Source organism: Micromesistius poutassou (genome assembly GCF_964030765.1).
Source record: "Micromesistius poutassou genome assembly, chromosome: 19".
In the NCBI taxonomy this organism is placed as follows: Eukaryota; Metazoa; Chordata; class Actinopteri; order Gadiformes; family Gadidae; genus Micromesistius; species Micromesistius poutassou.
This window is the reverse complement of record NC_140289.1, coordinates 14,143,699-14,266,684: the sequence shown is the minus strand read 5'-3', so window position 1 is coordinate 14,266,684 and position 122,986 is coordinate 14,143,699. Positions and strand designations below refer to the sequence as shown.

The 122,986-nt window shown below is 47.1% G+C and overlaps 6 protein-coding genes across 7 annotated transcripts; 2 read left to right on the top strand and 4 right to left on the bottom strand.

Annotated features, from left to right (window-relative positions):
• Positions 1–13,162: 13,162 nt before the first annotated feature.
• On the bottom strand, positions 13,163–18,484 carry slc30a1a (solute carrier family 30 member 1a). Of its 2 annotated transcripts, none has more exons than XM_084484138.1 (2): positions 17,520–18,484; positions 13,163–15,886 (listed from the first exon to the last, which is right to left on the bottom strand). In XM_084484138.1, exons 1-2 carry the CDS (start codon positions 18,130–18,132, stop codon positions 14,988–14,990), a joined length of 1,512 nt encoding a protein of 503 aa, XP_084340264.1. In that variant the 5' UTR covers positions 18,133–18,484; the 3' UTR covers positions 13,163–14,987. The 2 variants fall into 2 exon arrangements, with proteins under 2 accessions (XP_084340264.1, XP_084340265.1); XM_084484139.1 differs by having other exon boundaries at positions 17,646–18,484.
• A 1,132-nt stretch (positions 18,485–19,616) lies between these two features.
• On the bottom strand, positions 19,617–24,194 carry nek2 (NIMA-related kinase 2). The gene is made up of 9 exons (XM_084484187.1): positions 23,938–24,194; positions 23,503–23,720; positions 22,951–23,191; positions 22,099–22,181; positions 21,866–21,992; positions 21,081–21,309; positions 20,691–20,745; positions 20,510–20,586; positions 19,617–20,172 (listed from the first exon to the last, which is right to left on the bottom strand). Exons 1-9 carry the CDS (start codon positions 24,031–24,033, stop codon positions 19,970–19,972), a joined length of 1,329 nt encoding a protein of 442 aa, XP_084340313.1. The 5' UTR covers positions 24,034–24,194; the 3' UTR covers positions 19,617–19,969.
• A 1,905-nt stretch (positions 24,195–26,099) lies between these two features.
• Positions 26,100–65,170, bottom strand: lpgat1 (lysophosphatidylglycerol acyltransferase 1). Its single transcript, XM_084484108.1, has 8 exons — positions 64,645–65,170; positions 63,582–63,834; positions 57,305–57,423; positions 53,990–54,085; positions 49,597–49,876; positions 44,404–44,530; positions 29,587–29,693; positions 26,100–29,468 (listed from the first exon to the last, which is right to left on the bottom strand). The coding sequence occupies exons 2-8, from the start codon at positions 63,817–63,819 to the stop codon at positions 29,317–29,319; spliced, it is 1,119 nt and encodes a 372-aa protein (XP_084340234.1). The 5' UTR covers positions 63,820–63,834; positions 64,645–65,170; the 3' UTR covers positions 26,100–29,316.
• Positions 65,171–65,784: 614 nt separating this feature from the next.
• On the bottom strand, positions 65,785–76,052 carry ints7 (integrator complex subunit 7). The gene is made up of 20 exons (XM_084483473.1): positions 75,889–76,052; positions 75,510–75,639; positions 75,282–75,428; positions 74,937–75,074; positions 74,745–74,791; positions 74,218–74,417; positions 73,264–73,386; positions 72,892–73,009; positions 72,505–72,639; positions 72,088–72,185; positions 71,435–71,674; positions 69,958–70,095; positions 69,342–69,548; positions 68,903–69,097; positions 68,330–68,433; positions 68,125–68,193; positions 67,646–67,778; positions 67,382–67,480; positions 66,726–66,911; positions 65,785–66,162 (listed from the first exon to the last, which is right to left on the bottom strand). The coding sequence occupies exons 1-20, from the start codon at positions 75,980–75,982 to the stop codon at positions 65,878–65,880; spliced, it is 2,886 nt and encodes a 961-aa protein (XP_084339599.1). The 5' UTR covers positions 75,983–76,052; the 3' UTR covers positions 65,785–65,877.
• A 1,589-nt stretch (positions 76,053–77,641) lies between these two features.
• On the top strand, positions 77,642–83,752 carry dtl (denticleless E3 ubiquitin protein ligase adapter). The gene is made up of 15 exons (XM_084483604.1): positions 77,642–77,778; positions 78,113–78,238; positions 78,336–78,428; positions 78,597–78,658; positions 78,799–78,919; positions 79,024–79,089; positions 79,311–79,426; positions 79,715–79,788; positions 80,127–80,230; positions 80,327–80,431; positions 80,932–81,044; positions 81,162–81,251; positions 81,402–81,549; positions 82,413–83,089; positions 83,433–83,752. Exons 1-15 carry the CDS (start codon positions 77,727–77,729, stop codon positions 83,496–83,498), a joined length of 2,013 nt encoding a protein of 670 aa, XP_084339730.1. The 5' UTR covers positions 77,642–77,726; the 3' UTR covers positions 83,499–83,752.
• Positions 83,753–84,105: 353 nt separating this feature from the next.
• ppp2r5a (protein phosphatase 2, regulatory subunit B', alpha isoform) lies at positions 84,106–122,728 on the top strand. The gene is made up of 13 exons (XM_084484162.1): positions 84,106–84,976; positions 94,705–94,901; positions 102,171–102,272; positions 102,377–102,469; positions 106,939–107,069; positions 108,252–108,311; positions 110,180–110,288; positions 110,760–110,813; positions 112,860–112,910; positions 114,022–114,141; positions 114,229–114,356; positions 121,101–121,202; positions 121,715–122,728. Exons 1-13 carry the CDS (start codon positions 84,829–84,831, stop codon positions 121,959–121,961), a joined length of 1,542 nt encoding a protein of 513 aa, XP_084340288.1. The 5' UTR covers positions 84,106–84,828; the 3' UTR covers positions 121,962–122,728.
• Positions 122,729–122,986: the final 258 nt, after the last annotated feature.

The window sequence follows — 122,986 nt, the reverse complement described above, 5'->3', positions numbered from 1 at the left end:
GCGTGCGTGCGTGCGTGCGTGCGTGTGTGTGCGTGTGTGCCATCCTCCCTAGGATTTGGGCTTTTTCACCTTCTTTGATCCTTGATATGAGGTTATACCTGAGCAGTCAGTTCACTTCATGGTGGATATCGGTTCAGTGATTACCCATATATGCCTGGTTCCGGTCAGCATAAGTGCCCTGATGTTAAATTCCAGCTACCAGAGAATTAGCTCCATAATTCAACTCAATACACCTTCTAGATAATACAAACATTCATCTATTTTCGTGAGTATATCTGGAATAAAGTATGTTACAGATCTCAATTCCAAACAGGATAACTCTGCTGGTCTCACCAGCAGTCCCTGTGTTGCTGTAGCGTTGTGCACAGCCCAGCCGAAAAATCCGGAGCTAAATTGCTTTCAAAATAAGATGAATTCTAGTGTTTGGAACTTGCCTTTTTAACGTACCTTATTCTACCTATAGACCTAATCATAACAAGGGACATCATCTGGAAGGTGTATTAGGTCGAACTTTGGATAGATGGACAGATGGGTGTGCCATGCGAACACTAAAGGCTCAGGTAAAAGGCTGTGAGTCCCTGCTAGATAAAAAGCCCCAACCTGCTGGTGATCAAAAATACCCTTAACCAGCCACGATGGTACCAATGTGAGAGAAGAATGTGTTCTGTCTGTATATATTATATAGCCTACAGTATATCATGTAGACCTATACTAAACATAGTACATGTCTCTCAAACGAATATGACTCTGGGAATTTAATATTGAACGTCATTTATTCATCATCACTGATATAATTGTGTGTTCCGTCTGGGTTTGACTGAGAGGTAAATCGTGGAGGCCATCCACCACATGACCTCACATTCTGTTTCGCTACACAGCTCAGTCTGGACCTCAAGATCAATTTCCAGAAATGACATGTGATGTAATTGGCTCAAATTACAATGATGTAATTTGAGCCAATCAGGGATTCATAGTTGATGACGTAAAATACAGGCCACCGCTGGAAAAACAGTAATGCTGCTTTCCATTTGGCCTTTTGTGCTGGTACGGTACGCCGACCTGCTCGACGAGAACGTGACGTAACTTCCTGGCTCTTACCACCTTAAAAGTGTTCCAGTATAGTAGTCTTTTGTGTGTGACGAGTTGGAGAATAATGGACGCCTCCAGGACAGCAGTAGTAGCAGTCATTGTTGTTAGCAACATTAGGCTCTTTAGCAAACGAGAAACAAGAGAAAGAAAGAAAACAAAACTTTACATTGTATTGCACGCACAGCAAGACCGTGCAATGCATACATTGGTGACCGGATTAAAGCAGCAATGTAATCAAGTGTGTAAGAGCAGTGTACATCGACATTAAAGACACCAACGTGGAACAAAGAGAAAGAAAATACATCGCAACTACTACGGGCTAATTACAGGCGCAGCCATCTTTGTTCGTCGAGCGTCACGGCAATCTTTCGCTACTCGGTTACTCATCAGAAGCCCCAGTGGGAGCTTGGTATCCCCAAAGAAAAGGAGGCGTGCCTCAATGCCGCAAGAAAGCTGGGAGATTTAACCCATTCCGACTGGGATGGTGGGCGTACCATACAAATGGATAGCACCATAATGGCGTCTCCCGAAGCAACAAGAGGTAACGTTAGATGTTAAATTAAAAATGTTCCATAATAACTATTAAAGAATAACAAGAGTATGCACAAGCAGAGTTTCCCTGCGGAAAATACGTTTTTGCCGTCCTTCCTTATCCCGTGTAAACACTGAACCGCGTGTTTCAGCCCTCCTAGGGACAGGCCCCCAGCGGGGATCACAACCCATCAGAGAACAACAGCGGTCTCAGTGCTCCTGTCTCACACCAGGATAACCAAGGACTAAAAAGCCCAAATCCTGAACTAATCTTTTAAAGGTTTCTTAATTCTAACTAAGTAGGCCTAACTGGGACAGACTGGTCCTCGGGAGATTCTGAAAGACTCCCAGACATTGGGCCCTTCCAGAATCAACTGTATTGGACTATTGGAATATTACATGTATATTACCTCATATATAACCAGCAGAACGGCAGGCGGCCCCGGTGAACCTGTACTTGAGTCGCGCACTTGAATCTGACCTCAACCGTACGCAGACACACAGCAGGGTGCAGCTCAGCCAGAGTGAAGCCCCCCCCCGACGGCTAGAATCACATGAAGAAAACTGTTAATCCTCACATTGAATAAACTGTTATGTATGCCTCACTGCGTTGTAATGGCTTTAAAGGACTGCTCTCTGACCATTACACAACTCCTATGATTAGGCTATTCCTAAAACTATTCCTCGAACTCAACACCAAACACTTTTTTGACAAAGGGGTAAAACAGAACCGACCAATCTGAACTCCTCACGGGATGACGTCACAGTGCTGATTAGCATAACACGATGAAGACAAGTGTGAAGGATGACGTTAGAGAACCGTGAATAAGAGAGCTGTGTAGAAGGTCCATGGCCCCGCAGAGAAGGGCATTTTGTCCCGCTGCGGAGGAAACAAGATCTGCTGTCGGCACAAAAGAACGTATTCACCCTCCTGCTCTCGATGGGGTCTCAGTGCTGTTTGCATAATAAGCGTTTACTAGTCATGCCCACACGTCAAACTGTACTGGAAGTTACCAAGGAAACCCGTCTAGTGGGCGGTGAAGGAAGCAGGGGAACACAGACCTGTCTGGCATCAAACCACCAAAGAAGAAACCATCTTTTGGTCACTGATGTCACTTTGACCTGAGAGGATTTGGGGCCTGTCTTTTCTCTTATTGAAAATAACTCTGGCTCTCTGGAGCTGGGAGGAGGACAGTAGGAGCAGGAGGAAGCCGGCACATGACCTTGACAGAAGCGACCAGGCAGCCCCTAAGCCGAGGGTGTGTTCAGCAAACACCAAACTCTTTACCCAAGACACTGGAGCACCCCATAATGCCAACACCACGATTACAGATCACCCCCCAATACATTAATAGTATTGAGCTATTTGCTCTGTAAAACTAAAGGTCATAGCTTAAAATAAACGATGATTCAAAGTTAAAAACGTGTCCTCTTTAAAGCTGTTTGTCCGTTCTGGGCCACTGTAGGAACACGGGAGGCTCCGTGGAAGAGGACCCGCTCTCAATGTAGAGATTTTGTTATTGAGATTATGCATAATTAAAAAATACTTATGAATCTATATTACGTTTATGCTACGTGCTTTCCGCTAGACGCCACTCATTTCCACACACTGCAACCTTAAGGTTCCTCTGCCATTGATCAAGTCCTATCCACTTGTACAGTTCACATCCTGAACAAGCTGCCATTCATCTAAGTCCACCTTTATCTTGAGCGGGTGAATTAAGATAAGCTTGTTAATGTGTAAGTGCAGTCAGTAGAGCAGCTCTAATTCACTCCATATCTTGTAACCTGCCCAGCGTGACTCCGCCCCCTCTCTAGGGGGACGTTCTGTACAGGATGCCTACGTGTGCATACTTCTCATGAGGTAAAACTGCTCTAGCTCTGAATCTGAGTCTGCAGGTATTTCTGCTTCACCTACAACTAGCGGCTGATCCATGGCAGTATGGCCGCGTACATCACATTGAAATCCCCCGCTCCTCCCACACCCACTTTTCCTCCATGCAGGGTGTGCTGCCGCGTAATCACAAGGGCTGGGGGGAAGTGGAACTAGTGATGAAACGCAGCCTCACTTCCCCATGTTCATCACACACACACCAGTCTTTATCACTGTCATAACATTTTATTCAGATGTGAGGATAAGAAACCTCATATATTTAGATAAGAAACCTAATGAAGATCAGAACACGGAGGATAACAATGTTTATTCACATTTTTTCAAAGAGCTAAAAGATGTTTGCAGGGTAAAGGGCAGCGAGGAGAGTGTTGAATCCTAACAGACAGTCGTAGTGAGGGAAGGGATTCTTTTAGTAAGAGAGAGAGACAGAGGGAGATACAGTGAGAGGCTTAGGACAAAGAGATGGAGATATGGATCTATATATTGGAGATATTATATATATATATATGTAATTAACATAGACGGGGCTAGGAGTTCCTGCACTTTGTCCTGGTCCAGCTGGTTACACCAGAAGGTTCCAGAGCTGGTGGGTTCTCAGGAGCTGGTACCTAACAAACACACATGTTATATGATACACCATATAACACACGCCACAATATTACACACGCAAACAGATAAATATCACCAGCAGAGGCCAGTCACACCACAACATCAAACATACACACACACACACACACACACACACACACACACACACACACACACACACACACACACACACACACACACACACACACACACACACACACACACACACACACCAGGCGCTGCTGTGAGAGGATCAGTTCATTCGTGGTGGTAGGTGTCGGGTCTACGTGGTGATCTCCAGCTTCTCCGGGATCAGTGGTATTCCACAGAGGATGAAGGACTAGGAGAAGTGTCTTGTGGGACATTATGGAATCTCTGGTATCTTGGTAGTTTTAATCTGTTTTGCATTTACAACATTTGTATTATTTGTTAACAGATTTCGAACACTAACACTAACACTGTCAATGTAATTCCGCCTCAAAATGATATTGATTCACTTCTTCAATAAGCGTGAATAAAGATTGTAATTCATCTTAATGTTTCTATCATTCGTCTTGAGAGCTTGGCAGCCCATGCTTAACCTTTTCCAAACATATACCTGCAGACATACGTACCCATATATACTGTACACACACTTTCCTTATCCACTTCGGTTGAATACGAACCCCTGACCTGACCTGGTCATCGTCCTGGTCATCGTCCCTCACTCTGCTTGAGAGGAAATAGGTACCCTTAGGATACGTTATATCTTAGTACAAACAGAATGAGTTCTTTGGCTCTTTGGCTTTTGATTTTTTCTGTTTATTTAGGAGGGGCTGAATTAGGGTGGGGGTAAAGACAATGTTGTGGAATAATCATTCTTCACATTCCTGTGATGAAAGCTTGACTCCTTGATAACCAAATAATCAACATGCTGCACCTTTCAGCAGATATATCAATATTGAAACAGATTGTGCTCCCAGTTTCTGGAGGACCTCCTCCCATCTCCAGCCGAGCAGAGGTGATGGCAGATAACCACTAATACATTTACTTTGAACATGAGGCGGTGTTATAATTATGACTGCACAAGAAGGGAGATCCCCTAAAGTTCAGCCTCCTTCAATGTGTCAGGCTCTGCTTCAGTGCACACGGCACACCACTTGACTATGTACACACACACACACACACACACACACACACACACACACACACACACAGAGGCACAATCACAAACAGAAACGCACACAGAGCATCACATGATCAGCCCAGACTGAGCACAATGCACTGGCTCAGTCGAAGGCATTCTGGGGTCTAAGTACTAACTGAGCTTCAAGAACAACATATAACGGGCCAGTACATTGATTTGCTTGGGAGAGATTCACCCATGTATCTGTTATTTAGGCAAACAGAATGTAAACACAAATGACACAGATTTACTTGACAAACTTTCTTTCATAAACCTGCCCAATATATGTAAACTAATAATTGATCTGTGTGTCTTTATTTTTTTCGGGGTGTCAATTATGCAAAGGCAAGACGATACTGGTGTTTACCAATTGTCGTGTGCAGACAAGGAAGGAAGTTCAGGGTGGATCACATGATCACAGGACACAGAAACCCCTGATCTGCAGACGCTACTCTCTCCTCAGCGGCTATTGCCCAAGGCTCTATTTTAACACACCAGCACCGCGGTCAGTGAACGAATGGAATAGCTGGTGACATGTTGAAAGGTTTCAGCAACTGGCACGTCTCTCATAGCTTTATACCTATCTTCTTATTTTGTACATTAATTGATTTTGTTACGCTTTAGTTTGACATAAGATTTGCACCTGTAACAGTCTGCTAAAATGTCAACACAAATGTCAAGTTTGTCCAGTCCGAGAGGCCAAACTCTTAAGTGTGCTCAGTAACAAAATAAAATCATGAAAAAGTGAACTTCTATGGTCCCACATAAACAAGCATAATTTGTTCTTTGTACCTCGCCTTCGGTCTTCAATGTTTTTGCTGTGTCATCTTGGAGTGAGAGTCATGTTCTGCAGATTTTCCAGTGTATAAGGATGACAAATGAGATAGCTTTAGTAGAGTGAGTCAAAATCATTTGAGTACATGCATTGAATGTCTGGTGCATTTTATGGATATTTTCATGTTTTATTATTTTATCCTTTATCTTTCTAGCCCAGCGGGGACAAACACTGAACTGTATGACATTAACACAAAAATATAAAGAAAAAAAGCCCAACAAGAGAAACTTTGTTACGGAAATGTGTGTTAGTCTCACTCTCCTAATCCTTTAGACTAAGAGGCTGTAAAGAAAGTCACTCAAACTTCCTCACAATTATGCTCTCCTTGTGACAAAACAATGTGTGTGTGTGTGTGTGTGTTATGTATTGTTGTGTAAGGGGGGCCTAGGGAAACATGTGCCACGTGTGTTTTTAGATTTTGTGGCCAACAGTCTGCATCGGCCTCTGAAGGAGGGTGACGTTTACTGACGTTTCAGACATCAAAAGAACAACTCATTTTGAGTCAGCCTGACATAATAATAATAATAATAATAACAATAATAATAACAATAATAATAACAATAATAATAACAATACATTTTATTTCAAGGCACCTTCCATGAGTGCCAAGGTCACTTTACTTTTCATAAAACAAACTAGAGTTCAAAACAGAAAGGGCTGGCATAGGCAACAGCCTGATGAGAACAAGACATGAGGTGGGAGACACAGGTAGGAGGGGGGTAAGAACAGAACTATGGGATAGGAGGGAACACACGGTAGGGTACAGTGAGTAGGCACTCACTGTAGCCTAGCACCCACAGAGCTGAGAGCCGTCAGGAGATGGGTGGGGGCTAGGTTGTGGAGGGTTTTTAGGTGAGAAGAAGGTTTTTAAAGTCAATCCACATTTTAGTGACCAATACAGGTCGGCAATTGTGGTAGAAGAGAATCGCAGTACTCATTAATTAAAATGTTCCCCCATCCCTATGTGATGACTCCCCTCTTCCGCCACCTCCACTGGCTCCCTGTAGCCCGCATCAGATTCAAGATGATGGTACTACTGGCATACAAGGTGGTCGATGGAACTGCCCCTGCCCCACTCGATCCCTCCGCTCAACTACCTCAGCTGGACGTCTGGTACCGCCATGGGTGCAGATCCTGGGGGGACGGGGGGGACATGTCCCCCCCAATAAAAATACCCTAAATTATTCAAAATTGAACAAATGTATTTTCAGACTTCACATTCTTCACATTTTAGATTCACATCTAAAAAGAAATGATTGAAATGGTCCATATCAATTAATCATGCAAAAAGTAGTCCCATAGACTTGGAGAAAAGGAAGATGGTGAGAAGAATTGGGGATCTGGGAGGGTTGGAGGGAGGCGAAAGATAAGAACATGAGTAGACATTACATGCCCGAGACCCTTAAAATTATGATTTACTAATATAACAGTTAAGTAAGCAGTGATACGCGTTGTTGGCTATTTAGGACAAATAAACAAGAAAGGTAAGCACAATAAATAATTCCCTGTGCAGCACTTTTGGAATGATATGGTGAGCCTCTACAAAGTTGTGATTTATGGTGGCATGGTATGAGTTGCATACGGGCAAAAAAAAAATCACTTTTGTGTCCCCCCCAAATCGGACATCGGATCTGCACCCCTAGGTACTGCCATCACTAAGAGCAACCAAAGGTCGATCAGCTAAATCACAACTCTTCTCTATCTTGGGACCACAGTGGTGGAACGAGCTCCCTGCTGATGTCAGGACCGCAGAGTCGCTCACCAGCTTCCGCAAACGACTCAAAACCCACCTGTTCAGAGTTCACCTAGACTCTACATAGCCATTCAGTCTTATTTGTCTGTTGCACTATTGTTTGTTGTACATCCTGGCACTTGATGAACACACTTAATGCAGGTTGTATTCATTCATTGTACTTAATTGTGTAGCATGTACTTGTGTAGCATCTGCAGTAGCTAGCCATCACTGCTGTATACGGGGAATGGGGTCAGCCTGGCGATTGTTAGTACTTGCACTTGGTTTTATGAACGTCTTTACTGTACCGACGGCGATATATTGTTTCACTTCTTATGACAAATGTACTTATTGTAAGTCGCTTTGGATAAAAGCGTCTGCTAAATGCCCTAAATGTAATGTAAATGATGACGCTTCTCTTGAAGCTCTGTGGGACTGACCCAATGAGACCCACTAAATGATTCACATGTATACTGTATGCTCAACTTCAGATTGGATCTTTTGAGTATTGTGACCCTAAGACTATATATTTAATTATTATATTATGAGTTTCACTGACAACGATGTTAAATTGAGTTAGAAAAAACAACGTGCTTGTATGTAACTATAACAGACATCTTCTTAAATCCAGTGGTTGTATGGTCAAAATAAAACCATAAATATTTAAACAGGCCTTTATACTATACGAAACAACAACAACAACTACTACCAATTATCATACTGCTCCTACTTACTACTAGTAATAACAATAATAACTAGTAATATTAATAATATGCAAAATATGCAAAAAAAATATGCATTTAGAAAATCCAAACAAGGCTACGCGCACTTTGTCCAAAAGCGTGTGCAGGCTGCGGTGTAGAAGGTGCAAAGCAGAGTCCTTCTGACCCTGTTGTGTAACAGATGGTATATACAATAATAGTATTGACTATCATCTACTTCCAAGTTACGCCAGTGGATATTTGAGTACAACTTCTTAGAAGACACAGCCTACACTATGTTGTTCCTCGCACTACATTCAGATTGCAAAGAAAGGGGAGATAAGGTACGTTCTTCCTGTATTGTTGACGCTCGCATTATCAGAGCAGGCAATTATTGCTCTGTGAACCAGCTCAACTCACTGACCGAAGTCTGGGAAACGAGTGTGTGTGTGTGTGTGTGTGTGTGTGTGTGTGTGTGTGTGTGTGTGGGGGGGGGGGGGGGGGGGGGGGGGGGGTACAGTACACTATAGTCAGCAAAACATTAACCCTTTATCCTGCTCCCCCACCATCCACTAAGCTCCCTCACCTCCACTCCTTCTAAGATTTGTTATGTCAGAATCGTGTATCGTGTATGAATCATCTTAGTCAGTCGACTAATATTATTATTATTATTATTATCATTACACCTCGTCAGAGAACATCCTGAAAACAGCAGACCTGCTCTGGCTTCCTTCTTGTGTTGAATTGAATTGAGTTTATCTGTGCGTCTCTAAGACGTATCCATTATGCAGTACTATAGTACTGCATAATGGATAGGATAGGGACCAGAAGTCTGGGATATATTTCCCAATGTTGTTTTGGGTTTTAGAAACTTGGACGTGCAGCATTTAGGCTTTTGTTCTCACTCAGCTATTGAGTAGGTAATACCTTTTTGTTTAGTTTTTCTGTTCATACTTCTATTGTTATATACATTATTTAAAAATGGTTGTACCTAGTCATTATTTGTTCTTTTTGGAGTTCTGCCTTTGCAATGTCACCTTACCGTACCTTACCTGTTCCAAAACACACAATAAACAAAATGCTTCAAATGCTTTTGACTGCTCTTCTCAGCCTGATTCTTAGGGCGCACTCACACTAGGCCTCGGGCACGGTACATCTGTACCGTGCCCGAGGACGTTTTCCCCATACTTTGCTTAGTGTGAGTACACCCTTAAGGTGCTTTAGGTGTGTCACTTCGGCTGTATGACTCAATAAATCAATGTAATGTATTTATCTCCAGGCTCCATTGTTTATCTTTGACACAACTTTGGGATTACAAAATGTACTTTTCCAAATCTGACATTGCTATTTCTTGTGAGGCCTGCTTTTGCCTATAACCAGTTCACCTCCTTCTTGGTCAAAGAGCAACATTTGCAATCAATAAATAAGAATTCATGATCAAAATGACTCAAAGGTCCCTGCTGGTATTTGAGTTCCCTTGGCGCTGCTGGCGGTTAGCATAGGGCCATGAGTCCACAGCTATCTACATTCCAAACCTTACTAATCTCCGGCCAAGATGGACACGTTGTGTAGCCTACAGGGTGCAACCTGGTCATGTGGTCTGATGAAAGGTTCTCTGATGGTGGGGGCTAAGCATTATTTAAGACTGAAGTGCAGATGGGGTGGCTCTCGTCATTTTCCACTGAAATCCTTACATTAACACTTACTGTATAACATAAATAACTTTAACTTTTAGGAACAATTAAGGTCATTTCCATAGTGATTTTTGGATTGGGTGGATAGTGTTAGCTTGTTCTTGTGCAGTGGTCTGATGTTTATCAGGTAAATCATCTTTACTTTATGAGTTCCTTCACGAGCATTTCCCAGAAATGGACACCCTGACTACTGTGCTCTTACTAAACATTAATCCATGTAGAAACGTGTCAGGAGTACTGTCAGAGTACGGAATGTCAGGGTACGGACTGTCAGGAGTACGGACTGTCAGGGTACGGACTGTCAGGAGTACGGACTGTCAGAGTACGGACTGTCAGAGTACGGGCTGGGGTCCAAGCTGTTGCAGAAGAACTTCCTCAGGGAGAAGCTGCTTCCATCTTTCATGTTTCACTTCTCTTTCTCTGTTTCTCCAAAAAGCTACCATGAAAGTAGCCAAGTTAGGAAGCGACTAGTGAAAAGTTTTCACTAATCCACTAGCAATTATTTTTATGCTATGAATTTGGCATGACAGGAGCTGACAAACATCTATAAATAATAGTAGTTACGGCTATTAATCTATAACTAATAGTAGTTACGGCTATTTGGGTCAGAATGGCTTTTTGGCTTTAGGCCAACTGGCCATCCCATGCTTCCACATAACCGATGCATGAAAGAGGAGTTTCCCACGTATCTTATCTCTGTGGTGTTATGCCACAGTCACAAGTTCGATGTACAGTCGCCCAAAGCGCTGACCGCTCGCTAACACATCAAAACAGACCGTGGATTGTAAACGTTGTGCGGTACAAGACTTTAGCGTGGTCATCCATGGCCTGCTGGGGCTGATGCTGTTCAAGTGTTAAATATAGCAACATTCAAGGCCAGAGTACCCACAGGGCAAAGGGCAACAGCATTGACTGCAGTGATAGTGTTAGCTTAAGCATTGTGCTTTGTATGTGCTTTTATCACGTTGATGCATGTGTTGATATCTAGTCTGCGCACCCAAAAGAACTACGCTACTTAATATTAATAATAATTAATAAAAGGAAAATGAAATGCACACCTTATCCATACTCTTCCCCTAGGGACACTATTCTTCTATTACATTTTCTTAATTTTCTTTTGTCATCTTACATTTGAATATATATATATTTTCCTCTTCAGCTGATGTATTTTTAAACTCCTTTCACAAATCATTTCATCACCTCACATTAATAAATCGGGAACAGACCAACATTAGACATGGTTAATGGGTTTTGTCACTTTAGCAAGATCCAATCAAATCCTAGTGAATGAAATCACGTGCCCTACTTTTTTACTCCCAATTACTACCCACTAGGTCGAGGTAGACTGATGTCAACCGCGTTTTGTTTGACGTGTCACAGCCCTTGTCTCTTCGCACACAGTTAAGAGATCACCGTGACCTTTACGTTTTCATACTGACGATAATAAATGTCCCTTAATAAGGCGGCTGTTGATTCTTGATAAGAGAGGAAATGGAGATTGGTGAAGTGAAGCAAAGAGACAACAATTTATGACAACTGATAACATTCAGTTGGTTCCGGGGGCTATTCAAGCAGACAAACAAAACCTTGATTAAAAATTAACATTGATTAGGTTGGTTTATTATCTAATTGCTGACAATTAATGACTATTTTCTAATAAAATGTGTTTGAAAACAATTACTATCAAATTAACTTAGTTTTTTTTTACTACACCTACACATTGAACTTTATGACCTTGGCGAAAGAACGTTGTTGGCTGATGTGAGAGACTGGAGACTGGAGAGGAGACTCCAGCAGCGACCCCCTCTCTCTCTCTCTCTCTCAGGGCCCAGGGGAGGGGCGGGGGAGGGATGGGCGCCATAGAAAAACATTGGAGAGAGATCAAGATCGATCCGGAGATCAGCTGGAGCAGCCACGGCATATGTCTCACCCATAAGGACCCATGAGGACTCTCCAACAAGTCCAGTCCAGTAAGTAGAGGATGGGGTGGTGGGGTTTAACACAACCGCCTGAACGCCTCCCCTTCACGGCGGGGGCTTAGGTGTGCGTTAGGGTCAGTTCACTCTGGCACTAAATGGATATGAACCTTGATGTGCGGGGGGCCGGGCTAAGCCGCACAGTGGCTTTTGCGTCTGTGTATACAAATGAGTAACTCGCCACCAACAACGTTTTTGGTTCAGAAACAAACAAACCAGCCCTGGGCCTACAGTGGACCCCTCCATTGTTACCCCCTCTGTTTCTCTCTCTCTCTTTGAAAGGTGCACACTGCAACTCCTGGCATGCGCTGCTCTCTGTCCTTATTGTCTGTTTGTGTGTGTAATGAGAGGCGACAGGGAGCAGGGAAAGCTATGCTAAGGAATGCTGGGTAAAAAAGAAAAGAAAAAAAAAAAGAGAGGCCGCTATGGTGCTGGCTGGTCATAGTGTGGAATGCCCTCCGGGCCCCTTGCATAAGTAACCCCAGGCCATGGAAGTGGGGGCTGACAGCCAGTAGCCTATAGCTATATGGGTGTCTATGGGCTATATAGCTATAGGCTACTGGCTGTCAGCCCCCACTTCCATGGCCTGCGGGGAACACAAGCATCACTCTCCTCCATCAGGACCGTTTCGGGAGTCTCGCTTGGGGAACTCTGAAAGCTTTGTTTTATTAGTTTTATTTTGTTTTCTCACTATTCAAAATTACTAGAATATAAACATCACAACTGGTGTTCTCTCCCCTGAGATGATAGAACACCAGTTGTGATGTTTATATTCTAGTAATTTTCTGTCAGTAATTTTTGTTTTGTCTCATTTGGTGGATAGATATCGAGTCCTATACTAGCAAACTGCAATTTAAATAGAGCCTGTGTGTCTTTATCTTGGTAGTGGTTGATTATGACTCATTAGGTCTGCCAGAATCCAAACATGAATAAGACAACACAAGATGTAAACGTAGCTGCTGTACCAAACAGCCATCTTTTCTTTATTACACAATGACACATTGAACAGGTATTGAATATATATTTATCAAAAGCACGACTAGCTTCTCACCAGTTGACATATCTAAAATATCCAAAAAAAGAAAACCCAACATTTTTTATTTTTCCATTTTGCACAGAGAGCTCAAAGTCTCAATATACATAGAATAATAGTAACCAAATATTACAAAGGAAGGAACGCATCAAAATACATTTCCCCATTATATGCCTACATTGCATACACATGTATCGGAGTGGAAATCTGAAATGCATCTCTTGATTCACCGTCTATGGTGATTCAAACTTTAAAATGAATAGAATGGAACGTCTGCAGTATTTTTATCTCTTTACTATTTCAAAAGGCCACAAGTCACAAATTAACAAACAGCCTGAGAGGTAATGCTATGGGGATGCTCACTACGAACAGACATGGACCCCGTGATGCCCCTGGCGAAGCAGCATCCAGGGCCAACCTTCTTAGGTATGTATATAGAGCCAGCCTCTAATCATGCAAAGCCTGAGACAAAGCATCAGGAAAAACAACAAAACGTACACATTGTGGATTTTGACGAGGTCCCTTCACATTATAAAAAAAAAAAAAAACAGTTATGGAGGAGGAAGTGTCACAAAATAATAATAGAAATACAGAATAGACACTGAAGGAATAGATCCAGCATTGACCGACTCCTCTGGCTCACAAGGTGTCAAACCTCCAATACTTTTCTGCCGGCCGACACGCGCCCGGTGCACTGCACTGTACGCAGTGTACGCAGTGTATGCAGTGCTCTCTCCCAGTTTCTTTGCTTTAAAAAGGCAACGGGAGACCAGCGTGAACATCTCATGACCCCCAAATGAGTCAAGAACATCAGTCAGAAAAATAATAGCGCTGTAAAAAAACAAACAAAAAACAACAACATTTGAAATAAGAGTTTCACGACAAAATGATTTACTAAACATTCTCTTTCCAAAGTAAATGTCATCAAAAGGAGATTTTAGATCAAAACTCGTAACTTAAATACATAAATTATTAAGCAATACAATATGCTTCAGTTTGGGGCTGGCGGCCGAGTTGTCTCGAGCCTGCGTGGAGAGAAGAGGAGGAATTACAGCTCCTCCAGCGACCAGCCCGCCGCTCAGGGGGAGAGGAGACGCCTGACGAGTGAGTGCTCCGACTTGCATTAGTAGTGTTTGACTTCTCTTTTGTAATATCAACCCTCTCTGTACAGGGACGTTGGCGCCGTCCCTTCGATGCTTGCAGTGAACAGCTTTGGCACCAAGGACAATAGAGAAAAAACCACCATGGGAACAAGATAACACTCCAGCACATGGTGTTGGGAGAGAGAGAGAATTAGAGGACATTGGCACTTTGTGCAGACTTCACCCCTCCCACTCGGGGGGCAATAGGGCAGGGGAACGCCTGACACATGCAATCCTCACCACCTGGACTGCTGAGCCCACATAATACAAGAGAGAGACCAAGGGGGGTGATGTTGGTCAAGTGAAGGGAGGGGGGGGGGGTCCAGCAGTAGGGCTAAAAAAATAAACCAAGACATTGAAAATAGACTTCCATGTCAGGGCAGTAATCCGGACTCCTTATACCAATCTAGTTGCAGGTACAAGTTGACAGGAAAACCGCTCACACACACACACACACACACACAAAAAAAAAATAAAAACTAGAAGGCAGACAACAAGTCGCCCGACAACTTCCTTTTTTTCTTTTCTTTCAACCCAACGGGTTTTCCTTGCCCCGGCCGCTCCGCTGCGTCGGCCCCCCCTGACCGCCGGACCTCGGACCGCCGTCTCACAGAGACGACTCCACCTCCCGGGCGACGGCGGCGGCGGCGGCGGGCTCCGGCATGACGACCAGCGGCAGGGCGGCGGCCTGCTCCGGGTCCTCGCTGATGACCTCCAGGGTGGCGGGGCTGACCTCCCGGAGCCCGTCGTCGTCGTCGGCCGCCGCCGCCGCCTTCTTCTCGGCCGCCTTGTCGGCGGAGCCGCAGCACAGCTTGGGAGCGCACTGAGTCCGGCAGGACAGCTCGCACAGGGAGTCACGCGAGTCCGAGCTGAAGGTGACGAACTCGGGCTGGATGGTGGTGGCGTGGATGCCCTCGTCGTGGAAGAAGTCCTTGATGCGCTTGGCCACGTCCATGTAGGCCGTGGGGTCGTGGCACTTGATGTGCGCCGTGGCGATGATGCGGCTGCCGGCCAGCTGCCAGATGTGCAGCTCGTGGATGGCCAGCACGCCCTCCAGGCCGAGCAGGTCCTCGTTGAGCCGGGTCATGTCGATCTGCTTGGGCACCGTCTGCAGCAGGATGAGCGCCGACTCCTTCAGCAGCGGGTAGGTGGTGTACAGCAGGATGCCCACCATCATGATGCACAGGGTGGGGTCCAGGTACAGCACCCAGCAGGGGCCGGCCATGCGGTAGGCGCCGGGGTCCGACAGGGCCACCAGGGACTGGTTGACGTGCTGGTGGTCCGTGCTGTGGCTGTCGATGCAGGGGTTGAAGCAGGCCTCGTCGGGCAGGCAGGGCTGCCACACGAAGGTGAAGATGAGGGCGTTGACCACCACGATGACCGAGCCCAGGGCGTCCCCCAGCACGTGGAGGAAGACGCCGCGCATGTTGAGCTGCGCGGCCGAGCTGTGGTCAATGTCGTCGTACAGCGGGCTGCCGTTGGTCTGCAGCTCCGTGCCGCTGAAGTCTAGGTGGGGGGGGGGGTGGGGTGAGTGAGTGTGGTTCATTGTATTAACAAACCAAACATGTTTGCAGGCACAACATTTAATAATTAATGTTTAATTGTAGCTTTATACTGGAGCATGTTCCAAAAAATTGTTTAGTCGCGACCCATAGATGACTCTTTGTTTTGTTCGCCCCAAGTAAGTACAAATGAACAAAACAACAAGTTTATGAACAAAAAAAATGAACAAAACAACTGTGTTTACTTGCCCAGACTTTAAGACTGAGGCAGTTGGAATTCCAAGCAAGACAGAGGCTGTTTTATAGACGGTGCGATAATTCTGAATCCTGAACGCAGAGCAACATTTCAATAAGTCACGGGGGTGACTTATTCTCCCACCAACCGAGTGTGTTTTTTTTAACTGGTTGGAACACAGGACTAGCATTCTGTGTTGGAGCCAGGGAAGCGAGCAGTTTTACGTCCAATGCTACTAAAAATTGGAAGTTGTGTACATTTTTCTGATAACTGAGCACATTTTGATTCAGATGAAGAAGACACTACACTTTGACACTTTCCCTCACAGCTTATTTAAATGTTGCTCTGCACTGAGAATTCAGAGTTACAACACGACCTATAACGCAGACCTATAACGCGTCTTCACTTAGAATCTGAAGTGCCGTCTAAAGTGCATGAGCATGCCCAGTAGTGTGTAACCACAATCTACAAAGTTTTTGGATTTGTTTGTTTGTGGGAACTATTGGAAAAAGCTACCTAGCCAGGATAGTTTGTTTACTTGTGTTGGACAAAACGAGATATCGCTACGGGAGCTGCTAAACAATAGTGTGGAATATAATGGAGGTCAATGGATCGCCAGATGCCCAGTATCGGAGAAGCAGTGGATTGAACTACAATCATGGCTGATTTAAGGTATGGACATACCGGTAGACACAAGTAACCTGGGGCCTTCACAGAACCAGCTGAATCCTTCAAATAAGAGACTGAGAATAAGCCAGTTTGGAGTACTGTTACGGTTCAACCGGTTTTTAAATATGATAAGGCTGTTCATGTTATTGTTCCTGTTCCCATCTTGGGATGTTCCAAGATGTTCCCATCTTGGGAACAGGAACAAATGCATTACAAATGCATTACCAATATTATTATATTTATCATAAGGGTGGTTTAACATATTCTTTCCCTGCCAAATGTTCCATGGTTCTATTGCAATACAAGACATCATATTCACCTGCATTATTACAATCATTTATCAACTATTGTGTATCTCAAAAAAATAAGGTGAAAAACAAGTTCCGCGACAAATATCAAACCAACAGTTATTTAACAGTGTGCAACACAGCCTTATTCGGCTAATCCTTTTTGTCCACAACTCCAAAGAAACTATAAAAAGCAACAATGAGTTTCTCCTCTCACAGTCATGTCTGTGTGGTCCTCAACGTTTAAAAGAGGACTTAGAGTTGTTGAAATGGATAGTTATGGGTTGAATTGTATTTTGTGTGCAAATCACATGATTAGACTAGATTAGTAAAATACCAATATCTAAAACTGCCGTTCTTGCTTGACAAAGAGAACGCCTTCAATGTATGGTTTATTACATCATACATCATAATGATGAAAAAGGAAAAAACCCTTTTGGGCTTACCGTATCCACGGTTCTCTGCGTTGACCCCATTTGGACTGTTGTGGTCGACCACAACCAGGGTGTTCGTCTCGGACGACGAGGAGTTTGGTTTTTCAGACTTGCAGATTTTACCCGTCTTGTTCTTACCATGAGAGTGTCCACCGCCGCCGCCGTGCGAGTGCCCGTGTCCCCCACCGCCGTGCGAGTGGCCGTGTCCACCTCCCGCATGTCCGTGGAACAAGCACAGCCCGAGGAGGTTGACCAGGAGCCCCGCGGCACCGACCCCGATCACGATGTAGGGGCTGTCGATCTCGTTGGGCTCGGTGAAGCGCTCGATCGCCTCCAGGATGATGGTGAAGCACAGCGCCGTGAGGAACACCGCGTTCACCAGCGCCCCCATCACCTCCGCCCGGATCCAGCCGAAGGTGTTCTTGTTGGTCGCCTGGGTCTTCTCGGCGAATCGCAGGGCGACCAGAGCCACCAGCAGCGCTATAACATCCGACAGCATGTGGAAAGAATCCGACAGCATCGCCAGAGACGAAGTGATCCGACTGACGACCACCTCCACGATGAAGAACCCGAACGTCAGCGAGAGCATGCAGAGCAGCCGCACACTGTTGGGCTCACAAGCCATCTTCAAACACCGGGGAGCGAGCGACGGGACGACGAGCGGGGTTGTTTTTTTTAACCTACCGGTGATCCGACTAATTCGACCGTTTTCGTGCAGATTTCGACCAGTTTACCGGAGCATCCGCTCGCTAGCCGCGGTGGGTCCGAGCTAACTCCGCTAGCGGGCGACACAAAGCGTATTGTTACCCTAGCGCCTCCGCGGACCGCCGCGTCCTCCGGCTGATCGGTCAGACAAACACGCCTTCATTCAGTCACGGATGAATGAAGGACCACAGACGAAAAGTCCGACGACTTATGTAGACCTTAGTCAGCGCCGGTATATTCCAGAATCGCTGGCCGCTGCTCACCCGTTTGCAGACGGCTGAAACTTTGCACCCGAGCCGGTAAACTTTCCACACGGAACTGGGTAATGCAACGGACACGCCCAGGTCGTTCACCATTGGCTGGTAGGACGCTAGCTGGTAGGTGATTGGTCCGTCGCCCCTGATGGTTGGGACGAACCACCCGGACGACAGGGTTGCTATGCGCTTCTGCACGCAACGCGTCTAACAAACAGTGTTGCCAGATTGGGCCAGATTTGTGTTGCCAGATTGGGCGGGAAATCCGGCCCAATATGGCAAATGCTGCATCACAGGGCCGTCATACAGTAATAATGTTCTCCATTCGTAGTGTAAAAGGTCCTAATTAACATTAAATAGTGATCTATGATACGGTTACAACCATAGTTTTTTGACTTTGCATTAAACAGTTTAGTTTTACATAAATATATAATGAAATGTAGCTCTACTTTATAGACGGATTGATCAATTCTTTCTTGATCTTTTCGGGAAATTCATTTTTTTTTTATTATATAATGTTGTAATATAAATGTTATGTCATAATTTTGATTTAAACATCTGTGGTTTCGAGTCGTATCGATTGTAATTATCCACCAAGTATTGCATTTTTAAAAAGGAGGTATCTGTTCGATATCTCAATACGTAGGCTATATTAAAAGGTAAATATACTGTATTAAGAAGTGCTTAATGTATATTGCTGTTGCATATACCGAAACAAACACACATGATTGCTCACTTGGATATCAGGCCTTATCGTGCACTTGCGATACTTTTGTTTCCAAGGGGATTTTGATAGATGTGATTGCTATCGATCATCTTATCATTCTTTGCATACTTTTTTCCCGGCTATAAGCAATCCACAATATTGTTAATAATGAGAGTCCTTTGATAAAAAGGGCCTGAGTTTCACCAAGTGATTAATTGACTCGTCAGATGGTAATTGTTGCCCCCCTATGGTAGATAAGGGTTTCGTTGTATTCGGTTATAGTGGTGTACGCTACTACTCTTGTGTCGTAATATAAGGAACAATACCTGGAATTTAAAATTAGAGAATCAGTTAGATTATTTTGTACATGACACCAATTCATTTGGTTAGGTTAATTCTGGTAGACCATTCATAATGGAAAGGCTTTATTTACAAGTGAAACATTCTAGCTGCCTTTAATGGAAACCACATACACACACACACACTCTCTGAATATAAATCCAACCAACACCGATAATAAAACCAATATTGACAAAAAGGCCTACAAAGCTGGAGATTGTCATTCAACACTACATGAGTCAACCACAGACACAAGCACACAATGGGTTCAAAAAAAAGAAAGAAAACTTCCAACATTGAAATGTGAAATTATTTGGGTTCAGTCTTGTGTACCGTCTTCACCACTAAGGTCCTATGTTACAAATAAATAAAGGTCAAAACAAGTCCCCCGTCGCAGTAGCCCGGGGCCCTGTGATTTGCTTCAGCAGTCTTCACATTGTTATCCTGGTGCTCTGGTCTTAGCGGATCCCCAGGAACTGCCTGCTCCTTTGGTACGCCCGCTCCACCTCCCCCAGGGCCTGGGCGTCGGCCTGCAGCCTCTTCTTCAGGACCAGCTCCTGGCCGCCGCGCAGGGAGTCTCGGCCGCCGGGGCCCTGGTTCTCCTGACTGTGTCTTGCAAAGTGGACCTTTTTCTTGCCAGGGGAACAGTCCTCGTCCAGATCTAGGACCGAGACAGTTAGGGGGAGTTACTGGTGTGGAGGTTTGTGTGGAACCGTATTCAATTGATCCAGAGTCTTCAAGAGACTCCGTCTAACACAAACATGTAGCCACCGCCACAATGGGAAGACTCTTCTCAATGCACTCCCACCCAATGTTTGCCACATGTATTTACAAAATAAAATCTTTATTTACATGGTTTAAAAGTATATAAAAACAAACATGACATCACGTTAACACCCCCCCCCCCAACCAACCACAGGTATAATTAATGGACAACGCTCTGGCTCAATTCTTGTCTAGGTTCAGGGGCTCCAGCGCTCGTCGTGCCGGGCTCGTACCTATCTCTTTAGAGTACAGCCCCGCCAGGCCCTTCGCTTGCCGCAAGAGGTTGTAGTTCTTCAGCAAACTCTCCGCTCTGAAAGCATCAACAAGGCGATAGTTAGGTTGGATGATCAGAGCATCCCATAAGAACTGTGGAAGAGTTTGGACCTGAGCTCAAGAAAAAAAGCTTCTATTTACCTCGCAAGCTTCACGTCAGACAGTCGTTCACGGACACACAGCTCCTGCTCCCGCTCTGCCATTAAAGAGATGAGACCAGAGAAACCCCCAAAACACATGAAAACAGGAGGAGGTAGCCGCAATTAACAGCCATTTTATACAACTAATTGTGTGTGATACTCAAGCCTGGACCAAAGCTGCAAACGAATCCTGCCATAGCATGGATGACCTCCATCTTGGAAATGCCACACAACATCAGGATTGGTTCCCCACCGCCCAGTGTTTTTCACCAACGCAGGCCTGGTAGTAATGCGGCTATGCAGAGTCTCACAGAGACATTTGATATACACACACACACACACACACACACACACACACACACACACACACACTCAGGCGAAGCCCACTCACGCTCCAGCCTCTCCTCCCGTTCCTTGAGGGCCTGCTCCCGGTCTCGTAAGACCTGCTCCTTGAGCCGGAGCTCCGAGGCCGGCTCCGGCGTGGAGACCCGGGGCGCGGCGGCCACGCACTCGGTGGACTTCCTGCGGAGGCGCACCTGCGCCTTCCGCCGCTCCTCCCCCACCGTCTGGGCCAGCAGGCTGCTCTGGAGGATGGACTCCACCGAAGGCCTCAGGTAGTCCTGCCAAGGCACCGCCACAAACCAGTGAACACGAGAGGCCAAATTCAGTCTATGGTCCAGTCCCACTTCTCTCCCCTTAACAAGAACACTTGCCTCGGGTGCCCTTAGCTGCAAGTCAGCTACCGAGCTGGCTAACATTCAAGGGTTGATTTTAAAGGAAAAACAGCACCTTGCTCCCTTAAGTATTGGGACACCCTACCCCTGCGCGGGAACGCGCAAAATCTAGGATTAGGGCTCAAATCTAGGGGAAGGGAGAGAATTGGGACAGGCCCTATGACCCTATGACCCTATGGCCCTATGGCCCTATGACTCAAGATGCTGATATAGGGAACGTTGGCTCACTGAAGAGGCAGAGAGCGGGTCAATCCATCGATTAGATGGGTACTTTAATTCATCCCAGAAACAGAATTCAATCAGACTAATGGTTTTTACGACTGGTCATTAATGCATCGGATCGCTACTTGGCCATGGAATATACTTCCATGTTTTGGACAGCATTATACATTGGTATGAGAACATGGTCTTGGTGCTGTCCCATTTGCCCATAATAGCAAACCTTTAAATGGAGCATTCGGGTCAGCAGTGTGTTCAGCCCATCAGAGTATCGGTAGGGGATCCTTGTGAACTGGCCCTTTCGGATCTTCTCTGCCAGCTCCTTCTGGTTGTAAGCAGTGAAAGGAGGTCTAAATGGGCACAAAAGACACACGGCACCCATCAATATTACAACCCACATCCTATACCATGTCACATCCTAGAGAACCATATAAAGAGCGAGAAAAAAAAACTTACGATAGAGCACAAAGTTCATACAGCAAACAGCCGAGAGACCAAATGTCGGACTTCTCGTTGTACGACATCCGGTTGATTTGTTCCTGAGAAACAAAAAAGCAGTGATATTGAGCTAAAGTACTGGGTATTTTTTTTATTCCTTATTTTGACATGGAAGACAAACAACAGTTGCCAAGAACTGTTGACTTTAGTCTTGTGAAATAGTTGGAGAATGTTAGATAATGTCAGTTAAGGACTGGGTAAACAGAACACAGGAGAAATCCAAAAAGGCCTTGTTCAAACATTAAAGAATAGACAAGATTATTAACGTGTTACTTGCCCAATATTAAAAAATACAATGTTCTACCTTGTCACAAAGAAAAGGCAGAAGGAGAGCGTCTCAGCTTTCACTGGGTATTGAATTCAGAGGGAAATGAAACATTTCAGCATTCTTTTTGCCACACCTGCCCTAAGCATATGGATCAACATTGACTTTGTAAGCCAGATGTTAACAAGAATCTAAACTAAACTGACCCCTAATGAGTGAACCATTGATTCAGTTTGGTAGATGTATAACCATCTATTTTGTGACAAGGATATAAAACGTCCAAATTCAAGTGTACACGCGATGAAAGGCTTTTGTTTCTGTGGTTGCCGATAGGAGGTCATTGCCCCAGCTCAAGTTTCAAGCTTTTAAACAGCAATTATTTCTCCTGGGTGACAAAGTGCTCAACAAGATTGTCCAGTTCCCTGCAGCTCAGCAGTTGTGACACATGTAGTGTTTTGTCAAGTCACATGAATTTACTTTTAAGGAGAGAAAAAAAAAAAAAAAAATTGAACTGCTGCACCTCACGGGACTGATAGGCCACTCACAGGAGACATGTAGTACGGCGTGCCGACAAAGGTCTTTGCGAAACTGGTGTCGTGGTTCAGGATCCTAGCAAGTCCAAAGTCTCCCAGCTTGACATTCTGCTTGACGTCCAGGAAGATGTTGGCGGGCTTCAGGTCGCGGTGCAGCACGGTGGCGCCCCCGTCACTGCGCCGGTGGCACTCCTTCAGGGCCAGCATGAGCTGAGCCATGACCCGCAGGACAAACTGCTCCTCCAGATAGCGCCTGGACAGAGGGGCGGCACGCACACACAGAGCTCAGATGCACATACAATGAAAGGGAAAACGTCTTAATTGATGTGTTGGACATGAAATATCTACAACAAAAATACAGTCCTAAGTTACACACTACATTATAGACAAGAAGTGTAGTAGTGTTATGTTCATAACAGACTATTTGAGTACCTCTTTTTTATTTGATGAAGAAATTATATTTGAGAAGTGATGACCATTGATTGAGTACACCTGGTGTATTGCATCAGGTGAGGGCAATATAGGCCTCGAGATGAAAACCCCAGCAACACAACCATCCCTCACCTTTCCTTGATGCACCTAGCGACAAGGGTGGAGAGGTCGCCGCCTTCACAGTACTCCATGACGATGTACAGCGTGGTGTTCGTCCTGTCGATGATGCGGTCGTAGTACCGCACTATGTTTGGATGCTTAAGTTCCCGCAAGAGGTTAACCTCTGAGACGAGCATTTGCTTTTCGTTCTCGCCCATGGTTCCGTAGTCAAGCTCTTTCCACACCAGAAGCTGAAGGTGACACAGGTACACAAGAGAAAAACCTTGCGGATATTTGCAGGGTGCACCGTCGACAATTCGGGAACTGTTGTATACGTGCTCACAGTAATGGAAACCATTATTGACAATGATTGCTTGATGTGAACAGGTTATTGACTGGTGCATTCAGACACATAATGTGGATGGTATCCACGTTGAAATACGGATATAACACAGCATTGGTTCTCACCTTTTCGTCCGACTTCCTTCTTATTTTCTGACATTTGCCATAAGAGCCAGATCCTATCGTATACAAGACTTCGTAGTCCTCAACACGAGAAGGCATGCTGACTGTTTATCAACCGACGGCACCTTAAGAAAGGCTATTTAGTTACCCTGGACTTTAGTTTGGCCCAATATACCAGAAAACGCCTTAACGTATCAATCTTAAATCCAGTGGATGTTGGATTAAACCAATTGTTTAGATTATGATAATGGAGTCGCAAACAGGCATGCGATCGTTGCCGAAAACAAAACAGAAACGCTGTTTTTAAACTGGTGCCTGAACTCTCTACGCTGATTGGCTCTTTCTCGAGTGGAGCTGAATCTTGATTGGCTACTGCAGCCATACAGTTGCCAGGTTGCGAGCAGCTGATACCGCGAGAGTTGAGCGGGTATTTCACGCGAGCTCATATTTCTGTCCACTAGGTGGCAGCAATAACACGCACACCTTTACCTGCCCAGGATCAGCGAATGACGTCATTGTTAAGGCTCATCGTTGTTTAAAATAAATAAATAAAACACACTTTAGGCCTACCGGAAAGTGATTAAAATGGTATTTCCCGTTCTTTGTATCTTGATTGCCTTGATGCAGTCTGTTATTGTCAAGCATACTTAAAATACTTCCGAAACATTATTTGTGTATTGAGTTAAAGTTAGTCTTGCAAATTAAAGTTCATCACTATTACCATTCAATATCAAACAGCGATCAAAAAAAGGATAAAAAATGAGGATGGTAAGTGCTTAATTTATTATCGAGAAGAGTCCATGTTGTGAGCAGGAGGCCCACCAATAGCGCCAAAGTCTCAATGCCTTGGGGAAGATGGAGAAGCCTAATAGTTATAGTGTAGTGTTTTGGTTGTTCGTTGTGGAAATCATCAGTAAGTAGGCCTACTTAGATTTTCCATTTGGTCACACACATCTAAATGCTTTTATTTGGATCAAAATTTACAAAGAATGAGAAAAAGATCCACATATTACACCGAACACACACACACACACACACACACACACACACACACACACACACACACACACACACACACACACACACACACGTTGGGCTAGGGGTCGGCAGCAGACCTGCAGGGTCGTGTACCTGTGTACCTGCTGTGGACCTACACACAATACACGCCTTTGATGGAAGAACACGACCGTGTCCATCCACAACGTGATCCCCGCAGGCTTACACGTTCGCCATCGAAGCACTCGAGGAGGGAAGGAGAGAGGGGGTGGGGGTTAGGTGACATTCAGCTGCCTGGCCGAGAGCACAGAGGCTATTTCTGGATCACGTTTGCGGGTCACCCTGGCCATCCCTGGCGCAGATGGACGCTTCCCAGTGTTCCTCCTCGTGTCAGGAGGGGACGCCGTCCACCACCCGCTTCTCCCGCAGACGATTCCATGTCCACACTTGTGCGTCAGGCCCCGTTCATGTCGTGGTATCGCGACGTCTCCAAGAGGTTATTGGCTCTAAGGGTCCTCCGTACTCTCAGCCGTCTAGTGTGGTGACAAGCCGACGTCACGGTTGATTAGTTTTAAGCTTAGGGGCAGTTTTAATACTATATTTTGACGCATGCAAACACAAATTAGCCTTTTATTAGGTGTCTTATACAATGTTAACGCATTGTGTATAATAAGAGAGTTGTGTGTGCTGGGATATGCATCAACGTTAAAGAGCCCTCACTTGCTCCTAGAGAGGTGATGCACTGAGCGGTGCAGGCCGACCGGGTTCCGGTTTCCCAGGCTGAAATCAGAGCACCGTGGAGTAAGCTGGCGGTTAGTGACAGACACCGACCCAGGTTTAAACAACAGCCACGGAGCAGAGCAAACACACGTTTCAGTTACCTGGAGACAGGTTCTGGGAGACGCACAGCGGTAAATGAGGATGTGGGAACTCGATCGAGGCCCGTGAGCCATGCCACGGTGCCAAGGCGCATCGTTTAATTAACTAGGAAGCCATGTAGCCGTTATAATGATCTCTTCATGCAAATACATTGTATGATTTCATTGCTCTTAGCCTCGCCTTAAGGCACTTTGAATGAAATATTTTGTTAAATGGTGGGAAGCTGGGACACACACACACACACACACACACACACAAAAACAAAGATGGACAGTTAAGATCATTTTGATGTTTTATTCCAGCACAAGGTCTTTGTGTTGTAAAATGGCTGTGTAGCTAGGAATTAAAGGAGAAGTACAAAATGGAAAAATTACAGACAATTCTAGTATCATTTGTTTTTAATTTCTATTGTGTTCATTTCCTAAAACCATATCTAGGAAAAACATCCCTCTGCCCACCATCTCTGCCTTCTTTGGAAAAGTGGCCTTGGAAAGAAAAATGGAAAATAAACAACTTGTGGCATCTCCTATTCATACCGGGGAACATCTCAGGGTGGCAGGACGAATAGACACGTCTCAGTCTAGCCCCGAAAAGGGGTTCACATCTACCTGGTCAGGTAGCCCTCTGCACTTCATACACAGCTCCTATATGTATACTCCCCCTGAGAGGGGAGGGGTGGGCTTCAATGCAGCCTCATTGCATTCATGGATCCACTGGGTCTCCCCCTCCCTGGAGGCGGTTCCTCCCGCTGCTCGTCCGGAGAGCAGGGTGCAAACCTTTCACATTGACTTTCAATACAACATCGCCGCATCATTGCTAGGCCCTGTGTGAACTTCCCTTTACAAAAACGCCCCAAATAAAACTAAAACAACTAAAAAAAAGGGGAACAACTATTGCTTTCCTCTCCTGGCCCAGTTCCAGTGTTGGTCGCCGCCTTCCCCCCCCTGCCCCGTATCAGAGTGAACGCAGACTGGCTGCATGGGTCTGGGCTCCAGGCTGTGTGGCGGGGTGCCTCTTAACAGTCTATAGCCATCAAACGTGTTTCTAGGGGCAAGCTGGAAAGCAAAGATATCCCACAGAATCCTACATGCACAAGCCTTCATCAGTGTTTTCACTCTCTTTGATACGAGGTTCACTTGATGCTCGGGGCTGCGGGTAGGAGGGGAGCGGGACTTAACTTTGAACTGGGCCCGCGTGTCATTGGACGAAGAGACTGGCCGTCTCTCACAGCGGACCTCGTGTGGCATACAGTAGCGTCCTGGTTGGGTGTCCCCCCAAAACAAGAAGAGAAAGATAAAACACTGGACACAGGGGAAAACCTTGCTTTTTTTTCTCTTTTAAAACATTCATGATAATTTAAAAAAATAAAAACAATCTGAAATAATAAAAGCTGAGTGCCGACGCGTGACACAACCTTGCAGTCACTGATAGACAAAGAGATCCTTCCTCTTCTTTGTTATGTACAAAATTAAACATACCATAACAGGGGTACGACGCTTCAAGTAATTTAAAACAAATGAAACCACTCCGCCACGCTCAGCTGTCCTCGCACTCTGACGCCACAGAGCAACACAACATTAATTTGTATAGATAACAAAAATAAAAACAAACAGGGAGCAGGTTGGTTTGGGGAGGGGGGGCGGGGGGGTGTTGAAAGACAACCACGCACGCACGCACACGCTCTCACACACAGACACACACTCACTCACATAGGCAGGTTATGCTGTACATTTACAGAACTGACACCTAGGTTTTAGTATGCTGAACATTAGGGTAAGCTTTTCTATTAAGAATGATCCATTTCCTTTTTTGCCCACCCTCCTTTCCCCGTAGTCCTCGTCCCTTAAACGACACTAAGCATATGGCTTAAATATTTGTAAAACTAGGCGTTCCCGGTAGGAATCCTCTCTGGCGCTGCCTTCGGTCTGGCGAGGTGTTGAGTCGGACAGCTACTCTTAATTTGTGTAGCTGCACATGGTTTGGAGTGCGTGTGCGTGTGTGTGTGTGTGTGTGTGTGTGTGTGTCGGGCTGACACTTGTACAGGGAGTGTGAGGAGGAGGAGGGGGTCCTTTGCAGTCCGGGGGGGGGGAGGGTAGCGACTTTCTCCGGTAGCGGGACATCGGAGCTGGGGAGAGTTCTGCCCTCGGTGAAGTCATGCAGTCGTTGGCCACTGATTATGGAGGGGGGGAGGGGGGGGGGGGTCCGTCCTAGTGCTCCCCCCCCCCCCGTCCCCCGTCGCCACTGCCAGGGACGGGCCTGAAACACGGGCATCGGCCCCGGGGCCCGAACCCGACGTCATGAGAGCCGGCTTCCCTTCAGGACCACAGCAGGGCCGGGCAGTAAACAAAACAAGAGCCCTCCCTGCTCCCCTCAGAGCGAGGCGTATGACACAACACACACTAGGGCCCTCGGCAACAGGACAACAACGGATGGGAGGAATAGGTTTGTAGTGAGAGAGAGCGAGAGAGAGATCTTTTTCTTTTAAAAGCAATTAAAAAACCTCAACCGCTACAGGGTGAGGGTTTGTCTCCCTGGGGGGTGAGGGTTTGTCTCCCTGGGGGGTGAGGGTTTGTGTCCCTGGGGGGTGAGGGTTTGTGTCCCTGGGGGGTGAGGGTTTGTCTCCCTGGGGGGTGAGGGTTTGTCTCCCTGGGGGGTGAGGGTTTGTGTCCCTGGGGGGTGAGGGTTTGTCTCCCTGGGGGCGGGGGGTCGTCAGGGTGGGCAGTATGGATCCTTAGTGCAATGAAGAGACCCCCGCAGGTCGACCGGGGGGGGGGGGCCTCTGTCGCCCCCGCCGCACTCAATACAGATGGCATCAGGCTGAGACAGAGACAGGATCCAGGGGCTTCTTCTGGTCCGACCCAGACGGACTAGGGCAGGCAGTACGCTTTTTACTAACTTCAGAACACAGACGCACACGGACACACACACGCACACACACGCACGCACACACACACACACACACATGCACACACAATCAAACACACTTAACTGTAAAACTACCACGGGTAAAGCCCAGGGAGATTGAGAGATAATCGAAAAAGTACCTCCGGGCGAGTCCTGAGCCTCATGTGTGATGGAGGGGGGGAGATGTAAACATTAAAGCGTGACTTGTGACGACAAGTGTGAGAGAGGAGGACGGGCCGCCGGGGGGGGGCCGGTGGGGGGGCGCGGTGGGGCGTGTGAGAGTCAGTACTTGTGTGTGTCTAAACAACCTTATAAGATGCTTAAGATGCTTGGGTGGGTTTTCATTTTGTTATTCATGTGTAGTTTACTTCTTTTACAATGTCCCCCCCCAGTGTCTCTCCGGCTTTTCCCGCAAATGTACATTCATCCATCGTTGGGGAAGGACTGGTGGGGGGGGTGGTGGGGTCGGGCGGGGTCGGGTAGGAGGTGGTGGGGGGTGGTGGTGGGGGGGGGGGGGGCTAGTACAACACTGGGCCACGCATCCCACTGATCCTGAGTCTTTCCCATGGTCCCTCTGGAGGCCGTCGCCCTGGCGACCGCGGCTCAGAACACGCAGCAGTACGCGTACTGGAGGACCCGGTACCACATGTAGCCGGAGGCGAACGCCAGCGACTGGATGAAGCACAGCCACACGGGGTCCAGGGTCATCGCCCGGGAAGGCATCTCCTTCTGACCCTTGGCGGGAGGAAAGGAGCCTGTTTGGGGACGGGAGGAGGGGATGGTTAGAGACCGCCCCCCGGACGCACCGACAGCCCTCAGGGAGCATCCTCTACGGCCGAGGCGTGCGGGGTTACATAACAGACGGCCACCCACCCGTTGCGTAGAAGTGGGCCAGCAGATCCTCCTTCTCCACAAACCTCTGGTACAGCCAGTCGGTCAGGGGCTCTGTGTCCACAGGAACCTCCTTTATGGGGTACACCCTGAGAGAGAGAGAGAGAGAGAGAGAGAGAGAGAGCGAGAGAGAGAGAGAGGAGGAGAAAGCAGGATTATTGGAGTGCTTACTCTGTGCAAGCGGCGTGTATTGATCCGTCGTGTGGAGGCAGCAATAGTGTAAACTATGGGGGCGCCAGATTGGGTCTATCTCACAGTAGAGTCAATCACCCGAGTCGTCTCTCTCTCTGTGTGTGTGTGTGTGTGTGTGTGTGTGTGTGTGTGTGTGTGTGTGTGTGTGTGTGTGTGTGTCATCAGCTCTTTCAGGCCTTAATTAGCCAACAGGCCTTTGGGATGTGAGGAGGAGACGGGAGCTCTGCAGACGAGGACGCGGCCTCAGGCCTGGTCCTCTCCGTCCCGGTCCTCTCCGTCCTGGTCCCAGACATGGACACACCCAAACTAAATGGCCAGAGTGCAGTGTCTCCTCAACTCGTACGGTCACTGTTTCACTCATGCTCAAAGATAATTGTACTGAATCTTTAAAAACAGAGATCATGGAACGCAACCATAAGAAGCGATGTTCCTGCATGCTGAAAGAATATGGCCGCAAGAACTCCTGGAACAGGCATACAGACGTGGACCAATAACCTGCCACTTGAGTACCTGAATACTCTTTCTTAGGGTGAACATAATTCCATGCTCAAGTTATTCAAAAGCCAGATAGTGAGCCCCGTCCACTACAGACTGACTGTGTTAATGTGCCACAGGCAGCGATGGAGGAATATCTTACCAGCAAGATTAAAGGTTTCATTTTTTACGATGACAAACTGTTCTACGGCGATAGTAACGGAGCTGACGTTATTAATGTCTAGACCGCAGCGATGACATAACTGTACAGTAAATACACAAAGGAATAAACGCTGGTGTCAGCATGTGCCATCAATGGTGCCGCGGTGTCGTTTAGCGGCCAGCAGGGGTCCCAGGTGGGCTGGGTTGCCTCCGCGCACACACACACACACACACAAGCCTGGCTCCTATTCACCTTCAAACAGAGGTGACAGCCCCCCCTCCCTGGGGGGCTGTCTCACACACTCACTCACACACACACACACACACACACACACACACACACACACACACACACACACACACACACACACACACACACACACACACACACACACACACACACACACACACCTACCTACCTACCTACCTTGGAGGTCACAAGGAGGTCTCTGAAATCACATATGGAGTGATACAATATAGATTGTGAAGGTGATCTTTATCCATCTACTTCCACAAGTCATTTCAGGGATCTTCCAATGTAAACGGTTTGTGCGGGTCAATGCCCTCAATAGATAGCCTGGAAATCCAGCCCCATCTAGAAAGCTGTAGAGTGCGGCAACGAGTGATGAAAATGGCTCAACTCGAGGGGCGGCAAGCATGCATCTGAAAATATCACAATTGGCTAACACTACGACCAATCAGAAGAATACAAGGGGTGACGTATCCAGACCGGCGGAGCTAACCAATAGATTAGACCCGTATCCGATCGGTAAAACAGCAACGCTTCTGGCCCGCCTATATCAGATACGCCGATGTGATTGGTTAATGTTCTGGATTTGGGCAATCGGGGAGGGATTATATTGCTCGTTCCCAGAGTGACTTGCGTGCTCTCGCGAGAACTCTTTTTCCAGGGTACTCAACAGAACCTTCTGGGTGATGAACCCCCCCACACAGACCTCAGAGGCCCCGGGGCCCTCACGTCTCGGCCTGGGTTCTCCTCTGACCTGGGGGGGTGCGTTCTGATGCTGAGCCACCGGGCCTGGAGAACCGAGGCGCGTCTTCACACGACAAAGCTCTGGTCACCTCATCAAACCACCTGCAGCCTGTGGGTTGAAAGTGGTTCTGGAAGGAAGTAGTGACGGCTCGTTCGCGAACGAATCAGTTCGAACGAACGACTCTTTAACACGAACGAACCGACCTCATTCCCCGTTCGTTCGTATCGTTCGTTCGCCGAGACTCGACTCCCAGCTCCACCCACTAGTCGCTGAGTCGCGAGTCGCCGTTCGTTCACTGACTGTTTAGCGGTGAAGACTCGAGAACTGAGACGTCACGAGAGCCAGCCGGGCAACAACATCCCGATTCCGAATATGAAGCGCTCCTCAGCTAAAAGGAACTTAGTTAATGTTGTGTTGATTGATGACCGTTTGCAGCATTGCACGATCGTGATTCGTTTGAGAATGAGAACGAGGGAGGAGCCGAGTCTGACCGACTCAGTGACTGAGAACCATGATTCACCGCTACCGGAAACACGAACGAACGAACGAACGAACGAACGAACGACTCTTCTTGGCGAACTGACCAACGCGAACTGATTCATTCAAACGAATCATGAAATCCACCACTAGTAGGAAGCACCAAGAGACAAACAAGGCCGTTCTGGGGGCGTCAGGCGCCATTCGACTGCGGGCCCTCCCCCTGTAGTGAGCCGCTGTGGGTGTGGCTCTGGAGAGAGGCTCCTCTCCACCGTTCAGTGGCTCAGTCAGCGGCTCAGGTGGTACCTGCCTCGGGGTGGGAGCGTTCTGATTGGACATGGTCGATACGACGTGAGAGCGACGTGCGACTACGGCGGGACATGTCGTGCGTTGAACTCGAGCCAGCGACAACATAAACAGAGCCACTTAAAAAAAAAAAAAAGAACAAGCAGAGCAGACGGAGACAAGCAGACGATCGAACGTACGAGAATAAATAATCCAGAGCTAAATAATTGCGTAAGAAAAAGTGTCGAAGAACCTTTGAAGTCCGCTGGGAAGCCACTACAAAGGCTCCGGTGGGGGGACGGACGGCGAGGGGAACGCAGTGAGTCGGCGTCGCCAAAAACACTGAGCTGCTCTCCCAGAAGCCTGAGTCGGAACGCGGCTATTCCCTCTTCCAGAACGTCTGTCCAGCAGTCAGACTAAATTAACATCCCAGAGACGGAGTATAGACTAGACAAGAGATATCTTGTTATACCATGGGTCAGGCTCCAGCTTCAAGAGGCACACGTTTCAGTGGACACGGGCCTGGTTCCACTCATCACTCAGCCATATGACAATAATTGCTTTCATTACTAATCTTTGGCAGAGCTCAAGTGCCAGAATCAGTAAACCTTTGCTTTGTTCCTGTAAAGTTGGGCAGATTTGGTCGTACATTAACTGTGCGGGGGTGGGGGGGGAGGGGGGGGGTGACCTCGGTAGCCCCGACCATGAACTACCTGAAGAGCTCTAGCAGGCCATGTTGGAAGCCTCTGGAAGCAGCAGCATCGGGGGAAGAGAGTTTAACGGGCTAAGCTGACGTGGTCACCTGAGAGCACGATTACAAGAGGCCCAGGTTACCATGCCACCGCGCTCCCTCTCTCCGCCCCGGCCACCTGATACGCTGGCGTCTGCTAGCTCAGGCACCGCTAATTAACCCGTAAACGTAGCGCTTCTTTGTGATTTTTCGTTTGGACTCCAGCCCCTCCGCATCAGTGTCTTTCTGTTCAAATATGCACTATGCATGAACCAGATTGCCATGGCAACCAACTCTGTAGGTTTAACAGCTAAACGACCACCGCTAATGTAAAGCGATAGCTGCGTGCGCGGGGGGGGGGGGGGGGGGGGGCGGTCCTCTGGCTGAAATATTCATGCAGAGGTCCCTGTGTGATGCCAGTGGGCGCCTGGAGCACAGAGGAGAAGGACGACGCCGGGAGAGCACGCTACACGGCCCAGCTTCCAGATCTGAGGAGGCGGAGGGCTGAGCCCGGCCTGCTCCGCTCGTCACTGCAAGGGGCCGGCCTCGTACCGGGTTAACGCCACGAGGGCCTGGCCCTGAGGGGGGGGCCAGTGAGTGACTGAGCGGTCTAAATCCTCCTCAGAGGAGGGCCTCCACTAGGCCAATAAAACAGTAACTTATCGTATCCTGATATACTTTTGATCACAATATAAAACATGTTCAATATATATCGATTACACAAACACGGTTCCATACTTGTTTACAATATTTGAGTGTTTTTCATTGCTGTATTGGAGTATTTATTTATGAACAGTGGAAGGTCGTATTAAGTGTTGAACAGAAGTGTTTAAATCCAGCACGGTAACTCCTAGTCTTTTTAGGTCATTAAAATGTTCAATAGTTATCGATATCCATCAATATGATGAAGTTATATCGTGACATGTCCTTCAGCCATATCGCCCAGGCCTACCCTCTCAACGGTCATGTGACCCACGGTGCCATCTTGTGTAGTGTGATAAATAAAGAAATAGATATAGTGAGAAATGGAGTAGACATGATGTGACCACAGGCTAACGGCCACCACGTGCCAAGCAGCTGCCAGTAATAAAAGCCTTGCGCTCTGGTTTGTAGAAGTCGATGGAAACGTTGCAATGTAGTGTCAATATTGTGCCGAGATAGAGAAACACAAGTATTGCCGTGTGTGTGTGTGTGTGTTTGTGCGTGTGCCTATTTTTTTTTTGATTTCCCATCACCGTTTTATTTGTTACACCAGGAGAGGTGGTGGGGGTAATGAGAGAGGTGGTGGTGGGGATGGTGGTGGTGGAGGGGGTAATGGGATTGGTGGTGGTGGTGGAGGGGGTAGGTGTAGCAGGGCTCTGTGGTGGTGGGGGATGGTGGTGGTGGTGGAGGAGGTGGAGGGGGTAATGGGATTGGTGGTGGTGGTGGAGGGGGTAGGTGTAGCAGGGCTCCGTGGTGGTGGTGTGGTGGTGGTGGAGGAGGTGGAGGGGGTAATGGGATTGGTGGTGGTGGAGGTAGGTGTAGCAGGGCACCGTGGTGGTGGTGGTGGTGGGGGATGGTGATGGTGGTGGTGGTGGAGGTGGGGGGTAGGTGGTGGTGCTGCTGGTGGTGGGGGATGGTGATGGTGGAGGTAATGGGAGTGGTGGAGGTGGTGGGGGGTGGTGGTGGTGGTGGTGGTGGTGGTGAAGGGGGTAGGTGTAGCAGGGCACCGTGGTGGTGGTGGTGAAGGGGGTAGGTGTAGGGGGGCACCGTGGTGGTGGTGGTGGTGGGGGATGGTGATGGTGGAGGTGGTGGTGGTGGTGGTGAAGGGGGTAGGTGTAGGGGGGCACCGTGGTGGTGGTGTGGTGGAGGTGGTGGTGGTGAAGGGGGTAGGTGTAGGGGGGCACCGTGGTGGTGGTGGTGTGGTGGAGGTGGTGGTGGTGGTGAAGGGGGTAGGTGTAGCAGGGCACCGTGGTGGAGGTGGTGGTGGAGGTGGTGGTGGTGGTGGTGGTGGTGGTGAAGGGGGTAGGTGTAGGGGGGCACCGTGGTGGTGGTGTGGTGGAGGTGGTGGTGGTGAAGGGGGTAGGTGTAGGGGGGCACCGTGGTGGTGGTGGTGTGGTGGAGGTGGTGGTGGTGGTGAAGGGGGTAGGTGTAGCAGGGCACCGTGGTGGAGGTGGTGGTGGAGGTGGTGGTGGTGGTGGTGGTGGTGGTGGTGAAGGGGGTAGGTGTAGGGGGGCACCGTGGTGGTGGTGTGGTGGAGGTGGTGGTGGTGAAGGGGGTAGGTGTAGGGGGGCACCGTGGTGGTGGTGGTGTGGTGGTGGTGGTGGTGGTGAAGAGGGTAGGTGTAGGGGGGCACCGTGGTGGTGGTGGTGTGGTGGAGGTGGTGGTGGTGGTGAAGGGGGTAGGTGTAGCAGGGCACCGTGGTGGAGGTGGTGGTGGAGGTGGTGGTGGAGGTGAAGAGGGTAGGTGTAGGGGGGCACCGTGGTGGTGGTGTGGTGGAGGTGGTGGTGGTGGTGAAGGGGGTAGGTGTAGCAGGGCACCGTGGTGGTGGTGGTGAAGGGGGTAGGTGTAGGGGGGCACCGTGGAGGTGGTGTGGTGGAGGTGGTGGTGGAGGTGAAGGGGGTAGGTGTAGGGGGCACCGTGGTGGTGGTGGTGTGGTGGTGGTGGAGGTGAAGAGGGTAGGTGTAGCAGGGCACCGTGGTGGTGGTGGTGGAGGTGGTGGTGGTGGTGAAGAGGGTAGGTGTAGGGGGCACCGTGGTGGTGGTGGTGGAGGTGGTGGTGGAGGTGAAGAGGGTAGGTGTAGCAGGGCACCGTGGTGGTGGTGTGGTGGAGGTGGTGGTGGTGAAGGGGGTAGGTGTAGGGGGGCACCGTGGTGGTGGTGGTGTGGTGGAGGTGGTGGTGGTGGAGGTGAAGAGGGTAGGTGTAGGGGGGCACCGTGGTGGTGGTGGTGGTGGGGGTGGGGGTGGTGGAGGTGAAGAGGGTAGGTGTAGGGGGGCACCGTGGTGGTGGTGGTGGTGGTGGTGTGGTGGTGGTGTGGTGGTGGTGGAGGTGGTGGTGGTGGTGGTGAAGAGGGTAGGTGTAGCAGGGCACCGTGGTGGTGGTGGTGTGGTGGAGGTGGTGGTGGTGGTGAAGGGGGTAGGTGTAGCAGGGCACCGTGGTGGTGGTGGTGTGGTGGTGTGGTGGAGGTGGTGGTGGTGGAGGTGGTGGTGGTGAAGGGGGTAGGTGTAGGGGGGCACCGTGGAGGTGGTGTGGTGGAGGTGGTGGTGGAGGTGAAGGGGGTAGGTGTAGGGGGCACCGTGGTGGTGGTGGTGTGGTGGTGGTGGAGGTGGTGGTGGTGGAGGTGAAGAGGGTAGGTGTAGCAGGGCACCGTGGTGGTGTGGTGGTGGTGTGGTGGTGGAGGTGGTGGTGGTGGTGAAGAGGGTAGGTGTAGCAGGGCACCGTGGTGGTGGTGTGGTGGAGGTGGTGGTGGTGAAGAGGGTAGGTGTAGGGGGGCACCGTGGTGGTGGAGGGGGTGGTGGTGGGGGATGGTGATGGTGGAGGTGAAGAGGGTAGGTGTAGCAGGGCACCGTGGTGGTGGAGGTGGTGGTGGAGGTGGTGGTGGTGGTGGTGGTGGTGAAGGGGGTAGGTGTAGGGGGGCACCGTGGTGGTGGAGGTGGTGGTGGTGGTGGTGGTGGTGGTGAAGGGGGTAGGTGTAGGGGGGCACCGTGGTGGTGGAGGTGGTGGTGGAGGTGGTGGTGGTGGTGGTGGTGGTGGTGAAGGGGGTAGGTGTAGGGGGGCACCGTGGTGGTGGTGTGGTGGAGGTGGTGGTGGTGAAGGGGGTAGGTGTAGGGGGGCACCGTGGTGGTGGTGGTGGTGGTGTGGTGGTGGAGGTGGTGGTGGTGGTGTGGTGGTGGAGGTGGTGGTGGTGGTGAAGAGGGTAGGTGTAGCAGGGCACCGTGGTGGAGGTGGTGGTGGGGGTGGGGGTGGTGGAGGTGAAGAGGGTAGGTGTAGGGGGGCACCGTGGTGGTGGTGGTGGTGGTGTGGTGGTGGTGGAGGTGGTGGTGGTGGTGGTGAAGAGGGTAGGTGTAGCAGGGCACCGTGGTGGTGGTGGTGTGGTGGAGGTGGTGGTGGAGGTGAAGGGGGTAGGTGTAGCAGGGCACCGTGGTGGTGGTGGTGTGGTGGTGTGGTGGAGGTGGTGGTGGTGGAGGTGGTGGTGGTGAAGGGGGTAGGTGTAGGGGGCACCGTGGTGGTGGTGGTGTGGTGGTGGTGGAGGTGGTGGTGGTGGAGGTGAAGAGGGTAGGTGTAGCAGGGCACCGTGGTGGTGTGGTGGTGGTGTGGTGGTGGAGGTGGTGGTGGTGGTGAAGAGGGTAGGTGTAGCAGGGCACCGTGGTGGTGGTGGTGTGGTGGAGGTGGTGGTGGTGGAGGTGAAGAGGGTAGGTGTAGCAGGGCACCGTGGCGGCCACCGCCACGGTGCCCATACGGCCGCCCATACGGCCGCCGCCAGATTGCTGCCGCGTGGCCGCGTGCTATTTTCTATTTATTTTTTAATCTCACCCACTTGGCAGCGGGACCCGGGGTGAACCCGACACCCTGGCAGCCCACAGCTGAAGGGGGGGGGGGGGGCGGAGCCTCCTGTCGATAATCCCCGACACTGGCCCAGGGAGGCACTACGACCCCGTACGCAACCGCTTCCTCTTTCAGTCTGCCTTGTGTATGAAAAGTGCGATATAAATAAAGTTGCCTTGCCTTGCCTTACTGTGGACAGAATCCTCGCTGGAGGCACATGGCGTCTCTGTGTGCTTGGTACAGATTGACGGCCTGCACCGGGGGACATGGCTCCATGTCACTTACTGAATGCATGCATGGACTGGACTGGACCGCTTAAGACGTTCACCTTAAGACGGTAGCAGGTTACATGTGGTTACCAGAGCTACATTAAGGCCTTGATAAGAGAAAGTCAGACGGGTTAACAGTCTCTGCATGTTTCCCGTTTCAGTACTGCAGCAGAAGGCCTTCATCTGCCCACTAAAGCTGCTTTCACATATGGACGTGCATCCGTCTATTCTCCCGCTATTCTACCGACGGGCCGTATATGTGAATGACATATCCTGACGTTGGACCTCCTGAAAAAAGACTACCCCTGAGGTAGTATGTTCTCCGTAGGAAATGTTAATTACCTTATATGTGAATGAGCAGTAGGATGTCGGCATTTCACACCAGTTGAGTGGGCGTGTTGATGACGCTTCAGTCTACGTCTGCATGTCCTTGAGTGGCACCCGCACCCTAATCGATAATCAGCCTGTTGCCTTTTGTTCGCTGAATGGTTTAAAACATATTTTAATGTGGCACTGCTTTTCAGAGTCATTCGTGGTGAACGCTAAATGATCGGTCTTATCATAACCCTCAAGTACAACATCATACAATAAATTACAATACATGAGTTCACAGCTGCACGCGTATATAGAAAATGTTTTTTTACTATTATGTTACACCTTTCCTGCTGTCGGCTCCCAGACCGTAGTCGAGGAGCACAGGGGAGACGTTCCCTCCAGGGCCGATGTTCTCTCGGGGGTAACGGCAGTGGGTCTGCTTATAGGTTTGAATATGGTCGGACAGGCTGTGTACTTTATTCTTAGTTTCACTAACTTTACAGTACACGTTTGCACAGACACAACCGGACTTGTTTATTACTTCACTAAACTGACACACGCTACCGCTCGCTCGTCCACTCAAACACACACACACACACACCCACACACACACAGCCATTCCCGTACACACACACACACTCTACTCTCGTAACAATTATTATTGACAACAGTTAGCTGAACATTATAGGGTCCCGTCCTTCCACTCCGTTTTCTCAGTTAAACACAGAAATCAACTGCATTTGTGAAATGAAGCCAAAAAAGACGCTCTCTTCGCGACGCCTTTCTTGTTCGTCGTTTCTTCTATTTGTCTGTAACTCATGCTCCAATCTTTCAGCGATTGATGCGGATGTTGTGGATGCAACGGAATATATGCATCGCTGCAGCAACATTTAAGATGATCGTGATGCGTTGTGCCCGATCTACCACCGCGCTGTCTGCGGTCAAACCACAACAAACCGAGACCCTACGTCACATCCTGGTGATTAAAGGGCCCTCGCTTCTCCACCTCTGACCAGTTGAATGAAGAAGAGACAGAGATGCCTTCATTTGTATGCGAGGGTCCTCATACAGGCTTGATTATCGCCTTTGTCATGGCAACACACACACACACACACACACACACACACACACACACACACACACACACACACACACACACACACACACACACACACACACACACACACACACACACACACACACACACACACACACTTCAACTGACTGTGTGCGGTCTGCACCAGGAATACACAAACAAGGCTTGTGGTGCCTCAGTTTAATTGCAATAATTGAAGTAAAAAGAGGGTCCATCTCTGTTCCCCATATATTTGATCATGTATGAACCATTGCATGAACCCAGTGTGTGTGTGTGTGTGTGTGTGTGTGTGTGTGTGTGTGTGTCGATATGACCATGAGGGCAATGGGACTGACCCCCACCCCCCCCCCCCCCCCCCCCCCCGACACTCCCCCATCTACAATCAGGATGGAGGCTGATGGACGGCGGGAGTGGCGTTAATTGTGCCATTTTGTCTTTAATTGGAGGTCTTCCAGGGAGACGTGAGGGACACCGACCACCGCTAGGGAGCTTCTGTCCGCCTTCGGAGCTCCGCCACCTCTTTCATTGGGAGGTCTATTCATGGCAGTCGCAGTGCAGCATTTGACCAGACGATGGATCATTTCTCAACCAAAATCTATTCATTTAAGCAAAAATATGCGAGAGATTAATAAAAAAAAAAAAAAAAAGCATCTTATCTTATCCTGCGATGACCCACAGCCGGCGTTGGGCAGCCATCTGACCTGCGTGTCTTTATGACGTGCCCACGCCCTGGTGTGCCCCCCCCCCCCCCCCCCGCCTGCCATATGGCGCTATCAGAGCTGCTGATAGCAACAGACGGCGATAGGGGTGTTGGCGGTGAAGGCGTTGGTAGTGGTGGGGAGAGCCGTGTGACAGAGCGAAGGTCAGGCACAGTGCTGTGGAGGGGGGCGTGTCCAGGCGTCCAGGCTGACCGCCGCCCTCCGGGGCCCTCTGGGTGAGGCGGGGCCTGGTGGGGCCCCCCCCGCGCTGGGGGGCCCCACCTGTGTGCCTGGACCTGTGTGCGAGGTCTTATGACGGTGTGTGTGTCGTGTGTGCTTGGGCAGACTTGGCGGAGCTCTGTGTCCACTCTCTGAATAAAAAGAGATATTGTAAACGATATCTCTGAACGGCGGCCGGCGATTTCCAATAGGTGGTCGCCATGGTTACGGCAATGTTAATGGAGACAAAAGAAAAGGCTGACACTCCAAATCTCAGACCCTCCACTCCTGAGAGATAAGAGGTATTGATCCGTCTATTGACCGACGTCTATTGGGTACATAACGATTAACCACGTTTCATGCCCACGCGAGACCTTGACAATCCATCTCTCTTAAATGGTTTGAGGAAACGGCGGTGATGCAGTGGCGCCGCGTGTGCGTTTGCGTGTTCGCGTGCGTGTGCGTGTGCGTGTTCATGATGGATGCAGAGGGGGGAGCCTTCATGTGGTGACCAGGCACAACCATATTGCATTCTACTAGGACTGGCCCCAATACTCAATTTCAAGCTTCAGATTATCGCTATCTTTTCCTGAATGTCAACAAGCCTGCCCTGTTTTTTTTTCCATTTCATTTCAAAAGTGGTTCAATTTGTAAAAGAAAAGATTATATTATATATGTACAATTTGATTAACAAAAAAAGGCCAAACTGCAAAATCACATCGGATGAGTAAGCCTCAGTTTTTGGCAGAGCTTAAGTGTAAAAGTTTCAAGAACTTCCATAGATTGAGACTACGTCACAAAACAAAGTTTTGATGCAATTTCACAAGCACGCAAAGACGGAAAGCACACAGGCACGGTTTTGAATGCCTGATCAAAAGAAAGGGAAAAAAAACCATGGCTACCCGTTTCTATTCATGTTCATGAAGTGACCAGCCCATTATTGGAGCGTTTTCATATCTTTTCCTACAGTGTAAACGTTAGAATGTTTGCTAAGTCCATTCATGATCACAGCCATTATTAACACCGGGCTCGCCCTAACTCCTTACTCCTGGTGAGGGAGCACATCAAGACAGAGCCTGGGGAGCGCCCTTTAATACACATTATTGTTATCACCGCCCCATTAAAGTGCTCCCACACCGCCAGCGCCTTCAGCAGCAGCTGCCGGTGCTGCAGATCCTCACACCACTCGGCAGGTGTCGAGCAGTACCCCAGCCTTCAGATCAGCTCCTCACGTCCAGATACAAAGTGGCTGACGGACCATTACTGTTATTCTGAGATTTGGGGCCAGCCCTCCCATTCACACGTCCTCCGAAAGCTGGCCGTCAGCAACACACACACACACACACACACACACACACACACACACACACACACACACACACACACACACACACACACACACACACACACACACACACACACGGCCAATATTTTTCCAATGTTGGATCTCAACCCATTGAGCAGGCGGACCACTGGCCCCCTGCCGTGTCCATGAAGCCCCCCTCACGCCTCCATCTGCCCGTCACAGAGAGCTCAAGATCCCCCAGCCTCTCAGATCTTTATCAATAGAAATAGAAGCGGTATCTCAACGCAGACTCATCCAGAACATTCCTCATCCGGCCAGACTGCAAGACAAGCCTCTTTCACAGCCTCATAAGAAGCTGTGCTAAAGCTCTGCTAAACCCCTAATGCCCCCCCCCCCCCGCCCCCCCCAGCAGGACGTGTGGAGAGGGGAGGGAAAACGCAGAGTCCCCCCAGGCCGAGGGGGGCGGGGCCCCCATGACATCACCGCTGGGCCGTGCAGGCGCTCCTGCTTTACATAAACAAATGCACAACAAATGCCCGCGCACCACAACATGACACACCACAACACACTCTCCCCGGGGGGGCGGGGCCTCGCCGGAAACATCTCACCCCCCCCCCCGCCCCCAACGACGGGCCGGGAGTCTGCGCTCCACCCCGCCTCCACCCTCCTCAGGGCTGTGCTCCACCCCGCCTCCACCCTCCTCAGGGCTGCACTACAGCCCGCCTCCACCCTCCTCAGGGCTGCACTACAGCCCGCCTCCACCCTCCTCAGGGCTGCACTACAGCCCGCCTCCACCCTCCTCAGGGCTGCACTACAGCCCGCCTCCACCCTCCTCAGGGCTGCACTACAGCCCGCCTCCACCCTCCTCGGGGCCTGGGGACCACCTGGCCCGGGGCGGGGCTACGGCCACACTGCCCGGCGGTCCACTGCGCTGTGAGCAGAGGCTCAGGCCCCAGCGCTAGTGGCAGCACCGGGCCTCGAGGACGCGTCCGGGGGCACAGGGAGAGGGTCCCGTCTGGGGGTGCACTGGCTCGTCTACGTGCCTCTATAATTAGAGACTTAATGAGGCCTCAGGATATTAGCCTCGGTGTTCTAGACTCTCTGGGGTGGGGGGGGGGGGCAGAGACTGAGAGTTCATCAATCACCTTTAAGACACTCATTCAATCCATTGTCCCCAGCCTGTTGCGGCGCTGCATTATGCAGATCGCACAGCGCTCACCTGCTGGCCGTCCTCTGACCTGCTGCGTAGCGGCCGCGCCCGTGGGGCTGCTCCTCCGTGCTCCTGTGAATACCGGATGGCGCTCACAGGAGCCAGCAGTTAATCAGAGCATGTATCCCTGTCAGTCACTTAGGACTTACACCGCAACAGGTACACGAGTTCAACACACAACCCTTTGGTTGGTTTCGGACTATTCCACCACGTACTGAAAGTGACCGTCTAAATACAGTGTCATGTATCCAACCAACGCCAATATAGAGAGTGACAATGCAAAGCATGATTACCATTACAATTCAGGTGCGTTAATTACGTTAGATAGCAGATCGAATTAGAGTGAATTTATTATTAAATTAGCTACATCGTTTATCTAAATGAAAGGATGAAGGTTATTGTGGGCAGGCCAGGACAGGGGAATCAGATCAGCGCGCTAGCTGGAGGAGAACACCATTAGACCAGCACTGATCACAAACACCGATAGCATCCTACCTCAGGCTGGGCTTACTGAGATAATCCAACTATCAAGATATATATTATGTATTAACTGAGAACTGAGACAAACTAAAGCACTTCCAGTGGAAGGAGCTTATTTCCTGACGGCGTCGATAAAGAACATTTAATAAATACACGGAATAGTGTCGCACTTAGATTTTTATATCTCTTGACTCGTAATCTTTTTTTTTTATCCAGGCCGGTCTACATTGAACGCTAACAGATTCTGGGATCAGTTAGCGTGAAGCGAAATCCTTTTACTGCGGCGGCGGCGGCGGAGCGCCAACGAGGCGTTCTCCCTGGCGAGGCCAAGTCTGTTTGAACGCGTCCGTGTCAAGACGTGTACTGGAGCACCGCGGTGCGTCACGGCTGCCGCCTGACGCCGCCCGCCGCTCAGAGCCCCCGCAGCCCCGCGCGCCTCGGGCGGCCGCCGCCAAGCCTTCCTTATTTATGGGGGGTGGGCAGGCCTGTGGGCGTGGGACGTCGCCGCTCGGTGATTGCGAGTGTATTACAGGGCTCGCACGCGGGCTGGACGCCAAGTACACTGATGGCGCTTTGTGCAGATGCCACAGGAGAGGCTAATAATTGCGTAATGGGGCGTACAAAACTTGGCAGATAAGCAGATGACCTGTAGCCAACTATTAGCTAGCAATAGTAGAGCTCCTGAGGGGATTTCAGCGTTGCTTCTTCCATGGAATAACACACAACGCCGCCCCCAGAAATAAAACAAGAAAGACAAATTAACTGACGGCACGGAGGCTAAATGAAATGCACCATCATCAGCTACAGTAAAGTCGTCCAAATAAAACCTGTCATTGAATCAAGGGCCGTCTCTGTCCCCCCACGCGCGGGGCAGCGCGGGCCAGTCACATGCAGCGAGGCTTAGGGAAGCTCGCTGGCTAAACGGGTTGTAATTCTATTACGCTGCCCGCGATGAGGCGCGCTGGTAATATGATTCCTCTCCTTAAAGGATATCGCTGTGGACTGGTTATGACGGCCTGGTAATGAGGAGGATTATGGGGGCTGTGAGTCAGCCGGATCATGGGAGGAGGGGCGGGGGGGGGGGGGGGCTGCAGAGATGTCAGCGTCCCTCGCCACACATTGTTTAACGACAGCACAGTTACAGCCCGAGAGGAGACAATGTGTAGTGTGATGTCTCTGTGTGTGTGTGTGTGTGTGTGTGTGTGTGTGTGTGTGTGTGTGCGTGCATGCGTGCGTGCGTGCGTGCGTGCGTGTGTATAAGAATAAAGAGTCCCGAAACAAGTGCCATCTTGAAATCTTTGGTCTGCAGGAAATCACGCTGGTTCCCATGGCACCGGGACAATAAAACAAAGGCCAGCGCCACCTACCTGTAGTGCACATGTGTGACGGTAGCAGGCCGGTAGCCAAAGATCCAGGTCTGAATGTCCATGGGCCGGGCCTGGGGGTAGGCTATAGTCACATCCACCACCCACTGTAAGCCCTTGCGTTTATTCCCTGGGATGGGGGAGAAGCATAGAACACATCAAATGATATTCAAGACTATGGAGGCGCATCTGTCATTGGATAATATGTACACAGAAACTTCCAGTGGATGTTGGAATAGGTGTCTCCTGCTAGGCAGAATAAGAAGATGAGTTATAAAATCATTAAATCAGTACATTCATCAGGCTTTATTTATTTATTTGAGACAACCTGAGCTCAAAGTGCCGCCCTATATAAAGGCCCCTTCAGCCTAAACACTAGTGATTGACCGATACATTTTATTATTTCCCGGCATGATTTACAGACAGACAGTTCTATAAATGTCGCTTTTTTTAAATTGAGACTTGTAACATTTGTTATCACCATTGTGCCATTTCTATGATGTCAATTGAAGGAGCAAAAGTAGCATCGGCTCCAAATATCAGCTCAAGAAAATCGGTTCAGACTGAATGACCGATCGCTGACCGGAACGACGGGTCCCTATTGGTCGAGCCCAACCACACACCAGCTCGTTGGTGTGTGTAACGCGCAGTGTCCCTGTCGCCCCAGTGCACCCGGGGCCCCGGGAGTCATCAGGATCCGCCCTCTGACTCATCATCCAAATCCATAGCAGGAGGCGGCGCTGACACCGCCCGCAGCACAGGACGCCACGCCGCCAGGGAGCCTGACCGGAGGGGCCCGGCCGCGTGGAGAGGCCTCCGTCAGTTTAAACGAAAGCTATTTCTGTCCTAACGCCAGACGGACTACACACCGGGCGCTGAGGGGAGCACGGCGTGGCTGCTTCAGCAGAGTCAAGTCGGAACGCCCAAACACCAGCGACGCGAGGGGGGGGGGGGGGGGGGGGGGGGGGAACACCTCCAGGGCCTTGGGCCGCCGCTCGGGTTACACGATGTCTAAACAGACAGCCGGGGGGGGGGGGGGGGGAGGGCCGTGTGTACGACGGCACACCTGAATGACGAAACACTGCCGGGATACCAGCGGGCTGAGCTCATTTCCGACGGGGGAATAGGTGCAGCTCTCTTGTTTTCTCTGCAAACACAAAACAAGAGCTTGAGGGTGGCACGAGCAAATACGCTACGTACATCAGCAGACCGCGCAGGGCCCCAATCACGGCACCTGTAGGCGTGTGTGCGGAAGGGGACACGCCCTCGTCTAGTCGCCGCGGTGACGAGACGGCGTCCTCTGCCTGTGCGCGTGCAGGGGGGGGGGGCGTGTTTTACAATGCTCACGTCGATATCCCTGGAGCCATGAAGCGGCTGCAGACACTTGAACCTTACCCACAGTGCACCTTTCAACACTGCTTTCATTATTGTGATTGTTGTATAACTGACGTAGCAGTGGTTTATCATCAGCGGTTTACTGCCCGTCAACGGGGGGGGGGGGCCCCGGTGAAACAGACAGAGCACAGCAAAGGACAACGGGGGGACATGGCACCAGCGTGGCTGACACGGCGCCACGCACACAGGGTCTACATCGAAACCCTGTTCTCTCAGAATGGCCCCGATTGTCTGCAAATGAGTCAGCAGCATCTGGGCACCTCTGCAGAGCTTCCAAGGGGGGGGGGGGGGGGGGGGGGGGAAGAGAGAGAGAGAGAGAGAGAGAGAGAGAGAGAGAGAGAGAGAGAGAGAGAGAGAGATTCCGAGGGAGAGAGACAGAGAGAGCTATGCTTTTGATAAGCCAGGCGCGCAGACAGTGCACGGTGGTAAAGGGGACACTGCTCTTATTTTAATGCCATTAGTGAGACGGGCGGATTGTGTTGCGGCAGTGAGTCCCTCCCTCCGCTCTGTGGCGGAGGGGACTATCCCGGCACGCAGAGCGGAGGACGACGGCTGCAAGAGCAGAACAGCAGATGCTTGACAAACACACACACAGACACGCCACGGTCTGCCCTACCGGAAGCACAGCTCCTGACTCCCCACACACACACACACACACACACACACACCTCATTGGTCTCTGTTTTACAAGGCTGAGGGATACTTATTGCCCTGGACACCTCCCCCCTCCCCCCCTCCCCCCCTCCCTAGCAGTGCTGAGCCCGGAGGACAGAGAGCTGCGTTAGCAGGCCCCCGTCGGCCCCAGACAGGAGCCGCCACACACCGACCAGGCGCTAACGTCGCTCTGAACACAGCACAAAATGGACTCTGGGGTGAATAGCTCAGCAGGCAGGTTTGTCGTATGCGTGGGCCAATAGGAAGTTTAGCACTTCGGCCATAACTCCCCCCCGCCTCTTTGGAGAGGGAAAAACACACAGACATGAAAAAGGACCGTACAAAATAAAAATGATATACCTTTGCAAAAGGTTAACAACTTGGTAACCTCGGCAGAATCTGTCTGCAGACCTCATTGGTTGCGTTATGGAGTGGTAGCTAGGCAGAAGAAATGACCACGACTCCACAAATGGCCACTCAGGATCCAGGATCCAGGAGCCCCCCCCCCCCCCCCCCCATAGTGCTGTGGCCTCACAGAGGACGGCGTGACGGGGAGCGGTGATTTAACGCTGCCCCGCTCTGAAGGTGTGGCGCTCGGCTCAGGGCCGGCGCAGACGACATAAAGCACCCGGTGAGGGACACACACACGCACACACACACGCACGCACGCACACACACACACACGCACACACGGCCAAGTAGAGACGAGAGCATGGGTGCAACGTCATCCCGTACAAATTCAATAACCGATTATTCAAAATCGTGATATAAGAAAAGACAGAAAGAGCGAGGAAGAGGGAGCGTGGACCAACTGAAGAAAGAGAGAATTCAATGCGTCGAGAATTCTGGAAAAAAAAACCCTGAAACAAAGACAGCATGCAGCTGCCAGAGTCGATGAGCGCGGGGGGGGGGGGGGGGGGGGTTTGACAACGGAAAGCAGAGCGGTCTCGGACATCCGGGGAGACGTTCCCGTCTGTCTGCGGCTAGCTGGCTGTCGTGGCGTCGCCCGGTCAATTATTTCAGGGAAGGAAATCCGCTCCCGGAGGGCGGGGGGGGGGGGGGGGGGGGGGGCCTCGACGCAGAGCGGGACGCTACACGGACGGCTCCACATGTCGGGTGAACGGGGACGAGCGTGGGGAGTGCATCTGATACGACGCCGGCTACAACGCCGGGCCGTGCTTTGTATGGGCTGAGCCCGGGGGAACGGGGGTCAGAGCGGGTTACAGAGAGGAGCGTGTGTGCGTGTGTGCCAGGGGGGGGGGGGGAGAGGACCTCAGCTGACTGCCAGTAAAAGATAAACATTGTGGTTGTGGAGGGAGATGAATCCTCCCCCATGACTGTGCACATGCAACGCACGATGGGCCAGAGCATGATGAGGACCGTTAATGAGCATAATCATGTTTTGGCCATCGTCCCGGTGGGTTCTAACAATATCACAAAGGACAGGCCTTACTCGTCACACTGATTCAAGTTCCACTCAAGTGCTCGATTCAGTTTGTGAAAAGCACAAACAAATCCCTATAGCGTCCGAGAGAAGACAGAGGCTTCTTTGTCTCCGCACTCTTCCTGGTTGATGTCAGCCGAGGTGCAGGGAAACGGTGCACAGGGAACATGCTTATCACTACACAAACAATGATTGCAGCTTCCTGTTTAAAATAGCGCTCCTATGTCGAAATAACGACATTTGTGAAGGACGGGCCAAATCAAAGGCAGTCCGTTCTAGTCCCTTTCGATTCCTAATAAAAACGAGTGACTTTCAGAAGCTTGTGGCGGTGACTTCCTCCACCTGCACTCTCTGGCCCCCTGTGCGTTTTTACACAGCGTTCCTACGGGGTTATTTTCCTTCTCTCCAATTAAACCGCTAATGATCGAAGACGCCGAGCCTCGCTAGCAGGAACAACGAGGGGTCCGCCGCCCCCAAAAGACACCAGGTGCATTGTGGGAAAGAGAGGAGAGAGAGCGAGAGCGAGAGAGAGAGAGAATTGAGATTGAAATAGAAGCAGAGCCAGAAGAGGTGTGTGTATGTGTATGTGTGCACGAGTGTGCGTGTGTGTGCGTGTGTGTATGTGTGCGTGTGTATAGAGCTGCGCAGTATAATGTCGATCTCCATAGTGCTGCAGAAGACAAACGCAGACGCAGAAAGGAGATTGCTTCCACCAAAAAGGTTCCACCCAAACCCACAATCACCACTGCCCGCCCAGGACCACTCTGCCCCAAAACACACGGGTCCAGGATGGGCCTCTTGGCCCACCTGAAGACCATAAGGACCAAGAGGAGGACACACACACTCCACCTGAAGACCATAAGGACCAAGAGGAGGACACACACCCTCCACCTGAAGACCATAAGGACCAAGAGGAGGACACACTCCACCTGAAGACCATAAGGACCAAGAGGAGGACACACATCCTCCACCTGGAGACCATAAGGACCAAGAGGAGGACACACATCCTCCACCTGGAGACCATGAGGACCAAGAGGAGGACACACATCCTCCACCTGGAGACCATGAGGACCAAGAGGAGGACACACACCCTCCACCTGGAGACCATAAGGACCAAGAGGAGGACACACACCCTCCACCTGGAGACCATAAGGACCAAGAGGAGGACACACATCCTCCACCTGGAGACCATAAGGACCAAGAGGAGGACACACACCCTCCACCTGGAGACCATAAGGACCGAGAGGAGGACACACATCCTCCACCTGGAGACCATGAGGACCAAGAGGAGGACACACATCCTCCACCTGGAGACCATGAGGACCAAGAGGAGGACACACATCCTCCACCTGGAGACCATAAGGACCAAGAGGAGGACACACATCCTCCACCTGGAGACCATAAGGACCAAGAGGAGGACACCCTCCACCTGGAGACCATAAGGACCAAGAGGAGGACACACATCCTCCACCTGAAGACCATAAGGACCAAGAGGAGGACACACATCCTCCACCTGGAGACCATAAGGACCAAGAGGAGGACACACATCCTCCACCTGGAGACCATAAGGACCAAGAGGAGGACACACATCCTCCACCTGGAGACCATAAGGACCAAGAGGAGGACACACATCCTCCACCTGGAGACCATAAGGACCATGATGATGATGTATGTGCGTATGTGCGTCTGCGTGTTTGCGTTACCTGACTGGCTGGGCGGCCCGCTCTCGCTGCTCACGCTGCCGTTCTCCTGCGGGGCACACAGGGTCCGCAGGATGACCTGGGTGGCGCCGAGCCGCGGCAGGGTGACGTGGGTCAGGTGGGGCAGCGAGTTCTTCTTGGCGAACGCCTGGCTGGTTTCCCGCCGTTTGCGCAGGAAGCCCCCCTCGGGGAACAGCACTACCCACTTCCGGTCGCGGCTGTGGTAGTACCTGTCCAGGTGGTCCTTCAGGTAGATCAGCTGCTTGTCCCGGTGGGCTTTACCCTGGAAGCACAGAGAGCACATTCATTCACCCTTCATGATAGACATATACAATGAACCAAACCAACCCATTTCTGAGTGTAACCGTAAAAGGCCTGGCACCATTAGACCCTTTTCAAAGAGGTGACCTTGTGGGACGAACACAAGTGTCACTCATCACACTAATATGGGTCCGCCCCTTTTATGGACCAGGGGCTCCGATGTAAACCGTTGACAATAATCTTTTGGGTGCTTTCTGATCCCTGGCTAAATTTCTCAGGGATCAGAAAAAAATGCAACAACACCTTTTTGTTTTCAGGTATAAAGAATCTTGTATATTCATAGAGTTTCATCTTATATACATGCAGCACGAACGTTTGACAAATAGTATTAGCAAAACTAAACTACAGGTGCACGTGAATGGACTTGTAATTGGGCTGTGAAGACGAGGATTACAACGTCTGTGGCAGCTACACAAGACGATAAAGACTCAGCAACGCAAACCAAAAGAAAATGAAATGGAAGCGACCTGGCAAAATCTCTTCTCAATAGTAACCTAGTACATGGATGTACAATGAGAAGGTGGACAGGACTGAAGCTCAGCCAGTGGGTCTTAAATAACCCAACGCAATGTTGAGAATTGTACTTGTTATGTTAAACTTTGTGTTCTTAGTAAGATTACATGAAGGAAGCGTGGCGAGGTAGATGTCAATCAAGTTGGCCTGGGACACTCCCTGTCAAACTTGAGATCAAGTCATGATCAAAACGTTGTTTTCTACCTTCATTTATACTAGAACGAAGGTTCATGCACAATCTTTTATATTGTTGGGACTGGTAAAGACTTTAAACAAAAAAATTGCCTGAAAATCCAGACCCACATCTAGAAAGCTGTAGGGTCTGGCAACGAGTGATGAAAACGGCCCAACTCGAGGGGTGGCACCAAGCATGCATTTGAAAATATCACTGCACGCAATTGGATAACACTATGACCAATCAGAAGAATACAAGGGGTGACGTATCCAGACCAGCGGAGCTAACCAATAGAGACTCATGCCGTATCCGGCCGGTAAAACAGCAACGCTTTTGGCCCGCCTATATCAGATACACCGATGTGATTGGTTAATGTTCTGGGCCAGGGGAATCGGGGAGTGAGTATGTTGCTCGTTCCCAAAGTGACTCGCTGAGCAAATTTAAATTGTGCTCACGCGAGAACTGGATTTCTAGGGTAACAAAAAATAGGAAATAATGGTGATTTTCAGTATCTAAATCTAAAAACTAAAACTAAAGCTCTTCAGACCAGGGCATATAGTGTGGGGTGACCATTGGCTAAGCAGATCAAATCACCATTGTTAACTCTACCTGTGAATGATCCTTGTGTTGAGGGACACGTGTGCAAACTGTACTTTGCTTCACCTTGGGGTCATTTCCCATGGCGACCAACGCCGTTTGCCTGCGAGGCGGACAATGCATACATTGTTCTGTGTGCATATTGACAATTTATGGGCTGGGAAAGGGCGGAGTGTCCCCAGGCAGTTAAGGATGTAAAAGAGTATTTGCCCTGCAATTAGCGCTTGAAACCTCGTTGAAAGCGATCAGGGTCCACTGAGCAGGCTCAGAAGTAAGTCATAAACAACGTCAATTTTAAAGTTGAATTTGGTGCTCCGAGAGCATTCAGTCCCTGCTCCGAGGTCATCCAGAGAGTCTGGCGGCCGCCCTGCTCCCTCTCTGTGCCGCCGCTGTGCACACAACGCAAGGGGTCGACCTTCACATGCATGAGGAGCTCTCTCAGGCCGCGTGTGGCTGGACGTCTGCCACGATCTACAGTGTGTACTCCTCGTGAAATTAAATGATCCGCCTTGATACATCCAGATAATAGTCTGAATGAATACCTACCACACACACACACACACCATCTTATGAACCACCAGTCCTATTCTTTGTGCATACATAAATGTAGTCTCTAGAGATTAGTGATCGACCGATATATCGGCCGGACGATATTTGAGACTTGTAACATTTGTTATCATCATTGTGTCATTTCTATGATGTAAATTGAGGGAGCAAAAGCAGTATCGGCTGCAAATATCGGCTCAAGAAAATCGGCAGCCCGTATCGGTCATCGGTTAAGGCTGATGAAAAAAAAAATCGGTCCATATCGGTCGACCCCTACTAGTGATGCTTCGTAGTGTAGGACTGTCCACAGAGGGGTGGGGACAGCCTGCTCTGTCTGCCTCGACAGAGAGAGAGAGAGAGAGAGAGAGAGAGAGAGAGAGAGAGAGAGAGAGAGAGAGAGAGAGAGAGAGAGAGAGAGAGAGAGAGATAAACTTTATTTATCCCGAGGGGAGATTCAGGAGGTCTCTGGGGTCCTGCTGGGCCTAGTGCAGGACTTACAACCTTCCTGTTTTGGTTGAGGACTGTTCATATTGAGCTGAGAATCTGGAAGTGAACCAAAACCTTGCATTGTTATCAGTAAAGCATTGGATTTGAACCCACTTACTGGAAGGTTTGGAGACTGAGCCCATGTTTGATTCAGTTTGTTTAGTTTATCAGAACAACAGCTTTTATTGCGAGCATTACGCAAGCAATCCTTTTAGATTGGACGATCTTTTTTTTGCCATAGAGTATTTTTTATATTTGTTGACGTAAATGTGCAGCCCACCTCAGATCAGGAAATGAATGTTTCACTGATAAAGAATCCATGTTTACTTTTATTACAATAACAACCATTTCTCACATTTCTCCCGAGCCTCCAGAGTTCAACGATGTCTCTGAACGAAACCAGCCCCCGAAAGAGGCACGCCCCTCTTCTCCCCTGCAAGACATCCAGATGCTCGACGCCGGTCACACAGCTGCCCGCTGGCTGACCGGCAGCCGGCCGTTGAAGGGGCGGGGCTTGCTGGGAGGCGTGGCCTCCTCCCTTCCTTCACATCAGCGGCGGGCTGCCGGTCACACAGCGGGCAGCGCGGCCCCAGCTGCCCCTACAAAGCAAAGGTCAGCCGGCGCCACGGGGCTCTGGCGGGGGAAACACTGAGCTACTGTCCCTCGACGGAGGCCATCATCCACGCACACGCTCAGAGGACACGCGCGCACCGGCTTCCACCGCTGGAGCCAGCCGATGACCTCTGACCTGGAACCCCCGGGCGCCCCCCCCCCCCCATCCCTGATTCAACCGAAACGAGGAGTTTAAAAATAGAAGTATGCTGCGTTCGGGGAAAACCCCGCCCGCCCAGCAGCTCTTGTAAATTAGGAAGGTCCGCTTTCCGAAAGCCGCCCATTAGGGCTGTCACTTTTGAGAAAATACCAAGTTTGAACGTTGAATATCGAGCAACATATTCGAATATCTACGAGCCCCCCCCCCCCCCCCCGTAAAGGAGATTCAATCACAAATGTAGAAGACATAAACAGGACTAAGGTCATATCCTGTTTGTTTGAAACAGTATATCAACTTATCAAGTGCCACTATGCATATCACAAAATTAGGCTATGTGATATGCATAGTGCAGTTCCGGAATCGGAACTGCACAGCGCAAACAATGACGTGACAACTTAAACAGGAGACAGCAGCAGCGGTACTAAGGCATATAGCCTATCTGCAAGAAATTCATTTCTTAATGTTTTTTGCTAGAAACACCAGTCTATCAACTTGATCAGGATCAAGTGCGGCTCTCTTTTTATTCACGGTGTACACGTTGGGAGCGCACAGACGTGTCTGGCACACACAGGGATTTGCGCGTCAATGTATTTGTTGCAGCCCGTGTCTCTCCACCAATGCAGCGTGTTGCTGACAGCGGGGATGACTTGGGGTCGTAATTTACCGCTCAGGCTGGCTGCTCCGTGCGTTATCCATTTTCGAAGTCAGGATATATTATTCTTATAATATATTATGCTTGATTGGAGCGCCCGCGAATGGATGAGATGGCAAACAATAAAATAAAAAGTCAAAACCAAACGGTCTAATCATAGACTGTAAAAAATGCGCTACACAACATGGCATTTTAAAAACCGGTTCGATTATATATATTCGAATACGGATATGTCACGTCATATTCAAATGAATATTCGAATATCGAATAAAAAGCCCTACTGTCCACTGGTTTATTTTGCGACCGTTCACATGAACAGCCACGGCGATCTTACCTGTCTGATGAAGAAGTCTCCGTGTATGAGGGACACCAGACCAAAGTTGGTGTACTTGAACACATGGTCCATCAACCACATCATCTTCCTGACCACCTGATAGGATACAACAACAACACATCATCAAAACACACAGCACACACGTCTCCAGAGCACCACCGCTCTCCTCCAGCCTCCCGTATCATCCTTATCCCTGTCACAGCGCAGGGAGAAACCATTTTGTGGCCAGCGTTGCTCCCCCCCCCACCCTTTAGCAAGCACCATGCAGTCTCAATCTCCACTAGGCCTGGGCGATAAAACAATAAATGATTGTATTGTGATAGACTATTGATCAATAATCAATATAAAACATGTTCAATATGTATATCGATAAGAGACTGGACCTCTGAATCTAGCAGCTGGGTTTGTTACACAAACACGACTCCATACTTATTTACAACATTTGAGTGTTTTTCGTTGTTGTATCGACATTGGAGTATTTATCAATGGAGAACAGTGGAAGGTCATATTAAGTGTTGAACAGAAGTGTTTAAATCCAGCATGGTAATTCCTAGTCCTCTTAGGTCATAGAAGCGATCAATATGAAGTTATATCGTGATATGTCTTTCAGCCATATCGCCCAGGCCTGCCCTCCACCTCCCCAGCTCTGTGCTGGGGCCGCAGTGGCGGACCTCTCGGGTAATGTGTGCTCCGGTGCCAGGAGGAGAATCAGCACCACGGAGGCAGTGGTTGAAGGGGTCATCATGTCCCCACGTTTGTGTGTCACGTTTTGGGGGGGCCCCCCCTGCCCCCACCTCCCATGGCCATACGATCCTAGGCCCTTTGCAGGGACACTGCTCCCCACCGCCTGGCTCAGTGTCCCAGGCCGAAGCAAGAGGTTGGGTTACAGTGTGGGGAGCAGCTTGTTGTAGCAGGGAGATATATCATTTCAGTTCTCCTGCTGAAGAGATTGACATTTTGTGCTTGTGTTTTTGTTTGAATAATCATCTTGTCCCCCCTTCAATACAGCTACGGACTGCCAGATGGATTCATTATATTTAGATCCAATCGATTTCCAACTACAACAAACTGACAACAAATTCAAGGGCAGCAAATTTAAACATGCTCACGCCTCAAGTGAGCCACAAAACCCCCTTATTGATTAAGATGGTCCCATAAATTGAGAACGATAAACCACACCCAAGACTGCCTTTCCTACCATCATTGAACTGCTAAGCTGTCATTTCCATGCTAAACCAGATGCCTGTATTTGTGACAGTGAAGTCGAAAGATAGCAAACAAACACTTTAAATTGCGATATTTGAGACCGGTTCTAATCCGAGTCTTCAGGATTAGTTTGGGCATTAAGGAGGTCTCGGAGTGAGCTGCAGTCATCAGACGGCACAGGAAGCAGACAGGAACAGTTATCTTGCAGATTAATGCATCATGTTGCCACCTTGCAATTGCATGCTCATGTAACTTTGTAATTTACTACCTCACAAAAAATGCCCTGCCCTCATTTGATAACAATTTTTACGCTACCCAGGTCGTAAGATTTACAATACCACCACACTTCCTCTAACCAAAACACACACACACTCTTTGATACCCAAACTCAAATTTCACATGCAAATGTATCCATTTCTAACCCAATACCAACATGTTATATCTCAATCCTCAGAATCCTCTGCAACCAATTGCATCAAATATAATATATAGAACCTGAACTCTACCATATATTTTGACTTCACTCTAAAGTTCATTCATAAACAAATGTCAGCCATTTGATATTCCAGCAGCTACCATCGATGGTCACATGGGTTCAACGGTCTGCTGCCCCGTCCCTGATCCTTTCAGGGGGGTCAAGGGTCAGACAGTGCACCATATTGAAGGCCACCACCCTTTGGGCCTGCACACCTCTTGTTTCTTTTAAGTGTCCGGCCTCCACTTGATTTGATTAAGCTAAAACAACAGCTCTGAAATCAGCAGTGGGAAGTAGTGGCGACGGAGTCTGCCTTCACCAAGAGGCGCGGGCCGCGTCCGAGGGGAGCAGAGGGGCCGTTTCATTAGGCCTGAGCCATACGGCTGACAGACATATCACCATATAGCTTGATCATATTGATCACTATTGATCACTATTGATAACTGTAATGACCTAAAACACCATGCTGGATTTAAACACTTCTGTTCAACACTTAATATGACCTTCGTCTGTTCTTCATTGATAAATACTCCAATGTCGATACAACAACGAAAAACACTCAAATATTGTAAATAAGTATGGAGTCGTGTTTGTGTAACAAACCCAGCTGCACGATACGATCATTTATTGTTTTATTGCCCAGGCCTAAGTTCCGCATTGGGTGGAGGCGTGGGGGGAGCGGTGCTGCGGGTGACGGGGTGGAGGCGTGGGGGGAGCGGTGCTGTGGGTGACGGGGTGGAGGCGTGGGGGGAGCGGTGCTGTGGGTGACGGGGTGGAGGCGTGGGGGGAGCGGTGCTGTGGGTGACGGGGTGGAGGCGTGGGGGGAGCGGTGCTGCGGGTGACGGGGTGGAGGCGTGGGGGGAGCGGTGCTGTGGGTGACGGGGTGGAGCTGTGGGTGACGGGGTGGTGCTGTGGGGGGGGTGGAGGTGTGGGTGACGGGGTGGAGCTGTGGGTGACGGGGTGGAGCTGTGGGTGACGGGGTGGAGGTGTGGGTGACGGGGTGGAGGTGTGGGTGACGGGGTGGAGCTGTGGGTGACGGGGTGGAGCTGTGGGTGACGGGGTGGAGGTGTGGGTGACGGGGTGGAGGTGTGGGTGACGGGGTGGTGCTGTGGGTGACGGGGTGGAGCTGTGGGTGACGGGGTGGAGGTGTGGGGGGAGTGGAGCTGTGGGTGACGGGGTGGAGCTGTGGGTGACGGGGTGGAGCTGTGGGTGACGGGGTGGAGCTGTGGGTGACGGGGTGGAGCTGTGGGTGACGGGGTGGAGGTGTGGGGGGAGTGGAGCTGTGGGTGACGGGGTGGAGGCGTGGGTGACGGGGTGGAGCTGTGGGTGACGGGGTGGAGCTGTGGGTGACGGGGTGGAGGCGTGGGTGACGGGGTGGAGGCGTGGGTGACGGGGTGGAGCTGTGGGTGACGGGGTGGAGCTGTGGGTGACGGGGTGGAGGCGTGGGTGACGGGGTGGAGGCGTGGGTGACGGGGTGGAGCTGTGGGTGACGGGGTGGAGCTGTGGGTGACGGGGTGGAGGTGTGGGTGACGGGGTGGAGCTGTGGGTGACGGGGTGGAGGTGTGGGGGGGGCGGTGCTGTGGGTGACGGGGTGGAGCTGTGCGTGACGGGGTGGCGCTGCGGCCTCTCCTTACCGTGCCCTTGTCCTGCAGGCACATCATGAGCGTGCACACGTCCCCCGTGGCCTGGTGGTTCACGATGACCATGGCTTCGTCCTCCGAGAGGGGCCTCACGTCGTCGCCCCACTCCGTCACTGCAGGGGGGAGGAGGGGGGAGAAGAGAACGTGAGGGGTCACTGTGGGGTCACGTTACGTTTCAAGAGATAGAGCATGTCAGGTCAACGTCAAAGTCGGGTCACAGGTGGGCCATATTGATTGGGAGTTTTAGTCAAACTGATCCAGATTCAACAAAAGCCCTTGCGTTGGCCTAGCGTTGGGAGGTTGATGGTTTTACACTCACTAGCTGAAGTCCTAATAGACACGTAACACAAATATTAGCGGAGCAAAACCACTGTTTGAACAATGCTGGCAGGTCGTTACACGTTAACCCACAGGCAGGGCCGGGCGAGCTCTGAACACAACAGAAACAGGACTTCTAGTTACACTTTGGAAAGCTGTCATCCTCCCTCGATTAGGGTGGAATTCAGCTATTTTTGGGAGTATAAACGAAGCCTGAACTGAAAAGATGCCAAGCCGTTCAGACATAAAGCCTTGAGTGCGAGAGGCTCGTGTTAGAAGAACTGCACGTTATTGGTCATGGTTAAACACGGCAGGAATCACCAGAGCAGTGGAGTGGGGTGTATTAGCATTCAGTCACACAACTCCCCACAGCTATACAGTGAAGCCACAACATTTACCTCCCAAAGCATCTCTGCGAGGCTGCTCCCATAAGCAGCCACCTTCCTGGTGGTTCCCCTCTCATGAGGACACCCAGTCACCTTGTGTCTTTAGAGTTGGCTACTTCAGAGTCGCAAAAAGTCAAAGAACAGAACTGATGGAAAAGTTGACTGCTGTTACCCTATTGCTTTATTTTATACACTGAACTACCACGCCAAACGTAATGCATCCTACAAGCCTATTTTGTATGCAGTAAACTACCACTTGTATCCAGTAAACCTCGGCTTGTTTGCAGTAAACTACAGTTTGCATGCAGTAAACCTCAGCTTGTATGCAGTATACTACAGCTTGTATGAGCCTATGGGGATTCCCATTTAGCAGTCAAGTCGCATTAAGATCCACAAAAGCTGCATCCCCATTTCTAACACTAGTGGTCGTTCACACTCTATTGTCATGGAAAAAACTGCACCGAGTGCCGCCTGAGTGGATGCTTAACTCCATCCACGGCTTTTAAATAGTAAGAGGTCACGTGTCGAAGGCCACATGGCTCCATGTCCGGCGGACGGCCAAAGGTGTTGAACGCCACATTCTTATTTACATGTTGACGCGAAACACGATCACAAGGTTACTGGAGACGCTTGTTCGGCGCCAGGTGGGACCGCTCTCCGTCTCCGTACGCAGCCGATACACCTGGACACGAGCCAGGGGAGGACAGGGCCTCGCCGGTCGCCCGTCACCGTGCTTCAGACCAGGGGTCCACCCATATGGATTTTTTAGGGCCGATGCAGATACTGATTTTTTTTCCATCAGCCTTAACCGATGACCGATGACGAATTTCTTGAGCCGGTATTTGGAGCTGATGCTGCTTTTGCTCCCTCAATTGACATCATAGAAATGACACAATGATGATAACAAATGTTACAAGTCTCAATTTAAAAAGGGAACATTTATTGAACCATTAAATCATGACGGGGAAAAAAATAAAATAAAATTTAAAAAATTGGCCGATGCCGATACACGTAGAAAACGCAAATATCGGCCAATATATCGGTCGATCGCTAGTTCAGACTCATTCTAGGTTCCTGCCAGGTGAGGGAGTTGCGGTTGTATCGATCAGCTACAGCAGAAGAACTGGGGGAGGGGAGGGGGGAGGGGGGGCACATAGCTGGCTATTCACCGCCTGTCCATTCATTTGCATACAAATCTTTAGGCGGTCGGGGGAGGCGAGGGTGGTTTAAAGGGGGGGGGTTTAGACTGGGATGTAATCTCAGTCGTTGGATTCCCCCAACCCCCCGAGGGGAAGGGCCTTGCTTGGCGGGGTTTCCTCTCTGTGATGCTAAACGGCCAACTGCCTTCATCCAACCACTCTGTAGCCTCTCATCTGACCCGTTAGGCAGGAGCGTTTCATTGAAACAACAGTGGCGTGTACGTTCTGCGGTTGCACAAGATGACGGAAATGACGGAACGGAGTGCAGACCATCGATTATCGGATTAGAAATACAAAGCGGTCTACGCAGCCATGGCTTTCAGAAACATGTAGAAATATCCAAAATATACGATGCAACGACAAAGTAGTTGTAGTTTGTAACTCTGAGCCATCTCTGTTGAAGTGGTTTGTTTACCATCGTCACTTTTGCCCCTCCCACCCACTGCGCTGGTTCGCTAGCACCTAGCCACAACTAGCGCAAAACCAATCAGAGTATGGCTCAAATCCTCAGACCGCCAACGCTCTCAGACTTTGCAATTTGATTCGGGCCAGACACCGTCCGCCCGGTTCCAAAAGAAAAGCTTCCAACACAGCTCAACACACCCAACAGATTTGTTCCCGAACTCGTCCGAGCCTCCCCAAACGTTTCAGATAACGGTTGGGCCAGTGTGTAGCAGCCTTAATGCCTGAGGAGGGGTCGGTGGTCTCACCTACGGTGTAAAGCAGGGGAGGGGGTGGTGGTCTACACTAGACCCAGGGTTTAAAGCAGGGGAGGGGGTGGTGGTCCAGACCCACAGTGTAAGGCAGGGAGAGGGGGTGGTGCTCCAGACCCAGGGTGTAAGTGGGCCAGTAAGCGTAATGTCACTGAGAGCTCCTGGGGTGATAGGGGCGAAGACAGAGCAACCGACCATCACAAGGTGAAGGTGTAAACACAGCACAATAGGACTGCTCCCTTTTATACTGCAAAGCAAGCAAGCAAGCACTAACCCAAAATGATTCCCGAACGCAAATGGAGCCTATATAATTTCCCAGCTGCAGCATGGTTTGAACATGACCCGGGCTGTCAGCCTCAGGACACATGTACTGTATGTGCTTTACTTGGCTGCTGCCTTATCCCACGTTCAAAAAAGCACCGACAGCGAGACATGTTGTGGGATCATCAGTTTTAAATAAACACCCCTCGGAGGCAGCGCTCTCCGATCCTGTTTTGGGAACACCTAGTAATCCGTGAGCCATTCTCTACAGTCTACACCTACACTTTCTGCTCAAAACCTAAAAAAGGTAAACCACTTAGCCAGCTCAAGGCCTCTGGACGGACAGAGATCAGTCGCCCAGAGCATCGGGGTATCCTAGAATACACCTCAACAGGAGACATCCCATCTGTCACTCCTCTGTGTGTGTGTGTGTGTGTGTGTGTGTGTGTGTGTGTGTGTGTGTGTGTGTGTGTGTGTGTGTGTGTGTGTGTGTGTGTGTGTGTGTGTGTGTGTGTGTGTGGGGTAATGAAGACAATGTCATTTTTACAAGGAGCCCCCAAATCATCATCATCATCATCATGCCAAAGTCCATAGCATTGGAACAGGGGCAATATGGACGGGAAAGAGAAGGGTCAGCTGCCAGAGAGGATACATTAGGGAGATTGTCTTTGGGAGATGACACAGTTAGCCAGCAGGACAGCCAGCAACAGTGTCTAATCCAGTAAGGGAAGGTCAGCTAAATGGTGAAGCAATGACCTTGACTTCTTTTCAACCTCCCTTTTTAGGCTCGTGTCGACCCTCTTCTCCGGCCGATGCATGCTACAGCGGTACTACAGATATTGTTTTCAGCATTGATATACGACCAAACACCTTGCATTCTTTTGAATAGCAAGGAACACATTCTACAGATTCCCTGCAGGCTAACCACAGTTCACAGGGAAGGGAGTTTCTCCTAACAATAAGTAGTTATGGAGGTAGCATAGCCCAAGGCACAGAGAAATGTAAATATTTTTTATACAAGTTTGTCAAGGTGTTACAATCACTTCTCCAGCCACGGAATACCACTAATATATAGTACTACTAGGAAGACTGCTGCTTGCTGCTTATCTTTGCAGCGGAGGGAAGGGGTCTAGGAGAAATAGTACAAAAATATGTGACCTGTGCTGTTTGAATGACTATAGGCAAGCATGTAGATGGAGACAACTTAGTTCCTGCAAAATGCTGGTTTTCTGGTTTTCTACACTGCCAAGCAAGCCCTCTGTGATGGGACATCCTGTAACTCCTTTCATTTGACAGTTGCCATATGAGCGCTATTCATTTTAGTTATTACACTGTTGACAACAAAAAAAACACATTATGTTGTCATCTTAAACAAAGGATTTATGAAACATCCTGACCCTCACCGTAGAGATCTTACCTACAATTCAGCTTTAACACACATCTTTAAAGTTTTTCTCTTTAAGAGGTCTGATTGATGCAGGTCTGTTGGATGGATTGTAAACATGACGAAAGGACACCAATGTGGCCTCCAGATCAACCCATCACCACCCTGAGGTGGATCAGCCCTCAGCGAGAGACGTGGTAGAACTCCTGTTCCAGTACAGAGCACACAGCTTCCAGGTCCAGGTGTGCCCAGCCACCTCAGTTATAGTAAAATAAGCGGTATAATATTTTTTAATGATGCCAGACTTATGTGGTGATTAACGGCACGCCCCAGCTTATCCGTGGCCTGTGACATCATAGCCGTGATCAAGGTCCTCGGAATGGCATCGCAACATGGATCTGGAGGGCATGGTACATGCAGGACGTAAGTAGCACACTGGCTCTATCATCATCCTGACCCAACCCATTTTCCTCCCCTTTCACAAGGATGGTCTCGACCTAAGCCGTCAGGAGAAGGGACATGCTATATATTTCTTTCCTTCTGCTTTGCAAAGATGTGTGTGCAAGTACAGTAAATAGAAACAATAGGACAATACAGGGCCTGTGTGACAGTGATCCCTTTATTTGGTTATCAAATGATATCACCCGTCCAATGGTCCATTGTAATGCCTTCAGACTAACTGAATGCCTCCCCCATCACTGAAACTTAACCACAATCATACATGCAAATTGCAGAGGTTTATTTGAGTTATTTGGTTTGAACATCCGCATACGGACATTGCTGCAGCTCCAACACAGTGTATGTGTGCGACAGCATTACAAGGCCTGAGTGAACATGGCATGGCAGTAGGACTTCAGCTTCACTGCTTTAATTCTGATTAAGGAACATCCCTTTTTCTGTATTACACACACACACACACACACACACACACACACACACACACACACACACACACACACACACACACACACACACACACACACACACACACACACACACACACACACACACACAGGTGAGAGAAAGGTCACAGAGACCAAACCCGATCAATGGGTGCCTGGGCGTCCATGCTACAGGAGAGGCAAGGCTGCATTCTGGCCAGGCGTTGGCTGTGAGTTTGAAAGGTTCATGTCTGAGCACTTGTTGCAGCCCCACAACACAACAGCTCACTCATCAAGTGCTATACACAGGTGTTCATTACGTGATTGTGCACTTTTAAACCCGATTTAAAGCATAAATACGTGAATACGTCACGTCAAAACACTATCTGCATTACCCATCGACTTCCCTGCAAATGCACTATTTCCCAATTAGGATCCATCAATTGATTTATAATCCGTATTGATAAGGCAGCATTTTTGGGTCCCACATGATCACAGCCTGACCGTGCTCAGAGTTACTGGCATGTTTGTAAACATTCGCAGTTCCTCATCTTCCAACCAGGTGTTCCATAGGCAGAAAGCGTTGCATTATTTATTAGCAGGCCATGTTCAGCACTTAGTAATTTGTAAACATTTAGCTTGTGGTCCGGTGCAACCGAACACCACTGACGGAGCTGAATCCCTGATAAACATTAGGCCAGTTGGTTTACAAGGAACCAACAAATCAGCCTTAAAACAACTGTTTGAAAACAACTGTTGGTATGTCTGTGTTATTATAAAAATATTTACAAGATTGCCATTGTCATTCAAGTGAATAAGCCAAACATTGTACATATCCTCCTCCTCTTGTTCATGAATAATTTAAATCATTCAAAATGGAATGCATAGACTATTCTCAAAGATCACGCGCCACAATAAAAACACCACACTCTAGATATAACATGGTCTCATCATAAACAAAGCTGGGAGAGGGGGAGAGCATCCAGACAGAGGGGAAACGACCATAACAGCAACAGTCTTTGCAGCTTCACAAACCAGTTTTAAGTCACTGGACACTTTCAAACACTCTGCCAACAGTTGTGAAAACATGTGTGCATGCAATGTGGTCAAGGCTGCCGAAGCCTCTTACCTGTATACCCTGCGACCCAGCCCCACGAAGACACCATGGCCAGCATCCATTTGAACATAATTCCTTCAATGTGCCAAAACGCAGGACTGTCCCATATTTTCAGCGGTTGAAGAAGTATAAGGTATAAACAGTAGGAAGGTATGGCTACAAAGTTGTTGATGAACATAAAAATAAAACGAACGGTGCAATTCAGGAGAACCCAGCCCAGCTTCCGGGCGCCGTCCAAGAGCTCCGCCATCCTGGTGCACACTGCCTGCAGAGAGACAACAGCGGTGGTTAGCCTCATGTTTACCTTCCTCCACACCCAACCACAAAGAAGCCCGCTACCTCGTCAAGCAGAGAAGCGGAACATCACGCCAGCACTCGTTACTGACATGAAAAGGTTTCGATTGTGTGTTTATATAGCTATAGTAACAGTATGGGGAACTGAAATGTTGAGGACACTGGCTCTTCGCCGCTTGGCTGTTGGTCGAGCTATTCGGGGGTCTGGGGTTTCCACAATGTGCAACGAGGGATTGAAAACTATCTGCATCACATTTAAAGGAAGTTATTGTTATGTGCATCGTTCTGTTACTCGCAGATATCAGCGTGTGAGCCAATAACCTTTTGGTAACACGGACTGGGAAGAGGGGGCACAATGGGACCGGGGGAGGGGGGACCACACTGGGACCGGGGGAGGGGAGACCACACTGGGACCAGGGGAGGGGGGACCACACTGGGACCAGGGGAGCGGGGGGCCACACTGGGACCAGGGGAGGAGGACACTTCCAGAAGCCAGGAGGAGTAGGCGTGCTCCCCAGCCTCCATTAGGCTGAGCTAGCATAACGGGAGCAGATGCTCAGGACATGTCATGCAGGAGGAATGTTTTAAAGCGCCCAGTATCAGCCGAACACTACCCCTCCACACCCTGCGGGGGGTCTGGACCCCCCGGGGCGAGTCCAGTAACGTGATTGAAACGAACCAGCAAACGATTGAACGAATACAGCCCAAATACAACGCGACAGAACGGCCAATCCTTCATGTGTGAGTGGGAGACGGAAGACACCCACTGGGTGGTACTTACCACACGAACGTCACTTAATCACCCGGAGGACGGCAGAGATGTACGCGAGGATGGGGTCACGTGTGGCTAACCTAGCCTAGGTGAAGTTAGCAACGGCGCTAGTTAACGTTTTAACACGTCTCGCTGGAATCCGTGCAGCCTCATAACGGGGTCTGAATACAGTATGGTGTCGGGGTCGGATCTCTCCCGGCCGTTCGCTCGTCGCAGAAGGGATCCGATCATGAGCGCTCTCTGCTCGCTAGCTGGCTAGCAGGCTACGACTCCGCCGTAGCTGGGTCGCTGGGTCCATCTCAGTCGGGGTGATTCCACCGATGAGACATCATCCTCCTCCAGTTAGCTAGCTACTGCGCTCCCAGGGGCGGCGGGACGCGGACGGGAGACGACGCCGTTTGTGCACACCGAAGCTCGCCGAGTCCGATGGTTCTCATAAAACCGAGACTAAAAGACGCATCGTGTGCGGTGGTGGTCGGGGGTTTGTCCGTCGTGTGCGACCCGTTATCTCTGCCCCGCGTCGCCTCGTAACGGAGTACGGAGCCTCTGAGCTGCTAGCGACCAGCAGCGACCCAGTGCGCAGATCAGTGTTGCCAGATTGGGCAAGATTTCCCGCCCAATCTGGCAACACTGGCTGCAGCACGCTACGGCCAGTGTTGCCAGATTCGTCGGGAAATCTGATCCAATCTGGCAACACTGGCGCAGATGCCAATCAAACGCAATCTCGTAATATCATTACTGGTCCGGTTCATGTACAGGCTGCTGATGGTGAGGATCACGGCTTCACCCCGTTCTCACCAACACGGCTAGATAAAAATGAACAGGACTGTTAATCTTTTCGCGTTTACTACGACTTCGCAATAAAGTAAAGTTGAATTGCGGATGCTACATGCCAGCAGCTGCAAGTGACAGTGAACTGACGATCGACTGACGGTGATCCGATGCCTCCTGTTGGTCATTGCATAGACTGCAACACATGATGACCGAGGCCACATATCCAAGGACATCCACATTGAACCAAACAATGCAATACAATATTAAACTCACACATCACGCTATTCAGTAGTGATTGTTTCAGAATATCCAATCGGACTCAAATAAATACAAACTCTACACTACACGTTATTCCAAAAATTGTCTATCTTTTAATCCGTGGAATACATACAAAGTTGGTCGTCCACAAGACACAATGGTTTGACACTGCAGCAATCATGATAATAAAAAAAGAGCCTCTTTCTGGTCTTAAAAGCGTCCGTACACGCTCCTCTGTGGCGCGGGCTGCGCTCCGCTCTGCTGCTGCTGCTGGTGCCTCAGCTGCTGGGAGTACGGGTCCTCCAGGGACTTGACGGCCACCGTGACCTTGGGGCCGGTCTTCCACTCGATGCCGCTCTCGTCCACCACCGACGCCTCCACGGCGACCGCGTGCGTCCCCAGCACGGAGAAGTTGAGCAGCACCTGGGTGCTGAAGTAGTCGTTGTGGGGCTCCACACGCTGCCCGATCTCGTTGGTCTTGGTGTCCAGCGGGATCTGAAGAGAACACACACACAAAAAAAGAGACGAAAATTACTATTAAACAAAAAAGGATAAAAATGTCCAAAATGACCCAAAACAAACTCACAATTAGACAAGCCTTCCCTTGGGGGAGAAAGTAATGGAGGAATACTGAGCTCAAACAATTCACCACCGACTTGTTTGGGTAGCATCTAATGAGCGCCCTGTCAGCTCTTAAAAGCGGCTGGGAAATGCTGCCGCTAATAAAGGCTAATGATGGCCTTCAGGCGCTGTCCGTCGCCAAGCTCCACTTCTCATGGTCAATACTCATGGCCGACTCACCACTTTCACTCACATTCACTTTCTTATACAAAGAGACTTCACGGCACGCCCGGTAAAGCATATATAAACACCTATGCTTCACCAGGATATATAAACAGCACATATAAACACGTGTGGCTGCGGCACTGAAGGCAACCAGGGGCCCTGGGCTTAGAGGGCTCACCTGACGCAAACCAACCAAGATGTTTACACAACAACTTTGAAACAGATGAGACGTCTGCCAGGGGAGTGAGCGCCGTCTTCCGAGCGACGCGTACCTTGAAGTCGGTGCCGGTCTTGCTCTGGAGCACGGAGGTGACGTTGAGGCACACCGACTGGATCCTCCTGAAGAGCCCCGGGGTGGAGCCGTGCTGCACCACGCCCTCCACCTTCAGGGACAGCTGCTGGCTGCTCTGCACCGGGATTGGCTCGCTCGGCGTCCGTGGCGACGGGGAAAGGGCGAGCTGAAGGTGAGGGAGATGTATGGAGCCCATCAGAGGACCAGCCGGGGGAATGAAGAACGTTTGCATTTGGGATTTCATGTGTTGGAATAAGGATATTCCGAGCGTGGTATGTTGTTTTTAATTGTTAATGAATTATAATTCTTAAAAAAAAAAAAATTTGAGATTGCATCATCTACATTTTCATTCTACAAGAATACTGTATTGTAAAGTTGAAATGACAATTTAAATCAAAACAATTAAAAGTAATCAGACTGTGACAGCGACAGTCTTTTATGATGTACCGACGGTGTGTTGTCATAAATTTACAGCTATTTCGGGAGGTCATAAATAAAGATGATAGCAGATGTCCCCTAAAACCTCGCTGATTGTTCACAGTCCATCACGTTGGACACAACTGCTCCTGGGATTCAGCTGTGGTCTTTGTCCGGTGTGCAGCAGAAGGAGGGCTTGTGAACACACAAAAGGGTTACCTTGATGCTGGTTGACTGGAGCTTCTGGAAGAAGTACCTCTGGAAGGACATGGGCACCTTGAGCAGCGCTATGACCGCATCGCACAGACAACCCGTGTGCTGAAATACAAAGAAAAACGGAATCAATGATGTTGTCAAAAGAAAGGGCAGATTAGAAAACAACAACACCCAGTGAACAAAACTGAAGCCCACGGCATTGCTTTAGTCTGAACCTTTTTACATCATTGGCATAAAAACAACAGGGGGGGAGGGGGGGGACCTCACCAGGTAGGAGACGGGCGGGTGCTTCTTGCTGAGGCCCTCCACCTCCTCCAGCACGTGGTTGAACACAGACATCATGCGGCGCTCGTACTCGCTCTGCGTCTGGACTGACCCCAGGGTGCCGTACTCCTGAAAGCTGGAAACAGTGCGACAGAGAGAGTGAGACAAAAATAGAAAGCCAGACACTAAAAATCACAAGGTCATCAATTCTTCTTCTTAGGATCCCAGTGACTAACACTACACTGGTTGAACAAGGAGCCTGGGGGAGTGGACTTTAGTCCACTCGGCTCCAAGATGAGCATTCCCCTCCATGATGAGTGACATCCAACATGCATTAATGTGTTAAAAAATGAACAACCAATCGGATTGTTCGCCTTTCTTCAATTGCTCCATTTGGTTTGAAATGACCATGGTTATTGAATCAGTGCTGGGATACAGATCCCCTCATTTATTACGGTTCCACATGGACACACAGCCGTCACCTGGCAGTCTGTGGGTCCAGGATCAGGGCCTCGATGACGTGGGAGACCAGTAGGCAGCTCTGCTGCTGCCTGGAGCGGAGGGTTAAGGACAGAAACGACACAAGCGGCGAGCGATAGGAGCACTGCTGTCATCAACACAGTGATGTGTGGGTGTGTGAGGGTCTGTGAGACCCCCCAAGCGTCTGGGGGTTGAAGGTAAGGATACAGCTCCACGTTGCGCAGGGTTGCATAGTCGGCATCAAAGGATGACTGATGCAGGTCTCCGTAGCGTGCTGCGAGGCTTTTGAACTCGTCCATGGACACCTTCATCTAAAAACAGAATGAGAAGAGACAAATATTTACCAGCAGTGGCACGATCGACTTTTTATAAATCCACGATAAGAGGAGTTATTTCCAACCGTCACTGATCTCCTTAACCCTCTTTTCTTTGTACACACAAGTTGATTCAAGTTGACACATTTATTCCACCACACAAGTCTCTCTCTCTCTCTCTCTCTCTCTCTCTCTCTCTCTCTCTCTCTCTCTCTCTCTCTCTCTCTCTCTCTCTCTCTCTCTCTCTCTCTCTCTCTCTCTCTCTCTCTCTCTCTCTCTCTCTCTCTCTCTCTCTCTCTCTCTCTCTCTCTCTCTCTCTCTCTCTCTCTCTCTCTCTCTCTCTCTCTCTCTCTCTCTCTCTCTCTCTCTCTCATTATGCCTCTGTGTTCGTACGTGTGTAATTCTGTGTGTGCGTGCGCGGGTGTGCGTGTGTGTTGGTGCGCGAGGGGGGGGGGGGCCTCAGCACCTGCATGGAGATGCGTCCGCAGCGCTGCAGCTCGTTGCCGGAGCTGAGGGCCACGGTGGTGGCGATGGCGGGGGGCGGGCTGGTCTTCAGACTGTTGCAGGTGCAGACCAGCTGCGACAGGGCCTGCAGCGTGTCGATGCGCAGCTTCACAAAGTCACACTGGAAGCTCAGCGGGCTCAGCGGCGTGCTAGCAGCCTAGAGGAGGAGGAGGAGAGGGGGGGGGGAGAACTAAATCCATCTAGAGTCCTACTTGTGCAGTGTTAATTCATTCAAATAAGAGGAGACACACGGAAATATGTGCATTTCATTTCGTACCTTCTGATACGACATATAGGCAGCGTGGTTACCGTGAACAAAGGATTCTTAATAAACAATCTGATTTCCGACATGCTATTACACAATACACATCTGACCCAACGGTAATGGTGGCGCTACTGACCGTGAGCGAGGCCACGCCCTTCTGGTAGGAGCGCAGGGCCTCGGCGATGGCGCTCATGGCGGCGCTGTAGTTGCCGTCCTCCACGTGGCGGAGGCACTGCTCCGCCTGGGAGAACTCCTTCAGGCTGTTCAGCCAGAAGTAGAAGTGCTCCGAGGCCACGCGGGTGCGCAGGCTCTGGTAGAGGTCGCTGGACAGGTCGTGGCAGCCCTGCGGACCGGGGGCCAGCGTTAACCAGAGCATGAGCACCAGGGCCCCCCTTGCTCCTCTCTGGGACGCTGAACGATGCGCTTGGGAGCAGACATTTTAGTTTTGGACTACTTTTTATGATCCTTTCAATGACATAAAATGATATTTTGATTTCATAACATGACCTAATTGGCCATATATGTAAATTTGGTAGTAGGGTTTTAATTTTTTTTTTTATTTAGTGTGTTCACATCCAGCTGTTTCAGGTCACAAGACTGGACCCCAATAACAATTCAACAGCAAATCATCCGTCAAAATAAAATCCATTCTGCCATTGGAACCAATTGGATCACGGTTCAAACTTTAGTCAAATGACTAGCTTGCCATGTCTGAAGCGATTAAAACATGAGGGCCGTGGCTGTGTTCCTACCATGCGCGAGGCCTGGCGTGCGATGCGGTACACCGTCCAGCCGTTGGCCACGTTCTGGAGCTGCTGCTTGATGACCAGCTTCACCTCGGCAGACAGAGACGTCTGGCTCGCCACGAAGATCACGGTCGCCAAGGAAACCTAGCGGCAACACCAGTGGAGAAGCGTTGTACGGGGGATGAACACAACCAATACACTGTCCACTACCTTTTACCAGTCAGTAGAATCTCATTTTGAAAAATACATCAAGAACCAAAAATAAACTGTAAAATGTAATGTAGCCTCTATGTTTCCAGAACCGACATGAGCCCAAGTCTTTTTCCCTGAGTTGTGCGTTACTATAACTGTTTTGTAGCCTTGTGCGTTACTATAACTGTTTTGTAGCCTTGTGCGTTACTATAACTGTTTTGTAGCCTTGTGCGTTACTATAACTGTTTTGAAGCCTTGTGCGTAACTATAACTGTTTTGTAGCCTTGTGCGTTACTATAACTGTTTTGTAACCTTGTGCGTTACTATAACTGTTTTGTAGCCTTGTGCGTTACTATAACTGTTTTGTAGCCTTGTGCGTTACTATAACTGTTTTGTAGCCTTGTGCGTTACTATAACTGTTTTGTAGCCTTGTGCGTTACTATAACTGTTTTGTAGCCTTGTGCGTTACTATAACTGTTTTGTAGCCTTGTGCGTTACTATAACTGTTTTGTAGCCTTGTGCGTTACTATAACTGTTTTGTAGCCTTGTGCGTTACTATAACTGTTTTGTAGCCTTGTGCGTTACTATAACTGTTTTGTAACCTTGTGCGTTACTATAACTGTTTTGTAGCCTTGTGCGTTACTATAACTGTTTTGTAGCCTTGTGCGTTACTATAACTGTTTTGTAGCCTTGTGCGTTACTATAACTGTTTTGTAGCCTTGTGCGTTACTATAACTGTTTTGAAGCCTTGTGCGTTACTATAACTGTTTTGAAGCCTTGTGCGTTACTATAACTGTTTTGAAGCCGTTTCCATTTGGATTGTATGCCTTGAAAGTCCTCAGCCCACTTTGTAAGTCTCCTTGGATCAAAGTGTCTGTGAAATGACTAAATCTAAATGCAAGCGTAATAACCGCTAATCCGTTCCGATACAATTTTTTCCTTCCAGATACCCGAACTTGATTATCGGCAGAAAAGAGTATTTACCGATACACAGTATCTAGCATTGTAAATACTAATAGCACTTATTATTATTAGTTATTATTGTTATTATTGAAGGGTTCTCTTACAATGGGTTCTCTTACAATGACAGCAATGTATAGTTGTTCACTAGTTCATTTACATTTATAATCTATACTTATAATAATAAAAAAATGTTTCTTGTAGTTTAGCGTGAGCATCCATGTTTCTCTCCCTAAATCCAGCCTTCCACTGACGCCGAACCACAGCATGGAACCAGGACACACCGCGCCCTTTCCCTCCCGGGTGTGTGAGCGGAACACGGTCCCCTCACCAGGAGCTCCTGCTGCATGCCGGTGGCCGTGTGGCCGGCCACGCGGTACAGGTCCACCAGGGGCCCCAGCATGCCGTCCCCCAGCACCGGCAGGTGGCTGGCGATGGCCGCCAGGGCGTGGCACACGAGGGCCCGCGCCTCGTCGCAGGACGTCTGCAGCTGGCCCAGCAGGAACTCCACGGCCGACTGGCTGAGGTGTGGCCGGCTCTTCAGCAGGCACACCAGGGAGGTGAGCGTCCTCTGGGGGGGGGAGAGGGCTTTGAGTCTGAACATGATCTCCCCCCTTTATTATCTATTTATTTATTTGGAGTGGGAAAACTAGTTTGAAAACAAGTATAAGGGTTAGGGTGTGTTTACAGTGTGTCGTGTGTGTGATGTGTTGACATCTTATCAGAGTTCAATACTAGGTTAGTCACCGGCCCATACAAGTTTGCACAGGGAAATGTGTGGCCACGACTCCACTGACTACTGTACAAGTTGAACATGTACAAGTTGAACGTATCAAAAGTAAACCATTAAGCTGTTACAGTATGGATTCACAAACTTTTCTCCCAAGTCATAATAATTCTAAAAAAAAGTAAGCCAATGCCATCGTGGCCTGTTTTCATGCACGCACACACACGCACACAGACACACAGACACACACGTCTTACCTTGAGACAGGCCTGTGCCCCGGGGCTGCTGTCCTGGCAGCAGAGTGTCAGCAGGGCCTCCACTCCCAGCACCGTGTCCTGCTCCAGCTGCACTATATCTGGAGGCAGACAGTATGAACGGCCGTCCTATTAAACCAGGACTGACGCAACAGCTAGAGTAATGTTTTTTAAAGATTCAAAGACCGATCGATGGAAAAGGAATTTTGTTATTTTGCCATTTTTCTACTATAAAAAGGTTCCCCTCTGGTAACTGGTGACACTCATTTGTCAATGTAATTATATCTATGGGCCGTTGTTTCAGCGACAAAATAACAGGTAGAATGCATCACCAATTAACATATCTGTTCATTGTGGTCCAATGCACTGAAGATGTCCCGCCTCCCTTAAAGGGCATACATAACCCAAAGGGCAACCAACCCTGATCTGCACAGGATATGGCGATGTTGGTGAGCACGCCGACCCCGTGGGCAGCAACAGCCAGGTTGCTGTGGTAACAGCATTCCTGCGCTAGCTTAACCAGGTCGGTGAGGCGAAGAGGAACTGAGGCGCTCCCTGGAGGGAGAGGGGGAAGACAGAGAGAGAGAGAGAGAGAGCGAGAGAGAAGGAGGAACGAGAGTGAGAAAAGGAGGAAGAGAATTGTTATAGACTTATAGGAGTTTTTATTACATTTGTCGTTCCGTTTGGATCCACATTTTGTCAACCTGCAAAACAATGAACTCAAAGTGCTTGTATTACTCTTTAGAAAAAGCTTACAACCAATGTTTATTGTTAAATGAGCAAGGGCTCTGTGTCAGGGTGTCTCACCCAGCCCTGGGTTGAAGTACTGTTTGATGGCAATGGTTCCGGAGAGGGTGGAGAGGACGGCCAGCATGCCCAGCTTCAGACTGGTGTAGGGGCTGGTCAGGGCGCACTCACACAGGGTCTGCAGAGGAACACCGAGGCAACGGGAATAGCCATTAGTGAATACAGCAGCCCGTCTCTGTGTAGCCTGGGCCAATTTAAAAAATAAATCTACCACCACGCAGACACGTCACCTAGTGTTCGTACTGCCTAGCAAGAGTGTCATATTTGTGTGTTGAACATGGTTTATTCAAAATATGTCAGAAAAGGTGCCTATTTTCAACAATAGTTGAAACAATAGGACAATAGTAGCTTTTCATTTTTGAGATTTCTCACCTGGGTGTTGTCTCTGAGCCAGAGATGGGGGGCCTTTTTGGCCAAAAGCTTGAGGTCCTGAATAGCCAATCTCTTGACGGCTTTCCTTGGGTCGTCTTTCAGGTACTGAAGAAGAAGCTGCAACTATATTGTGAGGAGGAAATAAAAAATATATTTCATTTGCCTTTTTCCAAAACACTACTGAACGCAGGATTGGTCTGCGAAATGTTAAAAGTCGAATGCCAAATAGTCTTAAGCAACAGCACAAATCTCTGACTAATTTTATATTTTACATTATTTTGTGAGCCAAAAACCTCTGAAGGTTACAATTAACCGATCAATTGTCTGCTTGAGGCTTAAAGCACTGCTAGCTAGTTTGACTGAAGGTCACGCCAACTACAGTACTCTAGTTAAAACTACAAACTCTAGTCAAACTCTAGTCAAACTACAGTACAATGCTAAGTATCAGCCTTACAGCCTGCACAACAATATCTCTTATAAGATATTATATCAGTCTTATGTGCCCAAAATACAAACAACAGTCTGTGAGGCTGATAGCACTGGTGGCTAGTCTGCCAGACCGAGTGAGTCAAACTACAGTACAATGTTACTCATCAGCCTGAAGTACAATATCAGTCTATGTAATGTGATCTGCATGGCCACAAATCGACACACAAGTAGTATCACTATGTTCTCCAATGCAAAACATTTCCTACCCTTAGCATCAGGTCCAGTTAAAAAACAAAAACAGTATGGCTACTACAGTATGGTGCTCTTCAAGCCTCGGACCCAAAATGTGACTTTTAAGTCAAGGCCAACTTTGGTAGTACACACTGTACGACTGGTCTTGTTGACCACCCTCTCCCTGACTGAGACGGTGGGCTGAGGACGGGTTCCACACAGGATGGTATGGTCGTCGATGCTGACGGTGGACAAAGCAGCGGTAATGATCGTCTAACGCCATGTCCGTCCCACCTGCTTGGGGATATCGATGAGGGAGGAGGCGGCCAGCTGCGTGAAGGTGTGCAGGGTGACGATGACCATGGGGGTGGAGGGGTAGGAGTTGACCAGCTGCTGCAGCAGCTCTCGGCTGCTGGACGCCAGGCTGGCGTTGTGATGCATGTGCTGCAACATGGGGATCAGCTTCAGCTTCAGGTCCACTGGTGTAGCCAGACCTACACCATGCATAGAAGGCTTAATACATACATGTATAGAAATCGAGAATTGTGACCATGAGGGATTCTTGATCAAAATGAGCGTCATTTCCCACAACATATCCAGACTAAAGATATAGTCAGCCAATTGTATGATTAGGGAATGATAGTACTGTTTGGGATTGATTTAACAATGAGGAAAATCCTTACTTGTGACGAAATATCTGTACATCAAGCAATATTATAACAAAGGAATAGTAAAGCTTGGGTATTTATGTTGATGGACAGGGGACTGCTCAAAAGGCCCATTAGGGTCTGAAGACTTAAATTATTCATCAGCATTTTTACCTTGAATCATCTCACTGATTTTGTTGCATATTCCAGCTGCAAAATCCCTGGAAAACATCACAAAAAAGGGACTGTTTGCTGGCAAATATATTGCAATGGAAGGATTACGAAGGATTCTATTCGTTTTTTTTTTTTTTTTTAAACAGTGGAATTGACCAACACCAATGTAATGGCAAGCCCATTGGCACTCACTTTGATTGGGCAGAGAAACTTGCAGCAGCATATATGGCAGCCTCCACTTCAACGTTGTCATGAGAGTCCAGACTTTGGCGAATAGTGTGGTGGGCATTCTTTCTGTCTGGGATAATGGAGGCCAAACTGCCAAGCATTCTGAGTGAATGAAAACAACAAACACGTCTGAGAGGTATATGTGTGACAGGTGTACAGTGTGCATGTGAAGAAGTATATCATGATCACCATGGCAATATGTCTGCAGGCATGTCTCCTGTTCTGTCGACTATGATTCTTCTGTTATTTGCATCTTGAACCATTTTATATTTCTAGTCCAAACATAACTGGCCAATTGAACGTGCATACCGGAGAGTAATCGCCCTCGCCACAGGGTCATTGCTGTGGATCACAGAGAAGACCCTTTTGACAAACTCATCCACGTTGAGGATCTTCTCCAGGTGCTTCTCGCTCTGCTGGGTCACCTTCAGCACGCACAGCCGCAGGAAGTTATTCCTGAATAGAGAAACAACCATGAAGACCATGCAGAACTCAGACGCAATATCAACAAAGAACGTGATCACACAGTGCACATACCCGAGTCGGAATATGTCTGCTAGTTTCAGAAACGCCGAGTTGATGAGGATCGGAAAAGGGTACTTCTGGAAGAGTTTGGGAAACAGCACCACTGCTTCGCATTGTTCGCCGAGTTTACCAGATCTCAACCCTGTAATCAGAATCAGAATTACTTCTATTACATCTTATTGTAAAAGTACACAAGAGTACAATTCTTAGGCTGGTTTCCTCAACAGCCACTGTTATTACATTAATTGTGAGGCTGATCGTTACATGGCATATGGAAACATTACCACACAGTAATGATCAAATATGTTATCATATGTATGTCAAACACAATAATGGGCGTTCTCCAGGGATGCTAACTTGTTGCTAACGTCAACTAGCCTAGCCAACACACCTTTGTCCAATTCCATCAGAGCCGAATTGGCGTCCAGTTCTTGTTCCCCATACCCCGCCTCTGACAAGAAGGAGCGGGCTGTGGACAGAGCCATCACTGCTTGTTTGTGAATCAATTATTAAATGCGTTATCAAACCATTGACAGGGATGCCAAGTACCATGGGTGTTTAACAATACAACGCTTGCATTGCACTTGTTCTCCGAACCGATTTTCGGCTATCTCAACCGGGGTAGCCGTATTGCTGCCCCCCGTGGTTAAAGGTGTATACTGCAGGTGTTTATCTTTTAGATATAAAGGGAGCCTAGAAGGCCGTCAGGCGCATGGCTGCCACACAGGTTTGGTGGTCACTACTACTAATCAAACAAATAATAAAATACTAATAATACTAATAATAAAACAAATAAATTAAAAACAAATCTATATAGAGAAAATACAGATACAAACGAAACAAACCAAAATCACTAACTGTTGAACAATCCTAAGGTGTGTATGGATTCTAAAACGAAAGCCTGAACCCCTGATAAGACAGCAGGACCACAGACTAAGGTCACACTAAGACAATGTCTCTGTCTCCTTCTTGTATCTTGCAGTGCAGTAGTTCACATGGCCCCGTTTCAAGCAGCACACTCAGCACATCCTGATGTTTACACACCAGCATCAGTCCTGATCCCACTAAGGCCCAACCGACCCCCGTCCTCCTACCCGCCCCACCTGGCTCAACCCTCCCAACAGTCTGTTGTATTTAATACAAATGCCTGCCCTGCACTGTATGGAGCCGGTAGAAGACGGCCAAAGGGAACGCCAGCTCTGAGATTTGCTCACTTTCTTTTAAAATGTTGGCAACCGTTTCTGTCCCCAGAACAGAATCCACACCCTCCGCTCAAAATAGTTAGTGCTTGTTCATCAGAATGCATCCTGGGATATGTGCTTGCTGATAAGCCGTATTGAGAGTATTCCAGAGAGTTATAGTACTGTCAAATCCTAAACCAAGCATATTGATTGGCCGCTTCTTGCATGAGAAATGCTGTTTTAAATGCAGTTTTAAACACAACAGTCTCCATCATGACACATTTCACGATTAATTACAATAATAATAATAATAATAATAATAATAATAATAATAATAAAAGAAAACATAACTACCAACAGAATAAAACAGCATTTTGTATTTTTCTAGATATGTTACCTTATTTTATTTTACAGTTATATATTACATCTTATTGAGTGACACTGGACGGCTTACATTGTGCTGATTATGTGGTTATATATATATATATATATATATATATATATATATATATATATATATATATATTAATGCACGATACCATGAAAATAATTGAAATAGCAACACAAATGGTGACTACAGTTGTATGGTATAGTCATAGTATACTTAAGGGAGGTTATTATCAATATTTAGCGAAAAAGATTCCTATGTTTGATGTTTCTTCTTATCCTCTTTTTATCCTCCTGATTTTATTTCGTTCGACAGTGTTCCCCAGAGAGACAATTCACACATTAAGTTCCAAGTATGATTGCTAAGAAACAACCAACTTAAGGGGGGAGCTGGGAGCACATGGTTCAATAATGTATGATTAATAATACACACTAATATGACACCGAGTTCTAGCAGGAGAAGGAAACAGTACGTGACGTCAGAGGAAGAAGAAGTTGGCCAATGGCAGCTCGTGACGTCAGTTTGGCGGGGGATTCAGTTCTTCGGGGGGACGTCCTGTTCGCGGGAAATACAAGCTACAGGCTGCGATCTCCGCCGATCCGACGAGGTCTCTAATCCGGTTGAAATAAGATTGCGTTTACGTCTTCCAGAGTTTAAACGATGCTTTTTCGTTCTCTTGTTGACCGAGGAGTCCGCAGAAAGAGGCACAATGGTGAGAAACACAGCGATCGAACATGAATTACTTTATTACCGTTTCGGTTGCTCCGGTACCATAACAACGTTAGCAACGCATTAACGTTAGCTGATTTCAAATCGCATATGGTTTTATAACTGTGATCTACTTTTATTATTGTGTAGGTGGCCTTGCTTGTAAATGTATTACGTTGGGTTACTTTTTTCTTGAATAATATGAAGTAGCTGCATGGTTCTAGACTGTTTGTGAACAATGCATAATCCCGTGATGCATTGGCCAGATATATTCATGTGGTCATATGAACTATACCTCATTTTATATGTAACACGTATTCATGTATTCCTTCCTCCAGTCCCCTCACCAAGGTATCCCTTGACCTCTCTGCTAGAAGGGTACCAATGTGCCCGACACGATGAACACATCTCCTACGGCAACATGGGAGTACCCGTGCCACCATTTGGATTAGAGTTCTCTTCTGGTAACTCAGCAATGCGCAACAGTCATGCATCAAGTGTTTAATCGATCCAGTTCCCTGATGTATTCATCATCTCTCAATAATACATTTCTGTGTGCAGTGAAAGGTATGGAAAGGGTCCTTGCCGTTGCAAACGAAGAAGGCATTGTCAGGCTATACAACACGGAGAGAGGTGAAAACCCAATTCTTAAAGGTGAGTTTACTGCATTGCCTCATAGCTGATCACAGCATTGTCGCTTTAATCGCTTATAACTGAATTCTGTGTACAAAACTGAACGAAAATGTGTGGGTACGGTTGAATAACCAACCGGTTGGTTCACAAACTACGGGTATATATAATGTACTTGATATTCACCTACAGAATGGATGGCACACGAGAATGCTGTCTTTGACATAGCGTGGGTGCCTGGTGAATCTAGCGTGGTATGTAACGTGTTTATCTCCCTGTCTCTTCTCTGTTGTCACAATTTACTGATTGACATATTTTTTGTAGTCCTTAAGGAGTTGGATTCCATCATAATATTTTCTTTGTCTTATTTGTGTTATATATTCTTCTTGTTTAGGTAACTGCTTCAGGTGACCAGATGGCCAAGCTGTGGGATGTGCACTCTGGGGAACTCCTGGGCACCTTCAAGGGTCACCAATGTAGTCTCAAGTCTGTGGCCTTCTCAAAACGGGAGAAAGGTATAGTTTAGTTGGACTATTTTTGTTGTCATTTTTTTGCTGTACATACTGCCTTATTTTCCTCTCATACTAATGCAAACGTCTTGGTTCTCCTCTCACGACAGCTGTCTTCTGTACTGGGGGGCGAGACGGACACATAATGGTCTGGGACACTCGATGCAGCAAAAAAGGTACATATGATGTTCGCCGTTTGGTAGATGGTTCTAAACAAAGCATCGTACAATACCGAGCAGGTATTGTGGGGTGGCTAACATCGGTAATGTCATGCCCCGTCAGTGGAACTACACAGGACAGATGAACAAAACATAAAATGTGAAGTGTTTGCATATACCAAACACGGCCTCTTGGTTTGCAGTGTGGTTCGTTATTCAATATAATCTTTCCCTTACAGACGGTTTCTACAGGCAGGTGAAACAGATCAGTGGTGCACACAATAAATCAGAGCGACACACGCCTTCTCAGCTGAAGAAGAGACGGCCCAGCGTGCGGAGTATGGCTAATGGCTTGGTGAGTTTCCTCCCACCTGGTCACACCTCCCCCCATGGCTCTGTTCACTGTATAACGGTCTGCATGTGTTTATAGTCTGCATGTGTTACGGTCTACATGTGGTCTACATGTGTTACAGTCTGCATGTGTTAAGGTCTACATGTGCTCTGCATGTGTTACCGTCTACATGTGGTCTGCATGTGTTACAGTCTGCATGTGTTACAGTCTCGTGTAATGCTGTCTACATGTATTACAGTCTACATGTGTAATGGACCACAATCTCAAACCCTTTCATTTGGTTTCACACAGCACTCCCAGCAAAGTGTCACGGTGGTTTTGTTCCAGGATGAACACACTCTCATCTCATCCGGCGCCGTGGATGGGTAAGCAGCAACCGATGGCTTTAGTGGCATGATTTACATGTCTGCCACGCAAGGATGTATGGATGATTGACACTGTAGCAATGCACACTGTGGAGTGCTGTACAGAAACAGCAAATCAGTTTATTTCCCAGACACAAGGATGACATGTTTGTCCATCCAAATTGTTCAAACATTTATCTGTGTGTTAACAATGGAGAAATACATCAAGTTAAAAAGACGGAAAATGCCAATTCAACAATATATATAGTTGATGATTGTTTTTATTTATGTGATTTTAAATAATCCATATTGGTCTTGATAAACGATTTCAACCATGTGTGCGTTTTATTCTTCTTCAGTGTTATAAAGATGTGGGACTTAAGGAAAAGCTACACTGCCCACCACCACGACCCTGTGCCCCTTCAGACTTACCCCTACCCCGGCTCTAGCACGCGCAAACTAGGTTTGTTCCGACACTCCTTCAGGTCAAGTCCACGTGGCTATCAAACTCAACCGAAGCCGTGATAATAACATGTCAATGTTTTTTCCACATTTGCAGGTTACTCTGGCCTAGTTTTGGACTCTACTGGCTCCAATCTGATATCCAACTGTACAGATGACAATATCTACATGTTCAATGTTAGCGGGATGAAAACATCACCAGGTAAACGGGCAGATCAATAACAAATTTGCACGACTGCATGTTATTTACCATTATGATTATTATCTTCGGTGCACGCATCCTGTTTTCTGTTTGGTATAAATGACCAGTGTTGAGCACTAGATGGGGCTACTCATCCCAAGTCTTTTGGCCACGGTCACTTTAAGAGCTGAAGAAAAGCAGATTTGGAGGGCCTGTGCTATTGTTTACACTGTACACTGTTCTGTATTGTATACAATATCAACATTGGCAGCAATGAGAACCCCTTGCTCTTGTCTGAGATGATGTGGAACATTTGAATATTAGACTCCTATTATCTCTCCTATTATTATTATCCTAGTCTTTCTGAGCATGAAATTATTCACTTTGTTACATAATGTTGAAACAAAGATGGTCATATTGTTTGCTGTAGTTTCTCGACAAACATACTCATTACCTAAAATGTGTTTGTTGTTGAATTTGTTTAATTGTTCGATTTCTATTCTCCTTTCTCCTCCCCACAGTTGCTGTCTTTAGTGGTCACCTCAACTCTTCCTTTTACGTCAAGTCCACCATTAGCCCAGACGACCAGTTTTTGGCTAGTGGCTCGAGCGACCATCACACATACATCTGGAAGGTTAGATTCACATTATGACCATCTATCATTTAATATACAAGTTGCCATCTAAATTACATTTTTTAGTTTTCTACGACCTTGCATTGCATTCCTCAAGCAGATACTTTTGTTTTCCAGCTCTCTGATCCAAAGCAGCCACCCATGCTGCTTCAGGGACACAGCCAGGAAGTGACATCAATCACATGGAGCCCCACAGACTTTACTAAGGTTTGCTTGTTTACAAGGATGATATGTACAGCATAGTATAGCATAAGTATGACATACAGTATATAACTGCCATATGCCGTCTCCTTTTCTCTTTCATCAGAATATTTTTTTATTTGTCCATTTTCTTCATCTCCCCTATTCTCTGGGCAGATAGCGACCTGTTCTGATGACAACACTGTGCGAATCTGGCGTCTCGACCGGGGAATCGATGGAAACAAGTCCTCAGTTGGGCAGGCCAATCTTGTGGGATGGGCATGTCCTAAGACCCCCTCTACTGGCCTAAATAATTCCAGTCCAAGTAAGTACTAGACGTTCAGTTGTCCAACTCTCACTGCTACCAAAACAGGAAGTCTAAAGGGACTTTAGACTAGGCTTAATTCATGATGAAAAGTAATGCCTTGTAAGACACTTTAATTGCTGAAGCATTTGGTTTAATGGAGCATGATCATGGGAATACACACTGGCAGAACTTGCCAAGCATCTTTTAGAGAGACAGTGGTTAAATATTTCTTATAAACTGTCTCAATGTAGGCCCAAACATCAAACAATTTAGGTCCTGTTGAGTCCCCTACTAACCAAACAAAGGTAGAGAGGAATGAACCATTGTGGAGACTGTCCTGGCTGGGAAAGGCAAAGTTAATTTGCAATACCTTAAGGGGAAACGACACATGTCTGAAGAAGGCGTGACAACTTAAGGAATTTACACAATAAAGAAGGGAAGGTGATGACATGTTGTTGACGGCCATCAGACTGGTTGGCTACGGTGGTGATACAATTGGAGAAAGAAAGGTTGCGATCTCCAGGTGCAAGGAGAACTATACCAAAGCGTATTAAATTAACTACTTGTAATTGAGTGTTGGTGTAATTTCTGATATTATCATTATGATACATTTCCCCACGATAATACATCTCTTAAACGAACGTGGGGGTCTTTTTTGTATCTGTGGGGCTGTGGAACCCTGCCTCTGAATCGATGAGGTAAACACACATGTGACTACGTCCAGATACTCAGATGAACTCTAGTGTGAACCATAAAAATCCTGCCTGAAAACGCAGCACTCTCTATCATTCATGTTTTGTGAGTCCTGAGATTGTGAGTCATGAAATCGCCCCAAATTCGTTCAATTTAACTTATTTAGCTCTTCTTGTCCCTTCCCTAAGATACCGCCATTCAAGAGGTAGGCACGCCCACCAAGACCCCCAACACTGAGCGCATGGAGGGCCTGGTGTCGCCTCAGCTGGCCGCCTGCGCCCCCAGCGGCGCCAACATGCCGCGTTCCTCCAGCACCGCTGGCATGCCTCCGTCCACCAGTGGCACCCGGGACCCTGCGGCCAACGCCCTGGGCCAGAGGACGCCCACGTCCATCAAAAGCTGGTTGGCCCGTTCCCCCGGATCCCCCGCCGCCAGCCCGACCCCACGGCAGACCCTGAGCCCGCGGCCCCAGCCCGGCACGCCGCGCTCCGCCCCGCCGTCGGAGCGGCGAGCCAAGCGCCGGCTGGACACCGGCGAGGGGGCGCGGGGGAGCTGCGGGGGCGCCGGGCCGTGCGATTGCGTCGCAGAGCTCTACCCCACGGCCAAGCGAAGCCGACCCCTGATGGGCGTGTGCTGCCCCGCCGCCCGCGGCCAGGATCCGGAGCCCCAGGCAGGGCTGGAGCCCCCGTCGGAGAGCTGCGCCGGGCGGGCGGCAGCGCCCACGCAAACGGCAGGGAAGGAGAACTGCTCTCCCGTGCCGGGGGACTGGTTGTCCATGATGGGCGAGAGGTTAAAGAACGGGCAAGGAAGCCCCAGAAGCCCCCGCAGTGCAAAGAAACAGAATGGCAGGACTCCAGCGTCACCAGTAAGGCATATTTAACTGAAGAAGACCACTGTGTGTATATAAGGAGAGTAGGGGAGCAACAAACTGTTATACTGTTCAATTAGTGCCAAATAATGTCACTTGTCATTGGACAAGGGACGTCATCGGCTATCAGTTTGAGCCAATCAGAAAGGGCTGCTGTGTGGACCGGGCTCTCACGTTAACCAGAGAGGTTGTCCCTGGGATTTGATTTCACATTTGTCTGTTTATGCAGCCCTGGCTGTCTATTAATTAGGTTGCGGGTGAATTGTTTTACTGACTAATTACACACAGTTATGTTTTGAATTAAAAGTCAATTTCTCACCTAGTATTTTCTGTTTTTCAGATACAACAATCCCCACAAAATGCAAAGAAGATATCCTCATATTTCCAAAGAAGAACACTGGAGTGATCTGCGTGGACTGCTGTTCCTATTCCTGATCATTGTGTGTTTTATTGTGTGTTTCTAAATATGGCTAAAGCATTCCAATGATATATGTACAAAAAAAATACATTTGTGATGCATTCTTATTTTCCAAATGTGCATGTAAATTTATACATTTGAACAATATACATTGTTAATATATCATGTCATATCATCATTTTTGATGCCAAGCAGCTTGTTGTACATTATCATTTAACTAATTGTTTATAATAGAGATTAGATTAACAATGCTTTCAGCTATTTGTATTAGTTCATCACAAATGTGTATTTTATTAAATTTAACTTTTTTAAAAGCTATTCATTAATTTTGTCATCTGTAATGAAGGGGGATTCCTATACATTGCTATTATAAACAATTTGCTCAAACAAATGATTAGGAGGTAGAACCATGGATGTAACAAAGCTATTTCTACAGACTGCAAAAGGTCACTATTTGTTTTCACATGTCACATGGTTACTGTTCGTTTACAGTTATCCTATTCGTCTAAAAAGTTTAAGGTTTTAAAGGTTCTGGTCTGCGATTGGGCGGCTGGGCTGCCAGTCAGTGACGTACAGCTGTCACACTGCAGTCCACCAGACGGTTAAGACAACGGTGGAATTGCAAGGTTGAATGTGCTTTCTACAGTCACAACAGTTCGGTTAATGTGGTGTACTCGAAATCCTCTGTAACTACGTCGTTAGTAACTACTATCCGTGCACTGGTGCACTCGCGAAATCCAAGGAAGTTCCTCCGTATTAACTTTTCTTATCCACCGAATTACCCGAATTCGTAAACTATCGTCGTAGCGGGGCTACGTTAACGTCGGCTAACGCTAGCACGCTAACACTAGCTAAGGTGCGCTAGCCCTCGGCTCTACCTCGGCTCGGTTAAACCCCTTATTGCCAAGTGGGGGACACAACTTTTCCTCTTATATGCATGTAATACGTTTTGCAACAGGTAGGCCGTTTTTCAGTCATGTTAATGCGGCATATAGAGATAAAAAACGGTGTGTTTTTTCCTGCTGAACACTGCATCCGTCGACTTGGATGAGTTGTCCTGGCGAGTTTCGTTAATAAATAGCGAGGCTCACGATCCGTCTGGCGAGAGGGGGCCGAATGCCGCAGGTTTCGGAGACTGTCAGAGCCCGATCTGAACCGACCATGTTGGATCACACAGAGTAGAGAGTCCGATCCCCGGCTGGCTCGTCGACACTAATACGCATGGAAGAATACACGAGGACTGCAGCCTCTTATTTGATTTAGCCTCTTTTTTTTTTTAGTTTCACTAAAGTTCAGTTTTCCAGTTCAACGCCTAAAAATGTCGGCTATCTCTGCATCAGAGAAAGTGGACGGTTTCACCAGGAAATCTATGAGGAAGGCCCAGAAACAGAGAAAATCCCAAGGGTCTTCCCAGTTCAGGACCCAGAGCGCCCTGGTGGAGCTGTCGCCTCTGCCTCAGCTCAAAGGTACGGTACCGCTCCATACATTACGGCCTTTCTCTTAACATCTGCCTGGAAATACTGTAGTGTTAGGCCTTCGTTTGGTTTTGCCATGTTAAATACACACCATATATTATGTCCTTTCTCTAACATCTGCCTGGAAATACTACTAGGGTGTTGATCGTTTATTTGGTTTTGCCATGTTCAACACACACCCTGGTGTCGAGATGGTGACACGAGCATGTGGTTGACAATCGTGTTGGCGAAGTCATCCAAAGTTTTATACATTTTCTTTCACTGTCGGGGACTTGTGTGTTGTACGTGGATCCATCAAGGAGACTCGGCGTTGTTACTGAAATGATTTGTCACCTGTCAAAGTGAAACCCTTAATTTGTATTAATTCCCTTTCTGTACGCTATGCTGGTGTATGCTACACTACACCAATTGGTATAGCATGCTTTACTAATTCGGCATTCAAATGGCCACAATCTTAATTAAACATCGTAGAATTATTAGGGCTCATGTACAAGTCATATTGCATTGCTCTGTTCAAATGTTATTTTAATGTTTTCGTCTAGTAATTAGTATGCTGGCCGATTGGATGTTTACTGTATGCTACTCATTGTATGGCACTCATTGTTATTTTGATGTTGGACATTGCGCCGAGCTAGGTGTATAGTATAAAAAAAAACATGGATGTCAAGGGCTAGCCTGAATTCTATGAACATTCCTCTTGCACAGTGATCCTATTATGCACAGCATCCTCCCATTACCTAGTTTCTTGTTGACAAGGCTGGTCATCAGGTTGGCTGCTTGAGCAGACTTCATTAACGGTGTAACTGAAGTTCAGTCATACAGTGGTAAATTAATGAGTGGTTTGTGTGGGAGACTGAATAGCATCTGGAGTAAAGTGCAAGTGATGTGAGGCTATTATTAGATGTGTGCCGATAAGCTTGCAAGTTTTCTCAATAACTAGCATGTACCGGCTGTGTGCGTATCTGGCTTGCATACTGGTATGTGCTAACTGTAGATGGCTTACAGCAAATTTGAAGTTGGATTGGTCAAATTAAAGAATGTGTTTAGTAGCCTGAGCCTTCATAATAATAAACTGAAGCCTAGTGGTCTTACCAAAGCACATCCTGATGGCTATTTATTTCATGTAGGCTAACACTAAAACAAGTCATGAGGTCGGCCTGAGTGGAGCAGCATAATTCGGTCGTATGTTTCTGTAGGGCCTTTGTGTCTGTGGGTCCAATGGGGTGTTGCCCAGTTATAGGGTGTAGCCCAAAATATTGATAAGTCTATACTGTAAAAGCTTGATTGATTAATACACGCTTGGTCAAGAGGTCACATTGGGGCTTGTTATTAATTGGTATGTGAGGCAGAGCTGCCCGTACGAGTAAACCAATGTTGGGTTCATAAAGAGGACAGTCAGTTGGAGAAATGCATGTACAAGTTCCTGACACTATGATGGATTATACTGTCTAATATGTTACTTATTATTCCACCCACTAGTTTTTCCTCTATTAAATAAACATCACTTCTCTGTATGCTTCAGCCAATATCGGCATGTGTACCATATCTCATTTAAATTTGTAAGTAAAACCCATAAATTGAGTTGAGTTGCCTGATTCAAAATGCTAAAAAAAAACCTTTTTGCATCCTACTGATTTTTAGAGGTTTGAAAGCTGTCTTGAGAATGCTAAGTTGTGTGCTCATACCAGTAATGATTAAATGAAATATGATGAGTTATCATATCAGGAATTATTGCATGTTGAAATTCCTCAAAGGCCTTGACCCTGCATATATTTGTCTAGACCACCATGCACAAAGAACAAGCCCAACTTGATCAAGCATGGCATGCTGCAGCGCCCATATACCCCTATTGGCTTTGTTGGTATAATCAACTAGTGTTGTGTTTTCTCCCATCATAGGCCTGATGGTGCTGGGCTTGTTTATTATAGATTCTCTGTGGACGCTGGATAACTAGAGTAACCACAAAATCATGTTCATTCATGGCTTTTTCATTTGCAGAGCCCTCAACACAGTGCTACACCAGCATTAATTAAAAACACATTTCTCACTGTCCTATGCAGTTCATATTTACAATGTCTGGCTTTTATTATTGAATGATTGAAAACATGCTTAAAAGAGGGTGGCTGTCTTTCACTACAGAATAGCTTAACTGCACTCGTTTGATTGAACGATTGAACGTGAACCTAATTTCTGTCTCTTTTGCGACATTATCAGTGACGCACTGGCATATCAAGGTGTGCTTCATATCAGGATCCAAGGAGAGCGGACTCTCTCCAGCACAGTGAAGAGTGGTCCTCTAGCTGACGGTTGTCGGGCAACGCACATGCTTTAAGTTTCTCAAAATTATTTGTCTGGCTTGGATAATCTCTGCTAATCCATTCCATGTTTATCTGGGTTATTTAACCGCACTAACTGAATGTTGCTGAATGTGAGGAGATTGTGTTGGTGACCATGACTTGCATAATCTAATCACCTCTCAGTGGCACTGTGTAAAGCAGCTAGGCTATATCCTAGCCTTAGCGCCGTGGGATGGAATACGCTGTGTGACATTTTGATTTTAGACAGACTGCTTAAGACATGTAGTGTTTTGTGAATTTAGTGTCATATTTACTATTTAGAATGCTCTAAAATGAATGTAGAGGGACATTTTGAACTTGGGTGAAATATAAGTTACGCTGGTGACTCTAATATTAATTTAAACCATTGAGTTGGCGGAAAAATAAATATATACTATGCACAGAATCCGTTTTTTCTGATTTCTTTGCTATTTTACTGTTGATGCATAATTGACATTTTGCAAGATATAATCCTAGCCATCATATAAATGCATAGCGGTTTGCCAGAGGTGATCTAAATGCAAGATTCATCATGCATCAAATTGTAATGGACGTGAGGCAGTGAGAATGCTCTTCCTTCTTTCAGCAGAGAGCCCGGAGTGCTCATAGCCGCTGTTCTCTCTGACAGACATTGAAAAGATGACTCATTCTCCCACCGAAATAGTTGCCATGGCAGCCAGAAGCCTTGCGAGGCAGCCAGGCAAATTTTTACTTTCCCAAGATAGACTGCTTCATTGAGGCCTGTATTTCCATCCATGGGTTATTTGTGCAGAGCCCACCACGACTAAGTAGAATGAAGGTTAATTCTACTCCAGGGGGTGTTATCATCTATCTAATTTTAGTACTAGGGTAGTTAGAGTAACTACATCAAATCAATTATGTATGTTATGTTCAGCTGTTCTCTACATTATATTTTCTTTCTGATGTTTTCCATACACTCGTTTAACTGGTATATAATCTTTTTTATTATCGCCAATTGTAGGTAAATATACACTTGCAGCATATGGACTTTGCACATATACTTTAGTATTGTGCAGTCAGTGTTGTTCACACCATCCCATCCCAATGGCCACGCTGTCCTCTCACTCAGCTCATGAAAAACACTTCTGTCACATCAATTATTGGCCTATTGATTGTCTTGTTTCCATTGTCGTGTCCACTGACAAATCCATTTATATTTTTGATCTGCTAATGACACTGATTGGAATTGGTGATGCACGCTACACCAAAGGAAAAATTATGCATCTAGAAAAAGTAGAAATTAGTTCATGGATTATTATTTTGAAAAACAATTAGCCACATTATTTACTGCACATAGATTCAGAAATAAAAAGCTTGTGCTGATTTTTAGTTGACAGGAAGACTATGAAGTGGTTCACACCTGTGCTTGCCTCGTGTACATGTTGCCTGACCTCTCTTGACCATATCATCTGACATTTGTCTTTCTCAGAGATTTCTAACACATGCTCCGGTTTCACACTAGCCCTATGAAGTATTGTGAGCAATTCTTAGTGACAAACTAGGCTTTACAAGAAAGCAGAGGTGTCCGTATTGAGTCTTCCTCTTTCCCCCTCATCTTGATTGTGGGTGGACAGAGGTTGGAAGCTGTGGCCCCCTGCTATGGTACTTGTGTTTGTAGCTTGTCCAAAAGGACCCTGATGGTTACTGTTTACAGCGTTTCACTGGATGTTCATAAGAAACCAGAAGGGATACCGGTAAAGACATTGGTTCATGGCACATCGTATCAGCGTAGACAAGCGAGTATGCGTTGTAATGCACAGTGTTTTAATCCATGCTCATGATCCGTGTTCACAGTTTGAGGACATTTGTTGTTGTTTTGCTAAGCTTCTTGTTTGTATTGATTTACATTTGGGCTGTCAAAAGCTGTTTCTACTTCTGTTGTGACATACATGAAGTGTAAACAGCAGCGTGTGAACTGCGGTCTCATGCCAAACCAGTTCAGCAGCTCCAGCAAAGTGATGTAGTCTACGTGGCATTGCTGCTGTCATGCATTAACAGTCACATTTAGCCTACAGTAGGCTGCTGTCACTCCCTTTATCTACTCGTCACTCATGCATGTCGCCTGCACATGTCCTGGCACTTGAGGATTCCAGTTGACTGCTACTTCACATAGTTTCAGCTCTCTGGGAAATGCAGGCTGAATGAATGCCGCCGATACTTTAGATTGCAGAATAAAGGACATTCGTTGTCAGGAACAGTTGGCGTGTTTGACCTGAGGATGGCCAAAGATGTGTTGTTACTAATGTTGTCTCTCTCTTTTCAAGTTATCCAGAACTGCTTTCAATTTTGGGTCACCTTGTCTTCGGCCTTGTGTCAAAATAACCAAATCAGTGTTTCTAGTGTCACAGTTTTGTTTGACCGTGTTTACATTTCTCTTGGTCTATTTAATGGGATGCTCACTCACATAAGCACAAAATAAAACGTCCTCCTGGTATCAGGATGGTACCTCTGTGAATGTGTTTCTCTTTGCAAAAGGTGGAAACATGGATCCGGTGTGACTGAAAAGCCAACTTATTTTGTGGCAGTAGCTGAGGTTCAGCATATTTTTATACTTTCTCACTGCTTATTAAAACTTGCACCATTTCACCCCCAACCTAGACTGAAATTGCATTGCCTAATCAAGAACGTTTTTTGTCCTTGAAGTGTTGGAAGAGGGAGGGGAGCTGTTTAAAATGAGCACTGTTGTGTGACCAGAATATGTCTGCAGAAAAATGTAAATAGTGCAGTAAGTTCAATGGAAATATGCATAACTGTTATGTACATAATGTTTGTTTTAATGCTAAGCATTAAACTAATGCTAATATAAACAAATTAAGTGGAATAGTAGGTCAATAGTTTCACATGTTTGCCAATGCTGAATTGTTTTGACCCCCTAGCATAAGCTTTAGGTAGCTTCTTTGGGGACCAGTTCACATGCATGGACATTTCTTTATTGTCTCTAATGTCTACATATCATGTATCATGCATGTGAATAAAATCATTCAACAGCTTTTATAGATCAATGTATCATGGAGTTGTAAATCATAATGTAAAAGAGCTTTGTGTGAGGAAAATAAAACTGGCTACCTGCTCCATGTTGCTGTATTAAGATAATACTGCTAGAGCTACAGGCAGGCTTATAGGTCATCTGGCCTGCATATCTTCCATTTCACTTGTTTTGGGCTAGTTCTGGCTGGCTACTCTTCCACTTAATGTTGCTGGGCACCACAAGTGCACTTTATACATGGTAAACGTTGGAGGGCCAATGTAGAATACAAATTTGTTTGTTGTACATTTTGCATGGTGCAGGTACTTTCCATGTGCACATTCCAACTCTGGTAGTTCTGGTAGTTTTCTGCAAATACCAGGATACAATTTGCATTACAAATGGGGTTTCTGTAGTTACTAGTATGTAGTATTTGGTTGATGCATATTGTCCTGCCAACTACATTATGTTGTGTTTCTTTGCTAGCCCGGCAGCTTCCAAAAATAAACACACTAAATATAAACCGTTACCAATAAAGCAGGGTTGCTTGAATGGAAGGTAATTGCGGACATCCTCACCATAGATTTGCACATATCCCCTCACCACAACAACTTGCATACATCCAGCATTCATTCCAACTCCATCATGTGTCTGTCTCTGATTCTGTGTTTGTGTGGGAGAAGGAAGATGACTGCCTCTGTGTTTGAAATGGATGGGAATACATTTCTAACTTGGCTTTCAAGTTGGTTTCAGGTTGAGTTGTGGGGATGATATAACCTTCAGTGTAAAACGATATTCGCTGTAGGATCCATGATTCCTATAGAAGGATGCATCTCTGTACGATATGCCCGTGAGGTCAAGATTACTGAGATTCTTTAGTTCTATTACAGTTTCCATTTCTTGGACCGTATGGCATGTGGCAGAAATAATGCATTGCTGACTATTAAAACTGAACACCATTCCTTATGTTTGCAGACAGGAGTGCTTAACCCATTGTTATTGTAACGTAGAGGCCTACAAAAATGTCTTCCTGTTGTTCTAAATGTCTTGTGCAGGCACTTGTCTTGTGAAACACTAGCTAGATGGCCTGGATTCCAACCAGCTGTCCATCACGCACGAGATTTAGACCCAACACACCTGCCCAAAACCAATGATGCTTTTGAAGCAAGCCATTTCTTCCTTTTTTTCTTTTTCTTGCGCACACAGGGAAGGAATGCAAAATATGCCCTCATGTTACCAACCACCACATTTAGGGCTCGGAGAACTAGATCAGGCTCTTCCTGTTGCTATGCCACTGGCTGGCCATTTCCGAACAACACTGTCCTCTTAGGCTGCATCAGTTTTGGAAAGATACACGTGGAGACAGAGTGCTGACTGTAGCAACCCGACTAGATCTATATCAACTCTTGATATTGACTTCCCAGAGCAGCAGCAGATAGCGTGAGCCGGTAGGGTCTGGTTGCGTCAGTACTTTTTGTCAGCCTTCACCACTGTTGGAACATTGCTTCATTATCTGTGATGCTGGCCTGGTGTTTTTCTGGCAGCACCTGCATGTCCTGTGCTCTCCAATGCTGCACTGCCTCATTCCATAATGAGAATATGTCCCCTCCCAAAGAAGAAGTATCTGCAACTCAGCACGCCTATTCTCCATTATTCTGATACCTCTGCCATGTTTTACCTGTGGGTGTGTGGGTGGGTGAACCAAGAGTGTGTATCTGTGTGTGAACTTATTAGCTCAGCTTGAATACATTGAAGATCCTCTGATTTAACCCAAAATGGATCTATCAATATCATTATTTATCTTGTAGTTAATATTAAAACACCACAGGCCAGATACAGACTCAATAGCAGATTTCTCCTCCTTTCTCCGCGTATGTTAGCTATCCATCTCACTCTATAGGAGTGGTTCTTGGTGGGCATCTCCTTTTGCAACCCCTCAAACCCTTTCAGAGTTCTGTTATTGAGGCTTCAGTGCCTGGTTCTCTATGTACTCCTGCGGTGGTAGAACAGACCTTCCCCCCAGAGCCTCTAGCCTCCACTGCAGGGAGGCACCGAGCCTGAACAGAGCAGGGTTTACAATGTGTCGTTGTACTTCTGGCCCGTTGCCATGTGCTTCTTAAAGTGCTTGGGTCCAGTCGGACATCTCTTAATGTTGCTGAACGAACACTTGATTATTCAGCCATGAAAGGCCTCTAATGTTAATTGAAGCCCCACACTACTGGGCAGTGTTTGTGTGATAAAACCATGTTTCATCTTCATCTAATAATGTGCGCTCTGCACCGTTTAAGAAACGTATAATTACACAGCCTTTTTATTATTGCAAGGATAACATGACGCATTGAGGACGACCATAAAACGTTCCCACTTGTTTAGACATGTCTCTTTGTAAACTAGGGATGCTGGAATATCTTGTCCACTTCTGCCAATGCTAATTCCGCTAAAGAGCTCCTTGGGCTGTGTAGAGGCCTCTTCCTGCTTTCCATAAACACTAATCTTCAGATGAAAGGTTGGCACACCGTTTTATAAATATATATAAAGCCATCATGGGTCTCCCCCCCCCCCCCCGCCCCCCCCCCTATTGTAGCAAACTGATTGTCTAGAAAGATGGCAGTTATTTACCTCCGTTCCAAAGACTTATTTAGCCGTCTCTTTGTGCAGACTGCACCTTCTGTCTGGAATGCCCTCCAGCAGAGACCTCGCATTGTGAGGCCCCCCAGCAAACTTAAGAGGAAACCAGATGTAAACAATGACGTTTTAAAAAAGGGTTGTTTCTCTAAAACAATTAAACACAATTAAATGTATGATGGATGAGTTGCAGTTCATTTATGCAGTTCATTTATGAAAATGATTATTTCAGGATTATTTAGAAAAACTTTTATTTGATGAATTCAAATCATCACTTATTTCACTCCTTTGATTAAAATGAGTTTGGACCTAATAGGTTTCTGGGGGATGTGCCTGCGCCTGTGGTCTCTACTGGAAACAACAAACCACAAAAAGAAGAAAAACGGTCAAATAGGTTATCGGTTTGTTGATTATGCTGTCAGAATCTTTCAAAGGGTAAAATATTACTACTTCGCAAAAACTCAGAGGTGAAACCAGACTACACCTGTTGGGATAAGCCCCGGTGCCATGGGGCTGCACAACTACAGCGCTACCTCCAGAGTGCGGCTGCAGTTGATTCTCTCTGAGGGCCTCATGAATATGCCCTCCGAAGCACACGCACAAACTAAACTTTCATCAGGTGGCAAGATAAGCTAAAACCTCCTGTCCAGACAAAATGTCTTAAAAGTGGTCTGTAAAGGTTTAAAATCAAACCCATGTAGTAATAATAATAATAATAATAATAATAATAATAATAATTATTATTATTATTATTATTATTATTACATGGGTAATAATAGTAATAATAATATTATATATATATATAATATTATTATTATTATAAAAAAAAAAAAGCGCTTAGTGACGGGGGGACCTCACCAACCACCACGAATGTGTAGCACCCACTTGGGTGATGCACGGCAGCCAATCGGCGCCAGAACGAGTGGAGAGTGAGGGAATTAATGAATCAGCCAATTATACAGGAGGACGTAGAAGACAAGCCTGTGTAGATATACGTTTGTTAAAATTGTTTTACAAAACCTTTATTTTGTCACTCTTGGATGAGTTTCTCTGAGTCCGGATAAATGTTTCCTTAACAAAACAGGGAACCCTCCGTAATTTAACACCTGGCATTAGCTGGTATCAGGCACAGGGCTGTGCAGTCTTCCCCCCCAGACGTTCAGCTACAGAATTGTCAAATTTCTGGATCTGGGATTAGCGTTAGTGTTTGAACGCAGCCGTAAGTTTGACTGATCCGGCTGCGGCCCCCGTCCTACCAAGTGGTATTAAGGTGAACGGTCTTGTCTTGCTTGGTGTTTTTGAATCTTCATGAAAGACATTGCAGCAGATCCCTTGACTTGCCAATGTTTTCTTACCTTTCTAAATGCTCTGTTGTACTGAGAGCTCATGTTTGAAATTCTTTCTCTTTTGTAGTTTCTGTTTTTTATAATGTTTGTTATGGGCTGTCTGTGACATGATGTACTGAACTCCTGCTGCCTATCTAGGCCGGGACGCTTTTGGAAAAGAGTGATCTCAAATCGTATCCTGGTTAAATAAATAAATAAACATCAAGCATACCCTATGCTTGTAACAATGTAGAAAATATCATCAGAGTTTGTGAAAGCATATCAATCATTGCACCATCATCACTCAACCTGAAGTCGCCTATTTGGTGGAATATCTCCACATTATTCTGTGTAAGCCTGGCCTTGGACCAATCACCACTACCACTCCTAGCTCTGTTGTTGACACTCCAGGTGACCTCCGTCTCTTTGTGGTCTCTTTGCCTCCAGATGTTCCATCCACTGAACAGCAAGAGCTGTTCACCCAGAAGCTTCAGCAGTGCTGCATGCTCTTTGACTTCATGGATTCCGTCATAGACCTGAAGAGCAAAGAGATCAAGAGGGCCACCCTCAACGAACTGGTGGAATATGTCTCCACCAACAGGGGCGTGCTGGTTGAGACCGCCTACCCAGAGATCACTAGTATGGTGAGTACCCTGATGTGTGATGTCATGAGTTACCTCAGTGGTATGTTATGTGCCACACACCACTCAAAATGCAGTGTTTCCCATAGATAGACCAATGTGTGGCGCAGCGCCACAGATTCAACAACGAGTGCCACAAATTGATTCCTCTTTTTTTATTTTAGCAAGATTTTTAAGTATAAATATTTCAAGCTCTCACAACAAATGTCACGGCAAGAAAAGAAAAATACCAGTTAGAGCTCTCGTTGCTTCGGACGAGCGCTAAATTGCTGCGGCTGTCACCCCCCCCCCCCCCGTCAACAACCCCGCCCGCGGACCCTGTTATAATCTAAGCATTATAAGATTCTACAGAGTCTCACTCTGGCCAAAAACCAAAAGTTGCCAACCCTGCAGGGGGGCACCACACATTGCTACCTGGTCTGTGGGAAACACTGAAATGTCATCACAAACATTCAATACATTCTTTGTGTGTGGCTAATGTTAACGTATGTCACACGTGTCAGTTAAGCAAATCTTTTCTCTGCACATCCCTGTGAGACATGTATAGTGGGTTTTACAATTCTTCCAATGACAAGTCTTTAAGCAGCAGTCCACACTCATGTTATGACCATGATGCCAGGGTATGTCAGCATTGTGGCTGTCCAAACCAAGCAATTTGTACTCTTCCTTTTGGCCCGGGAAACGATAAGAAATCATGATACAATGTAATTGCTGTAGCCATTGTTGCGATGATTCGAGTGTGTGCAGTGAAGCTCGCCTTCCAGGGTGATTAGACTGTGCCTTTGCTCAGATGAGTCAAGGGGACCTCAGATTACCTCTGGGCTGAAGGCATTAATCTCCGTCATCACCTGCCACTTGTCTCATTTCTTTAGACATCCTTCTGGATGCTTAGTATCAATGTATATGAGCATGTCGCTGTCGGCCGGCTCTAGGAAAGAACCAGAACAAGGACAATATTTTTTGAGGTTTGTTTGGTGAATGAAATTATTACCAATAGAAATATGACCCAACGATACTATTACTCTGAAAGATACTGCTTATCGATCCGGTACTTTAGTGGTACTCGATTCGGTACTTTAACCTCTTCATCACTAGGCCTATTTCAGAATTATTTTCTGAAAATAGAATACCCAAAGTAAGTAGAGTATACCACAACTGCCAGGACTATGATATGCAATCTTGCTACCAAAATAATGACAAATAATGACTAACACCTGTGAGATTGTTGTGCAAGTGAAATAATTAATGTGGATACTACTTGGTTAGAGTGAACAAAGCTAGAACACATTTTAAGTGGAAGATTAAATCTTTTCATGTTTTAGAGTGAATAGCACCTAGTGCGTTATCAGTTGGTAGCCCTTTAGTACTATATGGCTACAGCACAACATCTAACTACCTGTGTCAATATTTGATAGAAAGATAGAGGTTTTAGTAGAGGTGGAGTTGTAGTAGAGGTGGAGTTAATCTCCAAATTAATCTAAAATCCAATGTAATATGTACAATATAAACTCGATGAGACACAAACAGGTAGATATCTTGGGAACCCCTTGTACAATTTTGTTGTTTGACCTCTCTATTTAAAGGTGACTAGAATTAAATGACACCAAGCCAAGCAATCACAATTGCACCAGATGGGGAAGAAGGAAATGGTTTCTGGATGAGCAGTTCACTTATTTCCTCTAAAACGGTCTCTTGGCTCCTAAAAATGTACCTTAAACACTGTGTTTAGTTGCAAAATGGTGCCCAGACACTAGATTACATTGTACGTTTATGGTGGTTTTATTCCATCAAACACAATTTTAATGACAAAGGTAATACATCATCTTTGGTTGTTATTAGAAAAAGTGAAGTTTATTCTTGATTGTTTTAGTCACAGTGATTTTGACTGTTGGAGTCAGGCTATCCCGGTATCAGGCTACTTCGGGATGAAGGGGTTAATGGTACTCTTATCAATTAATGGTTATTGTATCGGTTCTTTAAGAACAACAGCCATTCTATTAAACACAGAACAAGACCTGAACTGGAATCATCTGACGTGCTTTCTCTTTCTGCTACACTGCAAAGGAGAATGTTGGCACAGCGCCACTGTACGGTTACTTTGTTTGGGGAGAACCCTGATATAAATATCACAACGCTGATCTACCAAAAATGCATAGAAAATATATTGCCTTCATTTCTCCATGTGAGAGAAAGCAGAGGGCTCCGTCCCCAACTTTAAGGACCAGCTTGGACAGGGTTTTAATTTCTGGAGTTACTCTGGAATAGCGAAAATGCATCTTAATAAGAGTAATATAAATATAGCAACGTTTAGCTAGCTTGAATCAATAGTAAATATATTTCCTTAAAGGTGATGTATTATACCACCAGGTGTGAGTGTATTGTAACGGCTAATCACACTCACACCTGGTGGTATAATATGTCGCCTTTAACTCGATACTAGGATCTGTAAAAATTCACCCCTTTAATAGCAAGTTTCAGTACCCGTCCCTACTTAACCTGAACTTGATCGTATAGAAATAATTATATTATTTCAGTAAAATATTTTCAGTGTATGTAAAATAACCCAACGTCGGCTAAAACCTTGCAGCTCACTATTGCTCATGTATATATATGACATAATGGTGTATATGATTCTTTGGTATTGTTTAGTTGTAAAATTTACGTTGTTTAAATTCATTGTTATTCTAGCTTGTTTGAAGATTGAAGTTTATTTATTTCACAAAGGGACAAAGTATATTAATGAACATTTAAAAAAGAAAAGTAAATATACAGGATTATAGCCAAAGGCTAATTTTCATCCTTAGTTCCTGACAGGTAGATGGTCCCTAAATAAATTAAAAATGAAACAAATCAGAGTAAAACATCATAATATACATAATAGACAGGGTTAACAGATCAGTTTGTAGCTGACAATTATAAATTATCCCAGCTAGTGACAACAGGTTTGATTTTCCAGATGCCATTTTTTAAGATGTTTGGAAAATGAGGTGAGAGTTGGTAGTTTGCGTATTGCACTTGGTTTGGAGGGCCAGGTATTGGTTGCTCTATAGGAAAAAATTGCCTGGCCAAAGGCACTTCTCCTAAAGGGAACAGCCAATATATGTATTAATTAGTTTGGTCATCTTGTAGTCAGTTTATGGAGGTTGCTGTTGATGGACAATGTTGAACATCTTAAAAAAAAAAAAAAAAAAAAGCATTTAATCTAATGAGGGATGCACACAATCTGTGGGTAGGCAGGAGGATGCTGACACACACATTTCTTCCAACAAAACAGTTTGAGGTTCAAGACCTTAATTGGCAAAATAATTGTGTGTGTGTGTGATGTTCATATTTCTTTGGCAACATTTTCCAGCAAGTGATGAGATTGCATATTGCAACCAATTGACTACCCCCCTTACCCCTCCATTCCAACAACTATGGTGGCTTCAGCTGGCCTGTATTGTGTAAGCTGTCAGTTGTTATTTCCCTAAAAAAACTGAATGAATCAGTGTATCCAATCACAATCAGGTATCTTTTATCATAGTCACCATGGTCACAGTACATGTTGTAGGACATGGCAGAGGTAGGTCTACTTAACACTCCTTTTATTGCATCCATAGTGGAAAACTACATTCATTCTTTGATTCTTTACCTAGAATATAGCTGCTGTATGCATTCATCATTAATATTTTATTGTTTATTTGCCCTGCGGTACACGAGTGCAAGTAACATGTCTTTCCTTGCTTTTGATATCATAATGGTGTGCAGTTGTATCACAACAGTTTCGTTTTGGATACCAAATTTCTCTGAAAGAGTGGATAACCTATACTTCTAGTTATTGAACAGGGATACAAAATCAAAAACCAACGTCTCCAAAACATTGTATTAAAGAATGCACAGACACTCATAATCCACCTCATCCACAAACTTCCATTCGCTACATTATTTTACACTTGGATTCAAAGGTGTGTGAAACTCAGTTATTATTGAATCCTCCAAGTACATCACGTATTTTGGTGAAGGGACGGTTCATGCTTGTCTCACAGGTTATGAGGCGCGTCCAATAGTGTTAAGTTCCTAAGACCCTCATATATAACGCCACGGTGTGTGGATGTCCGGAGCTCAGTGGTTGATGTTGACGCGAGTTAAGCTTCTCAAACACTTATAGTACAACAGCACAGTGTTATATAATAGCGCTTCTACACAGCAACGCTACTAAAAAAGAATCACAAATGGGTTGCAGCCATGATTATAAGACGCCCCCCTCCTTCCTACAACACAGTCCAAAACACATTCTTTAAAGCGTTCCGTCTAGTTTGTCCGTTGTGGGCTACATTAGAGGCATGGCTCAGTGGAAGGGGACCCGCTCCATGTTTAGACACAAAGGGCTCATTCTAGGATAACAAAAACACAATTCTTATTTTCATGGGATTATACAGTAATTAAACCCTCCTTATGAATATTATATTCCATTTCTGCCAGGTCGGTTCCGCTAGATGCCCCTACATTGTAAAACATCTCTCTTCTGGCTGGTTGGTAAAGGTCCAGCGCTCTGAGTGAAGGTGCAACGGCCCCTGTGACAGAGAGACAGCTGTCTTCCTAATAGTCCCGCTTGGCCTCCCATGGTAATGAAGAGGCCACTGGCTAAAGTGCAGTCAATTAAGCGGCAGTACTGAGGAGTGCTTTGATCATCCACATTGTTTAGTGAGTCCATACAGGTTTCCCATCAATGTGCCTGCTTTCATTAGCGGCAGCGTACCCTGCACCTCTCCAACCTTATTTTGAAAGTAGCAGGATTTTATTTCTCTATTTTATATACAAGGAGCCCAAGGGAGGGGAGACAGTAAAAGCAAAGCGTGCCTGGACTATAAAGTCCTTTTATTTACCTCAACTACTCCTTTGATTCCTGGTCTCTCTGTTGTCTCTCTCTCGCTACGATTAATCACATGATGATCCCGGCTCCCTGCAGTTTCCTCGGCTGCGGGCGTTGCTATGTTGCGTTGGTTGCTACTGGTGTTAACCGCAAGCTGACCCCATGCAGTGCTACAGCCAGCCCCGCTGATCAGCGGGCCCCCATATCGCTCAGTCACAGCGTTTGTCACTTAGCAGCCCCCCCCCCCCCCCGCCCTCCATCCCATTTCCACTTCCTGTGCGTTCAGCCCCACTCTCCCTCCCACCACCACTTTGGGATTAATCTCTCCGGGACGATGGGATCCTTTTTCCTACATCTTTTTTTTCTTTCCCCGTCCGCCGCCCACGGACCGTCTTCTCTGCTCGGTGTCCTCAGTCATTGTTCTGGCCCTAATCCGTCATGTTGACAGAGGAACGAGACGGGCGGCCATGATGTTTCTGTGTGATGAATTGAAAAAAAACCCTGCTCCGTCATACATGCCACTAAACACTTGACACTGATTGTAGATGGGCTGATTTATCACAGCCTGTCACTTCTGCAAATTACCATTAGATTGAATTAGGAATTAAAGTAATCAATAGCATTAATCAGCTTTTTAATTCTACTAGTAATACCAGGGTTTTATTTCACTTGATGTCTGCAGACCTATGTTTGTGTTTGACTGACAGAGAACATCTTTAGTGTTTTTTGTGTGAAATATTTCTTGTGGGTGTGAGGAGACTGGGCTTGTTGGCATTCCAGGGGCAAGGTGGGCATCGCACTGAGGAATAACATCCCGCCTGGCAACCTGCCCCTGGATTACAGGTCACGTGACTCTGGACCGGCCAATGAGAGATCTGGTGCAAGGACGCGGCTTTGCAGTGCTCCACTGGAGTAGTTGCGCCTCCTATTTATTCACCTGCCACAATGTTTTGTTTTGCGGGGCCTCTGCCTGCTCTGTTGAGATGCCAGCGCGGTGCGCTACAGAGGCGGGGGGGGCGGGGGGCGTCCCGTAGGTCACGGACCGGCCTTGAGGGGTGACGTGACGTACCTGGTCCTCGTACCTGGGGCTGCAATCAGTGTGGTGGGGAGGGATATAACTGGAGACAGGATCACGTGTGTGTGTGCGTGTGCGTGTGTGCGTGCGTGCTTTGTCTTGGTGAGGCCCAGTGCAAGGGCAGGCTGGGTGATGTCTCCATTCAGCTTTACTTGCTGCTCTTTGCTCCGTTAGTTGTGTTTGATTTGGGGGTATACTAGGGGTCCACGTTTCAATTGGACTCTCTTTCAATTTGGTAGTTTCTTACAGACTTTCACAGTTGATTTCGGGTGTTCAGACTGACAATCTGTTCCTGAGAGAAATACTGCCTGGTTTAGAAATGCACTCTACATATGTGTCTCCTAGGCAACTCAGACAAACTGGGTGTCACTTATAATCACATACTCATACATTAAGGCTGTGTTGGATGCCAGTTAGACAACATTGACTTGTTGCATGATGTACTTGATAACTTAATATTCACTGTGATATGTGTCCTTTCAGTGTCATTATTTATTTGTGATTGTTCATACCCTATGGCTATCTGTCCTATCTGCCATTTAACGTATTCCCATTACATCCTCCTTACAGTTTCCAGGACGTTGGAAGCAAGGCTTGTTGTAACAATGCGTGAACCCGCCACTACCCTTTCCAATCTCATGTCCTTTCTTATTTCACTACTGTCAATAGAAGATGTTTTCCTTCTCGTGTACAAACATGCCAACAAAGCGCCTCGGTAATGCCAGCCTCACGCCTACGACTATCTGCGGTGCACGTTACTCTTCCAATCCCCTCCAGCTAAACACTGGCTGCAGCATTGACCTGACAACATCCTCGTCTGTAACCCTGAATATGAATCTACACCCAGTAATCATTAAATCTGGCCCCTTTTCATTTTCTCTGCTTAGTAATTGTTTTCCCTATATAAGTCAATTAAATAAACTTGAACACAAGATTCATGTTTTTATATATATACGTTATATTTTGTAGTGATAATTTTTGGAACGCAATTCAAATCTTCCTCCCTAGGATTTGCATGTATAAATAGCTGCGTAGGTTGAGGATGAATGTGTACTGTTCTTTTTTTTTTTTTCTCAACATTGCACATTATTTTCTCACCCTCTTCCCATTTATTTTCTATTTGCATTTTGAGTCGAGTCTGTTTGGCGTGTTCTGAACCGCATGCGGTCTGACAAGCTTGTTCTGGTTAGATGCTTGTGTTACTTGGAACCAAGATTTAACTTCTTCAGAATCATCCTATTAATAAATGTAGCATCATAGTGGGTTTCTCGTACTCTTTTCCCCACTATATTTGTTGCAATGCTTTAACCGGCTGCATCACATTTCCTAATCTCCCTCCTCACAGATCTGTACGAATATATTCCGGACCCTTCCACCCAGTGACAACCCGGACTTTGATCCTGAGGAGGATGAGCCGACCCTGGAGGCTTCATGGCCGCACATACAAGTACGACTCTGACGTGCCCACCCTCGATTCCTCCGGGATCAATAGAGTGATCTGTGTCTGTATACTCTTACACTGCACCCTCTCTTTGTTTCTCATATTCTCAGCTGGTTTATGAATTTCTTCTGCGTTTTCTGGAGAACCCTGACTTTCAGCCAAGCATCGCCAAGCGGTACATTGACCAGAAATTTGTACTTCAGGTAAGTCCTACGTTTGAACTCACTTTTGTCACCACCGTCTGTACATACCCCAGTGTGACGCTGGAAAGGAAAACGTTAAATGAATATAGGAGTGACCATAAGAACTTTGGATATAATTTAAGTTTATTCCTCGTTCATGTGTTCAAATAAAGCCAATAGGTGGTTGAAAATGTTATTTTTATTTGTAAAAGAATATATGATAGTCAAAAGTTATAACCCAAAAATTACCAATCCCCAAAATCCCATGGGAAGGGGAGAGGCTACAAGATGAGATGTGTATATACAGGAGAGAGAAAAGAAGCTGGACTGCAGTCAGCTGTTTAGGCTAGGACATGGCAACCAATAGCATCAGTCCCTCAGTAGTCATGGCGCCCGGCCTCTGTGCTCTCCCACCGGCCGGGGCTCTTCCGCAGGAGAGGTTCGCTGCTCCTCCGCTCTCTGTCAGTATCTACCCACTGGAGGCTGGAGGCTGGAGGATGGGAGGACGTCAGGGCTTGGAATGCTGTCTGGGCCACATCCAAGGTGCCTGCCGCGGCAGGCTTTTCCATGATGCGAGTGTGTCGTCGGGGGAAGCCTTAAATAGCTCCCTGCTGTTTACACTTTGTGAAAGGGAGAAGGGGCTCTCGTTTTGAAGCCAGCAGGGGAAAAAAACGAAAGGATTGAGATGCTGGAGGGATAGTGGGGAAGATTAGCGCTTCAAAGCAAAACCGTGATCGAAAATAAATGATTAAGCATTTGCCTCTTTCTGAAATATACAGGAGCTCATGTGTATGCGTTTTGCCAGATCAAAGTGCAGGTGCAGGCTGGAGGTTTGATGTTTTGGGTGTGATTCAGACCCTCTGTCGTTCTGCCTGAGAAGCCTTGACTAGTGTATTTGTGTATCAGTGTATTACTATGTGTGAACAGTTGGGCTACTGTTGTAATAGAGCTGTGAGAATGCAAATCTAGAAATAAAAAATGTGGGAAAACACATTAAAAAAACATTTGTGAATGCCTTTCGATCAGGCATTTGTGAGATTTGTTTTTTTCCCACCTTCAAATCCAACAAGCGGTTGTATATTTTAATTCTATACTGCCATCCTTATTTTATTATATTCTGTCACTACTTCATATGGAGGAATGTAATTTAATTCAATTTTATTTGTATAGCCCTTAATCACAGGTACAGTCTCAAAGGGCTTAACAGGGCTTGTATGTATGACACCCCCCTAGCCCCAGCCCCCCAGAGGGCAAGAGAAAACTCCCTTAATTAGCAGGGAAGAGATGTTGAAGGAGCACACAGTGGGGACCCCTCCTTCCAGGGACGGTTAGGAGTGCAGTGGGTGCCATAAATTACATACTGTACGTACAGGCAAAACATTTTAAATCATTTAGTAAATGTATGAATAAATGATGTCTATGGTGATGGGGTGTTAATTGTAAGGGGAGTCCGGGCATTCAGTCAGTCACTGCAACACGCTGAAAGAGACAGAATAACGATTTAGAAGGGGGAAGGTGCATCTTCTAATTTAGCGACTACACAAACACGCATCGATACAATCAGAAACATTCACACAGTCAGACACAGCCGCTGACACTCGTCCACGCATTCAGCATCAGTCCCGGCAACTGCAGCAGCAGCTGGTTTGGCACCCCTAGGTGCCAAACTGAAGAGGGCGGTTTTCAGCTTTGCTCTGAATATATCTGCAGAGTCAGCTTCCCAAATTACAAGTGGCAGACTCTTCCATAGATAGGCCAACACTCTGTTTCCAGCTGATTCCTCTTTAACCTTTGGTAGTGAAAGAAGGCCAGCTCCCGAACCCCAGAGGGGCCCAGAAGGAATATAAAGAATGATAAGGTCCTTCAAGGAGGGTGCTAAGCTGTGCAAGGCTTTATAGGTAAGCAGTTGCACCTTAAAATCCGATCTGGCAGTTATTGGGAGCCAGTGTATAGAGGCAGAATAGGAGTATTATGCTCAAATCTTTTCGTTCTGGTCAGTAATCTAGCTGCAGCGTTCTTTACAAGCTGGAGGCCTCTCGTGGTCAAGTTAGGAAGACCAGAGAACAGTGAATTACAATAATCTAATCTTTTTCGAGCCACTAAGACACAGTGAGACTGCTTTGATGGTGTTTGGTGTTGTCTTACAAATGCTTATACTATAATAAGCAGTTAGCAGTATCTACTGCATTGTATACAATACGATACAATATATACTTAACGACGTGTGTGTATACGAACACACAAATATGATTGAGACCTATCTACCAGTATAGACAAACTACAGTTGTTTGTCTCTTTACTTTGTTTTGGCAATTACGCTGGATGTGCTGAAGCCATTGACATCTCTGATGCCAAAGATAAATTGCTGCAGTCTGTATGGTTTTGCTCGGGTGTTTGTAGGAGAAGGTGTTTTATGACTGAATGCCAGCCAATTATTCGGTGTGGCTAGCCGTAGGCTATCTGTGCTAGCCTATGCAGGCAAAGCATGGTTTGGATGGAAGCATGGTTCTTAGACACGGTTGGGCTGTAATTGTTTACTATGTAGACAGGTCTGCATAGGAGGAGAGAGAGAATTAAACAAACAAGCAAACATAGGTCCCTTCCCCCTCTGCTGCCTATGTTTATCCACCATTGAGAACTGTTGAAGTCACCTACCTGTGATTGAAAGGCAAGCTGGATTCCCTTAACCAATCACGGAAAAGATGATCTGAGTCAGAAATGAGCCGGGGTCTCAATTGTCTCATGCAGAGGCAGTCAACTCAAAACAGATCTTCTAAAGTGCTGGTGTAGAACCCTTTTGTTTTTATGTTTGTGTGACATGGAAATGCCACAAATCCATCTCAATGTGATTTATAAACGGTTCCGGCTCAGTCATCTAATTAACTCCTTAACAAGCCATGGCTTAAATGCTGTTTTCTAATCTTTGACTTGTCTGAGTAGTTCCCTGGTGATATCTGGTGATAAACTGAAAGGTTGGCTCGATACTGGCCCTTTTATGAAATCCACTTGAACCTCTTCAGAGCGCTAGAACCTTGTACCATCTCGCTGCCAGCATTCACTTCAGGGAGTTCTCGCGGCCCGCCCCCATTGGCCCATAGCCACAGATGGGGAGGGGGCCAGTGGCCAGGTGTGTTTACCGTAACCCAGCACGGCACAGGACGGTTGTACATTTACCCCCTCGCTGTGTATGATTTACTGGACGCCTTATCGTTGTACGTTGCACTCCACAGCGAGGCGCGGGTTGAGCTTTAGTCTGAGGTGGCGCTCCTCTTCCCAGTCGAAGTGGGAGTCGCTGCTCTTAAAAATAGACCTCTGTTCCTGAGAATCAATAGAGGAAAGGGGCGTTCAAACGGAGCCGTACCTCACCGGTGCGCTCCTCTTATCTCATGCAGCGCTCCTATTGTTCTCTCTCAGACGGTCTGAGATGATGAAATGGTGGGTCTGATTCTGAGCCCCTCCGTCTACAGTGCGTGTGCATCAGTGGACGCACACACTGATATCACCGCCCTTCTATGCCATGCATTTGACCCCGTGGCTCTCCCGGGCCAGGCATGAGAGTGGTCGTGTTTACGCTCTGCCTGGTGCCCTTTCCGGTCGGCCGGATGGAAACAAGACGCTCCATGCGTGTCCGTGACCGGGGGCTTCTAGACGCTGTGTCCTCTCTGTCGGTAGAGAACGTGAGAACGTCCCCCTAACGTCTCAGGGCTGCTGTGGCCCATGCTGTAGACTCACGGTTGTCTTTGCAGCCTTGCATGGCCAGAATGTGTATGCAGGGAATGCTGGGATAAACAATACGCTAATGCACTGAGAATGTATGTTTACATCCAACCCTGATTCCCCTCTGTTGAGCCTGGCCTGTTAGAATGAACTGGATTGTAGTTTAGACTTTCCGTGAGAAGAGGCTTAAGATCGTTGAATCGCACACTATAGAAAAGTGTGTGTGTGTGTGTGTGTACCTTTTTTGTTTTTCCCTGGTAATTTCAGATGATGACAAAGTGATATTTATTCTTTAACATTTTAACCAGTAATGTTGAGCAATGTTCCACAAAAGCGTGGGGTATGGCTGCAGTGCTGATAATTAAAAGATTACATCCCATGTGTACCGAGATTAGAATTACTCATGTGTGCATGGATATTTATAAGATACAAGGGTGAATCCTCACCATGACTCGCCTCAACATGAGACACAAGGTTGAAGCCCATAAGAATGACTCACCGTGGAATAAACACGTGTTCCTGCCCAAGTTACACAGAATAGGAAGTGGCAGCTGAATCAAAATGGTAGGTGGTGGGCATCTCTATGATTTAAACGGTGCTTCGTGTAAATGCAACAGACACAGGTTGTTTGGTGAAATGGAATCCAAACATTCCCCCCCCCCCCCCCCGCCCACGTGTCCCTAAATACCGCGGCGCTCCACGGACGAGCGCGGCTCAGAGCGGGTCCCAGCAGGTGTGTCTGAGGAGAGTCTGACGGAGCGTCTCTGTTGCAGCTGCTGGAGCTGTTTGACAGCGAGGACCCGCGGGAAAGGGACTTCCTGAAGACCATCCTGCATCGGATATACGGGAAGTTCCTGGGCCTGCGGGCCTTCATCAGGAAGCAGATCAACAACATCTTCCTGCGGTGAGCCCTCGCACTCTACATCAAAACAGGGGGGAGGGGGGAAACACGCGGAAGGGGTTTGGGAGCGTCGTTGGGGGCGGGGTTGGAGTTGCTACCCGTGCGTTCTCATTGGTCAAACACAAGGTGAATCATTTTTAACATGAGACTAGCAAGAACGCATAGTTTGATACCCTCACTGCACTACAACTTATATGTATCTGTTTTATTAATTAACTATTAAGTTATCCTTTACTTTAACAGGAAGTCTCATTGGGATCGGTATTTATGTTTCAGGAGAGCCGATACAAATAAAATAATAAACACAGATGTTGGACTAGCACATCGGGTCTACGAAGTCCAAACCAGAACAGCACAACGGGATAGGCCGGGAATCCTGAGCGTAAACTCAGTGGTTTGTGGTCGTATATAGTATTGATGCTTTCATTTTATGAATGGCACCGACACATATTCCTGCCTTCTGTGTGAACAGCAGCGAGGTGTTGACCTGGTGACCATGAGGGGGTTTGTGTGCAGGAGAAAAGGGAAATGACCCTGTGGCTCATCCATCCTGTACTGCACCAGCCTCCACTTCACCACGCCCGTCACACGCCTGTATTACTTAACACTGTCAGGGAGGCAGAACCTCCGGCCCCCTTATATAACCCAACACCAGCTATGCTGTTGCCGTGAGACACTGGTAAGGTGTTGGGAGGAGGGGGGCACTCGACGTCTTTTCCAACAGGCATGAAAGGAAACGGATGTGCCCACTCTCACTCTCTGACCATCTGTTGCTGCCGCCTGGTTAAATATAGTGGCCCAGTTGTCAGGCTCCAAGCAGGCACCAGAACCCGCTGTTCGATAACCGGTGCCCCATCAGATCCTGTTGAGTATCTTTTTATTGAGCTGTTTACTAGGAGGCGGGGGTGTTTCAGAGAGAAGCTGTGTTTCAGGTTCTCTTTTCAAGATGGCACATGACTAAGATGCACATGCAAGCCAGGGGCTATTTGATCTTTTAGTGTTTTACACCGTGCTGCATGCAACATGCAGCCATTCTCTTATTGCGTCAGTCTTTTTCTTTTTCTTTTTTCGCATTTGTTTCAAGAATCCCACCATTGACTGACTGGCTTAGTGGAAGGGATTGCAGATCACTGGCAGTGACGCGGGCTTCATATACTGATGGTGGTTGAATTGTGTTTTTTGTAGGTTCATCTACGAGACTGACCACTTTAACGGAGTGGCTGAGCTCCTGGAGATCCTTGGAAGGTGAGTACACGTGGTCATGGGCCTTTTGGCCAATCACCATGTGTCCCACATCTGGGCACATATTATTAGATTAGCGCTATGCTAAATATTGCTTTGTTTGCTTGATTTGTTCATATTTACCGTGGACATTGTATCTATTAATGTTGTATTTACCTTGGTAATGTCTGAACTTAAAGAGCCAGTGTGTGTTCTTGGGTGCGTGGTCCTGCCTGGGCAGAGGTTGACCGAGGAAAGGGTTAAGCTTCTCCGACCCTTGTAGTATAAAGCCAGGGTGATCCCGGGACAGGGCTTGGCCTCCCGGACACCGGTAGTATAACGTCAGGGTGATCCCGGGCGTACACACTTAATGTACGTTGTATTTATTCATAGTACTTAATTGTGTAGCATCTGCAGTAGCTAGCTACCACTGCTGTATACGGGGAATGGATTAGCCTAGCGATTGTTAGTACTTGCACTTGGTTCTATGAACATCTTTTCTGTACCGACAGCGATATATTGTTTCACTTCTTATGACAAATGGACTTATGGCTTTGGATAAAAGCGATGTAGGCCTCCCGGACACCGGTAAGATAACGCCATGGTGGTGAGGAGCTCCGTCTGAGCAGCGGCTTAATTTGGTGTCTGTGTCTGAGGGCTAAGCTTCTCCGTAGACCGCCACGGTGCCCTCCATATACAACGTGGCGGCTCACTATATCGCTCTTGAACAACGACACGTCTGAAAAACTATCACAAATTTGCCGTGGGCCGTAACACCCCCCCCCCCCACCCCCATCCTACCTAGAACGCTTTTAAAAATATATATATATATATTTAACATTAAAAATAACTCCATGCTCCGTTTGATGAGTATTTTCGTTTGGGTTCCTATGAGCTTATCAGATGCACGCCAACCCACTGGCACCGAATAGACCTAGGCCTTAAAAATGGCAACAACCAAAACTCATCTGAAGTGGCCTATTGGTTTATTTTCTATCCGCCGTTGTGTGTGGTGGGCCTGAGCTCTGCCTCCGTCACGGTGTCAAACGGAAGGCTGCTGGTCACCCCCCAACCCACTTTTCCTGGGGATGCTCAGAGTGGGCAGTGGAAATAAATCCTGTTTTGGCTCAACAGCCTTTTAACAAAACCAACCACAGACAAGAACCGGTATGGAAGGAAAGTGTGACGGCCATTGAAACGTGACTCTTCATGACATATATGGAAAGTGGAAACCCAATGAACTTGACTGGCCTCTTCAACACCGTAGACCAACCGCTTTGATTTGACATGGTTTCTATAGCCGATCAGATGCATGTCAGCCCACTAGCATTAGAGTCGTATAATCATAAAAAGTGAACGTGGTGGCTCACGTGGTTTTACTGTAAGCTTGCACTTTAGCATAGAAGTCTAAAGTGCCTGACGACATAAAATGCTAACTTGGTGGCTATTTAATCGTTTATACAATCAGACTCAAGGAACTCTCAAGGACTCTAATCAGGTTGCATGCCAAGTTCATCATGGTTTTGAACAGTGGTGGTCATTTCTCCATCCTGCTCTTCTTGAAACTTGGAGTTGGAATGAAGTAATAACGTTGTAAATCGTTTTCAGCTGAATGTAATTCACGGCTTCGTTCTGGAACAGTAAATATGATGTTTTCGTATACGTTATCGTTCCTAACTGGTTCCGGGTCAACTCGTAGAATGTATGCACAGTCTACTCTCGGCTGTCTCTGTGTGACCCTCCTATCCTCACCGGCTGTCCCTGCCTCTGCCACCCTGAAGAGCCCCCCGCCCCCACCGGGTCCTTGTATTGCTGTCCCAGTGCGGGCTCCAGATAGCAGGTCTTTAAGACAGCCGTGTGACTGCTGTGCCCCCCTCTGCCCCTCTCTGCAGCATCATCAACGGCTTCGCCCTGCCTCTGAAGGCGGAGCACAAACAGTTCCTGATGAAGGTGCTCATTCCAATGCACACCGCCAAGGGACTGGCCTTGTTCCATGCACAGGTAGGAAAACGGTTGTGCGGTCTATACAACTACTGAACTTAACAATGTATGTATCTCCAACCCCATTGTATGTCTGTTGTCATCAATGTCAAATCTCTTTATGATGAGAAATGATGGAAGGAAACTGAAAAATAATTTCCGTAAGGGGACAACAGATGAAACGACTTTGTACTGTCTAAAGTATGTTCCAGATGAACTGTTTTGACCGCTGCGATTTTAACATTTCTTCAAGCCTGTACAGAAATAGTTTCTAAAAGTGTTCACCTGCAGCCTGACTTAATCAGTTTGGGGAAAGCAATATAGCACAGCTGGCTGTGAGTGTGGCCAGTTTGGCTGATTCCTTGTATTGTAGTGCCACCTGGTGGATGAAAAAGTACATGTCTGGTCCTAGACTTCTACCAGGGCACATCAACATGCAAATGGAGATCATTTAGTCCAACATGTTTTTGAACCATTGTTTTACCTTCACAGTTGGCCTACTGTGTGGTGCAGTTCCTGGAGAAGGACCCTACCCTCACTGAGCCGGTACTATCATTTATCATTATCATTACCAGGGTTCAAAATTAACTTTTTGGATTACCAGCCAATCAGAATTTCCACTAGCCAAATTTTTCAATTTAATTTAATCCTGAAGCTCTCCTGATGACTCCAGGCACTCTCATGGTCCTTTACAGCCTCGACTTTAAAATTATTAGTTCCCACCACGAAATTGTTTGTTTTGATTTTTTCTTTTGCGTACATGCGGCAGTCCTTACAAAACCTTTTTGTGATCAAACACAAGCCATTCACGACCCGTCAGCCATTTGGCATTGAACTTTATTTTTTTCGGTTTGCACGCATTGTTGTTGATATTCTCAATCTCATCCCCTGCCTCCTTCCTATTCTGGCCCCCAGACGTCTGTCCAACCAACCGCCGCCACATTTAGTTTAAGTTTAGGCTACTTTTTAATTAACTTTAGCTAGCTCCCTCCCTTCTTTTGATAGTTTCTGCTCCGTTCATTCATTATTTTTCTTCTTTGTGCTTTCTGTTTCCATGGTTTCTCTCTCTGGTTGGTTGCACTGCCTGCGCGCAGCCAATGGGTGTCTTATACGTCACGTAGCATCACGACAGTGCTCATGGGAAATGTAGTCAGTACTGCCCAGGGAGCGGGAACAGTAGAGCGGCTCTGACTGACATGATTGCCTCATGCATCACCGGCCAAACTGGCTAGTAAGTTTTTATTCACACCCGCCAAAATGATTTGTAACCCGCATTTGGCGGGTTGGCGTTAATTTAGAACCCTGGTCATCACTCTGAACCAGAGGTAACTCAAATGGAAAGGGCTCCAGTTAGGGAACATTTCTTGAAGCAAAGGTCCGGAAGATCATAATATCTAACTGTTTAGTGTATTATATATTTAAGTAGCCTAGTAGTTGTGTCAACATCTGCATGATAATAATCATTTTATAATATAAAATTATAAAATGTGAAAATAAATTGCATGTTGAAATAAAGCACTCATTAGTGGTGTAACGATACACAAAAGTCACGATTCGGTCCGTACCTCGATTTTTAAGTCACGGTTCGGTATGTTTTTCGGTACAGCAGTTTTTATTATTTTATTTTTGATTCAACAATTTGATTTTGATTCGATTTATTAAATTGTATCAAACTAATGCCTTACAGAAATGAAAAGACGTCAAATACAATTGAGGATAAAAACACAATAAAGTCCAGTACTTATTTATATTGTGGTCCTCATCTCAAAACATCAGGACAAGACGAGACACTCACAGAGTGGGTGATAATCAATAAAAACCTTTCCCCCCGCTACGTACCAAAATGAAACGTGCATCGAACCGGTTGACCCGTACCGAACATCTTCAGTAGGAATACGCGTATCGTTACACCCCTAGCACTTATGCATCCATGACAACACCTATTTCACAACTCCTCCATGGCTAAATGGCTCCATGGCAAAATACAAGCCACTCTGAGAGAACACTTATGAGCACGTTGTTGGGCGGTGAATGTGTGTCTCAGGGTCCTGGTGGACTGGTCATATTGGGCTCTGAGACTACTTACTCACTTCAGTTTCTTTTGAGTGGGTATGTGTTTGTTCAAAACCTTTGTTTTGTCTCATAATGGCTTCACATTGGCACTTTTTATTATCCTTGTCTCCGTCTCCCTCGTCTGTATCTCTCCCTTTGTTTTCTCTACCTGTATCACTATCTTTATTTTTATTTCTGCCGTCTTTTAATGTATAGCTTGCCTCTAACTCGCTTATCTTTCTTCACTGAGTTGCAATGTTTACCGCTTGGAATGCACAGATTTGATTGGCTGAGTAGTATCACGTGGGATGGCTCGACTCACATGCAATTGTTCTGTGCGTTTCCTCACCCTCTAAACACTACAGACGCTGCGCCGGTTAAAATATGAGACGTCAGATTTTATGTCCTAACCCGCTGTAGGTCCGGGGTCCGTATGGGAAGGCTTCTGGGTCTGGGCCGCGGTCTGCCTGGTAGTGACCTCTGAACAGTCCACAATCGATGCCTTTTCCTGAGTGCTCTGAATGTAATCTCCTCCCCCAGGTCATACGTGGGCTATTGAAGTTTTGGCCTAAAACCTGCAGCCAGAAAGAGGTAATGTATTTACTGTTAACTCCACACACACACACACGCTCACACTCACACGCACGCTCACACACCGACTTACCCGAAGAGGAAAGGCTGCTGTGAGTGCTGTGACTGATAAATAATTGTTAAAAAAATAAAAAATTTAAATAATTACAGATAATAATAATTACGCACTGAAAGCAGGCAGGCACGCAGCTATGCTGCTCGCGGCTACACTTGCGTGCATGGCGGGGTTTAAAACATTACTGCCAAAGTCATTAAGTAATATAACGAAGGTGCGCAAGGCGGCGCCAACATTGTTTTCAACCGCTCGGTACCGCGCCGTATTAATTCCCAAGTTTTGAAAAGAAAAGAAAGTATTTGAAGTGAATAAGCGACTGTTTTTAATTTGGTTTTTAACAGATAGTTTTGGATGCATGCATCGGCTTTGTTTTGTTACTTTGAAATCACATAGGCTCACCACACACACACAAAAACAACATCCAGTATCCAGCAACATCCAGTAAGTGTTGCCGCAGCGCGTTGACAAGTCCGTCCCGAGGCGTCCACAGGCTTTATGGTTTATATGTTTGAAAGCCGTGACACTCCTTTACCAGTTGGCCCGAAATACCACGCCTCGCAGTCATGGACCTATAAAGAAAGTCGCAGTTGTAGTCGTACAATGCGTCGTACAATGCGTTTTTAGTGAAACAGTGTTGCGCAGCGTTCCCAACGTTGTGTAATCAAATACACCGGTATGGCGGTATATAAAAAAATTATATCCTAACGAAAAGAAAATACATACCGGTATTTGCTGTGAACCGGTATACCGCCCAGCACTAACGCAAGTTGACGCCGCAACACCATGGGGGCGTTGAAAAAAAAGTCAGGCACCGTTATGAGGCACCGAAATTTGCGTTCTTATTCGATCTCGTTACTACCGTTTACGTCGGAACTGGTGCCCTACTGGAACCGAGTTTCGTGCTCAAACACACACACACACACACACACACACACACACACACACACACACACACACACACACACACACACACACACACACACACACACACACACACACACCCGTAGCCTTATTGTCTGCAAGGCGCACCCTCTCACAGTGCTTTGTGGGCACTAGGTGATGTACCTGGGGGAGATCGAGGAGATCCTGGACGTCATCGAGCCCACGCAGTTCAAGAAGATCGAGGAACCCTTGTTCAAGCAGATCTCCAGATGTGTGGCTAATCCCCACTTCCAGGTACAATTGGTTGGGAGCAGGGCCACATGGTGAATGAGGTGTCTCTCCGCCGCTCCGTCCCAACGCCTCTCTCTCCTCTGCTGCCAGGTGGCCGAGCGGGCGCTGTACTTCTGGAACAACGAGTACATCCTCAGCCTGATCGAGGAGAACATCGACCAGGTCCTGCCCATCATGTTCGGCAGCCTGTACAGGATCTCTAAAGAGCACTGGAACCCGTACGTATGGCGCTCTCCGCGTATCCATGGCTACTATTGTAGAGAAGGCCTTGATTAACAAAGTGTGGGTGCTTGGGGGGGTATTAGGCAGGATTTATTTATAGTCTGTATTGTTATGGCCGCAGCTGAATAATCAGGGCCTGATATGTTAATTGTTTGGCAGGTCTATCTGGAGGACAGTAGTGGTTTGTGCTGTGGCATAATGGCTCCACTCCAGGCTGAATATTCACAGTACATGGTATTCTTAATGAGGCCGCTTGTTGCACAACCACTTTGGATGGACTTAAAAGCCTGCTGATTGCATAATTGACAGGCTTTATGTATGGCCAATTAAATTAAATATTATCATTATTTAAGTAAAAGTACTTATGTTAAAGGCTGGGCAACTATTAAAGGTTTTAATCGCGTTAATCACATGAGTACTTGTGATTAATTAAGCCATCCCACCGCTTTGTGTCGGGCCAAACAACGCCCCTTAACTGGTATAATGGGCACATTTCACAGCCTGAAGTGAGCTATTGCTTTTATAAAAGTATGGCGAAATGAAAGTCATCACTCAATCACTCAAGTCACACTCAATTTTGAAAAAACAAGAAAGTCAATAATAGGGTTAGGATTAGAATACAAAAATGTAGTCCCTCCTGGTTGCCTGCAAAGTGCACGGTGGTGGCTATGCAACACACTGTAGCGTCCTTCAGAGAGAAGGCTAGAGACGGTAGCTTGGTTTGCCAGCAATTTAGCCTACTATTGAGCAGTTCACTCACCGTGTGCTTATTGCTTTCATTAGTGTCCTGGACCTCTCTCAATCGCCTTGCTCACTCCCGGAAAAACAACATTTCCACCCTCTCCATCAATCAACATATTTTTAGGCTTCAGTGAACTATGCTATTGCTTTTATATATAAATAAACAACAGTTAAAGTTAAGTGTGGCGTGATATGGAACTCTGCAAACTGATTGTACACATAGCAGTTATGTATATGCCCATTATATAACAGTTGGGAACTAATTAGATCGCTTGATTTAAGCCACACGTTTTATAATCGCGATTAATCGCATTGTTATACGCAAAATCCAATAATGAATTCAAAAGTAGTGTATACGGCATTTCAGAATGTTAGTAAACAATAGCCGTAACGACACTTCTGGGTGACAGAACGCGAGCGGCTACCACTGACCTGAAGCCATCCAGCCGGCTGTAAACACAAATAATAATAGCAAATAATAATAAATAAATAAGAATGAAGACTAGGCCTATGTCACATAGTCCAAAAACATTGTTGTTGATCTGAAGTTGAAACGATGACGAAAACTATATTAATATAATATAATATATAATAAATATATATATATATATATATTAATGAGACGTCCCGTAGCACCCCGCAAGAAGAAAATCATTAATTTAAGCCATTTACTCTGTTTTCTCGATCGTGGAAGGGTTTGTTTACTAGTGGTGCCAACGGAGAACGCATCGGCTTTTGCCACCCGGAAGAACATAGTGTGACGTCATGGTGAATTGTCGTATAGCGCACTTTTATTGTAAATGTACTGCCATCTGAACGAAGGTGCCGTAACATTTGTTGTGCAAACACTTTTAACATGAAGCACCGTACCCTTCTCCATGTGAGCACCGCAGCAGTAAGCAACACACTCGGCTCGCTCACAATGGACTGGTACCAAATAAACGGCAGTCAGCGACTTTTACAATAATAAAGTAAATAATAAAAACTGCGTTAATGCAAGAGAGCTAATTATCGCAGACAATTATTTTAATTAATTAGTTAACGAGATAATAACGTGTTAACTTGCCCAGCCCTAGTTAAAAGGTTAAATGAAAATATGAATTATAATAATGATGATATAATTATACAGTATAATAAACATGGGTTGTACATTATCAAATATTAAAGTATCAGAACAGAATTACTGAAAGTATTAGTTTTGTGACATTCAGTACGATGTGACCTACGGTGGTTCAAAACCTATTGGTTGACTTCATTTCATTATGCTTCTGAATGGTAAGCAACCGCAAGGGGGTCAAGAACCAGGTGGACCTGTAGTCTACAGACCAGCGTACTGTAGACTATACATCACCAGGTGGACCTGTAGTCTACAGACCAGCGTACTGTAGACTACACATCACCAGGTGGACCTGTAGTCTACAGACCAGCGTACTGTAGACTATACATCACCAGGTGGACCTGTAGTCTACAGACCAGCGTACTGTAGACTACACATCACCAGGTGGACCTGTAGTCTACAGACCAGCGTACTGTAGACTATACATCACCAGGTGGACCTGTAGTCTACAGACCAGCGTACTGTAGACTACACATCACCAGGTGGACCTGTAGTCTACAGACCAGCGTACTGTAGACTACACATCACCAGGTGGACCTGTAGTCTACAGACCAGCGTACTGTAGACTATACATCACCAGGTGGACCTGTAGTCTACAGACCAGCGTACTGTAGACTATACATCACCAGGTGGACCAGTAGTCTACAGACCAGCGTACTGTAGACTATACATCACCAGGTGGACCTGTAGTCTACAGACCAGCGTACTGTAGACTATACATCACCAGGTGGACCTGTAGTCTACAGACCAGCGTACTGTAGACTACACATCACCAGGTGGACCTGTAGTCTACAGACCAGCGTACTGTAGACTATACATCACCAGGTGGACCTGTAGTCTACAGACCAGCGTACTGTAGACTATACATCACCAGGTGGACCTGTAGTCTACAGACCAGCGTACTGTACTATACTATATACTATACATCACCAGGTGGACCTGTAGTCTACAGACCAGCGTACTGTAGACTATACATCACCAGGTGGACCTGTAGTCTACAGACCAGCGTACTGTACTATACTATATACTATACATCACCAGGTGGACCTGTAGTCTACAGACCAGCGTACTGTAGACTATACATCACCAGGTGGAAGCGTGTGTGGGTTAGGTCCACCTTGCTCATCCTAAATAATTACATATACATTTACATTTAGGGCATTTAGCAGACGCTTTTATCCAAAGCGACTTACAATAAGTACATTTGTCATAAGAAGTGAAACAATATATCGCCGTCGGTACAGTAAAGATGTTCATAAAACCAAGTGCAAGTACTAACAATAGCCAGGCTGACCCCATTCCCCGTATACAGCAGTGATAGTTAGCTACTGCAGATGCTACACAATTAAGTACATGCTACACAACATGCAAGCACAACACAATTAAGTACATGCTACACAATTAAGTACAATGAATGAATACAACCTGTAAGTGCGTTCATTAAGTGCCAGGACGTACAACAAACAATAGTGCAACAGACAAATAAGGGACTGAATGGCTATGTAGAGTCTAGGTGAACTCTGAATAGGTGGGTCTTGAGTCGTTTGCGGAAGCTGGTGAGCTGATCGACCTTTGGTTGCTCTTAGTGATGGCGGTACCAGACGTCCAGCTGAGGTAGTTGAGTGGAGGGATCGAGCTGGGGTGTGTGGTTTGACCAAGGCTTGGAGGTAGGCAGGGGCAGTTCCATCGACCACCTTGTATGCCAGTAGTACCATCATCTTGAATCTGATGCGGGCTACTACAGGGAGCCAGTGGAGGTGGCGGAAGAGGGGAGTCACATGGGAGAATTTAGGTAGGTTGAACACGAGGCGCGCTCCCGTGTTCTGGATACACTGCAAAGGTTTAATAGCAGAGACCGGGAGTCCAGCTAGGAGCGAGTTGCAGTAGTCCAGGCGGGAGATGACCAGCGCTTGAACTAGAAGCTGAGCTGCTTCTCTTGTGAGGAAGGGCCGTATCCTGTGGATGTTGTAAAGTGCAAATCTGCAGGATCGGGCCACTGCAGTGATGTTGGCGGTGCAACATAACTGGTTGTCTAGTACCACACCAAGGTTTCTGGCAGTTGGAGACGGAGATACAGTGACCAGTAAGTCTAAGTCTAACTTTCCCCTGTATTAACTCAGGAGCTCAGTCTTGTTGAGGTTAAGCCTCTGGTGATGGGCAGTCGTCCAAGTGCTGATGTCTGTTAAACATTCAGATATGCGCGTTGCAATCAGAGGAGGGGAAAGAGAGGAATAGCTGAGTGTCGTCGGCTTAGCAGTGATATGAAAAACCATGTGATGTAATTACAGAGCCTAAAGATCTGGCATAGAGGGAGAACAGAAGGGGCCCCAGGAGAGCCGTCTCAGTGGAGTGTGTCCTCTTGAAGCCTGACTGCTGAGGGTCAAGCAAGTTGTTGTGTGAGAGATAGGAGGACAGTTGGTTAGAGATGGCACGTTCAAATGTTTTAAGAGTGTTCGGTCTGTTGTGGAAACTCTGCCGAATATAGATAAATTAAAGCCAGATTTTTTTTTTGTTGGTGGTCAAGATGTTGTGGCGCTTCTTTCCACGTGATTCGGGAAAAGTTTAATTTTCCAGCTGGCTCCGTTAGTGGTGAAGGAGTTTGCTAAGCATGAAATACGTCACGACCAAACGTTAGCGATTGGTTAAGGCAGATCCGGAGTGGCACTGGGCAGAGCCAATAGGTTTTAATCTTCAACAGCACCCGCCTTCAAGTGAGAAATCGTTTGTCTCTATAGCAGTTCTAGACCATCGGTATGAATGAAATGAGTACGAAGGTCTAGTTAGGACTAGGCTATGAAAGAGGTGGTGTCAAGGGTGTTTTTTTTGGGGGGGGGGTTATTAGGAGGTAAGGCACATTAGAACAGGAACCAATGTTATAATTACATTGAGTATCACAACACATCCGCATCACAATTGAAAATGTAAACATATAATAGAAATACTGTGCACCATGATGAATGAAGAGCAAGACATACGGTCTGCCTCCTAGGATATTTTCTTATTTTATAGATCGGCGACAGACAAACAATGTACAAATCAAAATAAACAAACAAACAAATAATAATGATAAGAAGAAAAGTAAAAAGAAAGGGAGGAGGTGGGGGTCCATCAATCAGGAGGCATAGACTGAAGAGAGTGAAAGAATGTTAAAAAGGGAAGCCACTTGTTATAAAATTTATCAGAATTACCTTTCACTGAATATCTGATCTTCTCCAGCTTTAGAAAAGACATGGTGTCATTGAGCCACTGAGTGCTAGAGGGTGCTTTAGTTGACTTCCAGTGAAGAAGAAGATGGCGTCTTGCCAGTAAGGAAGTAAAAGCTAAAATATCTAATTGGTTAGAGGTAAACAGGTTGTGGTCTTCTGGGAGCCCGAATATGGCGACATGGGGGGAGACTAATGGTAATTGAAAGTATTTTTGACATGGTATCAAAATAATTCTGCCAGAAGCAAGAAAGTAACAAACAAGAGTAAAACATATGAGTTAAATTGCAAGATGAAGCATGGCATTTGTCGCAATTGTCAGTGATAGTGGGATAGATTTGTGACAGTCGAGTTTTGGAATAATGCACTCTAAACAATACTTTAAACTGTATAAGTGTGAGATGAGCGCAGGCTGAGCTAGTGTAAATTTTCTTAAGAGCAGTGTCCCACCAGTCATCTCCCAGATGTAGACCCAGTTCTTGTTCCCAAGCAGCCTTGACTTTGGTAACTGGTGAGCAATCAAAAGACAGGATTTCCTTATAAACTTTAGAGAGGAGTGACTTCTGAAGTGGGTCGTGGCTTAGAAGCTCCTCCCACAGTAGACTTGGTGGTAATGAGGGAAAAACTCATGGAAATAAAGCGTTAGCGCAGTGTCTAATTTGAAAGTAATGGAAAAGATGAGAGGGTGGGAGATGAAATTCTCCTGAGATCTGTAAAGCTGCGAAAGATACCATCCTTGTAAAGGTCTTTAAAACATTTCAGGCCCTTTTAAAGGGATGGTTTTTTGACGAGAGGCTTTATAATGGCAGTCTTGAAAGACGCTGGAACAATGCCTGAAGTGAGGGAGGAATTGATGAAGGCAGTGAGAAATGGCAGGAGGTCAACTGAGATGGCCTGGAGGAAAGAGGAAGGGATATGGTCAAGAGGGCAGGTGGTGGCGTGGTTAGAGTTAACTATTCTATTGACCTCTTCGGAGGTGACCTGACTCTCGCCAGATGAATTTCGTTCCGCCTGGCTCCACTCATCCATCTGGGATCGCTCCATTGAAGAGGTGCTTTAGAAGGCTGGGCCTTCTATATGCAATCCTTGCATATGATTGGATAAACCACTTGTCCGTCATCTTTATTGATATGCCAAACCCGGTCGGGAAAAGGGCGAAAACATTGTTTCCACCAACAAAAGCCTTCAGAGCCGTTCTCTGATGTTCTTTTAAAGAAAGAATATTTGCTAGATTGGACAACACGGATGAAATAGCAGCATCAATGTTGACGCTTGCTTCCTCGATGCGAGCCGCCATTGTTGTCTGAATCAAAACAGTCGCTTCTCCGCTACGTCACATCTATAAAAATCCCACCCGGCGGTCCTGATTGGCTCTACCATTTTCTGGAAGTCCCCAAATACCTCCGAATGGGAGCGATCCCAGATGGATGAGTGGAGCTAGGCGGAACGAAATTCATCTGGCGAGAGTCCCTTTAGTGAGGGGGATGAAGTGGGTAAAAACAGAGGTGGGGATGGGTGGAGGGAGGATGGTGGCAGGGGTAAAAGTGGAGCTGATGTCCTTCACCTTCTAATGGAAATAATGGATGAAGAGGTGCTTTTCCACTGCTTGGGACAGGTCTTGGTCTTTGTCTGTGTTTTCAGTCTTCCATGTTGTTAATCATGTGTTTGTGTTGGTGAAGGACCATTATCGCGCTGGTGTACAACGTGCTGAAGACGCTGATGGAGATGAACAGCACGCTGTTCGATGAGCTCACGGCCTCCTATAAAGCAGACCGGCAGCGGTGAGTGGGCTCCATCCAACAGGACCCAAGGGGGAGAACGATGGATGGATGGATGGATAGATAGAAAGAAAGAAACTCATTGGAATAATTGCAAACAGTGCGTTTTCAAATACAATACAAAACAATATTGCTCCCCCATTGGAGGGATGGTCCAAAACCTCCACTGCATTGACTCAGTACATGTTTTTGTTTAGACGCACAGTTCATGTGTATCGTGTTAGCCCACATTGTGGTCTTGATATAAGATAAATTATATATACATACATTCACATATACATAGGGGAAACAGAATGTGGCCATACGGTGTGCCGTTGGATGTTTCATGCTTTTCACACACTGGTGAAAGTGTGTGTGTGTGTGTGTGTGTGTGTGTGTGTGTGTGTGTGTGTGTGTGTGTGTGTGTGTGTGTGTGTGTGTGTGTGTGTGTGTGTGTGTGTGTGTGTGTGTGTGTGTGTGTGTGTGTGTCCATTCCTTGCCCAACCTGTTGTGAACGGCGTGCCCCGCTCTCCCAGGGAGAAGAAGAAGGAGCAGGAGAGGGAGGAGCTGTGGGAGAAGCTGGACGAGCTGCAGATCAGCCACTCCGGCCTGGCCCACAGCAACAGCCACGTGCTCCACAATGCCAACGCCAACAACAACAATGTCAACAACAACAACAACAACAGAGGCGGCGGCCCCCCGGACGCGGCCCAGAACGAGGACATGGAGGTGGACGCGCCCCCCGCCGCCGTGCCGGCCCAGGGGCCCCCAGGGGTCTATTGACCCAGGACTCCTACTGCTTCATATATATTTTCCTAATACCTGACGGTTTGACACCGTGGACGGGCTGTAAGGTTGGGGGGGAGGGGGTGAAGAAGGGGAGTCATGGGGGTGGGGGGGGGGGGAGACAATGGTGAGACCTCAGCAGTATATGAAATCTCTGATGTAGAGCGACTTATAATGGCAGCAACCCCTGGGCAGAAAAAAAAGATATATTTCAACTTGAAATTATTTTTGGATGTTACAGTGTGGCTACAGTATATAATTATTATTTTTTTGTCTGATCTGAGATTTATCCTTTCACATTTAGTTTCTTAACAGAGAAAACGATTTTTTTTGTGATATTCAGTGTATGGTTATATAGGATTATGGGATGGGGGTTATAATGACTTGAACTGATCATATGAGCAGCAGTTTGAAAGCTGAATTTGCCATTTTTAAGATTGTGTCTATATTTTCTTTCCATGTGTTTCCCAATCTGCTTCAAATGACTAAAAACCTTTTAGGGAAGAAACAAGGCACAACCCTAGCGTGTCCGGGACCAGAGATCAAGAGTATTGGTGTAAATAGAAGAGGGGGCACGACCTAACCTCAGAAAACAGAAACAAAAAAATCTAACTATACAGAGGAGCATTTAGTGTCCAATCAGTTCTGAATGGGGTTGAGTGCAACCGGTTTGTAGGACTCAGTTATCTATGATTATGACTGGAGCTGTAGAAGTGAACCTTGTTCAGCGTCTCTGAGGGAGACATTAAAGGTTGTTAGTATTCTGCTGGTGTCTTTGTATTTTTCATGTATTTTCTTTGCTTTTTTTTTGTTGTTAATCTTATGCGTGAAGCTTAACTTTTTTTTTTTTTTTAACTACATGACTTGGAGCCAAAAGACAATTTACACCTTAGTGTTTGATTGCAGCTGAAATGAATACAGAAATGTTTCCACTATTAAGCAGATTTTAAAGCAGTATTGTCAGAGCAATGTCTTTAAACTGCAACCTGAAAGATTGTCTAGTTTTGCAGATAGAAGGCCAA

What these genes read in the sequence shown, in the direction of transcription:
- slc30a1a (XM_084484138.1), bottom strand. Translation starts at nt 18,132, where the DNA reads ATGGCTTGTGAGCCCAACAGTGTGCGGCTGCTCTGCATGCTCTCGCTG. An exon ending in CGCAGAGAACCGTGGATACG is followed by an intron (nt 15,887 to 17,519) that starts GTAAGCCCAAAA and finishes CCCCCCACCTAG; the next exon opens with ACTTCAGCGGCACGGAGCTG.
- nek2 (XM_084484187.1), bottom strand. Translation starts at nt 24,033, where the DNA reads ATGCCTTCTCGTGTTGAGGACTACGAAGTCTTGTATACGATAGGATCT. An exon ending in TATGAACTTTGTGCTCTATC is followed by an intron (nt 21,993 to 22,098) that starts GTAAGTTTTTTT and finishes GTGCCCATTTAG; the next exon opens with ACCTCCTTTCACTGCTTACA. An exon ending in GCTGTACTCTAAAGAGATAG is followed by an intron (nt 20,173 to 20,509) that starts GTACGAGCCCGG and finishes TCTCGGTCCTAG; the next exon opens with ATCTGGACGAGGACTGTTCC.
- lpgat1 (XM_084484108.1), bottom strand. Translation starts at nt 63,819, where the DNA reads ATGGCGGAGCTCTTGGACGGCGCCCGGAAGCTGGGCTGGGTTCTCCTG. An exon ending in CGGGCCGCCCAGCCAGTCAG is followed by an intron (nt 44,531 to 49,596) that starts GTAACGCAAACA and finishes CCCCCATCCCAG; the next exon opens with GGAATAAACGCAAGGGCTTA. An exon ending in GGCCCACTTCTACGCAACGG is followed by an intron (nt 29,469 to 29,586) that starts GTGGGTGGCCGT and finishes GTCCCCAAACAG; the next exon opens with GCTCCTTTCCTCCCGCCAAG.
- ints7 (XM_084483473.1), bottom strand. Translation starts at nt 75,982, where the DNA reads ATGGCTCTGTCCACAGCCCGCTCCTTCTTGTCAGAGGCGGGGTATGGG. An exon ending in GTACTTCAACCCAGGGCTGG is followed by an intron (nt 72,640 to 72,891) that starts GTGAGACACCCT and finishes CTCTCCCTCCAG; the next exon opens with GGAGCGCCTCAGTTCCTCTT. An exon ending in ACCCTGCGCAACGTGGAGCT is followed by an intron (nt 68,194 to 68,329) that starts GTATCCTTACCT and finishes CCTCCGCTCCAG; the next exon opens with GCAGCAGCAGAGCTGCCTAC.
- dtl (XM_084483604.1), top strand. Translation starts at nt 77,727, where the DNA reads ATGCTTTTTCGTTCTCTTGTTGACCGAGGAGTCCGCAGAAAGAGGCAC. An exon ending in CTTCTCAAAACGGGAGAAAG is followed by an intron (nt 78,920 to 79,023) that starts GTATAGTTTAGT and finishes CTCTCACGACAG; the next exon opens with CTGTCTTCTGTACTGGGGGG. An exon ending in GCCCCACAGACTTTACTAAG is followed by an intron (nt 81,252 to 81,401) that starts GTTTGCTTGTTT and finishes TTCTCTGGGCAG; the next exon opens with ATAGCGACCTGTTCTGATGA.
- ppp2r5a (XM_084484162.1), top strand. Translation starts at nt 84,829, where the DNA reads ATGTCGGCTATCTCTGCATCAGAGAAAGTGGACGGTTTCACCAGGAAA. An exon ending in CTTCATGGCCGCACATACAA is followed by an intron (nt 102,273 to 102,376) that starts GTACGACTCTGA and finishes TCATATTCTCAG; the next exon opens with CTGGTTTATGAATTTCTTCT. An exon ending in ATCAACAACATCTTCCTGCG is followed by an intron (nt 107,070 to 108,251) that starts GTGAGCCCTCGC and finishes TGTTTTTTGTAG; the next exon opens with GTTCATCTACGAGACTGACC.